At 44.8% G+C, this 144,179-nt stretch overlaps 1 protein-coding gene across 1 annotated transcript; it reads left to right on the forward strand.

The window, feature by feature from the left end:
* The first annotated feature begins 6,595 nt into the window (after positions 1 to 6,595).
* Positions 6,596 to 116,020, forward strand: LOC147449446 (uncharacterized). The gene is made up of 20 exons (XM_086521892.1): positions 6,596 to 6,973; positions 51,077 to 51,114; positions 71,138 to 71,160; positions 71,230 to 71,336; positions 71,431 to 71,482; positions 71,577 to 71,664; positions 87,019 to 87,109; positions 87,185 to 87,226; positions 87,335 to 87,399; positions 113,824 to 113,886; positions 113,997 to 114,052; positions 114,151 to 114,224; positions 114,545 to 114,637; positions 114,718 to 114,819; positions 114,902 to 114,982; positions 115,060 to 115,151; positions 115,261 to 115,276; positions 115,358 to 115,468; positions 115,570 to 115,667; positions 115,773 to 116,020. The coding sequence occupies exons 1-20, from the start codon at positions 6,851 to 6,853 to the stop codon at positions 115,798 to 115,800; spliced, it is 1,443 nt and encodes a 480-aa protein (XP_086378018.1). The 5' UTR covers positions 6,596 to 6,850; the 3' UTR covers positions 115,801 to 116,020.
* Positions 116,021 to 144,179: the final 28,159 nt, after the last annotated feature.

Consider the following 144,179-nt stretch of genomic DNA (forward strand, 5'->3'; position numbering starts at 1 on the left):
CAAACGAGATACATGAGCCTGGGCTTCAGCACAATCCTCTGTAGCTTGTACCCAATCAGCAACATCAAAACCCTCAGGAACAACACTCTTACCTCTGTCAGTGTTGGAGGACTCGGGGTGTTGCACCACAACCTGCTGAGTGGGTGGCTATGCTCTCACCTTAGCATCCAAGCGTGTGCTCCAGCTTTGTAATTGATTATCCAAAAAAACTCGAAGATCTTCTTGCATCTCCACTGCCAACGCATCCAAATCAGTCATGTTGATCATTACATCGCCAGGGTGCGGTGCGATGTTAAGTAAGAGGCTAGGCTATGCTGCGTTCTCAACTGAAGAAGTTCCTGTTGAATAGAAGTCACAAACTTAGCATTAGCCCCTCTTAACATTTGTATTTCTTCCCCTTGCTGGCGAGTTGTTGCAGTCAGCTCTTCACTCTGAGTGGTGAACTCGTCAATGTGAGTCTGCGAAGCCGCTACCTGCGCTTCCAGCTCATTGAATCTTCCCTCTGTGGCGGGGGCTAGCCAGGCTGCATAAATAGACTCTGCAAGTCTGATCAAAAAAGTTCCGCATGCCTGTAATTGGTCAGCAGGGGTCGTTGCTGCCGTAGCCTCCCAGGGTAGCTCTGCGGGAAGAGTACCTTCCATCGAGGCAGCCGCATTAGTAGTACCCGAAGTTTCCAGTTGAGCGGGGACATCCGTAGCCGGAGAGCTCGTTCGCAAAGGAGTAGCACTGCTCACTCTCTCCTGCATTCGGCGGCGCCAACGAGCCATCGCAGAATCCTTCGAAAGAAGAGATGCAGTTGCCGGAGGTGGTGTCGAAAATTGCTGTTCCTCCTTGCCGCGCTTGCAGCTTGCTGATCTTGCACCTGTAGTGGCCATCTCTTGGGCTCTAGAGGATACCACTGCTGTCTATGGACCAGGAAAATCCCCAGTGCCCACCTGCTGCTGCTGTGTTTCCCTCTCAGCCGGCACTGCCAAGCTTTGTGTTTGCGACAGCAGAGCATTAGTTCCTTGGACCACCAAGCAATCATCTTCAAAGTGGCAGAGAGGATGCAGGGCGAGAGGAAAAACTTCTCTCAAAGGAAAAATCAATGTGAGCAATTGGCCAACCTTTGTATTGGTTGGGGTATTCCTCCCCAACTGTGCCATCACTCGTTGGCACTCCACCAGCAGTCGTTCTGTGACCACCGTTGCCCAAGCTACTGGCCCAAAGTTGGCCAAATGCAAAACATTTCTTGCTCAGGTCGAAATGGTATAAGTTTTGGCCTGCAGCCAAATCGCCTCGAGAAACCACCGATATGCATCCCTGGTTGCTACATCTGACAACCTTGATAGTTTATACTCCCCTTTGACCTTCAAACCAAATTCTTGTTCTACGTCTGCAGCAGGGATCACATGAGAGGCACGCACCACGCCATCGTTGGGCAAACAACAACACCTTGAAATCCTTTCTGCTGTCAACTGAATCTGCTGATTATTCAGCACCACCATATCGCTAGCAGCGAGTTGCTCAATCAAACCTGCTGCCTGCGGGTGAACTGGGATCCCTTGCCAATCCAGGTTGGCGAACACATGCAGCCGCAAGTCTTGCAGCCATGGGTCCACTCGTCGAAGCGCTAGCTTCTGTACATGAGTGAAAGGAATACATTGCAGGAGAGAAGCTCCCATAGTAGATTACCCACATTCTTGAATATGTGCATTGGATCGAGCAAGTGATTGATCACGAGTCGGGGCCAGTATGGTAACTCGTACCATAGAGATAGTCTCTTCATCCCTAGAGGCAATCCGTCATCGCACATCTCCTTCTGCTCTAACCATGCTTGTGCAGACATCCTTGGTGGCTCTCTTCCCAAAAAGCCGTCGCGTAACACATGATTCTCCGGAAGATACGCTTGATGACCTTCGTAGATTTGCTTCTTCAGTGAGGGTGCCCTACGTGCATTCACTCTAGGTCCACATGTGACACATGCTCTGTATCCGCTTGTTTGAAGCCCTGCATGTATACACATGATAATAGATCAACTATGGGGAAAAACAAGATTTACAGTGTCTGAGAGAGGAGTGTCAATAGATCACCTGAGCATTCTGTTAGCCCGGGATAGTCATGCATGGTCCACATTAGAATACCTCTGATCAAAGCATTCCGTCGTCCTGTGTGTCGGCTCATATCCACCACCTCTATGCCAATCCACAATTGTTGTAGCTCTTCCAATAGTGGACGAAGATACACATCCATATTCCCCACTTTATATCGCCCTGGCACAATCAAGCTTAGCCATAGGTGCCCCTTCTTCGTAGTCAACCACGGGGGAATGTTGTAGTTGACGATGACAACGGGCCATACACTGTAAGATGTTGATCTTTGACCAAATGGATTTACGCCATCCATAGCCAGGCCTAAGCGCAAATTTCGAGCTTCCCTGGCAAAATCCGACCATGTTCCATCTATATGTTTCCAGGCTGCGCAATCTGCAGGAATTCGTAGCACACCATCCGAAGATTTATTCTCCTCATGCCATGATGCTAGGGCGGCCATGGACTTACATTCGAAGAAATGCTTGATGCGAGGAAGCAAAGAAAAATGTCGCAAAACCTTTTGTGGAATTTTTGTCCCGTGGAGATCTACTCGATATCTTTCGGAATCACATTTCGGACACTTCTCCATGTCTGTGTATTCCCCTCTGAAAAGAATGCAGTCATTAGGACAAGCGTGGATAGAATTGTAATCCATCCCCAAGTTTCGCAAAATCTTTCTTGCTTCATCTCGGGAATCTGGCATCACATTGTCAGCTGGTAGAATGTGCTCTTTCAGCAATCTACACAACATAAAAATATGATACAGTCGTGTAAAAATCTATCAGATCATTATACATTTAGAGTTCTATTAAAGTAAACTAATTGTAATAGATCACCTGAAAAGCGCTGTGACGCTAGTGTCACTCCATCCAAACTTTGCCTGCATGTTGAGAAGAACCAGGAGTGCTTTCAATCTAGACATACGTGCTCCATTATACAATGATGTATCGGCTTCACTTTTCATATCATCATAGATAAGCCTTTCTGAATCCATGATCGTCTCGATCATTTCATCAATCTCGGGCTCAAACATTGCCTCGTTGGGAATGTGCTCTGCATGATCATCCCCCGAGCTGTCAGAGGCTACATCTTGTGGCCTCACATATGCTGCTTGACCAAAGCGCCTGCGAATACGTCTATTGGGTTGCAAGATTGCTGCTTGTTGGCCAGCGTCAGAGTCCGACGAGTTATAATTGGCAACAACTCGATCTATAATAGATGGATCGAACTCGCCAAATTCGCGAACGTGCTGCAAAGAAACACGTCTTGTCCGTCGCACAGCATGCTTGCATTGATTACAAGGACATAAGACCCTCGTTGAGAGATAGGTGTTTCGGTTGGACGGTCCCACATCCTCGTCGCTACTCATAATGAGGATAAAAAACTTATAACCTGGACAACAAATTTAATATTCTATTGGCATTCTTCGTCTTATCTCTCTCTCTCTCTCTCTCTCTCTCTCTCTCTCTCTCTCTCTCTCTCTCTCTCTCTCTTTACCTCACATTCTCTAGTCATGTCCAATCCCCGCACACCTCGGTCTAGAGGTGCACGGAGATCAGAACCACCGGGTTATAATCTCGTCTTTATTGGTCAATACCTATATTTGTGGGTACAAGAAATCTAGACACCCACGTCTACATGATACTGCATGTAGTGGACAAAATCCCTTTGCCTCTTCTCTAGCTGTAGCACTTCACTTCATCTTAACATCTTTTCACAGTAGATCTTTTCACTGTTCGTCTAACTCTAAACCCTAAACCGTAAGTAATTCTTGCGTGGACTCGATCTAACGTAAATAAGCGTAAATCTAACTAAAAATAAAGCTAAATCTAATTTAACGTAAGTCTAATGACTAGAGGTTGTCTAGATGGTCATTGTGTCGGGGATGTAGTGACTCTTGCCGCCCTGAAGATCCACCTTCTTCCCTATCTTCTGAAGACATTTCACCAGTACTTTTGGATCGACGGAGCCCACCATGAGTGAAGGCAGCAATACCCTATATTCCATTGAGGGCTTTCTTCACCCGCTTCATGCAGGCATCGCAGTCTATGGAGACCCGCATCTAATCTAATATAACGTAAATCTAAATCTAGCTTAAATAAACGTAAATCTAGTTAAAAATAAACCTAAATCTAATTTAATGTAAGTCTACATATAACCTAATCTTTAACGTCTTTTAAGATAGTTTCCTACGACGTTATAACTCTCTTCTTCCTGTGTGTGTGCGCGTGTGTGGATGTGTGTGCCAATAAAAAGAGATAAATGGTATAACCTTTCTATCACCCATGCCAAGTATGATAGATTGATTATGCCATTTCTCTCTTGAATAATAGGTCTTCAGTTCAACTCCTCGTCGGCTAGATCTTTAGGTCTTTTAATTTTAATTAGTTTCCTACGACGCTCCCTTAGTTTCTCTTTCTTTCTCTCTCAATGTGTGTGCGTTTTTTTGGATCGTATGCATGTTTTCTTTCTCTTTTCCTCTCTCAATGTGTGCGTTTTTTGTTTATGCATGTTCTCTCTCTCTTTTCCTCTCTCAATGCGTGCGTTTTTTGTTTATGCATGCTCTCTCTCTCTTTTTCTCTCTCAATGTGTGTGTGCATTCTTTGTTTATGTATGTGTGCGCGTTTTTGTTTTTGTTTGTACTCTCTCTCGCTCTCTCTCTCTCTCTCTCTCAAAAACACTATGTGTGTGTGTGTGTGTGAGAGAGAGAGAGGGAGAGAGAAAGAGGGGAAGGGAACATGAGAATGAGGAGAGGGAAGGAGCATACCTGGCTCTCCTTCCTCTCCTCGTGTGTGTGTGTGTGTGTGTGTGTGTGTAGAAGAAAAAGAGAGAGAGAGAGAGAGAGAGAGAGAGAGTGAGGGAGAGCGTTACCTGCTCTTTGCTTGAGGGCGCCGAAAAACTCAGATCTGAGATCTGAGTTTTTGGGCGCGCTCGGTTATTTTTTTTACCCCAGCTGGCGTTGCTATGAGCGTCGCTATAAGCGTCGCTATAAGCGTCGCTATGAGCGTCGCAAATTTACAAAGAAATTTGCGACGCTTATAGCGACGCTCATAGCGACGCCGGGAATTTTTTTTTTTGAGCGTCACTGTGTGAGCGTCGCTAATATGAAGAGCCTCTTGTAGTGTTTGTCAAAGAAAATTGAAGATGCGGAGCTATTTTTGGACAAGCTTCAGGCTGTTATCCATGAGGTTAACTCATAATTAGGAAAATTGGGTAGGTTCTTTTTGGTGTTGAATCATTGTACAAAGTTCTCAAGTACTCAACCCCCCAATATGAAACCCCTATGTATTTTGTAGTCCCTATATATCATGATCCCCATAGTATAGCTAGCCCCCATTGAGGCTTCAGAGAACTGAGGTTATACTAACCTTGTTAAGAGTGTTGTGAACCAGGGCTCAAAAAAATGATTTTATGGAGTCGGCTTTATATCCCTTTCACTCCTTTCTAAGAAGGTGAAAACCATATTTGAGGTGGAAAATTCTATATAAAATTGAGCTGTTCAACTAAAAATCTTGAAATTTGAGCCGGTCTCAAATCTTCCTTGTGAAAATTTGAGGCAATCGTATTTTCATTTGAGCAACCTTTTCCCGATGCCTGCTATAACTTGTTCAAGGCTCGAGAAAATGGTTTTATGGAATCAACTTTGAATCCCTTTCACCTTTTTTTGTGCAAGTGAAAACCATATTTGAGAAGGAGATTTCGAACTAAAATTGAACTTTTTTTTTTTGACCGTTCGAAGCTTTGCTTCGACTGGTTTTATGGGATTGCGCCCACTCACCCACACCCACATGTTTCAAGGGTTGAACTTATTAACTACAAATCTTCAAATTTGATTGAGCGGGCCTCAAATCCTCCTTGCGGAAATTTGAGACAACAATTTTTGGATTTCTAAAAGGAGCCTTAGAGAAGTGTTGGGTTAGGCATACTTTCAATGTTTTAGTGATGATTAAATGTTATCTTGGTTTTAAATTATTAAAACCTTTCATTTCACTTTCCTCACATGGCTTGACTTCTCTTGCATTCTATTATTTTAGAACGATAAAGTGAAGCTTCTAGTAAGTTTTATACATACACATACAGATACATACACACACATAATATAAATAAGTAAATATATAATATATGGTAATGAGTTCTTTTTATTATATATGTAAATAAAAATAAAATAATATATATATATATATGTATATATAAGCAAACCATAGTAAAGAGATCAAAAACTGGTACAATGATGTCAAACTTAGTTCAAAAATCTTATAGATTTCAAAAAATTTGATAGTATTTTTGGTTCGCTTCTTTGTGAGGAGGACACTCGATCGCTTAATAAAAAGAGACATTCCCGAACAATGCTTCACCTTATATAATTCTACTTATTCTAAACCTAATGATTTTATCAATTTCTTATTGTTTTAAAAAGCCATTGTGATCCTTTCCCTTGTTTGAGCGTTAATCACCTAGTGGAACTCCCATTTAGAAGGGTATTTAAACAATAAATGAGGTGCTGGCGGGGAAAGCGCATGGCGCATGAAGGAGCTTTCGCTAGGCTATAACGAGTGAACGCGAGAAGCCAAAATGCCCCCTTCACGTCCACGTCCCCTCTCGCTCTCTCTCTCTCTCTCTCTCACACACACACACACACACACATGCGCGCTCTACACACAGTGCCGCACGCATGCACATGGCCTTTTCGCCTTTCTTCTCTTTCTTGTTTCATCAGTGTTCTAATCTTGTTTTATTGATTTCTGCACATTGAGCTCGTTCTCTCAGCATCAGCTCCCATGGGAGCTCTATACGACGATGCATTCCCTTTGTCTCAGCAAGCTACAGCACCCGTTTTTCAAGACCCGAGGCATACCAAGCCTGTCCATGACAACGTTCACAAAACCATCTACCTTGATCCAGTAAGTCCTTTCTATGACTTTCTGCATGGTGGCGCTTTTTGCCCCATTATTATTTCAATATAACATATTCAAGCAGTCCATCTGTGTTAGTTCTCTGCATAGCATTCCTTTTTTCGACTTCATCATCTTCAACATTCATGGCTTTTAGAAGCTGTTCCTTGGAGATTACGTTTCTGTCAATGGCCTTGAGTCTGTGCTGCGTTAGTTTGTTTACTGAATTGCATTTTTCATGAACAAGCCTTCTGATTTTGAATGAAGGAAGGTCTCCACAAGTTATGGAAATCTCGTTTGTGAGTTAATGCAAAGAAACATTAAACAACAATATCATAAAATCTGAACGTTATTCTTCGGAGAAGGACTTGAAGGTTATGATGTAGCTCTCTGATTATGGAATTGCGTTTTGCATGAATCAGTCTTTTGATTTTGCTCTAAAGGAAGTTCTCTACAAATCATGGGAGTCTCTTCTGTGAGGTAATGCAAAGAAGCATTGAACCGTACCATAAAATCTGAGCATTATCTTTCGCAAAAGATGTCAAGGTTAAGATGTATCTTTTCTAGCCTTTGAATTGTGCTACCACTTATAGAGTTGGGATACTTCTTGTTACCTTGAGCTTTATGATTTGTGGGGTTTGCATGCTGTTGCCCTAAAACTGGCTCAAGAGAGTTTTTCTAGGCGAACCAGGTTGGTAACATGAATTTAAAATTGACCAAACCACTTTATGACTGCCTTTTCCATCCTGCTTTCATAGTTTTTAAGCTCCAAATCAATGGGAGAATGCTATCTCAAGCTGCTTGACAGTTTTTTTTATCTGTCATCCAATCATGTTGGTTACAAAGGGCAGCCCTGCTTCACTTAAATAATACCATGCGCATTAGCTCTGAATACTCTCTAGTGTCCTCACCTTGCAATTCATATAGAACACCTTATGGTGAAGAAATGGGATGAGAAGGCTCTCCCCAGGGCATCTTAACGAAGCTGAGAGAGTCCCTCAAATCAAACTCTACTTTCAATGAGTTTACTGCTGCAGCCACAAGGACAGAGGGGGCTAGAAGACTCGTTAGTTTTTTTACATAGGGAGCTCGAGGCGCACAAGTTGCAACGAGCTTTGCAAGAACAGAAGTCTTTGCTTTATGCTTTCAAGCAAGACAAGTCCCTTAAACAAGACGTGATGGATGAGAGAGAGAGAGAGAGAGAGAGAGAGAGAGAGAGAGAGAGAGAGAGAGAGAGAGAGAGAGAGAGAGAGAGAGAGAGAGAGAGAGAGAAGAGGGGGCGATCAGCCCCCCATGACTACCATGAGCAGAAGACCCAATACACAATGACCAGGTGATAGAAGTGGGTACCCCCTGGCCCTGTAAACAGGTGCCCAAGGGGAGGTAGGGCAAAGCTTGGAAAAATGCCCCACAACCCAACAAGAAAATGATATATGGAAATATATGAGGGTGGACAAAGTAGGCGGCCGGCCCCAAACTTGGGTGGCCGGACCAGGAGCAACCTAGACTATGGGTGGCGAGCCCGGAGACACTAGCCGTACATGCATGCCCTAGACATGTGAAGCAGCAGAGTGGTATAAGTCTAACACCCCCTCTCAACACCGAATGCTGAACAAACCACGTGAAGCCGAAGATGTGAGGCAGATGATGAAGATGTCTGCTGCGATGTCCACTGAAGGATACTCCATGAGTGTGCAAGAAGTTGACACAAGACTTGGGATTCTCTGAGAAGGCGACAAGAGCATGATGCTCAAGAACCTAGAGATTCCAAGGAGCGGAATGCTCAAGATCCTTCAGAATCCAGAAAATATCCATGAACACCAATCCAGAACCATAGCCAAGAAATCCCGTCATTCCGGGAAGGATATGAAGAAGGTCTCTAGACCTAGGAACACTCCAGTCAAGTTTGATACTTTTGACGGAAGGGAAGATGTCCCGAAAGCTAAAACTTTCATTCGATAGTTTGAAGTTGCTTTTGCAAACGGCGATTTCTGAGAAGCGTCAAAGGTGAGGCATGTGATCAAAACACCTCAAGGGATTGCAAAGTACTTGGTGGTATACCAAAGCTCTGCAAGGAACTTACAACAAGACTTGGATTCAATTCAAGACTGAATTTTCTGACAAATTTTTTTCCTCTACTCTTTGAGGAAGGCATTCAAGAAGATTGGGATCGGTATGCCCAATAAGAACACGAGCGAGTCAAAGCAAGTAGTGGTTCACTCTTGCCAAGGTAGCTCCACTCATGACCCTCTCTGAGGAAGAAAAGATGAAGAAATTCAACGAAGGACTTTTGCTCGAATTTTGTAGACGCATCTGCAAGATACTTTGCAGCAGATGGGGGAGTTAGCGATAAAAGATGAAAGTGTACACCTTAGTGTACATAGAATCTAATCCCCGCAGTGGGATGGGAATCATTGAACATAGAAACGTCAAATTTTGTTAGCCCTCCTCGACAGATATGTGGCTATCCGAAGAAAGTTTGGAGTAAGGGAATTCAAACTGACTCCTGAGATTTTGAACAGAAGATCCTCGAACTTTAAGTGAGAGGGCAGGTCTTTTATCAAAGTTAAATCTTTGAGGAACTCATAAACTGCGTATTGCTTTTATGCACGAGATATGCATGTGGCTAACCAGGACAATCATTCTCGAGTATTTATGAGAGTAGGATCAAGTTGGAACATTGTTCTATGAGATGAACTGGTTTGCTAAACCATTCGGAAGGTCAACTATTGATCTGGTATCCGGAGGGTGATAGAAACTCAGCTCGTTGGTTTTGTAGAGTACGTTCAAAGCATGAATGACCTCTATATAAACCTGCACCTACTCTTGGGCACTGACGACGTGAGTAGGGATGTCATAGCTGTTGTCCAAGCTATGCATGATAAAGGTGATAATCTTATTCTTCCTGTTTGGACAAGCAGTGAAGTTGAGATCACATATTGTCAAGTTTGGTTCTTTGCTCTTCGTAGGTTTGTAGTAGTATTCATTTTTCGATTTCATATTTAGCTTACCTGAGGACTTAAGAATGTGTTCCGTTATAGGTTGTTGTGTGAAGTTTGATTTCGAGGATTAAGTTTTTAAGATGTCTTATCCTTTTTTTTTTTTGGCTTAAAGTTGAGTACTTGTTTTAAGCCAAGTAAGTTGCGTCAACTTATTTTACACATACCTTTTTTGAAAACATTTTTAAGTTAATAATGTTTTGTTTTATCTAGTTTTGTTTCGAAGCAATCAAAGTGATTTAGTTAGTTAGTTTGTTTGTTTTTGTTTTTCTTTTCTTTTCGTGTGTCCCTTGCTTTTATAGTTTTATGAGTGCTTTATTCCCTCTTATAATTCGTGAGTTCAGACTATTCTGAACTTATGAAGGTATATTGATCTGGTATCCGGTAGTTCTCCAACAAATTACTTGCTATTGCGGGTAGGACATTATAAAGGAACCATTCCGAGTTTTCAGGAAAAGAAAAGCTTTTATCAAGCTGGAATACCCTATGAACCAACACCCCCTACCTGGTAAAGGAAGACATGGTAGTGCTTTTCGCACAAGGGAATGAATACTCTTTTTACGAGGGAAGGAATAAGTGACGATTTACGGCCTGTGCTCGAGGAATCCAAGGATTGAAATCCTAGTATTGATGAGCCGGTTTTGCTCTAATATTGAGCCAAGGGATCGTCAGGTTGAGCGTCTTCGCTCTAAGGATCTTACGAAGGGAAGGTAATTTCCCAGGTTCACCAAAACTCTAACACAACTTAAGAATTATGTACACCTTTGGGTACATGGATAACACACGAAGATGTAGACCTATACTAAGGTGGGTCATCTACATTTGATTTTTTTTTTCTGTTAATGAAATGAGATGAACCAACTTCCTTTTTAGGAACTGGATGGGAGTTTGTTATACTCTCTTGAGCGCCTTTTTTCGCGCAAGGATATTCCGACACGAGAATTTCTATTTGAGATGTGTTCGGTAGAAGGAATTTGAGTTTCTCTACGGAGAAGAGGTTTTCTGATGGTCGTTGATCATTGAGTACGCTATGTGCTTTTACCATTATATTAGCAACTTTTGGTTGTGATATATGTTTCTCCATGAGCAAGTCAAGTAGCATTTACACGTTGGTAGAATAAATTCAAACTATTATGTTCGTAAGAGTATAATTCGCAAACTGTTTCAAAATGGTAAGTATTACATATGGGAGAACATCCCTGAGAATCAAAGAGGGTTTGCTCTATTGTGGACCGGAACGTATGTGCAGCTTGAGATTTTGCAAGTCGTCATTGATGCTTGCAAGGTGAATAATTTTTGATGATTTTGCAAGGAAGAGACGCTAATGGGCGTCGGGAAAACACTGCGGGTGGTAATAACTCATAGGAGAAAAAGATTGAAAGCAGTGCCGCCGTGCACAAGGGATCTTCGGATCAGAACACTTGGCCTACCCAAAGCAACGACCCGGAACAAGAACCTTCTTTAAGGTGATCACAGACTCTATTTGTGAAAGAAAGACATCGACATTAATGCTCTATGACTTGGGCATTCCCTATGTGGGAGGACACAAGAGGTTTAATACCCTCTGGACTAACAACGCAGGAATATGCGCAAGGACAGATACCTAGATTGATTTCTAGGAGGATTATTCTTCTGGAGGTTGAAAAGGCGAAAGTGACTTAACAGATTCTCGGATGAGGAAACTTACGATCTCTTGGAAAGACATGAATGACGAGTTCTTACATGGCTTGTAAGTTTGATGATTGGTGAAGGATATCCTCGACGTACTAGAGGAACGACATGAATCGGTAAGGTAAGTATTGAATTATTGCGTATCTGCTTAATTTAATTTTTGAGTTCTCTTCTGAGAAAGAATCACCTCATCTCACCAAGACTTGGAATTTTTCCGGTTTCTTCCCGGGCAGTTCAGTTGGACCTCTACAGTTGAGGACAATTGTTTATAAGTGAGGTATGTTGCTAAATTGGCTTTATTTGACAAAAAAATAATTGTAAATGAATTATTGGGTTTATAAGTGAGAGGGTTTTCTCGCTTGGAACATCAAGGAAAAATAAATTTAAATGAATTATTGGAATTTTAAGTGAGAGAGTTTTTCTGACTGGAGACATCCGAGTACAGAATATTCCTAGTGCGTCATTTAGAGAATGACAGGAGCATTGTAAAAGGGAATATTTGTAAGGCCACCAGGAACGGGTACTTCTGATGCGTCACATCGGATGGGTGACAGGGAGCATTGAGAAGAAGTATCCGACCATCCGGGAACGGACATCTCTGATGCGTCATAGGTGGGGTGACAGAGCATCGTGGAGGAGATTGTACCGTAAGTTCAGTAGGAAAGGACAAGGTGATGGATATTCCTGATGCGTCACAAGGTGGGTGACAGGTGCATCGAAAAGGGAATATCGATAGTCAGGAGGAAATTCCAAACTGTATTAGAATTGTGCACAAGGAAAAGCAAGCACTTGAACGAAGATGGGTTCAGAGGAAACTGTGAGGAAAAAACGGACGCTTTTTGAGAAAGCGGGATTTTTTTTCGGGAAAGCAGATGCTTCCCGCGAGGAAGTCTATGTTTGCATTGCAACTGTGCATGTGATTGCATCCAGGACGCCTGGGAAGTGCTGTGAAAGCATTGTTTTTAACTTATAAGGTTTTATTGAGTTTTTAGTTGTGGCAATCCCTTTAGGTAGTAGCAATTTTTTTCATTTCTAGACTTTTCACAAAGGTGGCAATAAGCCCGAAGGGGGCATTCCTATGGAGGATGCCCTGGAGAGCAACATGAGCTACACCAGACCACAACCTTAGACTCGTGCTGAGCCCTGAGCTCTTCTAGCTCCTGCTTGATTTGGTCCAAAGCCTCTTGATGTGGAGGCTCTCGTGATGAATAGAGAAGGATCTCTACTCTTGAAGAGCTCGTTGTAACTCGAGTGCTTCTAGTTTCCTGCATAAAGAAATCAAGGGGTCAGATGGACTTTCCAAGAGTATTGAGGCAGTCTCTACCTGAGGAGGGTCGTTGAATAGCTTCCTTGCCCCTTCTATCCTAGTAGCAGCAACAAAAAACTCCTCTAGAGTGGCTTTAGGTCGGAGACTCTCTCGGAGTTTTTGCTGAGAAGTCTTGGGGAGAGCCTTCTCGACCCACTTCTTGACCATGAATTCTCCTGGTTGCTGAGTAAGCTTGGCGACTGGGGACTTTGTTCTTGTCATGAGTTTTGCAAAAGTCTCATTTGGCTGGAGCACCAGATTTTCCAACTCATCTAGAACCTTCGCTTGAAAGTCACCTAGTGTGAAAGATTCACAAAATGTTGCCTTAGTGTTGCCCAAGTAGTAAAGTGGTTCTCAGCGAACTGGCTGTACCATTTATTTGTTAAGCCATCCAAGGTCGACGGAAAAAGGAGGAGGTAGGCGTCTTCTCTCTTGAGGCCACGGCCCCTACAGAGGGGTACAAATCTCCTAGATGGTCGTGTGCATCCTTTGTGGAGAGTCCTTTGGAAATTTTATGTTCACCTGCTTGTCAGCTCCTCCAAGGCTGTCTGCTCAGGAGCTTGCTGTAACACAGTTGGTGAGAAGTGTACTGGGGAAGGTGAAGAATTGATTGAGGGAGTAGAGGTAGATGCGTGGGAGGGTAGGGGTAGCGAGATTGGTGGACTTCTACTCGGCACGAAAGATTGATGCTTTTTGTGGTAGTACTTCAGAAGGCTCAGTAGTGGGATTTCGCGATCTTTAGACTGCCTTGTATGTGTCCTGCAGGAGCAACAAACCTACCCAAGATCTGGGATGAAGACCCGTGAGCTTGCCGGATAGTCTAGACCCACTGGACCAAACCTGACTAGACCAGGCTAGACTTTGCTAGTCCACTCCCCCTAGATAGGGGCGAGAGAGACTAGATCAGCTAGACCAAGCTCTACGAGGCGAAGATGGGTTAGACCAAGCTGGATGAGGGCAAAGCTGGTCTAGACCACACAAGCAGACTAGACTAAGCGAAGGGCTGAACCACCTAGCTCCTCATGTAATCACTTCCGACGAGTGATCGGACGGAAAGACAGAAAGAGCGACAATCTACACACTCAGCAACACTTCAGCACTTCAAAACACTTGAATAAAAGAGAGAAGACGACATGGCGCGGCGGAGTTCCGTGCCAAGACGTATTGGCCCCAAAGACTGGCGCCCCTTTCGGTATTTCTTTTTTACTGCTTCAAATTGGTACAATTGTAGATGGGTCCAGCTCTTCAAGATCTGCTTCCAGATGCCGTGAAGACTGACCCATAGGGCACCTATAAAGAGTACAAGGGTTGCTGAAAGCAGAGCCCCAAAAGCATAAACCTACAAGCAATTAGTCCCAAAAATCATATGGTCTCAAAAAGTTGGCGTTAAAGTGGTCCAAAAATCGCATGTAAAAAAGCAGAAAATCCATACTGTAGTGCCACGTCAGCAGGTCAGCGCGCATTTGCGAAAAATCCGTATTGCAGTGCCACGTCATCACTAGTGTAAATTGCAGAATTCCGTACTGTAGGCCACATGGTAGCAACATCGTAATTTGTGGGGGTTCCTATGGTCACCACGTCATCAGCTTGTCACACCTCAACCATGTATGCTTAGTGGAGTGGAGTGAGATTTCAGTTGAGGTCCCACTTGGCGTGTCAAAAATGAGAGCACTTGTAGCAGGAAAAGTGGTCTATACTGCGGGTGCTCCTCAATGCAATATGTGTGAAACCACACTTCAACAGAAAGAAAACACAACACAACACTTGAACGAGAAACTGAAGGACACAACAATAGACTCAGAACACCATGGAACTTGACTAACTCATGGAACCAATACAGACTTTGGCTAGCAGCACACTCAGCTCCAAGCCCATGACTCAAAGGTACAATGGGGGTGTCGAGGCTTTGATGTATAGGGAGAGTGCAGATATGCGGTGCTGGACACAAGACACAAGACTCAAGACACTAGACCATAGAAAGTACATGAATCATACGACGATTAGAACCAATTACACATATATACAATCATAAAGATCCATCAACGGCTAATAAAATATCCCAGTTCAGCTAAGTCTATCTTCAAACTGTGGTGGTGGTGATCTGGCCACGTTGTCCACTTGACCACCACCCGTACGTGTGCCACTAATCATTGCCTATGCGAGTGTTCACCCAATGTGAACCCAAGACCAATTGTCAATTGCTTGCCCACAGCGCAAGTGACACATCCCAACCCTATGTGTCCGTGGACAAGCTACACCAAGCAGGGTTTCCGTCAAAGTCCAGTCAAGTTAAATTAGGAGTGATCTGGCACTTTTGTGAGTCTATTCATAGACCGTGCATGCCCAGTCACTCAGTGTAGGTGCATATCCTCTGGTTGCATAATCACAAGCATAAGCATTTCCATCAGAGTCAGTTTGGGGATTTTTCAGATGACTTTATCCCTTTTTCCCTATTTTTGACATGTTTCACTTATTTATTAAGTGACTTTTGTTGGGTAGTCAGTAGGGCAAATTGGGTAAGTTAATTTATAAGCAAACCCAAGTTAGCCATAATTGGCAGATGAGCAAAGAGCACAACAGGCTTTTCCCAAGCAGCAGGTGTTCCCTCCCTCTCAGCAAGAACCTCCCCATTCCCTTGGCGAGGCCAATCACCCATGCTAGCGTTTCCATCCTAGAGCGCTTCCCCCCTTGCCGGTGTTTACCATAGCCATCGCCATCCCCTTGTGCTGCCTAGCGTTTTCAGCATTGCAAGGATCGCCAGCAAAGAGACCAGATCAGCGTTTTTCATACAGTTCAGGCCAGCGTTTTTGCAACCACTAACGCCAGCCAAACCCAGCTTTTGCAGCGTTTTCTGGAGCAGCCTTTACAGCGATTTCAGCCCCTTACCACCCTGCTGTGGCAGCGTTTTCAGCAGCCTGTCGACACACCAAAACGCAGCCCAAGTGCAGTGAAAAGTCAGCGTTTTATTCTCAGGAATTCAGCCATGAATCCGCAGCAGAAGCCCAGTTTCCTTCAGCGTTTTCATCCATGATTCAGTCGACAAAAACAGTCCAATTTCAGCCATCAAGAAAAATCCCAGATTCAGTCAAGTTGCTGCCGTCTTCATCGTCATCGGCATAGTTAGCATTTGTACGCATTTGTGCAATCAAGTAGACCACTCTCGCCGACGAGAGTGGGGCCTTCGGAGGAGGGTTTTACAACCCCTTGGTGTCGTATCTCTTCTCTCTCCTTCTCTCAATCTCATTCATTTGCACGCACTAGATCCACTCACTTTGTTCGTGACCACCACATTCTCTACAAGACGGAAAGCTCTCTCTTTCCCTAAGAACTAAAAGGAACCTTGAGCAATAAAGATCACTAATCTTGAGAAAAAAACAACATTTATTCCGCTGCACCTTACATTGGTATCAGAGCTTTGGAAGTGTTCTGCACTACTCAAGGAAAGAACCACAAGAACCACAATAATTTTTTTTTGCTTGTTGCGATCGCACGAACCCAAGTTTACTTGGGCGTGGCGATTCCTAATCGTGTTTTGTTGAAGAGTGACAGGAATCCCAAGAAAGAAGGGCTTGTCCAGCCTCCCCTTGTGTTTCTTTTCACTCATTGAGAGCGGATCGTGCACTTAGCGGCCGGCCAATCGACGTGAGGTGGGAAAAAGCAGCCTTGGTGTGAGCGCAAGGCCGCCAAGGGGTGCGTCCACAGAAAAGGGTAGAACTCGGGTGAAGAGAAGATCCTTCTCCAACGCGATTTGCAAGCAAAAGAAACCCTCAAGAACCTCAAGAAACCAAGATTCTCACGAATAAAGGACCTCAAGAACCTCAAGACCCTCAAGAACCAAGTTCCTCGCAAGCTTAAGACCCCAAGATCATAGTGCATGGTCGTTACCCGAAGCGGCATGGATACCTTGCCTTTAGGTGATGAGCATGAGAGAGGCGACGAAGGATTCTCCCCACCAGGAGGTTTTTCCAACCCTCTCCCTTCGCCATCTACGCCAGACCCTATGGAGGCGATGAAGCAAATGATGGCCATGATGGATCGACAGGACGACAAGCGCCTTGCTCAGGAGCGTGAGCGCATGGCTCTTGCCGCAAAACAAGAAGAAAATCGACTTGCTTTCGAACGCGAGCGCGATGAAGGGAGGCTCAACGGGAGATTCGTCATCAAGAGTTTCTTTCCCACATCCTAGCGTCGAAGACCGAACCACCCAAAGATCGTGGAAGTTCGTCAAGTGGTGCAAGCCACGACGCGGATTCCAACCATCCGGTTACAGAAAAGTTGACTTTTAGTAAGTATGACGGTAAGATGGATGCTACAGTTATTCATTCTTGGTTGCATCAATTTAATGCTTATTTTGCGACAACTAAGAAAACAGGAAATAGCAAAGTTTTGACGGTAGCTTTGTATCTTGCTGGTGATGCCATCAATTGGTACCATGCATGGCAAGAGGCACAGCTAGCCGCGCACCTAGAGGCAGCCGACGATTTCACGCCCCTCTTTTAGTTGGGCTGATTTCCAAGACAAGCTCAAGGCGCGGTTTATGCCACCTCAGTATCTTGCACGCTTGAAAGAGGATTGGCGTAATCTCAAGCGACACGGTATGCCAGTCATGTCTTTTTCTAACCGTGTTTTGCAGCTAGGCACTCAACTACGCAAGTCGGATGATGAGCGCAAAGAGGCTTTTCTCTTTGGGTTAGACGAATACATCAAGTTTGATGTTGAAGTCTTTGACCCCGCGGATCTCAACAAGGCGGTAGCAATTGCTCTCGCCCAAGAGATGAAGCACAACAAGGGAAAGCCTAAGGAGAACAAGTCTTCTCAAGGGACATCTCAAAATTCTCAGAACACACAGAACAGTAAGAACGGTAAGAATGGTAATTCTTCTAGCCCTTCTTCCTCTAATTGCTCAGAGAAGAACTCTCACAATGAATCTAAGGGTAAAGCTAAAGTACCTGCAAAACCTAAGCTAACCCCTAATGAAAAAGCTTCTCAAGGAATTGTAGGAGGATACATCACGGCTGAAGAACAAGTGGTTTATGCTAAAGAAGGTAGATGTTTTCAATGTCACATTAAGGGTCACATTAAGAAAAACTGTCCTAAGACAGTCGCACCTAAAGAACCAAAGGCACCTGCAACTACCACAAACTCTGTCACAACACAACCTTCATCTTCGCATGACTCTGACACACACATTGATGAATCTCTCATGAAGTGTTATGGTCATGTAAAAGGACAGCGTTTTATCATATTGTTTGATCCAGGTAGTATGCATGATGTGATTAGTCCCCCTCTTGTTGAGAGAGCCCGCCTAGAGGTTAGTCAGAAATCTCCTATCGAGGTTTCTGGCTTCGCTCTCGGTATGGACTCTCTCATCACGACGGAGTGCCTTGGTGTGATGTTTACCGTTCAACAAGCTTCTTTTAGTAGGAAATTTCTTGTGTCTCCTCTCTCAGGATATGATATGATTTTGGGCATGAAATGGTTTCGTGAACTGAACCCTCTCGTTGATTGGGAGGCCCTAACTCTCACTTTGCATGCCAAAACAGATTCCCCCCTCATCATTCGTGCTGAGGAGGGCTTGCATTCTTTGCCTCTCATCTTGCATGTGCAGGTAAAGCGTGAATTACGACGAGGAGCACAAGCGGCATTCATATATGCTGTCCCAGTTTCCCAGAGCATTCAGGCTCCAGGGAAGTATTCGGAGTTGTTTACGAAATTTACACATCTCTTTTTGCAGGATGATCTTTCACCTCGGCTTCCACCGGAGCGGCCGAAGGACCATCGCATCGAGCTTGTGGAGGGAGCGCAGCCGGTCAGTAAGGCTCCCTACCGTTTGAACAAGTCACAAGAGGAAGAGTTAGAGCGACAACTCACGGAGTTGGTGGCTAGAGGATTCATACGTCCTAGTGTAAGTCCTTTTGCTGTCCCTATTTTGTTCGTTCGCAAGAAGGATGGTTCGTCTTGTTTGTGTGTTGATTACAGGGCATTGAACAAGATGACCGTCAAAAACAAGTTTCCGATGCCCCGCATTGAGTATATCTTGGATAGGCTCAATGGGGCAAAGGTTTTCAGCAAGGTCGATCTCAAAAGTGGGTACCATCAGGTACGGGTATTCAAAGGCGACATTTTCAAGACCGCCTTTCGCATCGAGCGAGGGCAATGGGAGTATATTGTTATGCCTTTTGGATTGACAGGAGCCGTGGGTACCTTCAACCGTCTCATGGTAGGTCGTTTCGGCGACATGGTAGGTATATGTGTGTTCATCTTTTTAGATGATATTCTCATTTTTTCTGCATCGTGGGAACAACATGAAAGAGATGTTGAAAGGGTATTAACTCGTTTGGATGAGTGTCAGTTGTACATTGCAGCTAAGAAGTATGAATTTTTTCTTACTGAAGTCACTTATCTGAGTTATATCATTTCTGCAAAAGGTGTCAAGTTAGACCCCGCGAAAGTGGAACAGGTTCGTAATTGGGATTTGCCCAAAACTGCATATGATGTGCGTTCTTTTCTTGGTTTATGTCAAGCATATAGTTCGCACATAGAGAATTTCGCACGCATTGCTGCACCTATGACTGATGTTTTGAAAGGGGTAAAGACTCGCCCTCAGCGCGTAGACTTGCCCGAGGCAGCCATTGAGGCTTTCGTAGCTCTCAAGATTGCGGTGACAGAAGCACCGTGTCTTATCCTTGCCTCTTGGGATGACTCCTTTGAGGTATGGACGGATGCGAGCAATGTCGCCATTGGCGCTGTGCTCCAGCAGCATGGTCGCCTGGTAGCTTTCCTTAGCCGGAAGCTCAATAGTGCGGAAAAGAATTATTCAGTTTATGATAAAGAACTTTTGTCTGTCATTCACTCTCTTAAACATTGGAAGCATTTTTTGTATGGTAGAGAGTTTACAGTGCGCACAGATCATCAAGCCCTCAAGTGGCTCCAGTCTATGCCTAGTGCACATTGGAGTGATCGCCAAGCGCGGTGGTCACAATTTTTTGAGCAATTTGGTGGTTTGATTGAGTATGTGCCTGGAAAAGCTAACCCTGTTGCAGATGCGTTGAGTCGCAAAGGACAGATTTTGGCTCTTGAGTCAAGAATCACATTTTCTATACAGGTTGAGTCTTTCGACAGCATGAAGAATCAGTATGCAGATTCGGAGTTTGGTAAGTATTGGTTGTAGGCTCTTGCTTTCCAAGGGCCCAGCAACTATCTCATTCGTGATGGATTGTTATTTTTTCGTCAGCGTCTATGTGTGTTGCCCTCTCTTAGGCCAGCCATATTGTATGATGCACATGACTCTCTCACGGGTGGGCACAAGGGTATGAACACCACATTGGAAAAGATTGAACGATTTTTCTATTGGCCTAAAATGTGAAAAGATGTGTTTAGTTATGTCACACATTGCACTATTTGTCAAAAAGTGAAAGCTCCTCGGGGTAAGCAGCAAGGCCTCTTTCTTCCGCTCCCTATTCCTGAGGGACCTTTCCAGGATATCTCTATGGATTTTGTGACTAACTTACCACCAAGTCAGTCAAGGAACACTCAATGTTTAACTATTGTTGATCGTTTCAGCAAATTCTGCATGTTGATTCCTTGTAAGGCCACAGTTACTGCCCAGGATGTTGCACGATTGTTCATAAAGTATTGGTACCCCCTCTGTGGTTTGCCAAAGTCCATTGTTTCAGATAGGGATGTTAAGTTTACATCCAACTTTTGGCGTGCACTTTTTGAAAATTTTGGCACAAAGTTGAATTTTTCATCCGCTTTTCATCCACAGTCAGATGGTCAAATGGAAATTTATAATCAGTTAGCTTTTGATGTGTTGAAGTCTTATGTTCATGATCAGCAGTCTCAATGGGAGCTCTATCTCCCATTGGTACAGGCTATTCTCAATGATTCCTTCTCTTCTGCTATTGGTCGAACTCCGTATGAGGCAGCTTTTGGCCGCCGATTCCAGTCATTGTTGACTCGATCGGTCAGTCAAATGCCTGATGCCAATGCTGAGAGTCAGTCATTGGATGAGATTTCTGAGAGTGTGAAGCTTCGGCTAAGCAAGGCTCAGGAATCTTATTCTCGACAGGCTAACAAGTATTGTTAGGAGGTCTCGATCAAGGAAGGAGATTGGGTGTATCTACGGATTATGAAACAACGTCTTAAGCAAGTTGGAAAGAAATGTCCTAAATTATCTTTTCGTATGTATGGTCCTTTTCCAGTCATCAAAAAGATTAATGAGGTTTCAATGAAATTAAAGTTGCCTAACTCATGGTCAATGCACAACGTTTTCCATGTTTCTTGGTTGAAAGTGTTTCAGGGGACACCTCCAAAGGACGTTTCGGAAGAAGAAGAGCCGGAGATTATCGATGAAGCAGAGGTCATGGAGCCGGAGCAAGTCTTGTTGCATCGGTTTCCCCATGGTTCGAAGAAACAAGTACTTCAAAGATCGAGGAACCCATGAAGCGGTGTGGGTAGACGAAGAGTTCTTCAAGGATTAGCCAGAGTTGTTGGCAGACTACAAGGAAGCCATGCAGCTCGGTACCAATACCTCACTTTAAAAAGGAGGGGATGTCACGTGACACATCCCAACCCTATGTGTCCGTGGACAAGCTACACCATAGCAGGGTTTCCGTCAAAGTCCAGTCAAGTTAAATTAGGAGTGATCTGGCACTTTTGTGAGTCTATTCATAGACCGTGCATGCCCAGTCACTCAGTGTAGGTGCATATTCTCTGGTTGCATAATCACAAGCATAAGCATTTCCATCAGAGTCAGTTTGGGGATTTTTCAGATGACTTTATCCCTTTTTCCCTATTTTTGACATGTTTCACTTATTTATTAAGTGACTTTTGTTGGGTAGTCAGTAGGGAAAATTGGGTAAGTTAATTTATAAGCAAACCCAAGTTAGCCATAATTGGCAGATGAGCAGAGAGCACAACAGGCTTTTCCCAAGCAGCAGGTGTTCCCTCCCTCTCAGCAAGAACCTCCCCATTCCCTTGGCGAGGCCAATCACCCATGCTAGCGTTTCCATCCTAGAGCGCTTCCCCCCTTGCCGGTGTTTACCATAGCCATCGCCATCCCCTTGTGCTGCCTAGCGTTTTCAGCATTGCAAGGATCGCCATCAAAGAGACCAGATCAGCGTTTTTCATACAGTTCAGGCCAGCGTTTTTGCAACCACTAACGCCAGCCAAACCCAGCTTTTGCAGCGTTTTCTGGAGCAGCCTTTACAGCGATTTCAGCCCCTTACCACCCTGCTGTGGCAGCGTTTTCAGCAGCCTGTCGACACACCAAAACGCAGCCCAAGTGCAGTGAAAAGTCAGCGTTTTATTCTCAGGAATTCAGCCATGAACCCGCAGCAGAAGCCCAGTTTCCTTCAGCGTTTTCATCCATGATTCAGCCGACAAAAACAGTCCAATTTCAGCCATCAAGAAAAATCCCAGATTCAGTCAAGTTGCTGCCGTCTTCATCGTCATCGGCATAGTTAGCATTTGTACGCATTTGTGCAATCAAGTAGACCACTCTCGCCGACGAGAGTGGGGCCTTCGGAGGAGGGTTTTACAACCCCTTGGTGTCGTATCTCTTCTCTCTCCTTCTCTCAGTCTCATTCATTTGCACGCACTAGATCCACTCACTTTGTTCGTGACCACCACATTCTCTACAAGACGGAAAGCTCTCTCTTTCCCTAAGAACTAAAAGGAACCTTGAGCAATAAAGATCACTAATCTTGAGAAAAAAACAACATTCATTCCGCGGCACCTTACATACAGAGCCCTAACCCGCCAAGTCTTCAGTGGCTTCACACGTGAGTAGTTTGTGACAACCACCCTATGCAAGAGGGTAGAGAGCTGTTAGGCTAGGCCATCACGTCCTCATGAGCTCCAATGGTTTCTTGCACGTTGCCATGCCATATGTACAAGCACAAAGAAGCTCTGATACCAATGTTAGTCCCTTACCGGATTCATCTTGCACACATGGCATGACATAAGCCATACTCACGCATAGACGAGCGTAGAGAGCGGATGTCAGACTCACCTCCCAGTCATAGAGCCAATACGGGCTCACCCCGTAGCATGGGACCTTGCAGCAAACGGGCTAGCCTCTACCACAATTGTTGGTGTGCCATACCACGGAGCACACAACGAACGGTTCTGCGAATAGAGCTGCCAAGGGCCTAGAGTCCATGTCACAAGATAGGCACCACGTGCCAATAAAAAAGAACAGACTGAACAACTTTAAGCACTTCAAATAACAACTGAACTGGAAAAAAGATGCACGACACGAGACGGGGAGTGGTGAAGTTTCACCCCAGGAGAGCACTGGCCCCAAATACTGGTGCCCCTTTCGGTATCTCTTTATTATTGCTGATACGCAAAGTACAACAGTCGGGGAGCACCTCCTCTGCAATCTGCGCGCTGAAGAGTGCCAGAGAGGGCCCCCAAGGCTCATATCAAAGGCCCAAAGCCTAAAAGCATCAAATATGAAAAGCTGATCCCAAAAAAACACTTTCCTAAAATTTTGGGATTTTCTTAAAAATCCGCCACGAATTGCGGAACGTCCGTACATGTGCCACGTCATCATATTTTGCCGTGCAAAGTCTTCTATGTGTGCTCTACTTTATTTTGAATGCCTTTATGTCACTTGGGCCCCATCGAACGGGGTCCCGTAAGTTGGTGGGAACTCTCCTTTAAAAATACTCCACTCATCAAGACTTTGTAAGTCCGTAAAACTTCTTAAGCTCACAATGTTGACATCTCCTTCTCTTGGAATCTTGTGAGGATTTTTTACTACTTTCCAATTCATTTGTACTGTTTTGTTTGTGCTTTTTGGTTTGCACCCTCATAACTACTTTGACTCAAACTATTGGTTTGTTATTGTCAAAGGAGATACATGGCAAGACGTTGACTATGTTTAATTATGTTTTTCCTTTTTTGGCTAGGTTCCTAGGATAATCCTTAGGATAATGACCCCCTTTCTTGCCATATTGCATGCATAAGCCTCGATTGCATTGGCATTTTTATCATGTTTTGGGCAATCGTTTTTCCCAATGATCATTTGATCCACAATTATGACAATTTCACATTCTTGATTTATGCATAAGTTTTATCGTGGGTGGAATAGTCCCTTGGTTGGATTGGAAATATATAGGTGTTTCTTCTAGGTGTGTTTGATAAACTAGTTTTTCCACAAAAGGTTGTGGTTGATTATACCAATCTTTCTCTATCACTATTGTAGATGAACTAGCTTCCTTGTATGGCATAACCACTATTAATGCATGCTCATCCACTTGCCTTTAAACATGCATATACTTAATTGGTATTGCATTGTTTCCTAGCAGTGGTGATTGTTGACCTAGTATGGGTTGTAGTCTCTCAGTAGCATAGATTCCTCTACATAGGTTGTCATGTGGTCTCATTGGTATGTATTGAACACTTTTTCCATACTTTGGTCGGTAATAACATTCATTTTTCTTATGTTTATCAACTTTCTCTCAATAGTACACAATTTAGGTGGCCTTGGTGGTCAAATGGGTTGCCCTTGTGGGGAACCTTGTCCTGGTCCTCTCACTAGCATTCTTTCCATGTTGCTCATCATATCATTCATCCACTTGAGCATGTCCACTATGGAATCTAGAGGAGCTACCACAGTTGGTCCTACATGTGCTAGCATAGTAGATGTAGGTCTCTCACTTTGAGTGTCTCTCTCGTTGCTTTCTTTATTGAAGACTTCACAATTATCTCCCAAGTCTATTGCATCAAGAATGCATGCTTCCAAGTATGTGTCTTTTTTTCTATAAAGCATAGCATGCAATACTTTATTAAGTAGACCCTCAAGAAATAGTGAGATAAGTCTTTCCTTGAGTGGAATTTCTAACTCTAGGCATCTACCAATGTATTGTCTCATTCTACTCACATAATCTCTCACAAACTCTCCTTGTTCTTGCTTGAAGGTATAGATTTGTGCTATTGTTCTATGCTTGATTCCCATTTTTGAACAAGCAGCAACAAATCTCTTAGCCAATGTTGTTAATTTTGTAATTGATTCAAGAGGTATGGTTTAAAACCAAGTCAAAGATTTCGTCTAAGGTCATTCCAAATCCAACAAATTGAGTATAAAAATCAAAAATCCTCTTTTCTTGTAGAACTTTTTTGAATCTCATTAAGTGATCATATGGATCCCTAGATCCATTGTATTATTTGACCCGTTATTTGAAAGTATCTTGGTCTAACTCTTCGATTATGCTTGACACATTCTCTTTTAATCGATGCTCTTCCATCTAAGCCTTCAACCAATGGCTTGGTAGTGGTGGCTCATGTAGCCCTTTACTAGCTCAAGTGTCCTTGATTTTCCTCCATTTAAAGTGGCTTACGCTCCTCTCATCCAATTTTTATCTTTGAGGTAAGTTCCATGGGTTAATTTTGCTGTTGATTAGCCAAACTGCTAAATGATCTTTCTATTGACCCAACGTTTTGATATGTTTACGGTCCTATTCGCATGATCATGTCCCTGATTGAATAGCCTTGGTATTTGGTATGTTCTACCTCTCTAGGAGTCATCATAAGTAACTTATGAGGTGCACTGAAAGGTTTGTTGATCCTTTCTCCCTAGTCTTGAATCTATACATGATCTTCAAAGGTGTCGAGTGTCTTGTTTTGGCATGAGCTATCCACAACAAGTCTTTAGTATTTTTTTCCTCCCAACATTAGACTCCTACTACTACTTGATGACTATCATTGATAGTCATCCACAACAAGTCTTTAGTATTTTTTTCCTCCCAACATTAGACTCCTACTACTACTTGATGACTATCATTGATAGTCATCATCACTAGTGCACATTGGTGAATATGCATATCTTTTTTATTGATACTACAACTGGATTACATTGACTTGGTCTCTTCTTCTTTTGCTGCTTCTGCTTCTTCACTTAGGGTTTAGGCCCCTCGGTCGGGGTCTGCAAGTCGGCTCCGTTCTTCAGTGGCTTGACATGTCAGCAATTTGTGACAGTCTAAGTGTGGTGATGACACAAGATGGCTGACAAATGAGACCTCAGTCCTATTTATAGGACGTCTTAACTGCCCTTCGGTTGCTAAATGGACTATTTTCTTTTTTTGAGTAATTTCTATTTATTAGATATTTATGTGTACACTTGAAATATAGAAGTTAGGAACTGTAGATCTTCTGGAATTGGTAAAAGCCATCTTGAAGGAGTTGTACCGTTAGTTCGGTGGAAGAGATTGGGAAGTGGGTATTCTTGATGTGTCATATGATGGGTGACGGGAGCATCAGATAGGGAATATTCCATTGGTATTGGAGGAAATGTGAATTGGAAAAAGGAATACATGTAAAGACGTAGGGATAGAAATAAAGATGGGTTTTGAGAAGCTTTTTCTAAAAAGCGAAATATTTGTTTTTAAGTATTTTTCAAGAAGGCAGATGTTTTTCTGCAAGGAATCTGTGTCTGCATTGCATCTGTGAATGAGGTTGCATCTAGGGACGCCTGAGAAAAGCTCACCGAGTCTTTATTGAGTTTTTAAATAGGTTCACATATTTTATTAAGTGACTAGCCCCCCACTTAATAAGTGGGCAGTGCCTTAATAAACTTAGAAGCAAGGTTTATTAAAAAAAAACCAGCGCTCCCTTATGGCTGAAAATAAACTTGCGATCTCTCTCTCCCTCCTCTTGCTAAATCTGTTTACCTCCCTCCTCTATTCCAGTGCCCCCATGGTCTAGCTATTGTTGCGGGAGTTTTGGCGGCCATTCGTGGTGCCCATTGGAGCTTATTTAAGCAACCAGCGACCTCTCTCTTCCAATAGGTCTGCCAACGCTAGCACAAGGAGACAGTACCGTGTCGGAGCCAACAAGTGATCGTGAGAAGTTGGAGTATGGAGGTTGCTTTTCCGTACTTGGAGCGACAGGTAAAGATTGTGAATACGCTCTATGGAGTTTTTTCATGTTTGTGCTTTTTGCAAGAACTTCCATCACGGAGAAGGAGCGAGGAGGCCTCAGCCTACGCTTAGGGATTCCGGAAACGGTTTGCGAAGTTTCATGCTTCGATGTAGACAGAAAAGGAATTGAGAGCTCGCCCTCGGAAATTCCCGCACTGGAAGCAATAGACCATCGAGTCTGAGATTTAGAACGGAGGGGTTTCTCCAGTTCTTGTGCTTGTAAAAAGATTCTCTTTAAGGGAGGGAACCAACCCATCTTTTGGTCCCCATTACTATGTCGTTCTTCTCCCTTGTCTCTTTTAGTTGAAAGCCTATTTCTTTCAGCTTACTGATTGTTCGTGTGTGCTCCCCGTCTGTGAGAGTGGTATCAGAATGCCTACTATTTCTCTACTTAATACTAAAGAGAAGCCCAAGTTCAAGAAGGATAACCGCAAGCATCACCACAAGGTGTGGGTTTTCCAACCCGGTTACAAGGATGTCAAGTTTGATGCACGGGACGGAGAGACATCTCAAAGGCAATGTCCTTCATCAGTCAGTTTAAAGTTGCTTTTGCCAACGGAAACTTTATTGAAAAGTCCAAGTTATGTCATGTTGGGATGTCTCTCAAGGAGACGGCAAGCAACTGGTGGTTAGCCAAGATTCTGGAAGGTACACAAGCGAGAACGTGGACTCAATTCAAATCTGAATTTTATGAAGAATATCTTCCGTTCGACTTCGAGAAGGACATTCAAAAGGAATGGGATTGGTTCGCCGAGAAGCTTTTCTACCAGCCTCTTCTTTCAAGAGAATCACCTTCAAGTAGCAAATTAAGCAATTTTGCTATGGTCTACCTAAAGAGATACGGAATTATTGTCTGCTGCAGAAGTCCGAGTCCATGCAACGACTAATGGGACATGCAAAGCAAGGGTTCGCAATGCATGGGATACAGTTTGGACCGGACAAGAATGGAACAACAATAACAAAAGGAAGGGAAAACAACAGAAAAAGAAACCTTCAGGCCCTCGATTGTCAATGGAGTACTTCAAAGAGGGTAAATGTTACGGTTGTGGGGAGCAAAGGCACGTATTTGCTAGGTTCCCCAACATCGCACGTAAAAAACAGTTAGAGGACAAGCCTGAGAATTCCAAAGCAGCGGAGGAGCGAGCAAAGAAAGTAAAGACAAAAGTAGGACTGGTAGTGGATTTTGTGGGGATCGACCTTGAACAAATGGACGAAAGTATGGAGCTCTGCAGGCGTGGGGCAAAGTACGAGATCAAGAAGCCCTCATTATCTTTGACGGAGGAGCCAAGGCCAACGTCTTCTCGATTGAATTGGCGGCTCGACTTGGAATTACGCCAAAGGAAATGGGACCACCGGCTGAGGCACTTCTAGCAGCACTAGGACGGGATGTTGCCATTACACCTATCATAGGAAAACTTTGGTTGCATGTTAGGGGTATCTAGGGCACGAGGAGTTTACATCATGCCTTTGGAAGGGTGTGACGTCCTTGTTGGAATCCTCTGGTTCCATAAGAACAATGTGGTGGTCAACTAAAGAGCAAGGAAAGCAACTTTGAAGAATGAGAAGGGTAGAAATATAATTCTTGATGTAAAATTGAAGGGCGAGTCCGTCCCACTTGTATCTGCTTCGGCCATTTCCAAATTAATGAAATCCAGTTTGTTTGTTTACTTGAACTACTTACACGAGTTAGATGACAAGAAAATGTCAAATTTGTCCAACCTTGAGAAGGAACGACGAGACTTTTTGCAAGCTCATGCTGATTGCTTCTTTGAGGGCTTACAGGGAGAGTTACCTCCTTATTAGTGACGTGAAGATCACACCATTGATTTGATTCTAGGAAGTACACTACTGAACCGGCCACCCTACAGAGTTAACAGAGCCCAAAACGAGGAAATTATGAACCGAGTGAAAGAGCTTCTAGAGAAGGATCTCATTCAACCCAATATATCACCTTACTGCTCGCCAGTGTTGTTAGTTCAAAAAATTATGGATCCCAGAGAATATGCATTGACTATAGGGCTCTCAACAAAATCACCATTAAGAACAAGTTTTCAATACCAAGGATCGATGATATACTAGACAGGCTACAGGGTTCTACATGTTTCAGTAGAATCGACCTGAAAAGTAGCTATCATCAGATCAGGATTTCTCCTAGAGATGTATACAAGATCGTGTTCAGGACGTCCTTTCGAATGTACGAGGATTCGGTGATGCTGTTCGGTCTCACAAATGCTTCTACAGTGTTCAATAGGATGAAGGATAGGATTTTTAGAGAGTACAGGTCATTCGTGGGCACCTTTCTCGACAACATCGTATTCTCCAAGAGTGAGGCACAACATAGACACCATCTTTTACAGGATTTTCAGGCACTGCGGCAAGATCGGTTGGTGGTTAATGGTAAGAGCGAGTTTTTCTTACTAGAGATCCACGTTTTGGGACACATCGTCTCTGAAAAGGGTGTCAAAATGGACTCTGTTAAGGTTGAGACTATTCGAGATTGGCCCGATTTGAAGAATGTTCACGAAGTTCGAAGCTTTCTGGGTTTGTGTTCTTACTATCGGCAGTTCATTTGAAAATTTGCGGAGATTGCTTCTCCTTTACATGTTTTGATGTAAAAAGGGGTTCCTTTTACATGGAGACCAATTAAGATTGCAACCTTCAAGACTCTCAAAGAAAAGTTGTCAACTGATCGAGTGTTGGTTTTGCCAGACTCGCAAAAACCATTCGAGGTTTACTTTGACGCCTGTGGTCATAGTCTAGGAGCGGTCTTAATGCAGGACGGCCATGTTATAGCTTACGAGAGTAGAATGTTTTCACGACGAGAACGGGTTGCACAGATTTATGAGAAAGAGCTTTTGGTTGTCATCCATGCTCTTACTCAGTGGCGACACTTTTTACTCGGAGCCGATTTCATAGTGTTCACTGATCATCAAAGTTTGCGATATTTCTTGTCTCAGAAACAACTTTCGGACAAGCAGATGCGGTGGGCAAACATTTTGTCACAATTTTATGTTGAGATTGTCCATGTTCAGGGATAGAAAAATGTAGTGGCAGACACATTGTTTCGCAAGCCGCTAATTTTGGCTATTTCGGCGATTCATCACCACAGCTTCGAGGATATGGTAGATCAATACGCCACAGATCCAGATTTTGCAGACATCTTTGTCCGATTATAGAGAAGGGAAGTGGCTGCATGCTATTTCCTCAAGGAAGGCTATTTGATGCGGAAAAATATGTTGTGTGCTACACAAGCCTTGCGGAGTAAGGTTTTGATAGACTTCCATTGTCCATCTTTTGTGGGCCATCGCGGCATAGAAACCACTTTAGAAGGTGTGGAACAATTTTTCTATTGGCCGAGGCTCAAAAAGGATGTGGACCAGTTTGTTCACAGTTTTTTAGTATGCTAGAAGGTCAAGCTTGACAGACATAAGGCACGTGGTCTTCTGCAACCTTTACCTATACCTAGCCGACCATGGCAAAGTATAGCAATGGACTTCATTTTTTATCTTCCCAAGACTTAAAGTGGGCACGATGGCATTTGGACAGTCATCGTCATATTCAAAGAACATGCTCATTTTGTTCCAGTCAAGAAGATTGTTAAGCCCGATCATTTGGCTAAGCTGTTTGTCTCGTAGATTTTTCGATTATATGGTATGCCTCAGTCTATAGTTTTAGATAGAAATCCCCGTTTTACCAGTTTGCTTTGGAGGGAAATCTGGTGGTTGTGTGAAAGCGGTGGTTTGCTTGCCGGTAGTGTCGAGTTTTGAAGGTGAAATCTAGTGGATTGGGGCGCTGTGTATACCGTGGGCTATAGTGAGGCGTTGTATTGTGTGCTGGGTGTGTTCCCCTTTCCCCCTCTCCACCGTGCTTGAGACTTCTCAAGAGCCTCGCGCACCTTAGCAAAAGCAGTGTCCATATCCTCAACATACTAATCCGCATCAAAAATCTTATCCTTGGTGCTTAGAATAGGTGGAACTTTCTTAACACCCTTGATAATCTCAAATGGTGCCTTCCCCGTAGACGTGTGTACTGTGTTGTTGTAGGCAAACTCCGCCAAGGGCAAACACTTCTCCCACTGAGCATTCTGATTAGAGATGTATGACTTTAACAAGTCCAAAACCACTAAATTCGCTACCTCCAATTGCCCGTGGAGAAGAATTGTAGCCGTGTAGACAGCAATGAATGGTCTTCTTGCATATACAACCATGTACAATCAACACCGTGCCGGCACAACCCTCAGCAACAAGACAATGGCTCCAAAGCCTACACAGGCAAAAAACTCCAATGGCCGAAAAGACTTACTGACAAAAGGTCCCAATGGCCCCCCGAAAAAACCTAAGGGAAAAGCCCCAAAAACCTCACGTTTACATCCTTTTATAGGGGTGTCTATGAGACCCAAAAAAAGAAAAAAAAGGGTGAGCTCTCAGCTCGTGCAGTCCTCTTCTAGCTTCATTTAGAATTAGCTTTGCATTGCTAACACTTGGCATAGTCCACTTTGGCAACCACTGCGTGGTGCACACTTCTTTTATCCGCCCAACTTGGCCGCCCAGCTTGGCCCTTGCATTATCCGGCCTCTTTCTCTCTCTCATTGCCTCTCTCCCCACCATGGGAATGCCCCTTTGACCGGCTTTGTGACTTCTCTCTTGTGCTCCGAACTCTCTCTCTCTCTCTCTCTCTCTCTCTCTCTCTCTCTCTCTCTCTCTCTCTCTCTCTCTCTCTTCCACTTGCCAGCTGTGGTGCGAAAAACCTCCCTTGGCTCATTGTTGACCAGCCTTGGGCCCTCCTCTCTCTCTGGCTCACTTTCTCCTACCACGGGACCCCTCCCCTGTGCGAGCATTAGCAACATTGCTAATGGGGGGGTTGCCCTTACCTTCAAAAAGTGTTGGCGCGTGTGAATTTGGCCCGAAGCGGGCTTTCATGCCATGTCATCACCTGCGTGCACCGCTGTTCAACCACAACCTCGCGAGCGCGCACCACTGGTGCTGCCCCTCCCCACCAAAAACCGCACCGGACAGCCCCCAACTCCACCAATGCAACGTCCAGTCGGGCCCGCCATATCCACAAGCGCAAGGAGCTACCCGCTCGCTTCACACTGGTAATGGGCTCACGCCCCTGATGTTGTACTCCATCGTCTCATATCAAAACCCCACATGTGGGACTAAGGCAGTGCCACGTGGCGCCTTCCTGTGAGACCACACTCCAAGGCCTTCAAAAATTTAAAATCACTTTTATAAAACCCCCAAAAGCTTAAAAAAAATCCATCTTTGCTTCCCCAATTTGCAATGCCTACCAGTTGCCACCCGTCGATCCGATTACCGAGCAGTAAAACCCGGCGGCAACTTCATTATGTCGACTTGAAACCCCCCAGCTCTTGCCGCACTTCAAAATTCCCCGAGGCCCCGAATCGAGGCCGCAAAACACATGAATATTCATCTGTAGCCAACTCCGGACAAATGCACCCAACTTTCCGGCTTCTGTAACTTTCTGCTCCGGGCTCCGTTTGACAAGCAGTCAACTCCTGCTAACTCTATACACTGCATAGCACCTTCTCGAACTCTGTCGCGGTCCAAAAACCACCAGATGGCACGACTCCCCATGTGGTCAGGTGGGCACCAACCTAGCCCCCAACAAAACTTCAACTGGCCATATCCAGCAAACCATAGCTCCAATCTACAATTTGAAAAAACGGGTAGGCTCCATAAGCACTACACACCTGTACACTTACATCCACTTGGGCCACCTGTCCCCAGCTGCCCTGTCCGACAAGAATCTGCAACACACTGAACCTTCAACCTTCAATATCTTGGGCTCCGTAACTTTGCTTGGTGAGCCGTCTGGACCTGCTCCTTCAGCACTTCAAGCTCTACATTCTTGGAGCCAAAGACTGCATCTTGAATCTCCTTCACCTTCTTCCCAAATTAGCCCCTTCTAGAGCCTTTCTTGGCCTACAAACCGCATCAGCCATACACACCCGCTGCTACCTATCAGTCCATGATCTTCTTAGCTGCTCTAACCCTTTGCCATGCTTCTGCTAGCCTGCACATACCTGCCCATGCCGTCTTCTATGGTCGACACACTTCGGCTGTACCATCATTGGCCATGCCCTAGTTGAGCATTCATGCTCAACCAAAAAAGAGCTTTATTCCATTTCTAACTGCAAAAGTTGACATACACTATGAGAAAATTAAAACTAAAACCATATTGACATAGTTTTATTGCATCCTACTGCCAAACCTTCAAGTGGGTTACCCCACCCCCTGCATCACATAGTTTCCGTCTGGATCAAACACCTGCCATTGGTGTCTTACACCCATCTGTAACTGCTCACCATAGTGCTGTACCCCAGCACATAACCCATCATGTGTGTAGGCTACCCATAGCCTACCTTCAACACTCCATACATACCTCAGCAAACAAACATCCACTCCATACCGAGCAACATCAAACATATCACCATCCAAAAAACATGCACCTGACACCAAGCTCGAACACATGTCTGACCCTCCCTCCCAACCAAATAAAGTGGAGGCCTCAACCATAGACCCCTGCACTTGCTGAACCATCCAGTGCTGAACCATCCACCGCAGAGTTGTATCTACCACCGTATTCATCAACCATAACTCACATACCTTCACTGGAAGCAAAGCCACTGCTTGGGATTCTCCTTTATCCACCACTGGACATGTCTGCTGCATTGGAATCTCCACCGTCTTTGGCAACACAACCTCCTCTTTGGCCACACACTCAATTCCAGCATCATCGAACCCTTCCTCGTCAACCGGCCCTTCAAGGTCGATCAGCGCCTCTTGCTCTTCAGCTTCAATCACCTGCTCTTCAAGCACCTCTTCTACTGCTGCATCATGCTCCTCCAGGGAAAAACGAATCTCGTTCTCTATTGCACCATCCTCGTTTCCTCCATACGCACGGCTGCTCTATCCCTTCTGGCAAAATTCTGCACCTATTGCACCGCCATGGCACATTCCACCGCTACTTTCATCAGCACAGCCATTAGCATGGCACCACACACCACCTTTACCTGCATAACATCACCTGTAGGCCTAGACCGCTCCACTTGGTCTTCATCATGCACATCAGCTTGCTTTGTTCCCTGCTCTTCTTGCACATGGGCTACTACCATATCATCAAATATATAACAAGGCAGCTTTACCTTTGCCAGCTCAGGTTCGTCAGACTCCGTTTCCTCGCCATAGGTTGTGGACTCATCCGCTCTATCCACCTCGCTTGTCTCCCAACAACTCAAGCTTGTATCTTCATCATCACCGGCATCATATACCGACTCCGTATCTACATCTTCATCCCCTTGTTGCTCCACAAAAGCTTGACCATCACCATGACTTTGATCACTTTCTTCATCTGCTTCTGAACTCTCGGTATTTGCAACCTGATTGCGCTCTGCTACCTTTTCATGCAAACTTTCCACAAGAACAGGCTTTACCTCTTCAATCTGCCTTGGAACCTCCACATCTGCTACCACATTTGTGCCTTGGTTCACCTCAATATGGAGCTTCTCCTCGTTGACAAGCTCCTCCACCCTTGGCACATGCACATCACAAACTGGAAACCTCCAAAAAACATAACCAACAGTAGGCCTCACCTCGACAAGCTCTGCACTTTGAACAATTGGAACCGCCTTCTGTTGGACCAAAGAGCACTTTCCTACCTCTCCTAAACAGGTACGTAATCTGCTGGCTTCAACACGTCCAACTCCAGCTTCCGCTTTACCTTCTTGCTCTTCCTCTTGGCCAGATAGACCATGTCTTCATAGGTATCCGTCCACCTTTTCTTTAATCCTCGGATGCAAGCACTCTAGTAGCTTCGACAGCTTCAAATATTGGTTGCTTTTTACCCGAGTAGCAACCTCTAACTGCTTCTAGTAGGCTTCAAACTGCTCAATGAAAATAGAGAAATCCTTACTCACATCTTGGCGTATCGCCTTCAGCTTTGCACCAGCTTCCTCCGCCGATCACCTCTCGAAACCGCTCCAGAAATTGACTCCGCAACCTTTGCCATGATCCTCGATCATTGCTCTTTAAGCCCTCGAACCAAACCTTGGCTCATCCTCGCATCAACAGCGGCACCGTCTGTAGCTAGAACTGGAAATCTGCTAACCAATCCTCGCGATCTTCAACGCCCATAAATATGGGGCCAAAACTTGGCTCCACCATCTCTGCTAGCTTCAAACTCGACCATTGACCATTAGCCAACCACTTTGTCAGCTAAAAAAATACCGCTTCAAACCTCAAATCGGAGCATCAGACAGCTCCTACGTGGGGGCACCAAAAGATGGAGAGGGGGAAAGGGGAACACACCCAGCACACAACACAATGCCTCACTATAGCCTAGGGTATACACATCACCCCAATCCACTAGAGTTCACCTTCAAAACTCGATACTACCCGCAAGCAAACCACCGCTTGCACACAACTGTACGCACACACGCCTTGCAATGCACCAAACAGACCCAATCACTCCGCTCTTCTCAATTCACAGCCTTCCACACGCACACAGCCTCTCTCTATCTCTCTTTGCACGACAAACCTCGGGGGGCACACACGCCGACACACGCCCGGACACACGCACACAAGCAGAGAAGAGAAGGGGGAATGACGCCAAGGAGACAGCAAAGAATGGTCTTCTTGCATATACAACCATGTACAATCAACACCGTGCCGGCACAACCTTCGGCGACAAGACAATGGCTCCAAAGCATACACAGGCAAAAAACTCCAATGGCCAATAGGACTTACTGACAAGAAGTCCCAATGGCTCCCCAAAAAAACCCAAGGGAAAAGCCCCTATGGCAAAAGCTCCAAAAGCCTCACATTTACATCCTTTTATAGGGGTGTCTATGAGACCCAAAAAAAGAAAAAAAAGGGTGAGCTCTCAGCTCGTGCAGTCCTCTTCCAGCTTCATTTAGAATTAGCTTTGCATTGCTAACACTTGGCATAGTCCACTTTGGCAACCACTGCATGGTGCACACTTCTTGTCCTTTATCCGCCCAACTCGGCTGCCCAGCTTGGCCCTTGCATTATCCGGCCTCTTTCTCTCTCACTGCCTCTCTCCCCACCATGGGAATGCCCCTTTGACCGGCTTTGTGACTTCTCTTTTGTGCTCCGAACTGGATCTCTCTCTCTCTCTCTCTCTCTCTCTCTCTCTCTCTCTCTCTCTCTCTCTCTCTCTTCCACTTGCCAGCTGGGGCGCGGGAAACCTACCTTGGCTCATTGTTGACCGGCCTTGGGCCCTTCTCTCTCTCTCTGGCTCACTTTCTCCTGCCGCGGGACCCCTCCCCTATGCGAGCATTAGAGACATCGCCAGTGGGGGGGTCACCCTTGCCTTCAAAAAGCGTTGGCGCGTGTGAATCTGGCCTGAAGCGGGCTTTCATGCCACGTCATCACCTGCGTGCACCGCTGTTCAACCACAGCCTTGTGGGCCCTCGCCACTGGCGCTGCCCCTTGCCACCAAAAACCGCACCGGACCACCCCCGCCTCCACCAACGCAGCGCCCGCCCCCCATATCGACAAGCTCAAGGAGCTCACAGCCGCTCGCTTCACACTGGTAATGGGCTCACGCCCCTGATGTTATACTCCACCGTCTCATATCAAAACCCAACGTGTGGGACTAAGGCAGTGCCATGTGGCGCCTTCCTGTGAGACCACACTCCAAGGGCCTTCAAAAATTAAAAATCACTTTTATAAAACCCCCAAAAGCTTCAAAAAAATCCATCTTTGCTTCCCCAATTTGCATTGCCTGCCAGTTGCCACCCGTCGATCCGATTACCGAGCCGTAAAACCCGGCCGCAATTTCATTATGTCAACTTGAAAACCCCTAGGTGCCCCAATTCAAAATTCCCCGAGACCCCGAACCGAGGCCGCAAAACACATGAATACTCATCCGTAGCCAACTCCGGACAAATGCACCCAACTTTCCGGCATCTGTAACTTCATCCACACCACATGCCACCTTTATTGTCAGCCCCTCCTTTGCAAGGTATGCAGAGCAGTTTTCCCTCTCAGAGCTTTTATCACACCCATGCTCCCTCTCCACCTCACAGCTTCTATGCCTCCACCTACAACTCCATGCACCAGGAGCAAGGACCACCTTGTCCTTCGACTCGCCCATTTAATCGGCCCATTTTGTGCTACAGATGCGGGGAATATGGTCATTATCAAAGCAAATGCCCCTCTGCCCGAAGGGATCCCCCTCCGTGTCGTCATTGCTCTAAAACGAAGGATCACTACAGTAAGGATTGCCCTAAACTTCATGCATCCACGGCTTCGGACCCAAGTCAAAGCCAGGATGAGTTTACCTTTCCCAAGCTCAATCTGATAGCAGTTAGCAACGTTCCTCAGCTGTCCCCTTCTACCCACGTGGTTACCCTCAAAATAAGTTGCAGTTGGTAGAGGAGCCATCGGGTGTCCTCACTCGCGCCCAGAGAGCTGCTCTCGGTCTTAGTATTCCAACATGTTCAACTCCCCCACACATTCTTCCAACAGTGGATACCTTGCCTTCAACTGCTGACAAGCCATCACCTAGTGGCAAGCAAGAATCCAAATCTTTGCTCTCCGATCTTGATAAAGCTTTCTTGGAAGCAGTTTCCAATCTACAGACGATCAAGGTACCCGAGAAACCACTGGTAGAACAGGAAAAGCTTACAGCAGAGACAATCTTGAAGAACACCTTCCAACAAGTGTCCCTCTATGACATGATGCGACTAGATGTGAGTTTTAGAAGTGACACCCTTGCTGTTATTCAGTCACTTTACCCCGGAGCAAGTCCTAGTGGCGGGCACCTCCCAGTGTGACCATCAAAGTCCTATATGATATCCAATCCCACTGCTCCCCTTGCCTGACAGTGTCCGTCTTGGGGCATCAATTTTCAGGAGTAATTGTGGATGGTGGATCTGGCATCAATATGATGCCTGAGTTCACTATGATGGCTTTAGGCCTGCAGCCTACTCAACCTGCCCCTTTCACAGTAACATTGACCGACTAGAGGACAGTATACCCTGTGGGCATAGTGGAAAAAGGTGCCTCTGCAGGTACAAGATTTCACTTTTAGTTTGGATTTTGTTGTGGTTCCTCTTCCACAGGTAGAGGGCGGATTTCCCTTGCTCATCGGCAGACCATGGGTGCGACACACTAAAGCACTTCATGATTGGGGAAACGATGCCATGTGGATACATACTCCTGGCTTCGCCTAGAAGGAGGCATGGATCCCGTCGTGCAACATAGTTCTTTGTCCCTAGCAACCAGCCTCGAATTGGAACAGCCTACTCCACTTGACGGGTCAGATGAGGATCTGTTGGAGTGATTGGATGCTACCAAATCTATACCTTGTTATGGAGTCTCTATTCACTCTTTGCTGAAGTTACACCCTCTTCCAATGTCTCCACAGTAACTAAACCTAATGAGCAACCTGAGCCAGCTCAAAGGTTCCAGGTCACAGAGAATACTCCTGATGTGCCCTTGGTGGAAGCCTTTGAATTTGGTGAGCCTACGAAGAATCATAGAAGCGGAAAGAAATCCCCTCTACACTAGTTCACCCCCCTTCACCATCAGCCCCATCAGTCCCTGTGCCTTCTTCTCCGACCAGAACAAAGCTCTCCTTTGTGTCTAGCTTCCTCAAGACGGGATACAACCAAAAGGATGTTGCTTTCAAGTTTTATGGATTCCCTGCTCATGATACCTACTCATGCTCTCCATCAACTGCTACGCCCTGTAGCATCTCCTCTTTCAGCCAACGGACCACGGAATTCATCTACAATGGAACGCGAACTCTTCCGGATATACTTTGCATTGAAGATGAATGTTTGTTGTCTCCTATCCCCTCTCTTCCGGCTATATCTTGCATTGAAGATGAATGTTTGCTGTCTCCTATCCCCTCGACCCTACTCTCCCCCTCACACTCACTCGCCCTCTGCCTACTCACCCTCGCCCCTACCTACCTAGCCCTCGCCCCTACCCACCCCCTACCTACCTAGGCCTCGCCCCTACCCACCCCCTACCTAGCCCTCGTCCCCCTATCTAGCCCTCGCCCCTACCCACCTCCTATCTACCTAACCTCGCCCCTACCCACCCCCTACCTAGCCCTCGTCCCCCTACCTAGCCCTCGCTTCTACCCACCCCCTACCTACCTAGGCCTCGCCCCTACCCACCCCCTCCCTTGCCCTCGCCCCTACCCACTTCCCCCTCGCCCCTACCCACCCCCTTCCACCCCTCACCCCTATCTAGCCCCCCCTCGCCCCTACCCACTCCCCCCCGCCCCTACCCACTCCCCCTTCTTCTCCGAGCAGAACAAAGCTCTCCTCTGTGTCTAGCTTCCTCAAGACGGGATACAACCAAAAGGATGTTGCTTTCAAGTTTTATGAATTTCCTGCTCATGATAGCTGTTTTGCTCATGATACCTCCTCATGCTCTCCATCAACTGCTGCGCTCTGTAGCATCTCCTCTTTCAGCCAGCGGACCACGGAATTCATCTACAATGGAACACGAACTCTTCCGGCTATACTTTGCATTGAAGATGAATGTTTGTCGTCTCCTATCCCCTCTCTTCTGGCTATATCTTGCATTGAAGATGAATGTTTGTTGTCTCCTATCCCCTCGACCTACCCTCCCCCTCACACTCACTCGCCCTCTGCCCACTCACCCTCGCCCCTATCCACCTAGCCCTCGCCCCTACCGATTTCCCCTCGCCCCTACCCACCCCCTACCTAGCCCTCGTCCCCCTATCTAGCCCTCGCCCCTACCCGCCTCCTATCTACCTAACCTCGCCCCTACCCACCCCCTACCTACCTAGGCCTTGCCCCTACCCCCTACTCACCCCTCGCCCCTACCCACCCCCTCCCTTGCCCTCGCCCCTACCCACTTCCCCCTCGCCCCTACACACCCCCTTCCACCCCTCGCCCCTATCTAGCCCCCCCTTGCCCCTACCCACTCCCCCTCGCCCCTATCCACCCAGTCTTTCCCTCGCCCCTATCCTTTCCCCCTCTGGCGCCTATCTAGCCCCCCTAGTCCCCTCACCCCTATCCAACCCTCCCCACCCCTTCCAACCTCAGCCTCAGCTAGTTCTTTCCCCACCCCGCTGATCAGCCCCTTAGCAAGCTACCAATCCCCTCCTATTCCTCAATCGACTCCCCTGAAGTGTGCACTTCAGGAGCATTTTGGCTATTTCCTTGTGGCTTTCAAGCATTCACCTGGTTGCCATCCTGTTGCTGTAAGTGCTTTTCGTTCCGCCATCACGATAGAGCTTAACCTTAATTGCGGTATTACTTCAGTTTTTGGTCATCCTCTTTTCGAGCAACTCCATCTGCAAGCGTGGACCAGATCATTTTCCTCTCACTATGGTTATGGAGGATAAAGATGCGCTGGATCCAAACCGAGCATATCTCTTTGCTGTGGAGCCTCAGTCTGTTTTGCAAATTGGGATTCTTAGAGTATGCAATCATACTAAGATCCTGTTTATTCAAAGGCTTAAGGAGTTTGCAAGCAGTGCAGTGTTTTTAACTCCACTTTTGAGGCATGTAAGGTCATGGTTGGGCATAGCACCTCCTTCAAGAAGGACGTATAGATGCGACACCTAGTGGTTTTCTTTCAAGTTTTTTCAGTATTTCCTCTCACCGGGACGGTGAGCGGTCTTGTGGTTGGCAACCTGTAGCAGTCTACAGTGTCACTTTCACAAGACACACAGTTAGTACAGTTGGTCTGGTTTGGTTCACACTAGACGGACTTTCTGGGCTGGACAGCGCCATGTGGCAGGGATATGATGGTGGATGTCAGGTGGTTCTGGACATCGTGGCTAGGTCATCACCACCACTTAGTTTGGAGATTGGCGTAGGGGCTGACATTTATCAGCTGTTGGTGGATTATCTTCTAGATATATGGTCCAACATCGTCGTCTAGAGTAGCGAGTCTATACACACAGCACGTCTTCACCATCCCTGCACATCTGAGCCTCAACACCTCCATTGTACTTGTGAGTCCTGGGCTGGAGCTGAGTGTGCTGCCATGCCAGAGTCTGTATCGGTTCTTTGAGATAGTCGAGTCATATGTTCTGGTCTGCTACTGTGTCTCTGTTATCTCTTTTTCCTTTGTTTTCAGTCTGTTTTGAGTGAGATTGTCACGCACATTGCATTGAGGAGCACCCACTGTAGAGAGCACGACACATTATCCGCGCTACAAGGAGGATGCATCCTCTTTTGAAAGTTCGGACTCTGATGACCATATGTTTTATTCAAAGAGGAAGCACTTTTATGAAGCCAATTAATATGACTTTCTCAAAGATAAGAGCAAGAAGACCAAAGAATTCAAGGAGGGTGGACAAGCAATAAAATTTGATACCTTTTCAGGTTTTCGAGATGCGCACCTCGCTTTTATTCAACAGTTTGACATAGCTTTTTTTTGGAGGGTGCTATTCAGAGCACTATAAGATTAGAAGGGCAACATCCTACTTGAAAGGAAATGCACGAACATGGTGGCCCACTCATCTGTTACGAAAAGAAGCACCGACAAAGTGGCTAAAGTTCAAAAGATTTTTTATTTCCTCGTGGCTCACTCAAGAGTACGAACGTGATCATCTTCGAATGGCCAAGGCAGATACTCTGGATACTTATTGTGAGAGATTTTGGGATGTTTTTCTCCTTGCCTTATCTTTTAAAAAGATCAGTTTTAAGCAGCAAATCGAGCGATTTTGCTGTGGACTTCCCAAAGAGATTCGAGATTATTGCTTATTACAAAAATTTGAGTCCATACAAGAACTGATGGGACATGCTAAGCAAGGGTTTGCTATGCATTAAGGTAACTTGACCTATCCAACAAAATAACTTTCGATGAACGATGACAGTAGAAGAGGAACGAAAGATGCACGTCCTCGACTGACAGAGGAACAAAAAGAGGAATAACTCAAAACGGGGAAGTGTTTTGACTGTGGGAAACAAGGACATCTATCTGCGCAGTGCCTCTGAAAGGCATAAGAATGAGAACGATCGACATGCCAAAACAGAAATGGGCGAGGAGTTACTCGCTCCAGAACAGATAATGGATAGAAAATTGAATATGATACTGATGTGTTGATAGTATTTTGCTTTATGACTTTATGAACGAATAACTTTGAAATGGGAATTCCCGAAGATGATTCTGATTTTTTTTTTTTCCGAGAAAAAGATCCTCCTATTAGTTAATGAAACTGCCCATAGGGCTACAACCACCTCTACAAGAGAGGGCTACAACAATCGTGATGGGGAGACTCTCTCAATGAAAAAACAGCATATGTACAATGAGGCTAAATCAAGAAATGGGAGGGGGGAAAAGCCACATAGGTGGACGGTAATGCCATCTGAGTACACCCTGGACCATGGTGACAAAAGCCCTAGGACGCCAGAGTCCAAGGAAAGCCTCTCGGCGCTCCCTCATGCGGTCGGAGCTGCCCTGGAGTCTCTCGAACTGTTCTCTGAGAGTATGGATCAACTCAAGCCAAAGATCCCGAACAGTCTCTGCTGGTGGTACATGGCGAGCCTCGAAAATGCGGAAGCAGCGGGCCCGCCAAATGAACCAGTGTTAGGCCACTAATGAGCTCCCAACACTCCTCTCTCTCACTGCACCACTCCTGTGGAGTAAGCTCTGTGGCAGGCTGAAGAGTAGGTCGCCCCCCTGCATCACTATCATCTTGCTGGTGGAAGATAGCTCAAACTGAAGTGCCGGGCCCGTGAGAGTGGACCAAGCAACTGCCCCCCAAGTGTACTTCCGAGATGTGGAAAGAGTTGGCATCAATCGAAGAACATGAAGCCACACCTGCTGTGCCAAAGGACAGTCCCAAAGACAGTGACGCTGACTCTCCACAAGATGGTCACAAGGTGCACATACGGCCGAGAGACCACTATGTACAAGCCAACTCCCAACTGCTGTAGCTCTGTGTGCGACCAGCCACTAGAACAAAGTGACTTGCCTCGGCTGTCTGGAGTCCCACAACCTCTCCCAAAAAGCTGCCAAGAACTAAGCTGTGAGGCCCTTCTCCTGCCAATGAGGTGCTGCAATAGGACGAGCCTCTCTCTGTGCTGCCAGTATGTGACGTCCCAATCGAACAATGTACTGAAAGAAAGGGACACCTGGGTGGTCTGCAGAGGAGAAAGGGTGCCTCCAAAGCCACTCTCCAGGATCCCACCGCACTCGTGCCAGTGGACAGCTCTCCCAAGCCCACAGTCTCCAGGTCCAATCTCAAGAGTTGCTGGGTCAGGATCGATGACACAAGTCCTCCCACAGATGCCCACCACTCGGATCCTCTGAAAACAGCACTCTGCCACCTGCGGGGCCTCTACTGCAACTCGGTGCAAGCGTCCCTCACCCTGTATCTCGAAAAACAGGGAGGGAACAGTCTTTGAGCAAGCCCGAACTGAGATGAGAACCTCCAATCGCGTGAAGGCTCCCATCCATCTGGGCGTTGCAGACTTGAGAGGTGTGAGCCACTCAGCTGGTACTGCCTTTGAGATGTCCTGACACATGCTGTGTACCCCTCTCATGCCCTATAGTTGAAAGCCCTGAAGCTCCTCTGACAAGCCTGAAAACTATAACCAGTCACCTAAAGAGCGTGCTAGACCCTCTGCCATGGGACCCCAGGAAACATGAGGCCGACTACCAACCAAGTGGCCTCTCTGAGTGCTAACCATGGGGTTCCAAACAAGGGACTGTCTCAGGCGCCCCTCCGTGCAAGTAGGCTGACGCTGCACCAGGCCTCGCCGCAGATGCTCGCAAGATCGGAGCAAACTCACAGTGAAACGGTCCTCCAGTCTCCTACTCAAGCCAACTCTGCGCATCTCTGTGAAGATCCATCTGGTCGAAGGTCGCCAGGGGCCTCCAGCCTGAGGCACCCTAGCACGAAGCCACTGCAGCAATAACTCCTTCCACGGCTCCTCACCTGGAAGAAGTCCTCTGACGATGAACTTCCCAAGAAGGGATCTGCTCTGCTGTGCTGGGTCTATGATCCCAAGCCCTCCCTGAGAACAAGGAAGAGTGATGACCTGCCAAGCCACTTTGGCCCGGGCTATCTGAGTGTCACGCCCTGACCAAAGGAAGTTCCTGATCAGCCTCTCTACCTGGTTGATACAAGAACTCGAGAAGATCTAGTAAGAAGTAATGTACCACATAGTAGCCAACAACACCTGGTTGGCCACTAACACTCTCCTGCCAGAGAAAGTCATGCGGAGCTCCAATGTAACAGCTTCCTCTTGATAGACAGGAGGAGGGGAGCAATCTGCTTCTCGGGAGACAAGTCCAAACCAACCTGACAGCCCAAGTACCGAACTGCAGTCCTTGGGGGAATCCACCTGAAACCCTCGCTTGGCATCCAATCGGGCACAGGAGCACTACCAAACGAGAAAGCCATTGTCTTTCTCTAGTTGATGAGTGCGTCAGATGCACAACAGAAGGTCTCTAGAGCCTGCTCACACCTGTGAAGGTTGGCCTTCTGGCCATCCAAGTACAAGGCTGAGTCGTCTGCAAACTTAGCGTCCAGTAGCTCATCTCCCCGAATAGGAAGTGCTAAGCCCGTTAACCAACTTGCTGCCAAAACCAAAAACCTGCTCATCGCCTCAGCATAGAACAAAAAGAGGAAGGGGGCAAGAGGGCAGCCTTGTCTGACCGAACGTGTGAGCATGAAACGATCACCTCTACCTCCTGACAAAAGAACCTGACTGTGTGCCCGTCTGTACAAAGCTGACACCACCTTGGCAAGAATTTTGTAGGCTGAGTTGAGGATGGTGATGGGGTGCCACTGTCGAATCTCATCCAAGGAGCCACCCTCCTTGGGAATGAGGTAGATTAGGCACTCACTCATGCTGTCAGGCATCTCTTCTGTGTGCAAGATGTACTGAAAAGCACTACAGAGATCAGGGCCAAGCAAGTCCCAGTACTCTTAAGAGAAAACTGGGAGTCAAGCCATCCTCACCTGGACAGCTACCATGGGGGAGTGCACTAAGAGCCGTGCGCAACTTCTCAAGCTGAAGTGGTAGCTCAAGCCTTTGACTCATCTCCTCAGTCACTAGACAAGGCATCTGTGCCCACACCTGCTCTCTGCATGCATCCTGACGCTCTCACTGAGGCTCTGCAGACAGTAACTCACGGTAGAAGTCAGTAGCAACTGCACGCATGTCCTCTGGCTCAGAAGCACCCGTATGACCTCCTCAACTGACTGACCTTGGCATGCGCATGCCGAGGTCCCCTGCCTAAAAGAAAGCACCAACCACTCTGTCACCCACCTGTGTTCACTGAGATGCCTGTTGATGGAGAGCAAACTCATGGTGCCGCTCCTCTGTGTCAACAAGCTCCTGGCGAGCCTGTTGTAATTGCTCCTCCAACCAAGGACTGTCTGGATGCTGCTCCTGCATATTTTGCAAGGAAGCAAAGCCCGTCGGAGATGCTGCTGCTCCTCTCTCGCTGCAGCCATGCGAGCCATAGACTCCTGGAGAAAGAAACGACTAAGCTGAGCTAGTCCTGAGGCCATTGTCAGCAGGAGAATCCTGCATGTCTAAGCTCTCTGTCCAAAGAGCCTCCACTCGCTCTCTGAGTGAAGAGTCCAGCAAGACCCGCTCAGGGATGCAAAGCATTGTGCTCCCCCTCCTCTGCCTATCTGTCACTGTGAGGATCACTGGTGCATGGTCCGAGAAGGAAGTCCCTGCGAGAATGCCAATTGTCCCATCCAAGTCACAGAATGGTCACTAGTGTAGAAGCGATCCATCCGTGATAGATTTACTCCTCCCACTCTGCGGTCCGAACGAGAGAAGGCCAGGCTGTCTGGGGGCCTCACAAAGCTAGAATGCTGCCACACATCCGACACCCTCAGAGTCATACAAAACCTCTCCCAAGCTGCCAGCTCAACTCCATGCACAGAACGTGGCTACCACCAATCTTGTCAAAGGGGTCCTCCAACATATTGAAGTCACCCCCTATGCGCCACTGCTCTGCCTGCGGCAAAGACTCAACAATCTGTGACCAAAACTCTGCTCGGGCTCTCGCCACATTGGGCGCTTAGATGTTCAGGAAGCCCACAAGACAACCCTGAACTTGCATAGTGATCCACTGAGCCCTGCCTGGCCCAATAATCCCTTTGCCCTCAATGGCCTGCTGCAAAGAATCCGCAATAGTCACATACCCCACCTTGGATGCCTCCAGGTCCAAAAGCAACTGACCAAAAAGTATCATATTGTCCACGCAAGAGCTGACCACGTCTAATGCGGCTCTCACACGGATGATGCTCCTATAGCATAAGAAGGTCAATCTCTCCTCCCACAAGGCACTGCTGAAGCTCATGACGCAGTCGGCCCCTCTGACGCTGAAACTGGGGCCCACCTAATCCCTGTACGTTCCATGAGACGATCCTCATGGGGAGCGAGAGAGAACAGATGCTGCCGCAACAGCTAAACGTGCTATCTTCGAGGCTGGCTTGGATGGGGAGTAATCTGCATCCGAGCGTCCTCTAGATAGGCGTGACTGCAAAGAGTGCCCGGCCCAAGCCCAAGTAGACCGAGCCGTGCGTAAAGCAAACTCCTTTGTCCAGGAATCCTCATGAATGTGTACATAGCATGGCGGGCACTGCATATCAGTAAAGAAGTGAACCGCAATGTGTCTACATCCTGTTGCATCTGGAGGTGTCACAGTAAACTTGGCCAATGGCCAAAGAGTCTGAAGCATGTCTGTAACTCCTAGGTCTCCCATGTGATGAGAGAACTCTAGGGCCTGTGTCTGAAGCCACTCTAAAACTGAGTCAAGAGTCCACTCAGTCTGGTCTCTGCTGCAAAGGGGAAAAGAAGCAAACCGTCGAGTCCAAGGCCTCTCTCCCCCTAGTTGCAAGGAACAGAACATGAACCCTGAAGCATGCTGCCTCAAGGTCTAGTGAGGAGTCACCGAGAAAGCGTGTGAAGTCGTAGGCAAAAAAGTCCCATCGGCGCCAAATGTCGAAGCTCGTCAGACCACGAGAGACTGCTGCAAAGGGAGACGTTTGTACCTGAAGAGGGGTCGCAAGAAAGGTTGTCCCTCTCTCGCCAAGCGACTTGTGGCAAAGGCGCTGCTAAGAGATCTCCTAGCAACCGAGGATGGCCCTGTCCCCTCGGTCGACTGTGGGGCTGGAGCGGGAGGGGTAGGTGAGGGAGCAGGGGGAGGGGGGGGGAGAAGAGGGGCGAGGGGGATCGGCAAGGGTAGGGGGGCGAGGAGGAGAGGCGGAGGGAGTAGGAGGCGGGGGGGAGGCTGAAGAGGAGGGGGGGAACTCGGGGGTGGGCTGTCGAGGGTGAAGCTGAGGTGGAGGCTGGGGCAAGCACCTCGTCCTACTGAAGAGGACCGAATCGGTTCCCTGTGGGAACCCACTGGTGCTGGGCAGGCGCCTGAGGACCACTCTGAGTGCCAAGCTGTCGTTGTGGCCCCTGTCGTTGTCGACCACGAACCTGTTGCCAACCCTCCTCTGCTCCGAGCCCCAGGCTCGGAGGGTGGCTCTGCCTGTGTGCTGTGTGTCTTTGCCTGCTGCTACTGGCCAGCCCTTGAAGGCTGGGGTTGGGCCTGTGGTGTAGGTCGGGGCCTCCTCCATGGACAGGCCTTCGCAAGATGGCCCATCTGTTGACAAATGAAGCACTGTTTCGGGAGGCCCGAATACTCCACTCTCTGTTTAAACCAACCCCACTCACCCGAGGAAGAAGGATGACCTTCGGGAGAGTGTGGGTGTCCCTAACCAGAACGCGAACTGAGGGAATGTCGGCCGCCTTGGCAGCTACTGAGGCTGCCGTGCGAGGTGTCTCCAGGACAGTCCCAATCGCTGAGCATATCCTGGACAAAAGTGGTAGGTACTCCTTCCGCAAACCAAGAAAGTAGACGGAGATGGTCTTCCTCCTCTACCAAAACATATGGAGCAGGGTCAAAACCATGTCTCCATTGTCGAAAGTGGGCTCGAACTGCTCGGATGGTCAAGGGGCTCATGGCGATGACCTTGGACGCCATCTCGGAGGTCTCAAACTCGATCTGATAGTAGCCTCGTCCTGAACGTCCAAGATCTTGCCCACCTCTACAAGAAGGCGGGCTTGGAGAAGGTCACTCAGCTCTCCTTTGCTAGGTCTGGTGCCGAGAATCTTGCAGATGACGGAGGTCGCCTGGAGGCGCTCCACCTCTGTTGCGAGGCTCGCTTGCTCTGTCGGTGAAAGAGCAAGCCGGATGGTGGGCTTTGCAGGGTCGGGCCAGGGGCTTTTGAGGAGTCCCTCTGGGGTGGAGCATGAGCCTTCATCTGTGCCTGCTGCCGTGGAGAAGGGCGAAATGGCGATGACGAGATATGGCCCTCTATTGGACGAGCACGCCGAAAATGCCGAAACTGTTGACAACTTCAGCTGAGCAAGACTCGGGGGGAGGGGGTGGGGTAGCGAAGCGGAAGAGATAGGATTACGAAGCTGGGGCGGCGTGGGCTGAGGCGAGCGAGTGAGCGAGCGGGCTGAGTCTGTTGCGCGCTGGGGCTGAGTGCAGGAAGCGGGCTGGGCAGCGTGCGCTGGGGGGTTGGGGGGGGGGAGAGCGATGGTGCGAGAGAGGGGGTGCTGAGCGTGCGCGGGGGGGGGGGGGGGGGGGGGGGGGGGGGGCATCAATGAGCAATTCCTTACTTCCAGATTCTTGCTCCCCCTCGGAGACTAGGTTTTCACTCTTCTACAAGGTAATCTACAATTTGCTCTAATTTGAAGTTGATTCTGGTTTATGTATGAAATGAACGTGTTTTGGAAGATCTTGCTATTTTGTGTACATACAACAAATGAAATCGAGAATGAGATGATGACGAATTTGCATATGAATGCAATTGGCAGGAAACACAGCTCTTGAATGAACCCGATCACGATTCGAGATAACAATCATGAATTTTGAATGATGATGATGGCTGATGATGAATGATATGACTAGATACTGTGGTGAACATATCAAGAGTTCCCAAGGGATGAGATGGCTACATAGCGATAAGATGACTAGACTGAATGACCGAAACACTCTGCTCAGTATGAACTCAGTGTGTGATTGATGAATTGGAATTCCCAGAAATGAACCTGATTTTTGAATACTCACTCATGTGATTGTATGCAGGATTGAAAGATGAAATGATTGAAAGACGAAATGATTGTAGCATTTTGGTCTTGAGAAATCTATGGATATGATCGCAATAGAATTAGTTAATTCGACATCAGTGAGGTCCGGTGGATCTAGATGCGATTGCTAAACACGTTGCGAGGAATCATGGTCCTGTGATATGATCTACATGTGATATGTTCAGTAATTGTTGTCTTTGTGCAAGTGCTGGATCTGTATCGTCTAGTACGTCGGTACTTAGTGTCTACTGAACCGGTTTATGGCTTGTCTGATTTTGCAAGCGTAATCGAGGGCGATTACAATTCTTTCAAGAGGGGGGTTATGTCACAAACTGATGACGTGGCGGACACGTTGATGTGGACAGCCGTACGGACGATCGCAAATTGCGCTGACATGCTGATGTGGCAGCAATACGGATTTTCGTGTTTTGCGTTGTGCCACATGGCAGGCTGCACAGATTTTTGCGATCTAGTATTGAGAGGCTGATCTGCTGAAAAACGCTGATGTTGTGGCTGGCTGAAAACTTTAATGGCTGAGGTTGTAGGCTGATGGCTGGCGATGAGGATCATAGAAAAACTGTTGGTCCTTGGTGCTTCTTGTAGAGGGAGTTGGTTGCCTCTTGTGGGTACTGATTTGATATGCAATGGTGAGCCCTAGGGGTCTTCTTTATAGGTTCAACATGCTGAGTCGAGCAAGGATCTGAGTCAAACCCCACGACTTCGTAAAATGATGGGCCATTATTAATAATATAAACATTATTATTAAGAGAGGTGCTTCATATGCGGTTAACCACCTAGGCCAAGTACTCAAGTCTATAATGGGAACACTCCCCAGTGCCTACACCTAGTAGACACTGGCAATGATCTTGTGCAGTTAGAGGGTATGAAACTATGCTAAAGTGCTTAGACATGCATGTCCTGCGTACAGGCTCAAGAAGGTGCCAGAACACTTCCTAGGTTGTCATAAACCCTAGAAGTGGCACATAGGGTTAGATGTGCACATGACGATGGGGGTATGAATTATGGCCAGTGACAGATTTCCAGATGAAGCCGAGGTGTCTATAGCTAGCTTATCCTTCTATGCACACTGCGAGTATCAACACATGATTGCATGGATTTTTGGGGTTTATTTTGTGTAAATGTTAACATGTTGGTATCTTATTTAACTTCACTTTTCTTTCAACTTCTCTCAAGCTCGCTCTCCTTTGTTGAACCTCCAATCAAGGACGATAGCTTTGAATTTAGAGGGTAGCGTGTGACAAGTTTTAGGGGTATTTTTGCGTAGAGGTCAAAGATGCAAGTGTTCATTGCCTCCCTCAGGCTAGTCATAGATTCTCTTTGTAGAAAGGTGGTCTGTGCCAATCTCTTGGTCAAAGCAAGAGTCCTCCCTAGCTGCGTAGTGACTCTCTCTAGGTCCCTCTCTTCTCTCTCTAGAAAGTGCTGATTCTCTCTCTAAACGTGAATTTCTGATTTTCTCTCTCTAGAATCTGTTAATTTTATTTTTTCATCTCTCTAATGTTCACTTGTGTGTTAAGTAGTTTTTTTTAAAAGAGCTACGTAAGTTGGAATCAACTAGCAGTTGAAAACAAACAGGCTGCGTTTGGCTGAGCACACGGAAAAGGACTGCTTGTCATGCTCAGAACAGAGTGTGTGTGTTTGCATTTTGCTTTTGGGAGGAAGAGGGGCACCCTATTCGAGGCAGCCCTCGGGGTACTGTAGAAGCAACCCTTTGGAGTCACTTTAGGGAGTCAAAGGAGTAGAGAAGTGTGTGTATGCTTGTGCTTTTGGCACGTGGAGATTGGCTGCCAATTGTAACCAGTTGAAGCGATAAACAAACACCCATTTAGGGGCATTGACAGTGGAAGTTCGGGTCACTGACTCATGTGTACAGTGGCATCCTGCTCCAATATCTTCGCTATCTCCCTTCACTCGTTTTTAAATTCAGTTGATTCAAGTTGTTTGAAGTGTAAAAGTTCGTTGAAGTCTTTACTCATAGTTGCGTGTGTCTATAAGTGTTAGTAGCATCAGTTTAGATTTGTGTGATGTCATTTGAAAGTAACGCCATGTAAATTTATTGCTAAAATCTTTGCTTGGTTCATGCAGCTGAGTCAGAAGTTTATAGATACCGAGCAATTTCAAAGGTTAGTAAAGTCCACAAATGCTTCACATGATGCACTCTTTGATTGTATGTGAGCAGTGTATGGCTATCCACTGTAGAACCAAGGCAAGTTACAAAATTCCCGTCTTTTAGGCAAGAACTTAGCTCTTGAAATTTCTGTATTCACGTGCTGTTGAAGAGATTACACATGACCCTATCGCCCTCATGTGTTCACATGCAGCTAAAAAGCGAGGCCTGAATTAAATGAGAGTCATGAGCCTCTTACTTCATGGACAAGGTGTGGTGGGATGAAGTATTACTGTGCTTGATGAACTTTTGCCTTCCTCATTGACCACGAGAGAGTGTTTCTCTGTGTGAGATTTATCTCATATGATTTTGGACCTAAGCGGTCAACAAGCTCCAGAAAACCTCCTCCCATCTATATGAAGCCCCCAAAAAGTCCAAACTCCATTCGTTCCACTCAAGTCTGCATTGATGCTGCTCTATCCTGGCATGTAAGGCTCTGACTCCTATCTTGGACAGGACGACTCCCTTTCCGTTTGTAGCCTCACACATCACATTTTGGCACTCAATTGCACATACAGCACAAACAAGCAGCAAAACACACTCGCTCGCGTGCGTGCGTATGTGCGTGCACATACGCACATGATCGCACGCACATACGCACATGATCGCAACAAAACTAAACATTGAGGAGGGAGCGAGGGAGAAATGATAGCTCAGAGCACCGGGCCAGACACACTTTTTTTTGTAAATCGGATTTGATTAATTTACAAGTGGGAAACCTCCAACCGAGGAAAACCAATGGAAAGGAAGAGATACAAAAAGCGGAGCTGTATGAGGCTCCGAGGGCTAGAAACAGTCAAAGTAAATCCTGTATGCATCCAGAGTAATATCGCCAGTCTCATAAGTGAGATGCAGCGCTTGGCCAAGTAACAATTTAAAATAGGGAAACAGGGCAACATCGATGCCTTGAAACATCAAGAAGTTGCGATAGTGCCAGATGGCCCACAGAACCCAAAATCTGACCCAAGCAAAAAAGACTGCAAATCGAGATTGCGGAGACTGAAGCGTCCCAAAAAGCCAAAACTGTCTGTGAAAAGTGGCGGACAGGAAATGGAGCCGAAGAGCAGCCGACACCTGTCGAATGAAGGATCTGGAGCAACGACAATCCCACAATAAGTGTGGCACAGTCTCCTCCGCTACATGACATCTGAAACATCAAGAAGGCACAATATGCCGTGTATGCAATGTGCTACCCACAGGTAAAGCTCCCACCAAACAGCGCCACAAGAAAATACGTTCCTTAGGGAAGACCGAAGAAAGTCCCGCAGTACTTGGGCCTCTGAACAGAGGTACTTGGTCACTGTCACGCCCATAACTAGTCAGCGAGATGGGTCTCTCAAGGGAACTGCTCTAAGAGTGTAGATAATTCTGGCCTCTTGGAGAAAAAGCTTCACGTAGTCCAGAGGAAACTAGTGACAAAAGCGTCTGCCCTAGGAGCCTGTGTGCATAGTCCTGGTCGTTCTTGTGCACTTTTTTGGTGTATGAGGGGAACGGCCGGGAGTGCTTAACCCGACTCTTAAAACAAAACAAAAAAAATACGTTCCTTCAAAGGGAGATAACTCTACCAAATGGCAAACAATGTGCGCCTTCACCATAGGGACTACTTCGAGAGTGACCACAACCGATTACCATGATGTACAATCCACGCATCAGATTGCAGGAGAGCATAGACACCATCGGCTGAAATGCATTCCAAGCTGACATTAGCAAGATTCCAATCCAAACAACGGGAGTGTTCATTCAAAGGAGGAATAGGTGAGAGATTAGCAAGTATGTCATGTGCACATCTAACCTTATGTGCATGTGGACAATCTATCTCAGGTCTAGGGTTCAAGTTAGCCTAAGAAGTGTTCTGGCACCTTTGTGAGCTTGTGCGCAGGCCGTGCATGTCCAGACACTTAGAGTAGTTGCATATCCTCTGATTGCACACCCACTACCACCCATCATATGCATTGTCCAAGCAGAAGGTTCAATTTCCGGCCTGTTTTGGGACAGAGCATTTTACAGGCAATTTGGCATTTTTATTAATTTAGATTCACAATTTCTAGGGTCGTGGGCTGTTGGGAAGACTGCTCGACCCAGCTTGCTGCAGCTATATAAGCAAATAGGGGGCGCCCATTTCTAGTAGAAGAGACAGAAGAAGTTCTAGCAACTTGCAGTGTTCCTCTCCTCAGCAAGATCGGCAGAAGACACCCTAGCGTTTTCAGCCAGTGTTTTGGAGCCCAATTCCATTAGCGTTTTTTGCAACAGATTCCCTAGCGTTTTCTCCAGCAGCAGATCAGCTTGGCGTTTCCTGTTTCCAGATCAAGCCTAGCGTTTTGCAGTTTCCGGCACCAGATCTCACCTACCCATAGCAGATCCTCCCCGTATCGTCGAGTTAGCTAGCATTTACAGTTTCAGCCCGCTGTTTTCAGATTTTAGCATTTGCGTTTTCAGCGCATCGTTATCATCACCATCCTCGCCGACACAATGTCAGTGTTCAGCGTTTGCAGCTTTCAGCATTTCAACCCTAGTGTTTTCAGTTTTCAGCCCGTCCTCGTTGTCCTCATCACTGTCGTCGACATCGTCGGCAAGTCCATTGCATCTAGACCATTGTACCATATTTGTGCAATCTATAGCATAGACCTCTCTCACCATAGAGAGGGGGGCCCTTGGAGGAGGGTTTGAGAACCGTATGGTGTCATATTCTTCTCTCTCTCTTTCTCTTAGTCTCAGCACCTTCATTTACAGTAGCATTCATCATTGCATTCTCTCTCTAAAGGAACGGAAGGCTCTCCCTTCCGTAAGTAAAAGGAACCCTTGAGCACAGTTCGGAGCACTCATCTTGAGCAATATCAACATTCACTTCCGCTGCACCTTACATTGGTATCAAAGCTTTGGTAGTGTTCTGTATCACTCAAGAAAAGAACCACAATAATTTTTTTTGCTTGTTGCGGTCGCACGTAACCCAAGTTCACTTGGGCGTGTCGATTCCTAATCGTGTTTTTTAAGAATGATAGGTAACCCAAGAAAGAAGGGCTTGTCCAGCCTCCCCTTGTTCCACTTTTCACTCATTGAGAGCGGACCGTGCACTTAGCGGCCGGCCAATTGACGTGAGGTGGAAAAAAGCAATTTGGTGTGAGCGCAAGGCCGCCAAGGGGTGCGCCCATAGGGAAGAGTCAAGCTCGGGTAAGAGAAAAGCCTTCTCTAACACCGATTGCAAGCTAAAGAACTCAAGAACCTCACGAACCTCAAGAACCCAAGAACCTCAAGACCCCAAGTTCCTCGAGAACATAAGTACCCAAGATCTCAGTGTTTGGTCATCATCGGAAGCATCCCCACCTACGCCACGGGTTGCACCAAATCCTATGGAGGCTTTGGTCAAGTCGATGATGGACATGATGCTACAACAAGAGGCGCAACGCACCGCCTTGGATCACAACTGCGACAAAAGAAAGGTAGCCTTGGAGCGTGAGTGTGAGCAAGCGCGCTTGGCGGCCGAAGAAAGAAAGACAACTATGGAGCTTGAGCGTGAGCAAGCATGCGAAGCTCAACACATAGCGGCCGAAGAAAGGCGAGCGGCCTTGGAATTAGAGCGTGAGGTACAGAGAGACTGTCACAAAGTGATGACGTTGCTGCCGGCTCTTCAAAAACCCTAACCCTAACCCTAACTCTCAAAATCTCAAAACCCTAACCCTAACCCTAAAAATCTGCATGATGACGTGGTTGCCTGTACGGTAGGGCCGAAAATCACGCGGAAAAGCTGACGTGGTGAGGCTGCCCGAAAAAAGCGGGATGATTGACACGTGGTAGCTGTACGGACGTCCGCAAATTGCGGCGGATTTTATGGAAGCTGAAAAGCTACGCAAGGCTGGAATTCCACCTAAATTTGAAAGTTGTTTTATTTTACTAAAGCATAGGAGAAAGAGAGAAATCTCTTTTGCTTTATTTCTCAAGGAGTTTTTTTAATTTTCTGCTTTTGGGGCTCTGCTTTTGGCATCCCTTGTACTGTTTAAATAAGTGGGTAGGCCACTCACAACTCAGAGTATCTGGACGCAGAGTCTGAGTGTGAGCGCTTGTCCGCACTCTTGTACTTTGAACTGAGATTAATATAAAAAGAAATACCGAAAGGGGCGCCAGTCTTTGGGGCCAATATATCTAGGCACGGAACTCCGCCGGGCCAGTGTCGAATTAAATTGTGAACTGTGAACTGTTTTGAAGTGGTTATTTGGTGCTGTCGCGGTAGATTATTGACTTGGAGTGTCCAAATTTGTTACAATGGTGTCAGAGCACGGCTGATTTCTCTTCTATGGGAAATCCGATCCCAATTTTTTTTTTCGTGGCACCTATGGCTTCACGCAAGAATCAGTCGACTCTCTCTGCATCCCGAGATGCGGCAAGGGATCACAACGAAGATTCCGGCAAGGAGTATGGCCGGCCTTGGCCTACTTAGGCGGAGCGTCGAGAGATGGAGCGTCGTCAATTGATCGGCGATGCAACAAAGATGATGCTCAATTTTGCGAAGGACCCAAAATTTGCAAAATATATGAGTGAGACTTCTTTTCAGGAAGTGCATGCGTAGTGGCAGAAAACCACAACACCACTCCCAAAGCTAGCTCTCAAGAAATATTCAGAGAAGGAATTAGAAGAGGTGGTTGATGCACGGATTGCTCAACTTTTTGACGCGCAAAACAAAGCTAAAAAGCACGGCAAAAAGCAGAAGAAAGGCACTGACTTCCCGGGTTATTTGGGTCGTCAGTCGACATTTGAAAAGGCAAAGAAACAGAAGAAAAGTGTTCGATTTGAAGAAGTACCCAGTTTTTCTTCTTCTTCTTCTTCTTCTGACAGTTCTTCTAGCTCATCTGATTCGAGCGAAGAAGACTGCAAAGGCAAAAAGAGAAGCAAGAAACAACGCTTTGGAACGGGCAAGAAAAAGGCAAAGAAGTCTAAATCTCGCCCAATGAGTGATAGTTCTACAGAGGACTCGTTTACAGACAATTCAGACTCTAACGACATCAACTTTTATGCAAAGAAGAAGAATTTTTATAAAGCCAACCAATATGACTTTTTGGAAGATAAAAGCAAGAAGGTTCGAGAGTTTAAGGAAGGTGGACAGTCAATTAAATTTGACACGTTTTCGGGATATAGAGATGCTTCGAAGGCTTTGTCTTTTGTACAGCAGTTTGACATCGCTTTCGCGGGAGGACGCTACTTAGAGCACTCTAAGATCCGGAGAGCTGCCTCTTGCTTTAAGGGGAATGCTCAAACTTGGTGGTCCACGCTTCTTTTAAACAAGACTGCGCCAGTTAAATGGCTGAAATTTAAGAATCTTTTTATTTCTTCTTGGTTGACTCAAGAGTACGAACGCGATATACGAGCTGCTTGAAACCATCTTCGGATGACCAAGAAAGATACAGTGGACGCTTATTGCGATAGATTCTGGAGCTCTTTTCTACCTGCCTCTTCATTCAAGAAGATCTCGTTCAGAGAACAGATTGAGCGGTTTACCTTGGGTCTAGACACCTACAGAGATCCGAGATCACTGCTTGGAACAGAAGTCCGCTTCTATTCAGGAGTTGATGAGTCATGCGAAACGGGGTTTTGCCATTCACTCTGGCAGTCTGACCTACCCCACCGATGAGGTCATGACAAAACGAGCCGAACAGACTTTAGCAAATGAAAGTAGAAAGAGAAAGAGCAACCCAGAAAAGAAGGATGTACGACCCAAGCTTACTCCTCAGAAGAGAGCTCGCTTCATCAGGGAGGGGAAGTGCTTCAATGCAGGAAACCTGGACATATCTCCGCAAAGTGCCCTAAAAAGGCACAGAAAGAACATAATGACAAGGACGACGAAAGGCGTGAGAGTTCGAGAGCAGCTGAGGAACGTGGAAGAAAAGGCAAGATGAAAACAGGACTGGTTCCAGATTGTGTGGGTACCGATCCCAACACAATGGACGAGAGTACAGAACTTTGCCGAGCTTGGGGCAAAGTGAAAGACCAAGAAGCCCTGATCTTCTTTGATGGAGGAGCCAAGGCCAACTTCATCTCACCGAAATTGGTGGCGCGGCTCGAGATCACTCCCGATCGGATGGGACCACTTGCGGAGGCTGCTCTAGCGGCACCTGGCAGGGACGTAGCCATTACACCTGTCAATGGCAAACTTCGGTTGCATTGTCAGGAGTGTTTGGGGCATTAGGACTTTTACATAATGCCTTTTGAAGGTTGTGATGTTCTCTTGGGAATTCCCTGGCACCACAAGAACAACGCCGTGGTCGACTATCGGGCGAGGAAAGCGACATTGACTACAGAGAAGGGCAGAACCATTGTACTTGACATTAAACTGAAGGGCGAGTCTGTGCCTTTTGTATCGGCTTCGGCCATTTCTAAATTAATGAAATCCAATCTGTTTGTTTACTTGATCTTTATGAAAGAGTTGAGTGATGAGGATAGGACAAGTATGTCTAAACTTGATAAAGAACGCCAAGATTTTCTCCATTCTCACGCCGATTGCTTCTCAGAGGGCCTACCAGGTGAGTTACCACCTACTCGACCTGAAGATCATACCATTGATCTGATACCTGGAAGCACACCACCGAACCGGCCACCTTACCGTGTGAGCCGAGCACAGAATGAAGAGATTATGAACCAAGTGAAAGACCTCTTGGAAAAGGGTCTTGTTTGCCTAGTACTTCACCATATTGCTCTCCGGTGTTGTTGGTTTTGAAGAAAGACGGATCTTGGAGAATGTGCATCGATTATAGAGCTCTCAACAAAATCACCATCAAGAACAGATTTCCGATTCCTAGGATTGATGATATACTCCACAGATTACAAGGATCCTCGTGCTTTAGCAGGATTGATTTGAATAGGGGATATCATTAGATCAGAATCTCATCGGGAGACATCTACAAGACAGCATTTTGGACGACTTTTGGGTTATTTGAGTTTTTGGTGATGCCTTTTGGCTTAACCAATGCTCCTGCGACATTTAACCGGATGATGGACATGATTTTTTGAGAGTACAGGCTATTTGTTGGCACTTCCTTTGACGATATCATTGTTTTCTCCAAGAATGAGGCAGAACATAGAGATCATCTGCTTCAAGTCTTTCAGGCATTACGAGATCACAAGTTAGTGATCAATGCAAAGAAAAGTGAATTTTTCCTACCAGAGATACACTTTTTGGGACACATTGTGTCAGCAGCAGGAGTGCAAATGGATTCGGCCAAGATAGAGACTATCCGTGATTGGCTTGATTTAAAGAATGTCCATGAAGTCAAAAGCTTCTTGGGACCGTGTTCGTACTACAGGCGGTTCATTCGAAAGTTTGCAGAGGTTGCTTCCCCTTTGCATATCTTGACATAGAAAGGAGTCCCTTTCTCGTGGGGACCCACAGAGGTGACTGCCTTTCAGACATTGAAAGAGAAATTGACTACGGGACCAGTTTTGACTTTGCCGGACTTGCAAAAGTCATTTGAAGTATGTTGTGATGCTTGTGGTCGTAGTCTGGGAGCGGTCTTAATGCAAGAAGGCCATGTCATTGCTTACGAGAGCCGATTGTTCTCAAGGCCGGAAATGACAACACAGATTTATGAGAAAGAGCTTTTGGCGGTTATCCATGCTCTTACTCAGTGGCGGTACTACCTACTCAGAGCGAATTTTACTGTCTTTACAAACCATTAGAGTTTGTGCTACTTCTTGTCACAGAAGCAGCTATCGGAAAAGCAGCTGCGGTGGGCGAACATCTTGTCACAGTTTCACTTCCAGATTGTCCATGTTCAGGGATAGAAGAATGTGGTGGCAGATGCGTTGTCTCGGAAGCTGTTGGTTCTGGCTATTTCCACGATACATCATAAGAGCTTCGAGGACATGGTCGACCAATATGCCATAGATACACATTTTGCAGACGTTTTCACACGGATACGGGATAGGGAAACAGTAGCGGGATATTCCATTCGGGATGGCTACTTGATGAGAAAAACCATGTTGTGCGTTACACAGCCGTTGAGGGAAAAGGTTATGACTGAATGCCACTGTCCACCTTTTATGGGCCACCGCGGCATCGCTACCACCATGAAAGAGGTAGAGAGATACTTCTTTTGGCCGAGACTCAAGAAGGATGTGGAAGAGTTTGTGCGCAGTTGCTTGGTATGCCAGAAGGTCAAGTTTGACAGGCATAAAGCACAGGGATTGTTACAGCCTTTGCCCATACCCACCCGCCCCTGAGAAAGTATTGCGATGGATTTCATTTTTGATCTCCTGAGAACACAGAGTGGTCATGATGGTATCTGGATTATTATTGACAGATTTAGCAAACATGCTCATTTCATTCTAGTGAAGAAAACAGTCAAGCCGGATCACTTAGCAAGACTGTTTGTGGCCTAGATTTTTAGATTACATTGCATGCCTGAGACGATCGTCTCCGACAGGGACCCAGATTTACGAGTTTGTTTTGGAGGGCAATTTGGGAGAACATTGGCACGGTTGCAGTTCTCGTCATCGTCCCACTCGCAAACTGACGGGCAATCTGAGATTGCCAATTCAGTGGTTTTAGATTTATTGAAGTCTTATACTCGGATCAAATGTCACGTGACACATCCAACCCTATGTGTCTGTGGACAAGCTACAACACGACCAGGGTTCAGTCAGTCAAGTCAGTCTAGAATAGGAAGTGATCTGGCACTTTTGTGAGTCTGTTCGTAGACCTTGCATGACCAGACATTTAGATTAGGTGCATATCCTCCGGTTGCACACATTATGATCATCACCATTCCCATCAGAATCCATGAGGGGAATTTTCCAGTGCATTAAACCTATTTTCCCTATTTTTGACATTTTTCACTTATTTATTAAGTGACTTTTGTTGGAAAGTAGGTAGGGTAATTTTGCTAAGATAATATATAAGCAAACCAAAGCTAGCACTTTCTGGGAGAAGAGGGAGCAGGAGCACCTTGCTCAACAGGAAACTTCTCAGCAAGATCCCCTTGGTGGCATTTTCCCTCCAAGCAAGACACCTTCACCTAGCGTTTTCTATCAGCAAGTCAACCTTGCCATAGCCTCCTCAAGCCTTGGCAAATCACCCCCCTTTGCATGGCATTTTCAGCAGATAAAGCATCAATAGATTTCAGCCTTTGACCACCTAAAAAACCAGCAGATTTCAGCTAGCAGAGACCAGCCCACATCAGCGTTTTTGGTTCCAGTGATTTTCAGCCATGAGCGTTTTTGGGACAACAGCAGATCGGCATCAGATTTCAGCCATTAGCGTTTTTGGGACAGAAGCAGATTGGCATCGGATTTCAGCCAGTAGCGTTTTTGGACGGCAGTAAGTTTGCATCAGTTTTTCAGCCCTTAGATCGGTCTCGTCTTCCCCGTCGTCGACATCGGTCTAGCCTAGACTTGCATCAGTCACATACATCCACTTTGTACCAGTTTGTGCAATCAATCGTAGACCACTCTCGCCAACAAGAGTGGGGCCTTCGGAGGAGGGTTTTACAACGTCTCTCGTGTCGTATTCTCTTCTCTCTCTATCTCTCAGTCTTATACACTTTCACGCACAGTGTCCATTCACCTTGTTTGTGTTCATTGCACTCTTTCATTAAGAACGGAAGGCTCTCCCTTCCAGAAGAACAAAAGGAACCTTGAGCACAGTTCAGAGCACTCATCTTGAGCAAAGTTCAAACATTCATTTGGTTGCACCTTACATTGGTATCAGAGCTTTGGCAGTGTTCTGTATCACTCAAGGAAAGAACCAGAGGAACCACATAAATTGTTTTGCTTGTTGCGGTCTCATGTAACCCAAGATCTCTTGGGCGTGTCGATTCTAATTCGTGTTTTTGAAGAGTGACAGGAATCCCAAGAAAGAAAGGCTTGTCCAGCCGCCCGCGGAAAAGAAAAGAACTCGGGTGAAGAGAAGATCCTTCTCTAACACAGATTGCAAGGGAAAGAACCTGAAGAACCCCAAGAACCAAGATCCCCAAGAACCCAAGTTCCTCGTGAACTTAAGAACCAAGACCCCCAAGAACCCAAGTTCCTCGTGAACTTAAGAACCCAAGACCACAAGACCGCATGATTAGTCAGCATGCATTGTACGAGTGTTTCATTCGTGATTGTTTCCTATATTTTCGTCAGCGTCTTTATGTGATCCCTTTTCCTAGGCATGACATATTGTACGTTGAGCACGTTTCGCTCATGAATGAGCACGAATGTATGCGGATTGTTCATGAAAAGCTGAAAAGTATGTATGTAAGGAAGTCACATTTATGTCTCTTCCTTGGCATGACACATTCGTAGAACGAGTACATGAAAGTATGAGCACCAAGCATGGGCATTTCCATTGTGAATTGCCACAGTCGATTGATTTAGATCAGAAAGACAAGATTCGATCTCAGTGTTTGCGTGTGTGTGGTGAACGGTTTGGCACTCCGTCTCTTTGTTCACCTCCATTGCATGCACAGTCTTTGAGGAAGACAAGATTTTTTCCAGTCACTTTACATGGAATAGGTATGTTCATGTTTTGTGTTGGAAGTGGTTTTAGGAATTTTCAGCCATGGAGATTCTTGAAGAAGGAAGAAGCGTGACTCTAGACGAAGTTGAAGCATCGAAGGCGCCACAGAAGACTTTGTGTCGCTTTCGGCGCGGCCCAAAGAAGCAAGCGTTGCAGACCTTTATGAAGTTCAAGTACCGCACGACCCACACATCAGAGTGGGCCGGCGAAGAGTCCTTTCCAGGATTCCGGATGTTATTGGTGATCTCCCTCGACGCCATACAGTTCGGTACCAGTACCTCACTTTGAAAAGGAGGGGATGTCACGTGACACATCCAAACCTATGTGTCCGTGGACAAGCTACAGCACGACCAGGGTTCAGTCAGTCAAGTCAGTCTAGAATAGGAAGTGATCTGGCACTTTTGTGAGTCTATTCGCAGACCGTGCATGACCAGACACTTAGATTAGATGCATATCCTCTGGTTGCACACAACATGATCATTAGCATTCCCATCAGAATCCATCAGGGGAATTTTCCAGTGCATTAAATCTATTTTTCCTATTTTTGACATTTTTCACTTATTTATTAAGTGACTTTTGTTGGAAAGTAGGTAGGGCAATTTTGCTAAGATAATTTATAAGCAAACCAAAGCTAGCACTTTCTGGCAGAAGAGGCAGCAGGAGCACCTTGCTCAACAGGCAACTTCTCAGCAAGATCCCTTTGGTGGCGTTTTCCCTCCAAGCAAGACACACCTTCACCTAGCGTTTTCCATCAGCAAGTCACCCTCGCCATAGCCTCCCCAAGCCTTGGCGTTTTTCATCAAGCACCCATCGCCAGACACCCTCAGCCCTAGCGTTTCCAGAAACCCCAAATCGCCCACCTTTGCATGGCGTTTTCAGCAGATAAAGCATCAACAGATTTCAGCCTTTGACCACCTAAAAAACCAGCAGATTTCAGCCAGCAAAGACCAGCCCACGTCAGGGTTTTTGGTTCCAGTGATTTTCAGCCATTAGCGTTTTTGGGACAGCAGCAGATTGGCATCAGATTTCAGCCAGTAGCGCTTTTGGACGGTAGTAAGTTTGCATCAGTTTTCAGGCCTTAGAGCGGTCTCGTCTTCCCCGTCGTCGACATCGGTCTAGCCTAGACTTGCATCAGTCACATACATCCACTTTGTACCAGTTTGTTCAATCAATCGTAGACCACTCTCGCCCACGAGAGTGGGGCCCTCGGAGGAGGGTTTTACAACGTCTCTGGTGTCGTATTCTCTTATCTCTCTATCTCTCAGTCTTATACACTTTCACGCACAGTGTCCATTCTCTTTGTTTGTGTTCATTGCACTCTTTCATTAAGAACGGAAGGCTCTCCCTTCCATAAGAACAAAAGGAACCTTGAGCACAGTTCAGAGCACTCATCTTGAGCAAAGTTCAAACATTCATTCTGCTGCACCTTATAATAGAAGACTCAATGGGAAAAGTATCTACCTTTGGTGGAATTTGCCTACAATAACACGGTACACTCTTCGACGGGGAAGGCGCCATTTGAGATTGTTGAAGGTGCTGCTAAGGTTCCACCCTTCCTAAGCACGAAAGATAAGATTTTTGAAGCGGATGAGTATACGCGCGACTTATACACGGCTTTTGCCAAGGTCCGCAAGGCTTTGGAGAAATCTCAAGAACGACATAAAAAAGGTAGCGGATCGCCATCGTCGCGATTTGAAATTGAAGAAGAATGATTGGGTGCTCTTACGTTTTGAGAAGGCACGCCTGAGAAAGAAGAAGGAAAAGGAGAGGCTTTTTCCAAAGCTTAGTATGCGATAATATGGACCTTTCCAGATCTCTGAAAAGATCAATGATATCTCCTTCCGACTGAAACTGCCTGACACTTGGAGGATTCACAATGCATTCCATGTGAGTGTCTTGAAACCTTTTAAAGGTGATGTGCCTGATGATGGGGAGCCTGATGAGCAACCCGAAGTGGAAGAAAACGAGGAGATCCTTGTTCCTAAACAGATTTTGGCACATAAGGACACAAAGAATAAAGGTAAAGTCCGAAGGCGGTTCTTGGTTAAATTCAAGAACTACCTTGCATTGGATGCAAAGTGGATGGAGGAGGAGGACCTAGCAGATACTCCTCATATTGAGAAACTTTACCTCGAAGCTTTTGGTTTAGCAAAGTCTATTCCAAATGGAACCCAGAATTCAGCTTGGCTGGAGATCTGGTGCAGTGGAATGCACGAGAGGGGAGTTACTCCGCTCCTTTGTCAACAGATGCCTTGATTTTAGAATACTAGAGTCACTGATGTCTCTTTGAGCTTCAGGGATACTGAGAGTTGACAATATTCTGCTGTATGACTTTATGAAGTGGCATTCCTGAATATGAAACTGATTTGTTCTTGACTTGTTTTAAGTGCAGGAACTGATAGACGAAATGACTGTAGCATTTTGGTCTAATTGATCTCGAATAGACATGGTTGCAATAGGGGTTAGTCAATCGGGCATCGATGAGGTCCCGACTGGATCTAGATGCGATTGCTAGCTACATTGCCGATAAATCATGGTCTAAGATCCGAATGAATGTTGAATGTCCTGTGATGTCTAGTGATGTCCTATGATGTCTAGTGATGTCCTGTGACGTGACTGTCGATTGGTACATGTGCTAGATGTGTGTTTCTAGTACGTAGGTACTAACAGTCAGTGCCTGCTAAGATGGTTTATGGTCTCTGTCTGTTTTGCAGGCGTAATCGAGGGTGATTACAATCCTTTCAAGAGGGGGGTATGTCACAAAGTGATGACGTGGCTGTCAGCTCTGCAAAAACTCTAACCCTAAAAATCTACAAACCCTAATTTTGGCATGATGACTTGGCTGCCTGTACGGTAGGGCCGAAAATCATGCGGAAAAGCTGACGTAGCGAGCCGGCCCGAAAAAGCGAGATGATTGACACGTGGCAGCTATACGGACGTCCGCAAATCGCGACGGATTTGACGGAAGCGGAAAAGCTACGCAAGGCTAGAATTCCACGCAAATTTGAAAGTTGCTTTATTTTACTAAAGCATAGGAGAATGAGAGAGAAATCTCTTTTGCTTTATTTCTCAAGGAGTTTTTGATTTTCAGCTTTTGGGGCTCTGCTTTTGGCATCCCTTGTACTCTTTAAATAAGTGGGTAGGCCACTCACAACTCAGAGTATTTGGACGCAGAGTCTTGAGTGTGAGCGCCTGCCTGCACTCTTGTACTTTGAACTCAGATTAATATAAAAGGAAATACTGAAAGGGGCGCCAGTCTTTGGGGCCAATATCTCTAGGCACGGAACTCCGCCGGGTCAGTGTCGAATTAAATTGTGAACTGTGAACTGTTTTGAAGTGGTTATTTGGTGCTATCGCGGTAGATTCTTGACTTGGAGTGTCCAAGTCTGTTACAGAGACCAATGCATACAAGAGTTGGTCCTACATGTACTCACCTCGAAATCTGAGCCAGTCAAAAATGTGGGTAGTTCCTCAGGTAGCACAAGCAGAGATGCGGACTCCAACAATCCAGTCACTGAGAAGTTGATGTTCAGTAAGTATGACGGTAAGATGGATGCTAATGTTATTCATTCTTGGTTGCATCAATTTAATGCTTACTTTGCGACAGCTAAGAAAACAGGAAATAGTAAAGTTTTGACGACAGCTATGTATCTTGCCAGAGGCACAGTTGGCCGCGCACCTAGAGGAAGCCGAAGAAGGCGTGCCCCTTTCTTTCAATTGGGCGGACTTCCAAGACAAGCTCAATGCGCGGTTTATGCCACCTCAGTACTTAGCGCGGTTGAAAGAAGATTGGTGCAATTTCAAGCAAAATGGTATGCGAGTCATGTCTTTCTCTAACCGTATTTTGTAGTTCGGCACCCAATTACGCAAATCAGATGATGAGCGTAAAGAGGCATTCCGAGTATATCAAGTTTGATGTTGAAGTACTTGACCATGTGGATCTCAACAAGGCGGTAGCGATTGCTCTCGCATAGGAGATGAAGCACAACAAAGGAAAGCCTAAGGAGAACAAGTTTTCTCACAGTACCTCTCAGACTCCTCAGAACCCACAGAACGGTAAGAATGGTAACTCTTCTAGCCCATCTTCCTCTAATTCTTTAGAAAAGAACTCTCAAAATGAATCTAAGGGTAAAGCTAAAACAATTGCTAAACCTAAGCTAACCGCAGATGAAAAAGCTGCACAAGGAATTATAGGAGGATACATAACTCTAGAAGAACAAGTCATTTATGCTAAGGAAGGTCGATGTTATCAATGTTACGTCAAGGGTCATATAAAGAAAGCTTGTCTTAAGACAGCACCACCTAAAGAACCCAAAGGACCGACAACTACCACAAGTACTTTAGTGAACCAATCTGATTCTCCACATGTTTCTGACACACATTGAGTCTCTCTTTAAATGTTATGGTCATGTGAAGAGTCAACGTTTTGTCATATTGTTTGTTCAGGCAGTATGCATGATGTGATTGGTGACTCTCTTGCAGAGAGAGTGAGCCACACAACTCCTGTCGAGGTGTTGGGTTTTGCTCCCGATATGGACTCTCTCATTACGCAAGAGTGCCTTGATGTGTTATCACTGTTCAACAAGCTTCCTTCCGTCGAAAATTAGTCGTGTCTCCTCTCTCAGGATGTGATATGATTTTGGGTATTCGATGGTTTCGTGAACATAACCCTCTCATTGATTAAGCAGACAACACACTCACTCTAAATGCCACACGCTCACTCTAAATGCCAAAAGTGACTCTTCCATGATTATTCGTGGTGAGGAAGGTCTGCATTCTTTACCTCTCATTTCTCATGTGCAGACAAAGCGTGAATTACGAAGAGCAGCACAAGCGGCATTCATCTATGCCTCAGATAGGTATTCAGTCTTGTTTATCAAGTATAAGCATCTCTTTTTGCAAGATGATCTTCCACCCCGTCTCTCTCCCGAGCGACCGGAGGACCAACACATCGAACTCACGAAGGGAGCACAGCCAGTCAGTAAGGATTCCTACCGTTTGAACAAGACTCAAGAAGAAGAATCAGAGCGGCAACTCACGAAGTTGGTAGCCAGAGGATTCATACAGCCTAGTGTAAGTCCTTTTGCTGCTCCTATCTTATTTGTCCGCAAGAAGGATAGTTCGTCTCGTTTGTGTGTTGATTACAGGGCTTTGAACAAGATGACCATCAAGAACAAGTTTCCGATGCCTCACATTGAGTATATCCTCAATAGGCTGAATGGGGCAAAGGTTTTCAGTAAGGTCGATTGCAAAAGTGGATACATTAGGTAAGGGTATTCAAAGGCGACATCTACAAGACCGCCTTTCGCACAGAGCAAGGGCATGGGAGTATGTAGTTATGCCTTTTGGATTGACAGGTGCCGTGGGTACATTTAACCGTCTCATGGTAGGCCGTTTCGGCGATATGGTTTGTGTGTGCATGTTTATCTTTCTTGATGATATTCTCATTATTTCTGCATCGTTGGAACAACATGAAAAGGATGTAGAAAGGGTTTTAGCACGTTTGGATGAGTGTCAGCTGTACCTTGCAACTAAGAAATCTGAGTTTTTTCTCATTGAAGTTACTTATCTGGGTTATATCATTTCTGCAGAAGGTGTTATGCTTGATCCCGCGAAGGTAGAACATGTTCGTAATTGGGATTTGCCCAAAATTGCGTATGATGTGCGTTCTTTTCTTGTTTTATGTCAAGCATATAGTTCGCACATAGAGGATTTTGCATGCATTGCCGCATCCATGACAGATGTGTTGAAAGGGGTGAAAACTCACTGATAGCGCATGGTTTTTCCCGAGGTAGCTATTGAGGCTTTCGCAGCTCTCAAGGTTGCGGTGACAGAAGTGCCGTGTCTCATCCTTGCCTCTTGGGATGACCCCTTTGAGATATGGACCAATGTGAGTAATGTCGCCATAGGTGCTGTGCTTCAGCAGCATGGCCGTCCAATTGCATTTCTCAGTCGGAAGTTAAATAGTGTAGAAAAGAATTATTCTCTTTATGACAAAGAACTTCTATCTGTCATTCACTCTTTCAAGCATTGGAAGCATTTTATGTGTGGTAGAGAGTTCACAGTTTGCACAGATCACCAAGTCCTCAAGTGGCTCCAGCCTATACCTAGTGCACATTGAAGTGATCGCCAAGGACGATGGTCACAATTTTTTGAGCAATTTGGTGGTTTAATTGAGTATGTGCCTAGTGAAGCTAACCCTGCCACAGATGCGTTAAGTCGCGAAGGATAGATCTTTGCTCTTGAGTCAAGATCAACAGTTCTATTCAGGATGTCTCTTTTGACAGCATGAAGAACCAGTATGCAGATTCCGTGTTTGATAAGCAATGATTGCAGGCTCTTGCTTCCCAAGGGCCCAACAACTATCTCATTTGTGAAGGTTTGTTGTATTTTCGTCATCGTCTATGTGTGTTGCCCTCTCTCAGGACAACCATATTGCACTATGCTCGATGCTCATGACTCTCACGGGAATGAACACCACTTTGAAAAAATAGAATTTTTTTAATTGGCCTAAAATGCGAAAAGATGTGTTTCATTATGTCACACAGTGCACCATTTGTCAAACGGTAAAAGCTCCTCGGGGTAAGCAGCAAGGCCTCTTGCTACTGTTGCCTATTTCCGACTGGCCTTTTTAGGATATTTCTATGGACTTTGTGACTAACCTTTCACCTAGTTTGCATTCAAGGAACACTCAATGTTTGACAATTGTTGACCGTTTCAACAAATTTTGCATGTTGATTCCTTGTAAGGCCACTGTCACCGCACAAGATGTAGCACGGTTGTTCATTAAGCATTGGTACCCCCTTTGTGGTTTGCCAAAGTCAATCGTTTCAGATAGGGATGTTAAGTTCACGTCCAATTTTGGGCGCGCTCTCTTTGAAAATTTTGACACTAAGTTGGAATTTTTCGTCGGCTTTTAATCCACAGTCAGATGGTCAAACAGAAATGTACAATCAGTTGGTTTTTGATGTTTTGAAGTCATATGTGAATGATCAACAATCTCATTGAGGGCTCTATCTCCCATTGGTCTAAGCAATTTTGAGTGACTTATTCCTCGACCATTGGTAGAACTCCGTATGAGGCAGCTTTTGGCCGTCCGTTCTAGTCACTTTTGACTCTCATATGCTTGATGCCAATGCTGAAAGTCATTCGTTGGATGAGAATTTTGAGAGAGTGTGAAGCTTCGGCTACGCAAGGCTCAAGAGTCTTACTCACAACAAGCTAACAAGCATCGCTAGGATGTTTCTATCAAGAAAGGGGATTGGGTTTATTTGAGAATCATGAAGCAACGTCTTAAGCAAGTTGGAAAGAAGTGTCCTAAGTTGTCTTTTAGAATGTATGGTCCATTTCCTGTCATTAAAAAGGTCAATGAGGTTTCTATGAAATTACAATTGTCTAACTCATGGTCAATGCACAATGTTTTCACGTTTCTTGGTTGAAAGTGGTTTCAGTCAACACCTCCAAAGGACATTTCCCAAGAAGAAGAGCCCGAGATCATCGATGAAGGTGAAGTCATGGAGCCGGAGCAAGTGTTGTTGCATCAGTTTTGCCATGGTTCAAAGAAGCAAGTGAGAGAGTACTTTTTGAAGTTCAAGGATCGAGGAACCCACGATGCAGTGTCACAAACCAGTGACGTGGCATGTCCGTATACATTCACTGAGCGAGGCAGCAAACCTGGCGACAGAGACACGTGGTAGCAGTATGGTAGACCCGGAAATTGCGCCGCTTTTCACGCTAACTTGCTGAGGTGGCAGAGCGTACGGATTTTCGCTTTTTTACGTTGATGCTGTACGCAAATCAGCTTTTTGCGTTGGTTGAAAAATTGACAGCTTTTGGGAATAAGTTGCTTTATTTGAGAGAAGCTTTTGATTACTGCATTTTGGGGCTCTGCTTTTGGGCATCCCTTGCAACAAATAAATAAGTGGGCAGGGCACTCACTTCTCAGAGCATCTGGACGCAGAGTCTGAGAGTGAGAACCCTCCCACTCTCTTGTACTTTGAACACAGATTAATACAAAAAGACAAGTATCTCTAGGCACGGAACTCCGTCGGGCCGTGTCGAATCAAGTGTGAATTGTGAACTGTTTTGAAGTGAATCTCTACCGTGTCGCGGTAGAATCTGGACTTGGAGTGTCCAAGTTTGTTACAGTGGTATCAGAGCACGGCCGATTTCTCTTCTACTGGGAAATCCGATCCTTTTCTCGCGACACTTATGGATTCCAACAAAGAACAATCGACTTCCTCTGCATCTGGGGTTGCAGGAAGAAATCACAAAGAAGATTCTCACGAAGAGTACGGCCCATCTCGGCCTACACGGCCTACTCAGGCAGAGATTGAAGAGATGGAATGTCGACAATTGGTTGACGACGCAACAAAGATGATGATCAACATTGCGAAGGATCCGAAATTTGCAAAATTTTTGACTCAAGACATCCTTCGACGAGGTGCACACCCAGTGGCAGAAGGCCATAGAGCCACCCCTCAAACTGACACTCAAAAAACCTTCTACTTCGAGGATGTTTACAGAGCAAGAATTGGAAGAGGTGGTTGATGCAGGATTACTCAGCTTTTTGACGCGAACAACAAAGCCAAAAAGCACCACAAAAAGCAGAAGAAAGGAACTGACTTCCCGGGTTATTTGGGTCGTCAATCTACTTTTGCCTCGGCAAGAAAGCAAAAGAAGCGTGTGCGATTTGAAGGAGTATCCAGTTCTTCTTCTTCTTCTTCTTCTGACAGTTCTTCTAGCTCTTCTGACTCGAGCAAAGAAGACTGGAAAGGGAAAAAGCGAAGCAAAAAGCAAAGCTCCGGAAAGGGCAAGAAAAAGGCTAAGAAGCCTAAGTTTCGCCCGGTTTCTGACAGTTCTACAGAGGACTCGTCTTCAGATAGTTCGGACTCTGACGATCACAGATTTTATGCAAAGAAGAAACATTTCTATAAAGCCAACCAGTAGTACTTCCTCAAAGATAAAAGCAAGAAAGTTCGAGACTTTAAAGAAAGTGGACAATCAATTAAGTTTGACACTTTTTCTGAATTCCGAGATGCTTCGAGGGCTTTGGCCTTCATACAGCAGTTTGATATAGCTTTCTCTGGAGGGCATTACTCAGAGCACTCCAAGATTCGGAGGGCTACCTCTTTTTTCAAGGGAAATGCTCGAACATGGTGGTCCGCCCTTCTATTGAACAAGAAAGCGCTAGTTAAATGGCTGAAATTTAAAAGGCTTTTTATTTCTTCTTGGCTGACTCGGGAGTACGAACGAGATAATACATGTGTTTATTTATGATTTATTTAATTCCCAGTATGTATGCACACCCGCCCCAAACACACGCCAACCTTCTTCTCTTTCTTAAGGTCATCCTTTTACTCTTGTTACTTACTTTCCTTAGCTTTTTTTGGGTCTTTTTTTACTTCTCAAATCTGCTAGACTTGAAAATGCCCAATTTTATGGATTCTTAGTTTACCTTTCAGAATTCTGATGAAAATTCCATTCTATGCTGCAGATTGCGAGATGTGAAGCAGCTTGGCAAGTTTCCATGATCTTTCTTTTATTTGCAAGTGTGATCGTCCTAGATCTGACCCCTTTCTTTTTCAGGACTCTGCCATATGGTTTTTCCAGGTGCAGTGCACACTAGGTTTGAGCATTCTCTGGGGGTGTATTGTTTGGCAGGCCAGGCCATGGGACGTCTTCAACAATTTCAGGTGCACGACACTCGAGTGACAATTTACTCTCTCATCTAACGTGCTGAGTTTGTGCTCATAAATACTTCATGGTTTCATTTTCATTTTTACGCAGGGAGAAGAGTTAGGAATTGATCGCAATGACATACAAACAGTCAAACTGGCAGGTTGATTTACCTACCAATCTGAAACTTGTTGGCACCTGTATTAGGTTGTTTGTTGTGATAATAGTTTTGAGTACTGGGGCTTTGTTTGACACAGGGCTTCTTCATGATGTGGGCCATGGTCCTTTTAGCCACACGTTTGAGAAGGAGTTTCTTCCAAAGGTGGCTCCTCATCTACCAAGATGGTTAGTTCTGCAATTTTCTAGCTTGCTTGGGTTGATCAAACTTCAAGTTCAAGTGTAGGAAAGAATTTGCTATTGCATAAGCCTAGATGTGATCACTACCAGGTTTTGTGAGAAATCTTGATGCTATGCTTCTGAAACTTAATATTTTAAACAAAACAAAAATTGAATTTGTCACATCATAGTGGCAGCACTTTAGCCTCCTGTTTCGCAAGCCATTTGCGCCGAGTTACTTGATCATGAATTTTTGTTTTTCACCTCTTTTTACTCTATTATTCTGTTTTCTCCAGCTCGGAGTGGTGTCGCTCGGTGCTTGCTATTGAGATGCTTAATGTCGTGTAAGAAAGGGCCTTGTCACATCCACACTGGCTCTGTGTGCGATGTGAACAGGAGATGCAGCATGTTGGCATGCTCAGATGTAACTTTGACTGGCGATCTATGGATTAGTCCGATCTGTAAAGAAGAGATCACACAGATTGATACCAGAAGAGCATGGATTTAATCTGACACAGAAACTAGCAATGAAGATGGATATCTATCGACAACAACTTCTCTGTACAACTGAAAATGACCCGGTTCCCATCGCTCACTTTGACTGCTCCATAGATAAGCCATATCAGTGAACAAGATGTCACACACGGGGATGGCTTAAATTGACACGGGAACTATATCTCAAGGGCTAAGATAGGCCATTGGCTAGATATGCATCAAATCATCCAGGGATAGGTTGTGAAATCAGTGAGTCACCTGACAAGGAGGTAAGACAAAGCAACAACACCACAAACTGACTGAAAAGAGCAAACTTTAGTGGATGTGAATGCCGTAGACGAGACACTGTGGGGCAGAGTTTCCCACTTACAAGTGCTGCCCCCTCCAACAGGCGCCCCTTGCGGCACTTATTTATTTTATTGACTAAATTGCAGGTTACATCTGCCAGTGTGAGCCAACTCTCTTAATCTAAGTGCTATGGCTCAACTGATCTTCTCAAAAGAAACAAAATTCAACAGTTATATTTACGTAGTGCTGAAAGCACTAAAATTAATCTGAATCAATAAGTTGGAGTCAAGGTTACCTTGAAATGTGTTTTGGTGGGTTTGGAGAGGTGAAACACGTTTCACTCATCAGGTGAAACACGAGGCCTTGAAACGTTTCACTCATCAGGTGAAACACGTGGCATTTCACTAATAACAGGTCACAAGAGTTTTAGGTTTTAGGACCTTTCAAAATCCATACATATACACGTTTCGGATACACGATTTTTTTTTTCTAACATTAGACCAAAACTTTTCGTGGTGAAACACCATGTTCTGAGGGTGAAATGTTTTGACCTCAAAATGTTTCACGGTGATGTTTAATATTGACAATAACTGGTGCTAGAAAGCACTCCCAGCATACGAAAAGTGCCACGTCAGCAAATCTCTACATTGCCCAGTTCCGCTGCCATCTCTCAGACTGATCTGAAACTGAGTACATACAGGCTACTTTTGGGTTGACTAGAGCAACACTCGGCATGGGAACGGGAAGGGGAAGGTGTGCAATGAGACAGGAACAGGAGGGAGGAGGGGGGCCAAAACGGGAATGGGGTCGGAACGGTTGACTAATGAAACTATATATGTCATGTGTATTATAAGCTCATATGTTAGTGGAAAACTATATGCTAAGCTTTTGAACCATATTTAGGTATGTTTTACGATGACAGAGCTTGAGAGTGAGGGATGGAGTTTGACTCTTGAGAGAGAGAGAGCGAGAGAGAGAGGGGGGAATGGAGCTTGAGACACGAGAGGGAGGATGGAGCTTGAGAAAGAGAGGTAGAAGCCACATTTGTTCTTTGAGGGTGTTGTGATTTCCACAAAAAAAGAAGAATTAGAAGCTAGAGCTCCATGTCCAAACTTAAAGCTTTAGCAAGGAGAGTAGCTCAGTAGAGAGAGATGGTGAGAGCTTGAGATGACCCCCAAACAGCCCCAAATCTGCCCTCCAAATAGCTCTAAACCTGCCCCCAAATAGACTCAAACCTATCCCCAAACAGCCCCAAGTATGCCTATCCCCAAACTGCCCCAAATATGCCCCCAAATGGCTAGTTAAAAATGTTGACTTTTTAGTTGATCATTCCGAATTCTCATTCTGCCGTTCAGGATGCATTCCGCCCCATTGCATACCGTTCCGGGTCAGCATTCTGAATACATCCCATTCCACAACGGCGTTTCATTTGCGACTCTGTTCTAAGAGCCAGACCCATTCGGAACGCCGTTTCGGAACATTTAGGCTGCCTCCGCTCGTTCCCTGTTATTATGGACGAGAACTTTTGAGGGGCTGAATTTACAGGCTCTTATGGCTGCCAGAAAATGCAGATCTGAGGCCACTTTTCGCGGTGAAAGTCCCCAGAGTTGCCGGCTGCAAACTGGAGGCCAAAACGTGAACTCCTTGGTCTCAAAATGTTGGCGGCTCCTGGTCTCCTAAAATGCTAGAGAGGTAACCCTTTGCTTTTTCTTGTCCTTTTAAGTATACACACGCATCCCTCCCTCTCTTTGCGGTTGCTTATATAGATTTTTAGTTGGAGGTAGGGCAATCACTTAACGTAAATAAATGAAAAGTCTTAAAGAATTACGATAACTTATAACTGACTTTTAAACTTCTCTGGTGCTAAATGGAGTGTAATCCATCTGGCGAAGTACCTACACACTTTTTTTTTGTAAATCTGCTTTGATTAATTTACAAGTGGGAAACCTCAAAACGAGGAAAACCCACGAAAAGAAAAGGATACAAAAGATGGAGCACTATGAGGCTCCAAAGGCTAGAAACAGTCAAAGTAAATCCTGTAGGCATCAAGAGTGATGTCTCGAGCTTCATAGGCAAAATGCAGCGCTTGACCAAGAGATAATTTGAAATAGGGAAAGGGGTCAACAAAAGTGCCCTGGAACATTAAGGAGTTCCTATGATGCCAGATGGCCCACACAGTCCAAAATCTGACCCAAGTGAAGAAGACCGCAAACTGAGATTGTGGTGACCGAAGCACCCCAAAAAGCCAAAATCGTCTGTGAAAAGAGACGGAAGGAAAACGTAGTCGAAGAGCAGTCGACACTTGCCGAATGAAGGCTCTGGAGTGACGACAACACCACAGCAAGTGTGGCACGGTCTCAGCTTCAAGGCATCTGGGGCAGCGGGAAGGCGCAATATGCCGAGCATGCAACACATTGCCAACAGGTAGAGCTCCCACCAAGCACCGCCACAAGAAAACACGTTCCTTCAAAGGCAAATGACTCTGCCAAATGCGAGACAATGCGTGTTGCCACCACAAGGATGACTCGGAAAGCGACCACAACTGATTACCCCGATGCACAATCCACACATCAGATTGAAGAATGGCATAGACACTGGCAACTGAGATGCAGTCCAATCTAGTAGTAGCCAGATTCAAATATGAGAAGCGAGAGTCTTCATCCAGAGGAGGAATGGGCGAGTGAACAACAAGCATGTTTAGAATCTCCCGCCAGAGAGGAGAATCGTGAAGACCCAACCGAAAGCGGGAGACGGCATCAGTGAAAGAAAGAACATCACCCGAGTCATCAACCACCTGATGCACCTGACAGATTCCTTTTTGGGAAAGAAAATACGCTTGGCGAGGAGACCGTTGAACCAAATTCGAAGCAAAAACCCTGCTCCAATGCAGACTCTCCAAGCGAAGAGAGTTACCCCCTGAGGATTGTCGACCATCCCAAGCCAAATGCGAAGTGACAACCTTCCAATCAACAATTAGAGAAGAAGTAAATGGACATCCAGGAATGTGTCCGTCAAGCTTCCCAAAAACAACATCCCAATAAGTCGGTTTCCAATGACCAAAAGAAGGGGTGACAATGTGCGCACACAAATGTGTGACCATGAGAGCCAAGGGTTGCTGCTGCTCCACCAAAACGGGCAACAACATAGCTTTCCGAGCCGAAGATGACGTCTCAAGTCCAAAATATTCAATCCTCCTAGCCGCTTGGGAGAACACAGCTTGTCCATCGATAGAAGCCGAAGGCCCCTCTTGCTAGACGAGGTCCGCCAAAAATGCTCTAAAATATTGGACATGAGGGATTGCAAGCACAACCGAGGCCAGGATAACAAAGGCAAGTAAAAATGCACATAAGCCACAAGGATGCATTGGACAATCCTGAGACGGACATGAAGTGGCCACGTGGACAATTTCCAATAATTCAACTTGGAATGTAGACGTTGGAGCACCCAATCCGTTTTCTTGATGGCCGATACATTCCAACCCAGCGGATAACCCAAATGGCGAACCAGAACATAGGGAGGAACAATCTCCCCAGGCCACAATATCTTATGCCAGTCACACTCTTTCAGAGGCAATAGCTTGGATTTGCAAAAGTTAACTTTGAGACCTGCTGCCAATCCAAACAAGTGAAGAGTATGCATAATCTGTTGCACATCATCATAGTTATTACGAGGCATGAACAAAGAGTCATCCGCATAAGCTTGACCAGCAAACTATCGACCAGAAGGTAAAGTAAGGCCATGTAGTAGCCTACCAGTGGAGGTCAAGGAATCCAAATACATAAACAAGGGATGAGTAGCGATCGCATAAAGCAAAGCACTCAGAGGGCAGCCCTGCCGTACCGACCGTCCCAAAGGCCAGGATTGTGCGAGAGAACCATCCAACAAGCCTGCAGAAGTACTGTTTGCATACAAGAAAAGCACGACATGGGATAGCCTAGGCCCGAAGCCCAAATGTCGCATGATATCCGCAATGTAATCCCAAAGAACAGTATCAAATCCCTTTTCAATGTCAACCTGCATGACTAATACATCCTGTCGAGTATATTTTGCATATTCCATACCAATAATGACATTTGCGAGGTTATCAGTAATTTGACGTCCCAGAATGAAGTTGTATTGAGATTGATGTAAGCCTTCATGCAGAAAGCATTTAAGTTGGTTAGCAAGCATTTTTGCCATTAATTTATATACCACAGGCATAAAGTGTAATAGGCCGCCAATGTGAAAATTCTTCACACAATGCATGCTTAGGGATCAGCTTGAGCAAACCTTCTTTCCAAGAGGAGGGTAATTCCTGTTGTTCCCAAGCTGTATTCATCATGAATAATAGAGGCAACTTCAAATAGTCCCAAAAAGACAAGAAGAATTCCATAGAGAGACCATCCCAACCAGGAGCTCTCCATCGACCTAAATCAAGCAAGCTGTCATACAATTCCGACTCAGTGAAAACAGCTTCCAAGTCTTGAGCCTGCCGCAACGAGAGAATGGAAGTGACATGCGATCGAAACATGTAACGTGCTTGGCGCGCTTCTCTCGTGGGAGAAGAAGGGGCCTCAAAAATCTTGCCATAATGAGAGCGTAAGGCTAGTGCTAGCTCTCGAAAAGTGGAGGTCCACTCCCCTGACGGTAATTTAACTCTCCGTATAGCTTGAGACTGCGTCGAGTGATGCAAATGCTGAAAAAATTGTTTAGAAGCACATCCTTTATCTGCAAAAGCCTGTTGACGAGCTCGAGTTTGCCATTTGGCCAATTTTCTCTCATCATTGTGCCTTAATATTGCACGAGCAGAAAAAAACTCAGTCATTTGAGCATCAGTAAGAGAAGAATGATTAGCCAAGTGCATTAATCGGCTACAAGCATCCTTTGCCTGGTTAACCCGTTCCCTTAATTGTGACAAATAATCCCTGCCATAATCTTGTATAACTGATTGAACACGCATAACAAAACGAAACCATGCTATGTCCATGTCAACATACATCTGGGAGAGCAAAGGTGGGATGATATTCACAATCATAGTGCGAAAAGGCTCATGCTTGAGATAAGCATTATTGACATGCAGAAGTCTTTTTTTGGGTAGGCAATCATTGACATCAAAAGAGCCAAAAAGAAGTTTCAAGCATACGGAAAATGATCCGAGAGACACATAGCATAATCAATCCTCATCTCGCATACAAAGTCATCATATTGTTGCATGTGAAAATGATACCAGCGATCCAGCCGAGCGCGATACTTGGATTGAGCATTGTGCTGAAAAGTAAAGCCTGGATCAATCGCATGCAAAAAGGGCCACAAATCAAGCCCATTACAGGTCGACATAAATTGGTCCCAAGATTGCCGTTCCATATGAAGCATGTGAGAATGGCCAGTAGTATTATCCGCAAGGTTTGGTGCATTTTAAAAATCCCCGTAGAGAAAGGCATTGGAACGCCAACAATAAGAAGAGATAGCACTCCACAACCGTGCTCTATCTGCAGAAGCTTTGTATGCTCGGACAGTACCATTATTTAGTTAGAACCCTTACATACCCTCTTTGCACAAATGGTTGTATGATTCGCAGTCGGAAAACTCGCTATGGATTTCTAGGACTACTTCGTACCGGCACAAATCATGAAGCATGATGTGTGCATGACTCACCTGATGTGTGTGTGTAGGTGCGACTACTTCGTACCGGCACAACCGGTACGAAGTAGTCCTAGAAATCCATAGCGAGTTTTCCGACTGCGAATCATACAACCATTTGTGCAAAGAGGGTATGTAAGGGTTCTAACTAAATGATGGTACTGTCCGAGCGTGCAGGTCCTGCGAGTAGACTCACTAGGGTCTAGTCTAGGGTTTGACTTTAAGTCGTAGTAGCATGTCCACGTGGCAGATGGAGCCCATGTGCACGTGACCCTACGTAAAAGAAGAGTAATCGTCCTTGAGTTTGCCAAAACAGACATAAAACTAGGATTCAATAGACATTGACTCCATGTAGACATGTAGTTGACCACAACGCAATGCAATTATCGAGAGTGCACTAGCGCATATCCTAATCCACAATGGATTTGGGACTAATATCAACCATCACGTCTTGGTCCTCATCAGTGTGACGCGGTAGGGGTGGATGCAAGTTGTTTTCCGATGCAATTATGAAAGCATTGACTTTCTTAAACTTTTGGGCGCTAGCTTTTGACAGCAGTACCTTTTGGACCACATGCCTTTAAATATGAGGCGTAGGGTGAATCTCATGAGACTTGCAAATTGTGCAGTTGCTGTGACACTCTCGTCTGCAGTTGTATCTGTTCAAGATTCAAGCAATAAAGAAGTTACTGTAAGAGGCGCCTGCCATAGCTTTGATGACGTGTCTGGACTTGAAAGGCACAGACAAAAGGCTTGGTAGTTTCTTAACGAATGAGGATGTGGCAGCTAGTTTCGTAAATCGTACTGCGAATCACTGAGGCGCTATACGGACAACAAGCCGAGGTTTTTTGGGGCAGCTTTTTGCGCCAACTGATTTTAACAAGCTCATACTTTCACAAGCTGCTAACGTGGCATGGCCAAGTGAGACTTACAAAGTCTGAAAGCCCCAAAAATTGACGAACTTGTTGATGTGGCACTGCTACCGAAAAACACGGAAAATTGCTGATGTGGCACCTGCTGTATGGATGGCTGGTTTTTCTTCAGATTTTGGCCATACTTTTGGGATAGCAGCTTTTAGAAACAGGGCTGCTCAAGGGTGCATAAATTTAGTGCCTCTGAACCTTGTAAATAAGTGGCCAAGCCCTCCAACTCTAGCAGAGAATTTGGGAGATATTAAATTTAGGGCCTCTGTACCCTTTAAATAAGTGGCCAGGCCCTTGAACTCTAGCAGAGAATTTGGGAGATTTGCAAAGTAGAGAGGCTGAGATAGTTGTACCCTGTTGAAGCATTAATAATCAGAAGGGGTGCCAGACTTTGGGGCCAATGCATCTGTTAGCAGAACTCTACCGCTTTGTGTCAACTCTCCTCTTGTCTCTCTCTATTTAAGCCCAGTCGGTGGAGTTCTATTTGTGTGTTGCTATTGATTTCTTGCTTTGGGTGTCCATGTCACAAACTGTTGACGTGTCAAGCCACTTAAGACCTAGAGACCCTAGCCAATGTGCAGATCTTGGCCGAGGGGCCTAAACCCTAGCAGAAGAAGAAATAGAAGAAGTCCTCACCAACTTACAGATCCTCTTTAAGTGACCCAATTATTAAAATGGGTAAGGATTAAAATCATAACCCCCAACTTATGGAACCGTCTGATGGGGCCTAAATTATTGAACACACACACACACACACACACACACATTTTTTTTTTGTAAATCAATTTGATTAATTTACTAGTGGGAAACCTGAAAGCGAGGAAAACCCACTGAAAGGGTCATATACAAGGGGAAGAGCACAGAACTACTCAGCTGTGGAGAGTAGCTAAAAACATTCATATGAAAGCTGATGCATCTCTATGGTAATATCACCAACTTCCAAAGCAAACCGTAACGATTGCCTAAGAGAAAGCTTGAAGAGTGGGAATGGGTATGCATGAGTACGATGGAACATGTAAGCATTACACTGACTCCACAAGGTCCAATAAGCCCAGTATCTGACCCACATAAAGAAGACCGCAAAACGCTGCAGTGTCGGTGAGAAAATGCCAAATGCCCAGAACCTTTTGTGAAAGACAACCCCAGGAAAATGAAGCCGCATACAGGCCGATACAACGCGAAGGAAGTCTCTAGTAACATAGCAATCCCACAACAAGTGACAAATATCCTCTGCAGTTGAGCAACGAACGCAAAAAGAAGGACGAATATGACGCGCTGAAGAAAAGTGCCGACGGGAAGCACTCCAAGGAAAGATCGCCAAAGAAACAGGCGCTCAATGGATTTTCCACAAGGCAGAGAGGAGCCTCCTCCACCAGAGTTCAGATTTGTGCATGCGCCAAAGGGCATTACAATGACCATCAAGCCATGGTTGTGGTAGAAGAAGAGCATAAATTTGACCTGCAGAAATATCTCGAAAAGGCGTTTCCTGAAGGGCCCAATCAGACATGCGATCACCATCAGGCAAAGGTGAAACATGCAAAAAGTCGAGCAGCATGCTTTGAAGCTCTCTCCAAAACTAACGGTAATGCATGCCCAATCCAAAATGACGAGCAGCAAAGGGAAACTCAAAAGTATATCCAGCCTCATCGACCACATCCTCAACCACACGAATGCAACGACTAGAGAGAAAGTAAGCCTGATGAGGGGAGCGGTCGACCAAAGTAAGAGAGAATGCCCGGCTCCAATGGAGACTTTCCAAACGAATCGAACCACCTTTCTGTCGAGGATTCCACGATAAATGCATCGTAACCTCTTTCCAGGCAGATACTAAAGTGGAAGCAAGACGACATCCAGGAATGTGCCCTTCCGTCTTGCCAAAAACCACCTCCCAGATAGATGGTTGCCAATGGCCAAAAGTAGAAGTAACAACATGCCGACCGAGGAATGCAAACAGCAGAGTCCAATGCTGAATTTGTTGCACAAGAGTGGGCAACAACATAGCTTTCCTTGCAAGAACATGCCTGCGCAAATCCAAGATATTAAGTCCACCAGGACGTTTAGGAGTGCAAAGCTTCTCCATCGACATCAAACGTAAGCCTTTTTTCAGAGCATGTGTCCGCCACAAATGGGACATAATGTTCGACATAAGAGAATCGAGACATCGGCGAGGCCAATGCATCAGTGGCAAAAAGAATTGAACATATGTTAACAGGATACTCTGAACAATTCGCAGACGAACATGCAAGGGCCCAGTGGATAGCTTCCAGTAATGCATTTTGACATTCAAACGTTGCATAACCCAATTCACTTGCTGAGAGTGAGTAACATTCCATCCAATCGGATAACCCAAATGCCTAGTGATCTTATTTGAAGACACAATCTCACCTGGCCATAACAGACTATGCCAATCACAAGAACGGAGAGGCAAAAGCTTCGATTTACAAAAGCTGACTCTAAGCCCAGCCGCAATGCCAAAAAGTTCCAAGGCTTCCATAATCACTTTGACATCCGCCTGCTGATTACAGGGCATAAACAATGAATCATCAGCGTAAGCCTGGCCAACGAATGTACGACCGGAAGGTAACCGTAGACCATGAAGACGCTCAACAGAGGTCAGGTGATCAAGTCAAGTCAACAACGGGCGAGTGGCAATAGCATACAACAGAGCACTAAGGGGGCAGCCTTGCCTGACCGAACAACCAAGAGGCCAAGATTAAGTTAATTCACCTTCCAAGATCCCTGCAGATGTACTACATGCATACAAAATTGGCGAATTTAGGACCAAACCCTAGGCACCTCATCGTGGCGGCAATAAAGTCCCACTGTATAGTGTCAAAGGTCTTTTCAATGTCAACTTGCATAACCAGCACATCCTGTTGAGTGTACTTAGCATACTCCATGCCAATCATAACATTAGCTAGATTATCCATAATCTGGCGACGTGGAATGAAACCATATTGAGCCTGATGGAGTCATGCAAAAAGGTGGTCCTGAATGCGTTGCACCAACATCTTAGCCAATATCTTATAAACCACCGACATCAAAGTGATCGGGCACCAATGAGAGAATCGCTCACAAAGCGCTTGTTTAGGCAACAATTTAAGTAAACCTTCTTTCCAAGATAGTGGCAAATCCTATTTCTCTCATGCCGCATTAATCATGAAAAGCAGTGGATGCTCAAGAGCCTCCCAGAAGGAGAGAAAAATTCCACAGTAAGCCCATCCCAGCCGGGAGACCGCCAACGGCCCAAAGCAAGCAACGCACTATGCAATTCTGAAGCAGTGAAGGGGTCCTCAAGGCCACATGCATCTTGCAGGGATATGATCGGACTCCGGAGTAACAAAGGAAAGCATCAATTGACGCGCATGGCAAGCAACCAATGATGCCTGAGAAGGAGCAGCAAACACGTATTGATAATGCAAAACCATGGCATCCGCAAGTTCTTGCTTTGAAGAAGTCCAACACTTGAGGAAAGCATAACCCGCTTGATTGCCTGTGAGAGTCTTGAATGATGCAAACGCTTGAAGAATTGCTTCGAAGCACAACCTTTATCCATGAAACCTTGTTGACGGGCACGTGTCTGCCATTTAGCAAGCTTTCGCTTGTCATTACACTGAATACACACAAAAGCTTCACATAATTCCGACATCTCAAAATTAGACAGAGGACGCAAATCAGCCAACGCTTACAGTCATTGACAAGCATGCTTCGCATCTTTGACATCCCCTTGAGTGCACTGCATGTAATGCTTGCCATATTCACAAATAACACTTTGCACCCTCATAACAAAGCGATACCAGGCGGCATCAAGATCAAGATGCAGATGAGCAAGCAGAGGGGGAATAACCTCATAAATCATGACACGAAAGACCTCATGTTTGAGATAAGCATTATTAACAAGTAGCAGACGTTGCCTAGGAAGAGCCCGATCACCACGAGTCTGCCCAAAACTCACATCCAGCAAAACAGGGTAATGATTCGATAACTGCAAGGTGTAATCAATGTTGACCTCACATACAAATTCCTCATATTGTTGCAAATTAAGCAAATACCATCTATCCAACCGTGCTCGATACGAAGAGTGGGCAACATGCTGAAAAGTAAAACCAGAGGCATTTGGATGCAAATGCCGCCATATATCAATCATCTGAGTAGAAGCAAAGAGATTATCCCATTCTTGCCTTTCCGCAAACAACATATGTGAATTGCCAGTGGTACTATCAACCATCTCAGGGGTATTATTAAAATCACCGCAAAGGAATGCACTTGAGGTCCAGGAGCGAGAAGAAATGTCTCTCCATAGAGCAGCCCTTTGTCCAGATGATGTATACGCATAAATGCCTCCAAATTCATACACCTGACTGTTCAACAAGCATTGAATCACCATCCAGCGACCGTGCGGATCATTATACAAGAGAACTGGCTGAAGCTCATGGCGAACGAGCATCAATAAACCTGTGTAATCTTGCAAACTAGCATATGCAATTTAGTAACCTGCAAAATAAGAACACTGACCAACAAAGTCATGCTGATTGTGTTCTTGCAAAACCACGATATCTGCCTTACATGTACGTATATAGGGCCAGGTTAGTTGCCATTTATCAAGGTTAACCCACGCACATTATATGAAATGCATTTAATGCAACTGTGCATCAGAAATCATATTTACAAGGGCAAGAGACACAAGGATCAAGTCGAGATGCCCATATGGACATCTCCATCCACCACATCCATACCAGAACCCATCCGCTGAGTCAAAGCAAGAAATTTGTCCATAGAAACTGCCTGAGAAGTGGAAGCCTCACCCAAAAGTGCATCCTTATAAGAGTGCATCACTTTTTCCCAAGCGTCAATCAACGTGATTGTCATTGCAGGGAAGCTGCTTAAACGATACATTCTTATTGGCGTTAACCAGAGGAACATAATTACAGGAGGAAGATGGAGTGCGAATTTTCACTGTCTTTTTAGGTATCACCCACGACTCAACATCAATTGATGCAACAGTTTTGCCTTTTCTGCAATTACATTCCCAACATCCGTAGACGGCGGATTTTTGTGTTTCCCTTTATCCGCATTGGAAGTCACCTTCATAGCAGGGACTCCATTCGATTTGGCTTTACCAATAGATTTGCCTATAGGGGCAGGGGTAGAGGAAGGAAAAGCTGCAAGAGGGGGCTGCAAAACGGGATCAGGACATTCAGATTGCATGTGACCGAATTTACCGCATCGAAAACAGGAGTTAGCAAATTTGCCCCATTTGAGTTAAAAAGGGCGCTTGCCCACCCAAGGATCCCCTGAATCCACCATGATTCGATCCGGGGTATGCTTATCCGTATCCCACAGAATGCAAAACCGATTGGTGTTCGCATCCAATTTCGGAGGGCAAATCACCTTGCCAAGTTGAGCAGCCAACAAAGGAAGAAAATGCCTCCACGTGCGAGGGAAATCAACAATTCCACCCACACCGGACAGTTGTGACGAATAAGACTTTGATAGTCCTTCGTAAGTGCCCAGGGTAGAACATGAGCCATCTGCGTGCCAAAAAAGAGCTCCAACATAAGGTTTCTAGCCTCAGTATTTGCTAGTAGTACCTCATAGAAACCCCGAGCACCAAAATAAACTCCTCAGATAGCCTGGCGTTTGAGAAGGAAATCAACCCACTGTCCGACATCCTGCGCAACGGGCATTTTGCTTGGGGAAAACAAGATAACCGCATTCATGGCATATTGCGCTACCGGATCCATAAGGTCCTGTACTGGAATTCGCACCTCAAGGGAAAGTGCCTGACCATTCCAAGCTTTTCGAGCCTCTTCGAAGTCTTCATACAGACAAATTTTGATTTTAGAAGCACTCTCCGAAACACTGTCCATGGCTTTACGACGCTTGAAAACACACGGGAACTTTGACATGCATCAACCGGACCACTACCGAAAACCAAAACAAAAGATTTTTTATATTTTGTCTGAGTTATCTATTTACAGAGACCTCAGAGATATGTACATCTCCCATAAAATGCATACATCTGCAAAATGACTGTGCCTAAATTACTGTAAAACTGTCCCTAGCTGAAGATAGCCTGGTGCTGTTGATGTAGCAGGTCGTACAGAAGTGTGACAACAGCGAACACGCTCCGGACGGTGAGGGCAGAACACCTGAACTGAAGACGTGACTAGCTGTGTAGAATAATGCAGGGCACTGACTGTCGAGGCAGGGCTTGAACACACTGTGGGCGCAGAATTGATAGGAGCCAGGGACGTTCAGGCCAGTCTAGCGCTGGAGTAGAACTGCGCATAGCAGGTGGCGCAGAGTAGACCAGAGGTCGCACAGAGCAGCAGAGGCAGCACAACAATACAGAGCACGCGCTGGCTCCTGGAGGAGTCGTGCAGGACAAAATTCGTTTTTCCACACACACACACGCGTGCGCGCGCGCGCGCACACACACACACACACACACACACACACATTTATTGGTATAAAGTGGATGACGTGGCTTGCTGTACGGATGCTTGCAATTTGCGTGGACATACTGATGTGGCAAATGTATGGAAATCCACGATTCGTGGAGATGCTACTGACGTTGCAGCAGTGTACGGATCAGCCCAATGGGTGCTTGCTTTTGGACCAGACGCTTTTGACTTACTACTTTTTATGTAACTGTTTTTGGATGGCCAAGGGCCTTTAAATAAGCCCTTTGGGCTCTCATTTTGGCATTCTACCCAGTGGGTGAAGCTGAGCAGTGCCACAAGCAATGTACCTTGTTGAAACAATACAAAGAAATACTGAAAGGGGCACCATCGTTTGGGGCTAGTGCACTTTGGGGTTGGAACTTCGTCACTCTGTCTCATATGGAGTCTTTCTTCGAGTTCAGTTATTTTCAAATGCCTAACAGTCCCTTCGGTTTGCTCTTTCCATTGGCATGTAGTTCCCATCCCGTTACACTGGTATCAGAGCTTCAATCGTGTGATTTTCTGAAAGCATATCAGTCCTCCCAAGAACAGATAGAGCAAGATGTCGTTTTTGGATTCTACATAGTATCCGCAATTTCTTCTTGACGAGCTTCACGACATTCTTTCAAAGCACCCTCATCGAAATCTCCGAGTTCTGTAGAGATTTCAACAGTACTTGAATTACATGTTGCCGCCTGTTGCCTCAGGTTGTTGCTCCTCTGGCACCAGAAAGCACAACGGCTTCAAATTGACAACCTACTTTGTCTTGGATTCCGATTGGGGGAGTTTTTAGGAACATGGCTCAATCTCTTGACGTGAACCCAGTGCAACCGCCGTGTTGGCACTACCTCCCCACCTCCACCCAGATACAATGGTTGGAGTCCGTATGGTTCCCCTATCATTATTTACATCGTGGAGTTGCACCAAATCAAGGAAACTATAGTGAAATTTTTCACTTTTCCTGCAGTGAAAGATGGGAAAAAAGCCCTGCAGTTCTTGCAACAGTTTGGCAACATCTATACCTTGGGAAACTACACAGAAGAATGAAAGATCTCTCGAGCTGCAGGATGTCTCAAAGATAATGCCATGCAAGGGTGGAGTTCAATTACTACCCAGCCGCATGCTCCAAGGACTCGGCAAGCTTTCAAGACTATTTTTGGACGAAGCTACATGACCTCCTTGTTTGAGGTACATGACGCCGATAACGCCGATACTCCGTCCTCTGCACCTCCACGCCATGAAATCTCCAGAAACTACGTAGCTGCAAGAGAAGGTCCTTCGACTCGAACCTCAACAACATCCAAGGAAGGGAGGGGGTGTTAGTAGAGGCAAAGAAACTGTCATGAAGGCTGATGCCATGTTAGCACACCCAAGGCTTATGTTGGACCTTATTTTTAAATGAAGACATTTGACATGAACAATTTATTTAACTGAGCAAAAGGATTGCCATTCTATGATTTCAGAAATTTGTTCTTTAACATATCCTGCATCATCTACACGAATATGATTTATGCATGTCGTGTGTCTCCAAGATATATAGTCAATAGATGATTAAGGCACGATTCTAATTTTGCTTACACTATCCATAATAGGACTCATGAGCAGATGTCTCAAATGATGGTGGAATACATTGTGGATGAGCATAATATTGACATCGATCAAAAAAATCTGAGGAAAATAAAGGTTAGTGTTAATTCTTCACAAGGGACTTGAGATTAGGAAATCATGATTTGGCCCTTACCATGCTCTTATTTTCAGGATATGATTGTTGCAAGTTCTCATCTTGCGGCACCTATTGAGGTGCAAAGTTCTCCTTTTGATCTGTTGCTATGCCTGATCATTTTGCAGTTTTGTACGTTACAGGTATATACATTTTTATAATCCAGTCATTTAAAAAAAAAACTGCAGAACCATGAAAAACGCTTTCTTTATGATATTGTGGCAAATGGGCGCAATGGAATTGACGTAGACAAGTATGTACATCTTTTGTTCTTATGATCAATTTGTTGGTACATTATTGTGTAATTACTAAAATTGCATAGGCTGTCTGCATAAGGTTGGTCAGTTTTCTATAGGGACACACAATTAATCATTAGTTATCAGTATATTACTAGCAGGAAAAGCTAGCCATAATACAAAGAAACAAGAAGGTTTTTTTCTTTTGTAGGTTTCTAAAGAAGAGATGGAATTTCTCTTTCTTGTGGTTTACATTTTGATGAATCTGTATCGGACTTCGGGCCATCAGTAAGTAGGTTCCAAATTGTGCCAGAACGTTCAAAAGGCGCCAGGCATCAACAGGTGGATGCTCTTCAAAGGAAACAATCCTCATGGCTGACCTGCGAGTAATTTGATATGCATAATATGAGCCCTGCATTTTGAAGTAGAAAGAAGAGCTTGTAGTGCTTTTTATCTGAAGGTGTCTTGATGACCTGTGCAGTTCAATTTTGTGCTAGTAAGGAAAGACACACTCCAGCATGCAGTAAAATCTTTAATATGCCAACCTTATGTTGATACCGCAAACAGTACTCACAATGGGATGTTATTGTCTGTTCTGCATGGTCCCCAAAAAAAGCCAAGTTTGTTTGTCTGTGCAATCAGTGCTTTGAAAGCAGAACAACCCCATATTTATGAGACTGCCTCTTACAAAAATGGTTGCTGTTATGTCCCACTTATAGGAGAGGGGATCTAGCCTAGACGCCGTTGGGATGGGTGTCAAGTGTCCGGGATATAGTGTGAACCTGGCCAGTGTGGCCGGCCATTATTATAAAAGGGAGGCCAAGGCCTCATTTGTAGTTATCGACCCCACTGGCAGAGTGCCAGTGGTTAGCCCGTGAGGCTAGAAGTGCGCGAGGTTACCTCAAGGGGGTGAGGCCGGGTGGTATGGGATGCTCGGTCTTACAGGTGCCCGCCTACGTCCTCGGACGTTGGCCCTAGCACGGGGGTGCTACCGGATTGTGGCTATGGTGGTTCGTCTGACGCGTGTCTGTAGGAGGTCCATGTAGCCGGGAGATCCTCGCTGCATGTTCGTTTCATGGTATCAGAGCCGGCTTGACTACAAGAAGGACCACATGCACATCTATGGATTGGTTTGTGTTGGATAACCTAAGTTTTGTGTAATTTTCAATGATTAGCTGTTGAAATTGTTTACTTTTCTTCTCGTAAACATGTGTTCAGGTGAAAATTAACGCTTTGTTGCTGAATTTTTGGAAAATCAGTGAATTTCTTATTGATTAAGAGAGAGAGAGAGAAATGAAATGAAATGATATATTAACGTCTACAAAAGGCCAAAATGACCTATGAGACCAACTGATTACAATGATGAGTCTAGTACCAAGTCTGGGTACAAACAAAGAAACTGATAGGAGTGCTACCGACTCCTATGGGTGGCTGGTAGGCTGATCAATGGTATCATACCATAAAGGTACAAAGTGGGGATAAGTGTCACCATGATACAATATAGCAGTAGCATGAATCCTATCTTGATCGACACTCTGGGTATCGTGCTAGAATCCTGTGGATCCTCTGCCGCAATCTCCGCCGGTGCTGCGTGGCTCCCCTCCTCAGTCACGGTCGTCTCGATCTCCCTAACTCTATAGCTCGATCAATGAGAGTACCGCTGGTGTGTGTATGGGTGGGAACCGAGCTCTGTGATGGTGGTGTCCCCTCTGCCTCTGTGGTACTCAGGCTGAAGAAATCTGAGATGCGTCTCTGGGACTGTCTCTGTCTTTGCCCACTCAATAGAGCGTCTCTATGTCTCTGTATCTCAAGTAGGAATAATCCGAGACATCTTTGATCCTGATATCTCATGACTCTATCTAACGAGTCAAAACCATCTCTGAATAAACAATGAAAGCGTCCCCGTATCTCATAGTAGACTGTGCAACGACATATGTAGTGAAACTCTGTATCTGGCTTTGCATGGCATAACTGACATATCCTACTGTCTGCTGGCATGCCTCTGAATCTACCTGTCTCAATCCCAAGCTGGTGTGAAGATGTGCGAATCTGGTCTATAGCACATCGTAACCCATGAGATAGATGTGTGTCCATGTAACTGGGCCTTGTGACAAATTCGTCTGTCGTGAGTTGGAGAAGATGCTCTCTATACAAAACCCTCTTCGTACCCAACTCCCGTGATGGCTCTATCCATGTCCTCTTGCTATCAAGCTGGATAAGATCCTGCCGAATGAGTCTAGTAGTCTCCATCCGTGTAAGAGCCAAAGATGGTGCATCGAGAGAGAGAGAGAGAGAGAGAGAGAGAGAGAGAGAGAGAGAGAGAGAGAGAGAGAGAGAGAGAGAGAGAGAGAGAGGTCCCTCTCTCTCTGAGCCTTGCCATGTGAGTCTGTAGAGGAGGGAGCGTCGGCTTTGTTGAAGTCTACTGTGGATTTTTGTGCTGAGGAGGAGCATCGTGTTGCAGCCCGTATGGGTGTGTTATTTCTAGCGTGGCAACTAGCCTTCGGGTGTTTGGCACAGGAAGCCACACGCAAAGAGATCTCCCTATCCCTCCACGCGACACCTATGCAACCTCTCAAGCATGATTTTTTTACGCTGCAGGTTTTGATTTGCGTTGATTTTCTTTTCGGGGGTACCCATTATTTTAAAGTGGCTAGGACACTTTGGGTCTTTTTTTTAATAAAGCTCTGAAACCTGCAAGGTATTTAAAAAAAAAAAAAAACTTAAAGAGATTGAAAAACTCTGCAAAGAACTCCTCCTACTCCTCTCCCGAGGCTCCTCTCTTGCACCTGTTTGCGCTTACGGACTCCCGTCTTCACCTGCTCGCTTCTGGACGCTCACATTGACGCATAGAGCTCCTTAGAGTTAAATATTTTGTGACCAAAAAGTACAAAGAAGACTCGTTTTTGCGTGAAATTTCTAGTTCTTTACCGGATTTTGCCATGGATTCCTCCAGTTAGGATGCACAGTGTGACGACACACAAAGTAACATTTAAATCCCGTTCACGCATGCCTGTATACATAGATCACAGGTACTTTCCAGAACCTCGACCATCGTATGTCTGCTGTGGAAAATGCGAACGTTCAGACGAACATTCGCTTGACCTCTCTCGAAGGAGTCGTGCAAGGGTTTAATGTTCGGCTTACCGCTCTTGAAAATACAACTTAGTCGACGACTGTGCGTATTTTTGAGAACGATACCAATCTCCAGCAACTGCGGGCTTAGATTGTTGCTTTTGGGCGCTCGCAAGGTGGTCCTACTGCCACGATTCTGTACCAAATCCCCAAGTTCTCAGAGGAATAGATGGAGTGTACGGAACTGGCCGTAAATAATTGGCTTCATCAGTAGACCACGTATTTTGATCTCCATGGGGAGCATGATGAACGGAGGATTCAGACGATTCATCTGTATCTGTGCTGTAAGGCGCTTACTTGGTGGCGCGGCATGACAGAGAAGCCTACGGTGTGGGTTGACTTCTGTGTGAAATTTTGGTTGACTTCACCAAAATGGATCCTTTGAAATCTTATGCAAAATTGCAAAGTCTTTTGATGAAGACTTTGTCTTTTGATAAATATACGACAGTTTTCAAGGAAGCGCTCACCTTCTGCAAGGTGGGCTCTACTCATGCTGTGCACATCTATTTGTTGGGTCTACAAGAAGACTATCGCTGGGCCTTGATCAAAGATAAAGCCCCGACAAACGTCAAGGATGTAGTGGCAAAGGCTAGGTTGTTCCATTTAATAAATTGAGCGAATTATAAGAAGAAAAGAAGTTCAGACCACCAATCCGGCAAGGGGGCTTTGACGAAGCGACCTCGATTCCAGCAAAGGTCAATTGGCCGTCGAGACCTTCTTAGGAGAAGAACAAAGCCAAGAATGTTGCTATTGTTGATGTAGTGAATAAGGGGGCTTGCTTCAGGTGTGGCCAGAGGGGCTACCAAATCAAAGATTGACCCAAGAAGAAGCCCAAGAAACCGCAAGGTCGTCCTTCGGTTCAGATTCATGAGATCACAAGTAACTCTGATGTTATTTAAGTTGAAATCCATCACTTAGCACACAGTTCATGCACTAATTGTACTTTTGGCACCAAAGTGTTGGATAAGCACGATCTTCTCCGTTTCCCCGGAAAGGTCAATGGTTACGACGTGACCGTACTCCTTTATATTGGAAGCTCACACAATTTTGTGGATGCAAAATTGGTGCAGAAATTGCGACTGCAGACGCGAGACAGTGACCATAAGTATCACGTGAAGATGGATCGTGACAAGGATACGAATTTATGGAATCAGATGGTTCCTGATTTGACACTCGAGCTAGCTAGTCACAAAGAGAACCTGGTTTTCAACATTATGTGCCTAGACAAAGCAGATGTTATTCTAGGATTCCATGGTTTTATGATAAACAAGAGACATTGGAAATGTTTAAGGATACAAAATCTTTTGCTATTGACTTTAATCAATACCATTTTCTTGGTTTGGTTCATTAGTGATTGATACTTCTATCATTGAATTTTGTAAAAATGTTTCATGTTCTTCTGTTGAACTTCGGGATTCCGATGAATCCAACCTTATCCAAGAAATCATGACTGATTTCCAGGATGTTTTTCTTGATGATCTATCTCCTAGCTTACTGTCTTCGAGAAGGGTAGATCATGCCATTGAGTCGGTGGTTGGTAGTCAGCCTTTCTCAAAGCAACCCTATTGGTTTAGTAAAACCGAGGAGGACGAGATTCAGCGACAGCTGAAAGATTATCTCGACAGGGGTTTTGTTACTTTCTCGAAAGAAAGATAACACTATGTGCTTTTGCGTGGATTACCAGGGGTTGAACAAGCTTATTGTCAAGAATAAGTATCCGTTCCCGTGTATGGACGATCTGATAGATCGACTCCGTGGAGCTTTGTATTTTACGAAGATAGACCTGCGATCAAGCTATCATTAGATACGAATCAAACTAGAGGATGTTTCTAAAACAGGTTTCCATACGCGTTATGGTCACTGTGAATTTTTGGTCTTCCCTTTGGTTTCACCAATGCTCTAGCTACGTTTCAGCAGATGATGAATGATCTACTAAGGCCGTTTCTAGGCAACTTTGTTGTTGTATTTCTTGGTGATATCTCGATTTACAACCGAAGTTTGTCTGAGCATTTGGTGCGTATACGCACTGTTCTCGAGGTACTGAGAGCAGAGAAGATTTATGCTAAGGCTTCTAAGTGTGAATTGTTCAAGGAAGAGCTTTTGTATTTGGGTCATACTATTACTCGCGATGGAATTTGCGTCAACCTTGAAAAGTTGGATAAAGTACCAAATTGGCCTATTTTGAAGAATGTGTGCCAAGTAAAGTCTGTTTTAGGCTTTACAGGATTCTTTTGCAAATTTATCAGGATTATTCTAAAGTTGATGCTTCGGTCACACAACTTCTAAAAGGACGGGTGAAAGGACCTAAGACTTAAGGTCCCCACTGTAAAGGTAATCCCCCTATTGTTTAGAATGAGCGTTTCGACGAGAGCTTCAAGATATTAAAACACTTGGTCACTACGGCACCAATATTGTACATTGTGGATCCTAGCAAACCATTTGTAGTTGAAATGATTATGCGAATAGTGCGGTGTTGTGTCAGGACCACAACCGTCAGACACTCTCGGAAACCTCTACATGGATGCACACCACAATAACGGAGAAGGCCTCAACAATAGCATGGATTCGCCCACCGATAAGAATACGCCTAACCTCGATGACCCCTCTACCCCGCTAGATACCCCACCAGTCAACGACCCACCCAATAACAATGCACACTTCATGGAGAATAACCTATCACTAGACCACATTACGCTCGACCCCTACAAAATTATGGATGACGACTTCGAGCAACTTTCGGAGGAATCTCTTGACTTCTCCCCCAACCCTCATCAAGCCGATCTTAGGGTAGAAGATTCACCCGTTTGCCTAGACCCAAACCCCGACACGGAGCCCTTCCCTCCATACTCAAACCCTCCAAAGAAGTCCCAGTCCAAACTGCATATTACCCTCTCCACCATTAAAACCACACCCTCTTTACCTTCTTCAACCAAGGAGCTCCAACCACCCCCTCCCCCCACCTCGCCCAAACCCTTCCCTCGCTCTCTTTCAAAACCCAAAGTGTTCGATGATATCATTAATCTCTCCCTGCTTGAATTTACCAAGCTACACAAAAAGCTAGCCAAAGCCTCTACCTACACCGCACACCTAACGGAACTACACAAAAATAATGCCAATCCCAATAGCCTAAACATGAAACCGCCTCGTTTGCAACTAGAAGATACCCAAGCTCAAGCCCTTCTTAACTCCAAGTTCACCGCCCTCACAATCCAATATCAACTAGATTGCACTTTTGCCCTCATCCAAGCACAAAAATTCCTTGTTCAAAACCTCCAAACGATAGTGGATGATTACCACCTTGCAGTAGAAAGCCGCCTCACAGACCTCGTCAACAAGCTTTCTACTATTACTTTACCCCGTTTAGCCTCTGGAGATTGGCTCCAATACCTAACCAAATGGAAGGACACCTCCGTCCAACTCTTCCTCTCTCAAATGCAATCCTTTATAGTAGACTCCCATTTGGCCTCCACCAAAGAAGAAGAAGCGTTGAAAACTAGAAAGCGCACCATCTCCACCTTGAAAGAAACTATCGCCCACCTCCCTAAGGAGCAAACCATCAAGGAGCTCATAGAACTAGCAGTGAGCAAACATTTCCAATCTCTCCCTCTCATTAAACCCTCTATCTATACATCCATCACCACTAAAACCCATCTCACCAACACCCATCTCACAAAATCATTAAAAAACCATGCCCCGGCCAAAGCTCCCTTTTACCCCCCTAGAACCTCTCTCTCCTCATCCTCCCACCTTACACACCCTCCATCATCCCACATCAAAACCTTCAAAAAGACCCTGAAGACCTTCACAATCCCAACCCTCAAAAAACAAGAACCACCCCACTCGCCTCCCCATTCCCCGCCCTCCACAAAACCCTTCTTTTACTCCCCTCCGAATAAGCCTACGACAAACCCAAAATACCCTCTCAATCGCATTCACAACCTCTTCACACCAATTATCCCTTCTTCCTCCAATCCTAAACAAAAACCTAAGCGTTTCCCCTATAACAAACTAACCAAACCTCCCAATCATTCTCATGATGGCGAAGACAACGACAACACCAACCGCCACCGCAACAACACCAACCGCGACGACGACAACTGCAACAACAACCACAAGCGTACCTACAAAGATTTGGGAAAAGGAAAAGGGAGGAGGGATTAGGGCCTTCTTTCCAACTTCTTGGTTACACTTGCTTTTCAGCAAGCCCCCCCTCTTCCCTTATCTTTGGATAAACACTCAACGCTCTCTCTCTTCCATCTCTACCTCACCACCTTCTATCCTATCCTTTTTCAACGGAGCTCCCAACATCCCTCTTAGGAAACATTCCACAAATAGAGGAAGGAAGAGGCATAAATTTTGGCTTCCACTCATAAATCCGCACGCCTACAAACTTATAGTTTTTGGTAAGCTCTCTTCATGCACCTTGGTCAATAACCCTTGTTCTAACTTTGTTCATAATCTCACCTCCCGTCCCCTCTCTATCGACGAAAAGAAATGCTTAGATCTAGGACTTAAATACATCCCCCCTCCCCCTAACCCCCCTGCGGAACTCATTATCAAAGCCCATAACTCCTTGGTGAGAAGATTACAACTCAGAATGGTTTTTCAATCTTCTACGTCCGACAAAAACCCCCCCTTTTCAAAACCCCTAACCCCTCTTGGATACCCCCCTCTTTAGATCCTACACTAGAGGGGATCAGATCCCTTAACCTCATAAATCTCAAAGATACACTTGGACACTACAAAACTTCGCACTCAAAATTTCCCAAATTTGTCAAGCGTGCCCTTGAAACCCTTTCAACGGACTACACAATAGTCATTAAACCGGCGGATAAAAATCTAGGTCGTACCATCTTATGACGGGAATGGTATGAACAAGAAGCCCTTAGACAACTCAATGATCCCTCCACATACCAACCCCTAACCCCACAACCACATAATTACCTCGCCTCCTTACTCCACTCCATCACCCTCACATACACTCTCCTCACCATAGATGAAGCCACCTTTATCCTCACACCACTCCATAAACCCTTCAAACCCTGTCCTATCCAATTTCTCCCTAAGTTACACAAACCTGTACTTGTAGCCCGTCCTATTTGCTCTTACCGTGGGTACTTGTTTGAAAATGCTTCCAAATGGCTACACTTCCAACTTTATCCTGTCCTCCTTTCACAAAAACAACACCTCAAAGACTCGCTATCCCTCATCATCGATCTCCACTCCAAGACCTTCCCCCCCCATTGTCTCCTTTTTACCTTCGATGTGACCTCGCTCTACCCCAGCATCCCTATGACTGAGGGACTCATAGCCCTCAGAAGCACCATTACTAATTTCTTCGACACCCCAAAAATAGAGTTAATCATCTTACTTGCCACCCTTATTCTATCACACCATAATCTTTGCTTCAAAGATAAAGTAGGGAAGCAAATTAAGGGCACTGCAATGGGATCCAATTTCGCAGTGGTTTATGCTTGCCTTTTCCTCTGCCACCTAGAAAACCACTCTCTACTTAGCTCTAGCCCGAACTTAGCTTATTACAAGAGATTCATAGATGATGCCTTCTAGGTCTGGACGGTCACTTACCAAAGCTCTCGCTTCTTACGCCGTTCCTTTAGAAGAACATATAGTGATCTCACCCATCATATCCACTTTTGAAGCAACCATCCTAGATGTCCACTTCCACAAGGGACATACTTTCAACTTGTATGGTATCTTGGAGTCCAATTGTTACCAAAAGCCTCTCAGCCTTTATCAAGACAGAACTTAGACGCTATCTTATCAGGGAAAGCAATCCCGATGGATTCTATCGTTTTTTTTTATTTTAGAAAAAGATCCTTCTATTAGTTAATGAAAACTGCCCATAGGGCTACATCCACCTCTGCAAGAGAGGGCTACAACAAGCATGGTGGGGAGACTCTCCCAATGAAAAAACAGCATATGTACAATGGGGCTAAATCAAGAGATGGGAGGAGGGAAAAGCCACACAGGTGGACAGTAGTGCCATCTGAGCACCCCCTGGACCATGGAGTAGAACGGCCCAGGGCGCCAGAGTCGAAGGAAAGCCTCGCGGCGCTCCCGCATGCGGTCGGAGCTGACCTGTAGTCCCTCAAGCTGTCCTCTGAGAGTATGGATCAGCTCTAGCCAAAAGTCACGAACAGTCTCTGCTGGTGGTACAAGGCGAGCCTCAAAGATGCGGAAACAACGGGCCCGCCAGATGAACCAGAGAGCTAGGCCGCTGATGAGCTCCCAACACTCCGCTCTCTCACTGCTCCACTCCTGTGGAGTAAGGTCTGTAGCAGGCTGGAGTGTAGGTCGACCCCCCTGTATCACTATCATCCTGCTGGTGGAAGATAGCTCAAACTGAAGTGCCGGGCCCGTGAGGGTGGACCAAGCCGCTGCCCCCCAAGTGTACTGTCGAGCCGTGGAGAGGGCAGGCATCAGCCGAAGAACTCGTAGCCACACCTGCTGGGCCGAGGGACAGTCCCAAAGACAGTGACGCTGACTCTCCACCAACTGGTCACAGGCTGTACATGCGGCCGAGAGACCGCTATGTACAAGCGAGCTCCCTACTGCTGTGGCTCTGTGTGCAACCAACCACTGGAACAAGGTGACGCGCCTCGGCTGTTTGGAGTCCCACAGCCTCTGCCAAAAAGCTGCCAAGAACTCAACTATGAGACCCTCCTCCTGCCAATGACGTGCTGCAGCGGGGCGGGCCTCACTCTGTGCTGCAAGTATATGACGTCCAAGCCGAACAGTGTACTGAAAGAAAGGGACTCCTGGGCGGTCTATAGAAGAGAATGGGTCCCTCCATAGCCACTCACCAGGATCCCATTGTACTTGTGCCAGTGGACAGCACTCCCAAGCCCATAGCCTCCAGTGTCCTGTCTCAAGAGCTGCTGGGTCAGGGTCTATGACGCAAGTCCTCCCACAGATGCCCACAGCTCGGATCCTCTGGAAACAACACTCTGCTACCTGCGGGGCCTCTACTGCAACTCTCTGTAGTCGTCCCCCACCCTGAAGCTCGAAGAACAGGGCTGGGACAGTCTCTGAGCAAGCCCTGACTGAAATGAGAACCTCCAGTCGTGTGAAGGCTCCCATCCACCGGGGTGCCACTGGCTCGAGAGGCGTGAGCCAGTCAGCTGCAACTGACTCTGAGATGTCCTGACACATGCTCTGAACCCCTCTCATGCCCTGTAGCTGGACAACCTGCACCTCCTCTGGCAAACCTGTGAACTCTAGCCAGTCACCTAGAGAGCGCGCTAGACCTGCTACCATGGGACCCCAAGAAACATGAGGCCTACTCCCAACCAAGTGGCCTCGCTGAGTGCTAACCATGGGGTTCCAGACGAGGGGCTGCCGTAGGCGCTCCTCCGTGCACGTCGGCTGTCTCTGCTCTAGGCCACGCTGTAATAGCTCCCAAGAACGAAGCAGACTCACAGCGAATCGGTCCTCCAGTCTCCTGCTCAAACCAACTCGTCGCAACTCTGTAAAGATCCATCTGGTCGAAGGTTGCCAAGGGCCTCCTGACTGAGGCACCCTGGCACGAAGCCTCTGCAACAAGAACTCCTTCCAGGGCTCCTCGCCTGGAAGAAGTCCTTTGACGACGAACTTCCCAAGAAGGGCTCTGCTCTGCTGTGCTGGATCAATGATCCCAAGCCCTCCCTGAGAACAAGGAAGTGTGATGACCGACCAAGCCACCTTGGCTTGGGCAATCTGAGTGTCGCGACCTGACCAAAGGAAGTTCCTGATCAGCCTCTGTACCTGGCTGATGCAAGAACTCGAGAAGATCCAGCAAGAAGTGATGTACCACATAGTCGCCAACAACACCTGGTTGGCAACTACTACTCTACCAGCCAGCGAAAGTCGGGCTGAGCTCCAATGTAACAGCTTTCTCCTGATGGACAGGAGAAGAGGAGCAATCTGCTGCTCGGGGGACAAATCCAAACCAACCTGACAACCCAAGTACCGAACTGCAGTCCCTGGAGGAATCCACCTGAAACCCTCTCCTGGCATCCAATCTGGCACAGGAGCACTACCAACCGAGAAAGCCACTGTCTTTCTCCAGTTGATCAGTGCGCCCGATGCACACCAGAAGGTCTCCAAAGCTTGCCCACATCTGTGTAAATTGGCCTCCTGGCCCTCTAAGTACAAGGCTGAGTCGTCGGCAAACTCAGCGTCCAGAAGCTCATCTCCCCGTAGAGGGAGTGCTAAGCCCCTCAAACCAACCTGCTGTGACACCAAAAATCTGCTCATCGCCTCCGCATAGAACAGAAAGAGAAAGGGGGCAAGAGGACAACCCTGTCTGACCGATCGTGTGAGCATGAAGCGCTCACCTCTACCTCCTGCCAAAAGCACCTGACTGTGAGCCTGTCTGTACAAAGCTGACACCCCTCTGATCCAAGCCTCTGAGAAGCCCATCCTGCGTAGCGTGCCCTCTAGAAAGTCCCAGTCGACTCTGTCGTATGCCTTCTCAAAATCGAGAAGAAGAATCACAAGGTCCTCCCCATGGAGCCGTGCAAGGGCAGAAGCCTCCCAAAAAGTGAAGATGTTGTCGAGGATACTGCGTTCCTTGACAAAACCTGTCTGAGTCCCATGTATAAGGCTCTCCAAAAGTGGCTGAATCCTCAAACTCAGAGCCTTGGCAAGAATTTTGTAGGCTGAGTTGAGAATGGTGATGGGGCGCCACTGTCGAATCTCATCCAAGGAGCCACCCTCCTTTGGAATGAGGTAAATCAGGCCCTCACTCATGCTATCCGGCATCACTCCTGTGTGCAGAATGTACTGAAAGGCACTACAAAGATCTGGGCCAAGCAGGTCCCAGTACTCCAAGAAGAAGTTGGGAGTCAGCCCATCCTCACCTGGACAGCTACCACGAGGGAGGGCCCTAAGAGCCGTGTGCAGCTCCTCAAGCTGAAGAGGTAACTCAAGCCTCTGCTGCATCTCCTGAGTCACAAGACAGGGCATCTGTGCCCAAACCTGCTCCCTGCATACATCCTGTCTCTCTGACTCGGGCTTAGCCGACAGTAGCTCACGGTAAAAGTCAGTAGCGACTGCACGCATATCCTCAGGCTCACAAACAACTGACCCATCGGGTCTCCTCAATTGATTGACCTTGGCATGCGAGTGCCGAGGTCCCACTGTCTCAAAAAAACCACCTGTCACCCTGTCACCCACCTGAGTCCACTGAGATGCTTGTCGATGAAAGGCAAACTCATGGCGCCTCTCCTCTGTGCAAGCAAGCTCCTGTCGAGCCTGCTGTAACTGCTCCTCCAACCATGGACTGTCTGGATGCTGCTCCTGCATCCTCTGTAGTGAAGCAATGCCTCGTCTGAGACGCTGCTCCTCCTCTCTCGCTGCAGCCCGTCGAGCCAGAGACTCCTGGAGAAAGAAGTGGCTAAGCTGAGCTAGGCCTGAGGCCACTCTGTCTGCAGGTGGAGCCTGGCTGTCCATGCCCTCTGTCCAAAGAGCCTCGACCCTCTCTCTGAGTGCTGAGTGCAACAAGACCCGCTCTGGGATGCGAAGCATCGTGCTCCCACTCCTCTGCCTATCTGCCACTGTGAGAATCACTGGTGCATGGTCCGAGAAGGATGTCCCTGCCAGGATGCCCACTGATCCCCCCAAGTCACTGAAGTGGTCACTAGTGTAGAAGCGATCTATGCGCGATAGATTCACTCCTCCCACTCTGCGGTCCGATCTAGAGAAGGCAAGACTCTCTGGAGGCCTCACAAAGCCAGAATGCTGCCATGTATCCGAGACCCTCAGCGTCATACAAAACCTCTCCCAATCTGCTAACTCGACTCCATGCACAGTAGCATGGCTGCCTCCGATCCTGTCAGAAGGGTCCTCCAACATGTTGAAGTCCCCTCCTACACACCACTGGTCAACCTGTGGCAAAGACTCAACAATCTGTGACCAAAACTCTGCACGAGCACTCGCCACATTGGGCTCATAGATGTTCAGGAAACCCACAAGGCTACCCTGAACCTGCATAGTAATCCACTGAGCCCTGCCTGGTACAATAATCCCTCTGCCCACAATGGCCTGCTGTAGTGAGTCCTCAATAGTCATACATACCCCACCCTGGATGCCTCTAGGTCCAAAAGCAGCTGACCAAAAGGTATCATAGCGTCCACGCAAAATCTGACCACATCGCCGAATGCGGCTCTCAGACAAATGGTGCTCCTGAAGCATAAGGAGATCAATCTCTCCTCCCACAAGGCAACTGAAACTGGGGCCCACCTAGTCCCTGCACGTTCCACGAGACGATCCTCATGGGGAGCGAGAGAGAACAGATGCTGCCGCAGCAGCAAGACGAGCTATCTTCGAAGCAGGCTTGGATGGGGAGTAATCCGCATCCGAGCGTCCTCTAGATAGGCGAGATTGCAGTGAGTGCCTGGTCCAAGCCCAAGCAGAGCGAGCCGTGCGTAAAGCAACCTCCTTTGTCTAGGAGTCCTCATGAATGAATACATAGCAAGGCAAACACTGCGTATCAGCAAAAAAGTACACCACAATGTGTCTACATCCTGATGAGTTTGGGGGTGTCACCGCAAACTTGGCCAGTGGCCACAACGTCTGCAGCAAATCTGTAACGCCAAGTTCTCCCATGTGGTGAGAGAACTCGAGAACCTGTGTATGCAACCATCCCACCACTGAGTCGAGGGACCACTCTGTCTCAGTCCTGCCAGAGAGGGGGAAGGAGAAACCAACTGCTGAGTCCAAGGCCTCTGTCCCCCTAGCGGCGAGGAACAAAGCGTGGACTCTGAAGCAGGCTGCCTCGTGGTCTGCTGCGGAGTCGCCAAGAAAACGAGTAAACCCGTAATCGAAGAAATCCCAGCGGCGTCGGAGGTCAAAGCTCGTCAAACCACGCGGGATAGTTGCAAGAGAAGATGTCTGAATCTGTAGAGGGGGCCGCATGAAGGGCTGACCCTCTCTCGCTAGGCGACTCGTGGCAAAGGCGCTGCCAAGAGATCTCCTAGCCGCCGGCGAGGGTCCAGTCTCCTGAGCCGACCGAGGTACTGAAGCAGGAGGAGGGGGAGAAGGGGCTGGGAGGGGCGGGGGAGAGGAGAAGCGGGGTGGGGCGGCAGAGACATGGGGGGGGCGAGGTGGGGGGTGAGCGGTAGCAGAGGGCGGGGGAGGGCATGAGGAGGAGGAGGGGAGATCGGAAGGCTGAGCGGCTGGCGAGGGTGAAGCGGAGGTGGAGGCTGGCGAAGGAGGCTCCTCCTGCTCAAGAGGCCCAAAGCGGTTCCCCGTGGGAACCCATTGCTGCTGAGTAGGCACCTGGGGGCCACTCTGAGTGCCACGTTGACGCTGTGGCCCCTGGCGTCGACGGCCACGGGCCTGCTGCCACCCCTCCTCCGCTGGAGCCCCAGGCTCGGAGGGTGGCGCTGAAGCTGTGCTCTGTGTCGCTGGCTGTGGCTGCGGCCCAGCCTTGGCAGGTTGGGGCTGAGGCTGGGGTCCGGGTCGTGGTCTCCTCCGTGGACAGGCCTTCGCTAGGTGGCCCATCTGTCTCCAAATGAAGCACTGGTTCGGGAGACCCGAGTACTCCACACTCTGTCGAAACCAACCCCCACTCACCCGAGGCAAAAGGATGACCTTCGGGAGCGTGTGGGTATCTCTGACCAAAACTCGAACTGAAGGGATGCCAGCCGCCTTGGCAGCTACTGATGCTGCCATACGAGGTGTCTCCAGGACTGTCCCGATGGCGGAGCCAATCCTGGAGAGAAGTGGAAGGTACTCCCTCCGTAAACCCGGAAAGCAGACTGAGATGGGGATGTCTGCCTCCTCTACTAGCACATCCGACGTCGGGTCAAAACCATGTCGCCACTCTCGAAAGTGGGCGCGTGATGCTCGGATGGCTAGTGGACTCATAGCAATGACCTTGGAAGCCATCTCAGAAGTCTCGAACTCAATCTGGTAGTACCCCCGTCCGAGAATCTGGACATCCAAGATCTTGCCCACCTCTGAGAGAAGGCGGGCCTGGAGAAGGTCTCGTAGCCCTCCTCTGCTAGGTCGAGTGCCGAGAACCTTGCAGATGACCGAAGTCGCCTGCAATCTCTCTACCTCTGTGGCAAGGCTCGCTTGCTCTGTAGGCGAGAGAGCAAGTCGAATGGTGGGCTCAGCGGGGCAGGCGAGGGGGCTTCATCAGAGTCCCTCTGTGGCGAAGCTGGAGCCTCCATTTGTGTCTATTGCTGTAGGGGAGGGGCGGAGAAACGTAGTCGAAAAACGAAGCTTTTGCAGGACCGAACCCGTCACTGGTACTGGCGAGGCCCGACAAGCAGGATGGCCGTCGTGAGGTAGGATTGGGAGGCGGGGCTGGGGGGCTGAGGCAGAAAACGGGGCGGCAGGCGGGAGTGGGGGAAAGCTGGCGAGCAGGTGGGCAGGGCGGGCATAGGGCTGCGGGCAGGCTGGGCAGCGCGCTGGCGTACGCGCAGCAGGTGCGGGCGGCGAGGGCAGGGGGGAATGGGCAGCGGTGGCGCGCGAGGGCAGGGGGGGGAGGGGCAGGGGGAGGTTGCGATGGCGAGTGGGTAGCGCAACAGCAGCAGCGAGTTGAGCCTCAAGGTTCCTTTTTGATGGATTCTATCGTTTGAGAAACCTCTTCTTCCTAAGGCTCCTTCATAGAGGCTATCCAAGAAACTTCGTCCTTAAGGTCTTTGGATTGATCACTTACAAGGAACGAACCACTCTCCTAACCAAAACCCCATCTTTAAAAAATCCTCCCCCTATCATCCTCAAACTCCCTTTTTCACCAGAAACTCGTAGACTCAACCCTACCCTAATAATTGGTAAGCCTATCCATACGGCTTGTAGCCTCTGCCCCACCCTTGCTCATCTTGACCAACCCATCGTATGTTGGACCAATGGCCAAAACTTAGGCACTCTTCCAACTAAATCCAAAAACAAGAATTGAACCTAATTTTACAAATGGATACTCTTTATACCCTACCCTAACTCTTACCGCTCGTTTTGCAGGTTGATTCTCAAAGCCCAAAGTTCTTCAGAAACATAGACACTCCTTTCCCATTTTTTTTTTAATCTTACATTCCAAATTTTGTCCCTTTGAATTGTACTCCTGGAACACCATTTTGGGAATCAAACTACTCCCCCTTGCTCCTCTAAACTCTCAAATCACCCCCCTCCCCCCGATCAGCACCTTACACCCAGTCTTGTACACTATACACCAGGTCTTTGGAATCCAATTCATCACTTTTCTTCGTGTTATTTTTAAACCCCTCCCTACCCTCTATCCCCTCCTTTGCCGCTATTTAGTCCCCCTTTTTGAGAAATGTAACCCCCTTACTTTGGACTCGACACCCCCCCCCCCTTTTCTTTTTATGACCCTCTTTCACTTAAACCACCCCTCAGTAAACAGTCTATGAAAACTCCCCCCAGTAAAATTTAATCTCTTACTACTTACCCTTGGGAAACTCTACACCACACTCTACCTCTTGTGAGGTAGGCAAACTCATAGCCCCTGCAAAGTACACCTCTCCCTCTCCCCCCCCCCCCCCCCCCCCCCCCCCCCTCTCTCTTATATAAAGAGCATCCTCTTCCCCTCTATTCATAATTCTCCCTACTACTACCACTGATGAGCTCTTCAAAGGAGCGAAACGTGTTTGGTACCTCATAGCCCACCCCCACCTCCCTTCCTTTTGCTCCAGAACAAAGTGCCTCGCGCGCTTAAATATAATTATAAATTAAGTTTTTTTTGAAAATAAAAGCGCTGCGCATTCATGCATCCCGAAACCCTCGTTTCCTCTTAGCCCCTTATTTGATTACCCTTGCTCTTCACCCTTACAAAACTTTTACTCAGGTAATCTTAGAAGTCGCCGTCCCTTTGTATTATCTTCAAATTTCTCCGGTAATCTTAGAAGTCACCGTCCCTTTGTATCATGTTCAAATTTCCCCCAGCATACAACTTCCCTGTTACCTTCCCTTTGTTCTAGCTTTATTATCGTAAACTTTTTGTAAACGACATAGTACTCTGTGTGGTTTACACCTTAAGAGACTTTGAAAGCTTTAATTTTTGGGTACAAGACATCGTACTCCCTCTGGGTTACACCTTAAGAGACTTCTTTTCACTTAAGCGACTTTTTTCACTTAACGACCATCGTTTTCTCCTAATGTAATCGGATTCACCTGCTTCGCTGTACCAAGCTCTGTCATCCATTCACTACCTTCGCTGTACCAAGCTCTGTGATCCATTCACTACCCTTGCAGTAACCTGCTTCTCTGTCATCCCTTCACATACCCCACCGTGGGCTCTTGCCCAAGCTTAGCATCCACAAACCGTCGCACAGATCTACGGGTTTATTTTTCATAAACCTCCCCTCATGCGCTTTCTCTGCGTCACCCTACAGCCTTGCTCCCGCTGCTGTGTTCCAGCAATTCAAGCATTTACGCTTCATTGCATCTCAAGTTGGTACGCTTCACTGCATCTCGCCCCTCGTGCGCATGCGGCTATCATCGCTTTGCTGTACATAGAGCCCACCTCCATAGTTTACCCACTCACGACGCCAGTGGAAGCTACTACTGCATGGCGTTAAATTTTTTTACCTAGCTTGCTCTGCCCGTTAATCTCACTGCAAGTAATCGGCCCTTCGACCCTGTGCACTACACCACACTCTTCACAGCTGCAAGAAATCGGCCCTTCGACCCTGGGCACTACAGCACACTCTTCACACCTGCAAGAAATCGGCCCTCAGTCATAATGGTCTTAACCCTACTCTGCAACATCCTAATCAACAAAGCACTACAATGACCCGAAGGTCTGCAACCAAGCGCTGAGCAGCCTCTCACTAAGCCGCAGCTGCCAAACTTCGGCCACCTTGGAGCGCTCGCTCTCATAAGCAGTTGCCCTCCATCTAAACCGGATTTCTTACCCGACAACGTGCTTCACTTTCAGCTTGTCCAACTAGAGACGCCCCCCTCTCAACGTCTCTCATCACCTCGCCTCACCTCATCCACAACATCGTGGCTCAACCTACTGGGGTTCACCCTCCTCACCTCAGTCCGTAACTTTTTCATCACCTTCATCATTGGAGTTTCGTCCCGTTCTTAACCTTAAGGAGCATAACATCACCTTACTGTCGGAGTACAACCTACTAAGAGTGCCCATGGTTACGCCCTTGTCACCAAAGTCTGCTCTCGCCGCACTCTCCACTTGTGTCATCAAGGACGACTCTTCGTCTTCCTCGACCCCTCTTTTTTAAAAGGCCACAACCGTCAGACACTCTCGGAAACCTCTACATGGATGCACACCACAATAACGGAGAAGGCCTCAACAATAGCATGGATTCGCCCACCGATAAGAATACGCCTAACCTCGACGACCCCTCTACCTCGCTAGATACCCCACCAGTCAACGACCCACCCAATAACAATGCACACTTCATGGAGAATAACCTATCACTAGACCACATCACGCTCGACCTCTACAAAATTATGGATGACGACTTCGAGCAACTTTCAAACGAATCTTTTGACTTCTCCCCCAACCCTCATCAAGCCGATCTTAGGGTAGAAGATACCCCCCTCTTTAGATCCTACACTAGAGGGGATCAGATCCCTTAACCTCATAAATCTCAAAGATACACTTGCACACTACAAAACTTCGCACTCAAAATTTCCCAAATTTGTCAAGCGTGCCCTTAAAACCCTTCCAACGGACTACACAATAGTCATTAAACCGGCGGATAAAAATCTAGGTCTTACCATCCTATCACGGGAATGGTATGAACAAGAAGCCCTTAGACAACTCAATGATCCCTCCACATACCAACCCCTAACGCCACCACCACATAATTACTTCGCCTCCTTACTCCACTCCATCACCCTCACATACACTCTCCTCACCCTAGATGAAGCCACCTTTATCCTCACACCACTCCATAAACCCTTCAAACCCTGTCCTATCCAATTTCTCCCTAAGTTACACAAACCTGTACTTGTAGCCCGTCCTATTTGCTCTTACCGTGGGTACTTGTTTGAAAATGCTTCCAAATGGCTACACTTCCAACTTTATCCTGTCCTCCTTTCACAAAAACAACACCTCAAAGACTCGCTATCCCTCATCATCGATCTCCACTCCAAGACCTTCCCCCCCCATTGTCTCCTTTTTACCTTCGATGTGACCTTCCTCTACCCCAACATCCCTATGACTGAGGGACTCATAGCCCTCAGAAGCACCATTACTAATTTCTTCGACACCCCAAAAATAGAGTTCATCATCTCACTTGCCACCTTTATTCTATCACATCATTATCTTTGCTTCAAAGATAAAGTAGGGAAGCAAATTAAGGGCACTGCAATGGGATCCAATTTCGCAGTGGTTTATGCTTGCCTTTTCCTCTGCCACCTAGAAAACCACTCTCTACTTAGCTCTAGCCCGAACTTAGCTTATTACAAGAGATACATAGATGATGCCTTCTGGGTCTGGACGGGCACTCGTAAATCACTTACCAAAGCTCTCGCTTCTTACGCCTTCCCTTTACAAGAACATGTAGTGATCTCACCCATCATATCCACTTTTGAAGCAAACATCCTAGATGTCCACTTCCACAAGGGACATACTTTCAACTTGTATGGTATCTTGGACTCCAATTGTTACCAAAAGCCTCTCAACTCTTACCAATATATACCTTGGATCTCTTGGCACCCTCTCCACAAAAAATTAGCCTTTATCAAGACAGAACTTAGACGCTATCTTATGAGGGAAATCATTCCCGATGGATTCTATCGTTTGAGAAACGTCTTCTTCCTAAGGCTCCTTCATACCGGCTACCCACGAAACTTCCTCCTTAAGGTCTTTGGATTGATCACTTACAAGGAACGAACCACTCTCCTAAGCAAAACCCCATCATTAACAAATCCTCCCCCTATCATCCTCAAACTCCCTTTTCCACCAGAAACTCGTAGACTAAACTCTACCCTAATAATTGGTAAGCCTATCCATACGGCTTGCAGCCTCTTCCCCACCCTTGCTCATCTTGACCAACCCATCGTATGTTGGACCAATGGCCAAAACTTAGGCACTCTTCTAACTAAATCCAAAACAAGATTTGAACCTAATTTGACAAATGGGTACTCTTTATACCCTACCCTAACTCTTACCGCTCTTTTGCAGGTTGATTCTCAAAGCCCAAAGTTCTTCAACAACATAGACACCCCTTTCCCATTGTTTTTGATCTTACATTCCAAATTTTGTCCCTTTGAATTGTACTCCTGGAACACCATTTTGGGAATCAAACTACTCCCCCTTGCTCCTTTAAACTCTCAAATCAAACTTTGAATTGTACTCCTGGAACACCATTTCGGGAATCAAACTACTCCCCCTTGCTCCTTTAAACTCTCAAATCACCCCCTCCCCCTGATGAGCACCTTACACCCAGTCTTGTACACTATACACCAGGTCTTTGGAATCCAATTCATCACTTTTCTTCGTGTTATTTTTAAACCCCTCCCTACCCTCTATCCCCTCCTTTGCCGCTATTTAGTCCCCCTTTTTGAGAAATGTAACCCCCTTACTTTGGACTCGACACCCCCCCCCCCTTTCTTTTTATGACCCTCTTTCACTTAAACCACCCCTCGGTAAACAGTCTATGAAAACTCCCCCCAGTAAAATTCAATCTCTTACTACTTACCCTTGGGAAACTCTACACCACACTCTACCTCTTGTGAGGTAGGCAAACTCATAGCCCCTGCAAAGTACACCTCTCCCTCCCCCCCCTCTCTCTTATATAAAGAGCATCCTCTTCCCCTCTATTCATAATTCTCCCTACTACTACCACTGATGAGCTCCTCAAAGGAGCGAAACACGTGTGGTACCCCATAGCCCACCCCCACCTCCCTTCCTTTTGCTCCAGAACAAAGTGCCTCGCACACTTAAATATAATTATAAATTAAGTGTTGGATAAGTACGATCTTCCCCGTTTCCCCGGAAATGTCAATGGTCACGACGTAACCGTACGCCTTTATATTGGAAGCTCACACAATTTTGTGGATGCAAAATTGGTGCAAAAATTGCGACCGCAGACACGAGACAGTGACCATGATTATCACGTGAAGATGGATCGTGACAAGGATACGAATTTATGGAATCAGATGGTTCCTGATTTGACACTCGAGCTAGCTAGTCACAAAGAGAACCTGGTTTTCAACATTATGTGCCTAGACAAAGCAGATGTTATTCTAGGAATTCCATGGTTTTATGATAAACAAGAGACATTGGAAATGTTTAAGGATACAAAATCTTTTGCTATTGACTTTTATCAATACCATTTTCTTGGTTTGGTTCATTAGTGATTGGTACTTCTATCATTGAATTTTGTAAAAATGTTTTATGTTCTTCTATTGAACTTCCGGATTCCGATGAATCCAACCTTATCCAAGAAATCATGAGTGATTTCAAGGATGTTTTTCTTGATGATCTGTCTCCTAGCTTGCTTTCTTCGAGAGGGGTAGATCATGTCATTGAGTCGGTGGTTGGTAGTCAGCCTTTCTCAAAGCAACCCTATTGGTTTAGTAAAACCGAGGAGGACGAGATTCAGCGAGCTGAAAGATTATCTCGACAGGGGTTTTGTTACTTTCTCGAAAGAAAGATGACACTATGCGCTTTTGCGTGGATTACCAGGGGTTGAACAAGCTTATTGTCAAGAATAAGTATCCGTTCCCGTGTATGGACGATCTGATAGATCGACTCCGTGGAGCTTTGTATTTTACAAAGATAGACCTGCGATCAAGCTATCATCAGATACGAATTAAACTAGAGGATGTTTCTAAAACAGGTTTCCATACGTGTTATGGTCACTGTGAATTTTTGGTCTTGCCTTTTGGTTTCACCAATGCTCCAGCTACGTTTCAGCAGATGATGAATGATCTACTGAGGCCGTTTCTAGGCAACTTTGTTGTTGTATTTCTTGGTGATATCTTGATTTACAACTGAAGTTTGTCTGAGCATTTGGCGCGTATACGCACTGTTCTCGAGGTACTGAGAGCAGAGAAGATTTATGCTAAGGCTTCTAAGTGTGACTTCTTCAAGGAAGAGCTTATGTATTTGGGTCATACTATTACTCGCGATGGAATTTGCGTCGACCTTGAAAAGTTGGATAAAGTACCAAATTGGCCTATTTTGAAGAATGTGTGCCAAGTAAAGTCTGTTTTAGGCTTTACAGGATTCTTTTGCAAATTTATCAAGGATTACTCTACAATTGCTGCTTCGGTTACACACCTTTAAAAGGACGGGTGAAAGGACGTAAGACTTCAGGTCCCCATTGTAAAGGTAATCCCCCTATTGTCTAGAATGAGCGTTTCGACGAGAGCTTCAAGATATTAAAACACTTGGTCACTACGGCACCAATATTGTACATTGTGGATCCTAGCAAACCATTTGTAGTTGAAATGATTATGCGATTGGTGCGGTGTTGTGTCAGGATGGACGTTCTGTGTGTTCGAAAGTAATAAACTTTCTAATGTTGAAATGCGTTATCCAACGTATAAAAGAGCTTTACGCCGTAGTCCACGCCTTGAGGAAGTGGCGGCACTACTTGTATGGCTCTATGTTTGGTGCATGCACAGACGATCACTCGTTGCACTATGTCTTTGATTAGGGTGACCTCAGAGGCTGGAAGGCACGGTGGGTTGAGCTTAGGCAAGAGTTTGACTTTGAGATCCGTTATAGGGAAGGATTCAACAATCGAGTTGCCGATGCACTTAGTCGGGATCCCTGAGGTTAATGCCTTATCTATGGCTGAAATCTTGACGGATGTCTATCTCTCTCTCCGAGTGCTATGTCGTTATGATAGCTATTTTAGCAAGATATGGAACGAGGTTGAAGCGGGGCATGACTCGTGTACAGGCTTGGGTTGTCCGGAGACCCAAGTGAGTCGTGTGTAGAGACGAGACAACGACAATATTGCATTAGAGATGGACTATTGTGTAGAAATGGAAAAGTCTGCGTGCTAGAAATCAATGAGGTTCGACAAAGGATTTTGTTCGAATGCTAGCGTTGGGTACCTAGTCATCCAGAGAACTTTGTCTTTGGTCAAACGATATTTCTATTGGCCAAGGATGTGCTCTTACATAAAGAGCTATGTGAAGAGATGCACACAATGTCAGGTCAATAAGGCAGAGCACCTTAGGAAAGGTGGCTTACTACACCCATTGGAAATCCCTGATGCCAAGTGGCAGAGTATTTTGATGGATTTCATTGTTGGTTTGCCAAATACTAGTCAGGGCAATGACGCCTTTTGGGTTGTGGTTGTTAGACTCACAAAAATGGCGAAGTTTATACCAACGAAGTCGACAATAAAGAGCCATGAGTTGACGGTTTTATTTGTTGATCAACTTTATATGATGTATGGTCTGCGAGAAGACATCGTCAATGATCAAGATGCTAAGTTCACTGGGCGATTTTGGCAAGATGTGTTTGCTCATCTTCAGACAAAGTTGAATATGTCGTCCTCTGATCATCTTGACTCCGATGGACAAATTGAGAGGATGAATCAGATGTTAGGGGACATGTTGAGGGCTTACGTCTCTTATAGGCAGTCTGATTGGGAAAGGTATCTTCCACAATTAGAGTTTGCCTGCAATAGTAGCAAGCAATGTGCTACTGGATTTAGCCCGTTCATGCTGATGTATGGATTCGAGCCTAAATCCCCACTTGCTATTGGCTTAGAGAAAGTCAAGGATCGCCAAGCTCGTGATTTCTTGTATGATATGTAGGAAATGCTCGAAGTGGCTAAGGATAGTATAAGGACAACTCGTGACCGAGTTACCACTTATGCTAATCAGAAGAGATCTCCAAGGACACTAGAGGTGGGACAATGGGTCTATATAAAGATACCCAAGGATTCTAAGACTATGCAAACTGGAAAGCATTATAAGCTTTCAGCTAGATATTGTGGTCCGTTTTTTATCACAAAGAAAATTGGCCAAGTTGCCTATAAATTAGCTCTTCCTTCAAATGTTAGTGTACATCCAATGTTTCTTGTCAGTCGCCTTAAAGAAAAATTAGACGAAGCCAGCATTGTTGTGCCTATCAAGGAAAATGTATGGCAAGATATGCAAATTGATTCCTTGAGAACCAGAGGCTGTTTTAGATCATCGTACCTGCCGTTCGTGCCAAAAGTACTTAATTAAATGGAAGGGTCAATCGGAAAGGTTTGCTACTTGGGAATCAGTTAGAGCTTTGAAAGCTCAGTATCCCCACTTCATTGATGAAGACATCAATGGTTCTTATGGGGGGAAGTATGTTATGTCCTGCTTACTGGAGAGGGGATCTAGCGGAGACGCCGTCGGGATGGGTGTCCAGTGTTCGGGCAGACGTAGTGTGAACCTGGTCAGTGTGGCCAGTCATTATTATAAAAGGGAGGCCAAGGCCTCATTTGTAGTTATCGATCTCCATTGGCAGAGTGTCAGTGGTTAGCCCGTGAGGCTAGGAGTGCGCGAGGTCACCTCGAGGGGGTGAGACCGAGTGGTATGGGATGCTTGGTCTTATAGGTGTACGCCTATGTCCTCGGACGTTGGCCCCAACACAGGGGGTGCTACCGAATGGTGGCTATGGTCGGGTGGTTCATCTGACGCATGTCTGTAGGTACTAGGAGGTCCGTGTAGCCGGGAGATCCTTTCGGCGTGTTCGTTTGAGTTGCCCTCAGTTGTGTTCGCATAGTTATAGTAATAGTAGAACACAGATGATAAAAGACATTTTTCATCGGTTAATTAGTGTCTTCATGACAATCTTGAGCTTTTACTGTAGAGTATAATGATCGTTTAGCATCCATCTTCTTTTGCTTAAATGGCATGGGTGCTTGAACCGTTGAGGGTGGATCTATGATTGAGCACAAATGGGGAGACGTAATCGGTGCTCGAATGACTATGGCGAACTAATGTTGAACTTGGCCAAGGCTCCCTCACGATCTATGATGCCGTTTTTTGAACGATGGATCGCCTTTAAAAGGCCTCTCGGGCCAAGTAGTAGGGGGTACCAGCTGATAAAAAATCTTGAAAAAAGCGGAATGTTGTAAAGATGCCTTCTCGGCGAGCCAAAATCTCTTGGTGAAGTGCAGAGCATCGACGAAGTCGCTGAGAGGACGCCGGCTGGCCATAGGCAGCGCAGAGAAAGCCGGCAGTAGGTGCCGTAGACAGGGTAGGCAGAGGTTGAGTTACTGCTTTTTAAATAAAACGTGTACACTCGATCACAAGCGATCAATACTGTCCAACTGGTTTACGCCGGTGCTGGGAAGTCGACCTGACGTGTAGAGTTCAAATCTCGTCCTTCACTTTTGAATAGATGTTAGAGGTCGTGTGTAGAGGAAACTGTTGAAGATTCTGCCTGGATTGAGAAGATGAGCCAGTAGTAGAAACCCCGATCTAATATAATCTCTGGTGTCAATTCTGTAACAAGCACTACGGATCCAAACACACGAGTAATGCGTATTTCCAGCTACTGAGTGTTGTGGCAGAAAATGGCTGGAATCTCCACAGATTCCACTATGTCCTTGCCTTGCTATACAATGAGACTAAAACCACGAATCAAAACTGGATTCGAACTTGCGTAGCGGGGAACAGAGTGGGAATCATTATGCTAACCAGCTCGGCCAGGTCCCAATAGTGATTGAGAGGTGTACTTCACTTACTTGAATCTTTTTGCACGAGCTTCTCCTGTCGCAAGCTTCTTCGCCCTGCCCTATCTGCATGCGACAAACCTGGAACAAGGGCTGCATCTGCGACCAGGCTCGACACAAGGGCTTTGCTTCATTTACGAGCATATGCAGCAGCGGACTTTGGTTCGCCTTTCTTTTTCCATGAGTATCTCTGTTTTCAAAATCGTGCCTGCATACTGCTTTAGTCTCTTTCATGCTCCTGAATGTAAGTGCTAAACTTTCAAGCAAATGAGTTGCCAACTTTATCATGCATCATTGTCTATGCATCTTTATATTAAGCCCAATGTGTTTCTAGTTCAAAACAGTGCCAACACCATCTTTCATTGGTTCGTGCATTTATATGTTGTGCAAAATACAAGCATTACTACTAGAATAAAACAGGAATGATCAACAGTACCCATCTGGACCAACCGTTCCTCATCTTATTAAACGTAGGGCATGTCAACCGAAGTCTCCATGATGTTTTTGATCTTACGGTAACGGTTCCGCTCGTGTCTTAAGACTAGTCTGCATCTGGGAGGCCAAATGTACCAACCAGTATTACTAGCTAGTATCTTGTTTGATGCTTGTGAATATTTACAAAGTATGTTTCCTTGATGTTCACAAGAAATGGTAGTCATTGTCAACAATATGCTGATTCTACAGGTTTGACTACATTGATAGGGACTGTCGGGCCTGCGGCATCTCCAACAGTTTTTATTTTCCAAGGTTTTCTGACCATATTAGAACATATGTCTGCCTGATCAGTTTACATTTTTGAACTTCAAAACAAGTCGGCAGCAATGCTTATGTTTCAAAGCTCAAACTGCTTGATACAGACTAATGGAGAATATGAGGGTCATTGATAATGAGATATGCTATCGTGCCAAAGAAAGTGAGTCTGCTAGAATTAATTTGAGCTGAAAGAAAATGTCAGATGGTGAACCGGTTTTCTTTGATTACAGTGGCTGATTGAATAGTGTTATTTTGCAGATAGAAATGTCTATGACCTATTCCAGACAAGAGCTAATTTATACAGAACGGTTTACACTCATGCAAAAGTAAAGGTTGTATCGATGTTTGTGAGCTACCTTTCCTTGAGGAGGTCCAAAATGCATGTTCCAAACTGGATGCATATTTCATGACCATCTTGCATCTTCATTCAATCGTTGGAATTTATAGTAGTGGAAGAATGAAAATTTGGTAAAATGGGAAGTGGGCTATACAACTAACTTGGAACACAGAGAGTTTTAAGTCATGAATGGAACAGGAAGAGATTCAAAATCAGCATGAAAGTACTACAGCTTTTATGCAAAAGTCGTCATACAATTGTGCAGCCTTTTAAATCCAGGTAAGGTGACATGAGTTGTTGCAATTTTGACTCCAGGCGTTGGAGTACATGCTAGTTGATGCGTTTGTACTTGCAAACGACTATCTGAGGATTTCAGACAATGTACTGGATCCTCAAGAATTCTGGAAGGTAGTAAGGGATCCAATTTTTGAAATCGTTTGGTTAAAATGGACAAAAGATGTTATTTCTATTTGTTGCCACTTGCACAGCTGGATGACACTATTTTAAAAACTATTGAGACTTCAAGTGACCCAGAATTAGCAGCTGCTCAAAAGATAGTCATTCGGATGCGGCGTAGAGAGCTTTACCAGGTTGCTGGGCTTTTCCGTCTGACTCCGTTAAGGTCCATGATTCTGGTGAACTTTCACTCATTTGACCTTTTATGTGGCACAGTATTGTAATGAGTATGCTGTGCCCAAAGAGCAGCTGGAGCACTTCAAGACCGTTAGAGCGGAGGACATTGTCTGCTCACAAGTAAGAAAGCAAGAGCCTAAGCAACGAGAATAGCCTTGATACTAATCTATGGCATGGGTTTTATGAGCTATCTTCAGGTCAAGCCAGGAGTTAATCTTTCCCCAGATGACATTGTTGTGAGTAATGTAAAAATTGATTTGACCCGAGGGAAAGAAGACCCCGTGCAAAGGTATGCGATAGTTGTTTACTTCTCTGTGGCATAATTTTTACGAGCTTTTCAAGTTTTTGAACAGTGTTACTAACCTACTCTGTTTTACATGGCACGGCTGTCTACAAAGGGTGCATTTCTTCAAGGTTTGTCCAGAACTGCACGCCTAATCATTTTAGTTTTGATTTGGACAATTTCTCACGTTTTGAGGTATGCTTTGTACACAGGACTATGAATCGGACGAAAAGTTTATCATACCCAAGGAGCGTATAAGTCACTTGCTGCCAGACTGCTTTGAGGACAGAATTGTGCGCGTGTATTCAAAAAAGCCTGACCTGGTACTTTGTATTCAAGAAAAAATTGCGCGCGGATGTTAGGAGTAGATATTGCATTAACACAAATCCAAAAAATAACCGATATTTATAATGTTTTCATGAAGGTTGATGCTGTGTCTGAGGCGTTTGAGAACTTTCAGCTGAGGATGTATGGGATAAAGACTCAAGTGCATGGAACACCTAATGGTAAAAGGCGGAGAAGGTACCAGTGATAACATATACAATCTCTGCCCAGATTGTATCCAATTCTCTTTAAATCAAAGTAACTGCCCAACTGCCATCTTGTTTGAATGACCTCTTTTTGCAGTCAGCAAAGATCGTATACAGAAGGATGACATATCCTAAGCTCTGGAAAGAGTAAAAAAAAGGTGTACAAAATAGCAGAAATAAGACTTGAAGCCATTAGTAACAGGACATTCATTGATATAGTCATAAACACATTCTTACGATAAATTGTATAGAAGGAATAATGAGAGTTCACGAGCTGTAATTAGTAAGCGGAAAAATTTTGTTGTGTAGTGCAAATTTTGCTGCAATCCATCTGGCTTGAAGGTTTGTGCTGGGCTACTGTTAAAGATAGTTCAGGGTGATTCACCATTGCAGGCATTTATTTTTATTTAATCTTCAATTCTGGTGCTAATGAAATATATGGTATAGAGGTTGCTAATGCCACTTGCAAGAGGGTCCATAACTACCTACTCGAGCCCCCCAGTCTCCTCCGATACCAATGTACCCACCAATTTCACTAATGCCCTAGATGAGAAGTTGAGGAGGAAGTGGATACTGTTGTTTTATACTTATGGTGCTCTTTTACTTTCTTAGACCTTTATGAAAATGAGGAGTTGTTCTCCCAAGTACTTGTAAGTTGCCCTCACTAAAATATGCCCTTCTCAATGAGGGCCTTCAGTGAAAGTTCAAAGCATGTGATCCTCGTTGAGGATAAGTATGCTCTCCTTAATGTCGGCTCCGGGTCCGCCTATCCAATAGCTCATCCTCTAGTAAAGATGTGTATTTTACTCAATGCATGACTAATGGTACAATAGTTCCCAAAACTAGAAGATTTATCTACTTAAGTAAATGCACTCATAATATTGCCAACTATCTTGGAGTACAACTTTATCTTGAGGCCTTTTGAGTGTTGAAAAGCTATCGTTGTTGAAGTGTAATTATCTGCTATGTAAGCTCCTCTGGATAGTTGATCATATAGGGAGAATTTTTTTTTTTTTCTATGCTCCTATCTCTAGTTGAATACCCTATGGGGTTTCTGAGAGTTGCCTTGGAAAATGTTTGCGGTTTAAAAAGTTGCTTAGTATTCTCTTTGTACTTTTTATCAGTATATGCATGCCCATAAGATGGTGACTGTATTATTTCCCCCAACTTTGGCCTTTAATAGACACTTGTAAAGTCACCTTTTTTTGTTTGTTTTTCAAAACTTGTAGGATAGATCTTTGAGGACTGTTGGGATTGTTCCTAGAAAAGTAAAACTTCTCATAAGAGTTGTGTTTGTGTTTGTGTGCGCTTGTGTGAAAATGAAAATGAAATAACCTTTTATCACCCACGTTTGGTAGATTGGTTATCCCAATTCTCTCTTGAATAACATGCTCTATGTGTGTGTGTGTGTGTGTGTGTGTGTGTGTGTGTGTGTGTGTGTGTGTGTGTGGATTTAGTATGGGCATGTTGTCTCCTTTTCAGTATTCCTTGGATGCACCATACCTCACCCTCACAACATTTAGGGATTAGTAAGATTATCTCTCATTCTGTTGGATACTAGGAAGAGTTGGGGACGAAGATGGCTTTTTATCGCGATCATCTTCTCCGCACGATAGATGATGGTTTATCTCATGCCCCATGTACATGGACACCCACCTATCTCAAGGCATTAGATGTGTCATCGATTAGCTATGCACCTCATCTCACTAGTTGGAGATAGAGATTGATCGATACAGAGGTATACCCCCAAAGAAGAGATTATGCCCGGTTTGCCAGCAAGAGCTAGAGATAGAGGAGCATTATATCTGCCAATGCACAACATATTATGAGATTTGTGGGCGTTTTTATTGCTTCTTCAAAGAGGGTTTTGGCCCCTTAACCCACATCGCGCCTTTGTATGCATCCTCTATGTGTAGGTCCTCTACTCTGAAGGGTAGTCTCTCTGAGCCTACAAATCTCCACCAAAAGAAGAGGTCTAGGCACCTCTGATCATAGTGATACATATGAGAGTTCATGGGATGATCATCATTGTATATTTTCTCCATTGTGCACCTCATTGGCCCACATGTGATTGTACCCCTCCCCATGTATTTTGAGTTGATGTTTTATGTGATGATGATGTTGATGATGATGAGGATGTAGGTTATACTTACATACCTACCACTAGGCACCCTCTTTTATTTTCATTTTTATGTTCCCTAGACATTGTACTAGAGTTACACATGGATGTAACCTTTTGGTCTCATAGGTCATTTTGGCCTTTTCAAAACATTAATATAACATTTCATTCCCCCCCCCCCCTCTCTCTCTCTCACACACACACACACACAGTAGTACTTCTCTCTTTGTATATTACCTAAAACTACTATGCTCTAAATCACACCTGGGTCAATTTCACACATATTGCCTTGCTCTAATTAAAACATCCCCGTACTACTTTCTTTTTTTCTATATAATTCCACTTAAGCCATAGCTTAAAAAGATGCCCATTTTTTGGGCTACATTGGAATTGAATCCACCATGGGATGATACCCCTAAAGTGTTATAATAACAAAACTATAAACGTGGGCAGTTAAGTTGGCAACAATAAACAAGGCAGTTAAGTTGGCAACAACAAACGAGGCTTAACTCGCTCTCTATAGTTGTGGCACACACATTGTCTCTTTCCTGCCATGCTAATGGCGTGTAGATTACTCTGTTCTACAAAATCGAGCTTCATCAGAGGCAGCTGCTTTTGTTTCCCTAGTATAAAAGGCACCTGACCTACTCAGTGCCTGGAATGATGATGGATACTGCTCGCTACATGCCATGAGTACTCGGAATCAACCTTCTTCTATTTAAAGAGGTGAGGGTGCATTCCGCCTCTCACTTAGCCTTGTATGTGTTTTATTTGCGTAACCTCAAAGAGAGGACTATGTGTATTCATTCTCTGCCATGTCTTATGGAGCTTGCAACGCAACCTACACAGGTCGGTTACTGTATATTTGTTCTTGGTATTATGGTTATCTCTCCTTTGTATATATAAGTCTAAAGGTGATGTAAACACCTCTGCTTACAGGCATGTGAATCGTGTGACTTAGCTTGGTAAAGCCCGCTGTGGGTGGCTAAGTTAGACTGCATTAGGCATTTGAGAAAAAAAATTAGTGTGGATTATTATGGTTTAAGGATCCGGTTACTCTTTCTGTTTATGTTTTGGGTTCTGTGAGCTTTGCTTAAACAGTTTACTACATAAAAAACGGGGCACTTAAGGTATTGGGAGTATGGGAAATTGGATGATTGGTTTGCTTTAGAACTATCCTCACAAAGGAGGATACCGCCTGGCTTGTTAAGAATAACTTAGGAGCATCATATATTGGTGAGGTGACCTACCGCGAATGCATACTGTTCATAATTTTTTCCTGTTTACCTCTTTGAAATCGGTAGAGAATTATAAAATGTTACACAAACTCTTATCAATGAAAAAGGGTTTTTGTTTTTTCCCTAAACAATCTCATTAGGGCTATCATCCTTGTTGGATTCTTCTACATGGGTTATGGTTTTTCTATCGTTCACTTGTTTTGACTGAGTATCGATGATATGTTGAGGTATAAGCATCATAAAAACTACAAAAGAATGTTGTAGCATTAAAAAAGGTAGTAGTGATCTAAACTATCAAGCTTACAAATGGTTATTTTATGGAGGGTTTAGCAGTACTTCCTCCATCTTAGCCCTAAAAATCAGAAGGACTATTTTTCAGGACACAAATGGTACCTTGGATGCTATATCTTGTTGGCATATCTTCGGCTATCTCTGCTCTTGGGCAAACTAAACTTTGCCGTGATGTTTTACTGGTCTTAAATCATAAAAGGTTGGATTGGACACTCTTTGCAAAGGATATTGAAGGTTCGGATCTTTTATGCCTATGTGGGTATTAAGACACTTAAGTCAGAAGGGGTGGTGGGCTTCTGATCAAAATGATATAATAAATATCTATTAAGGTCCTTAAAAAATGGGGCTATATAGAAACCATATGTATAACTATCTGCTTAAAAAATTAAAAGAACTTTAAAATTTTAGAGTACATGAGCTCTTTTTGGACATCTGTTTTTAGTTAAAAGTTTTATAAGTTGGACATGGCTAACAACTGATATAGTCCATTGACACAAGTAAAAAACATCCAAGGCTATCGTATCTGTTGTCTTGTTTGAATGGATGCAGGTGAGGACTCTATCTTTTCAATAAAATTACACTTTGCCTCTCTCGAAATGATTGGCTTGGTATACACTTTAACCACAATAATCTCATCTCTTTAATAAGGTAGTAGGCCCATTCACAATGGGCCTACTATCGACCCATTGTGTTTGGTGCCAGGGACAGGGCGGGCGCGTGCGCACACACACACACACACACACACACAGAGTAGTACTTCTCTCTTTGTATATTACCTAAAAATACTATGCTCTAAATCACAGCTGGGTCAATTTCACACATATTGCCTTGCTCTAATAAATTCACCCCTGTATTGCGTTCGATACCCCTCAAGGGTTATAATAACAAAACCATAAACGTGGAAAACTAAGTTGGCAGCAATTAACAAGGCTTAAGTCGCATTCTACAGCTGTGCCATACACATTGTCTCTTCCCTACCATGCTAATGGCGGGTAGATTACTCTTTTCTACAAAATCGAGCCTCATCAAAGGCAGCTGCTTTTGTTTCCCTAGTAGAAAAGGCACTTGGCCTACTCAGTGCCTGGAACGATGATGGATACTGCTTGCTACACGCCATGAGTACTCGAGATCAACCTTCTTCTATTTAAAGAGGTGAGGGCGCATTCCGCCTCTCACTTAGCGTTGTGTGTGTTTTATTTGGGTGACCTGAAAGAGAGGAATGTGTGTATCCATTCTCTCTTGTGTCATTATGGAGCTTGCAGCGCAACCTACACATGTCGGTTACTGTATATTTGTTCTTGGTATTATGGTTATCTCTCCTTTGTATATATAGGTCTAAAGGTGATGTAAACACCTCTGCTTATAGGCATGTGAATCATGTGACTTAGCTTGGTAAGGCCCGATGTGTGGCTGGCTAAGTTAGATTGCGTTTGGCATTCGAGAAAAAAAATTGGTGAGGATGATTATGGGTTTAGGATCCCGTTATTTTTTTTGTTTATGCTTTCGGTTTTGTGAGCTTTGCTTAAACAATTTACTACATAGAAAATGAGGCATCTAAGGTATTGGGAGTATGGGAAATTGGTTGATTGGTTTGCTTTACAATAATCCCAAAGGAGGATACCACCTGGCTTGTTAAGAATAACTCAGGAGCATCATATATTGGTGAGGTGACCTACCGCGAATGCATACTAATCATAATTTTTTCGTGTTTACCTCTTTGAAATAGGTATCGAATTATAAAATGTTACGAAAGCTCTGGTTTTCTCCGTATTTAATTATCAATGAAAAAAGTTTTTTTTTCCCCCCTAAACAATCTCATTAGGGCTATCATCCTTGTTGGATTCTTCTACATGGGTTATGGTTTTTCTGTCGTTCATTTGTTCTGACTGAGTATCGATGATATGTTGAGGTGTAAGCATCATAAAAACTGCGAAGAATGTTGTAGCATTAAGAAAGTTAGTACTGATCTAACTATCAAGCTTAAAATTGGTTATTTTTGGTGGAGGGTTTAGTAGTACTTCCTCCCTCTTAGCCTTAAAAACTGGAAGGAATGTTTTTCCGGACACAAATGGTACCTTGGATGCTATATCTTGTTGGCATAGCTTCGGCTATCTCTGCTCTTGGGCAAAATAAACTCTGCCGTGATGTTTTATTGGTCTTAAATCATAAAAGGTTGGATTGGACTCTCTCTGCAAAGGTGAAGGTTCGGATCTTTTATGCCGATGTGGGTATTCAGACACTTGGATCAGAAGGGGTGGTGGCCTTCTTATCAAAATGATATGTATAATAAATATCTATTAAGGTCCTTAAAAAAACGGGGCTATATAGAAACCATATGTATAATTATCTCCTTAAAAAATTAATTTTAAAAAAAAAATAGAGTACATGAGCTCTTTTTGGACATTTGTTTTTAGTTAAAAAAGTTGTAAGTTGGACATGGATAACAACTGATATAGTCCATTGACACAAGTAAAACACATCCAAGGCTAACATATCTGTTGTCTTGTTTGAATGGATACAAGTGAGGACTCTATCTTTTCTTGGAAATTTTATGGCCTAAAACAAATGTCTGTACATGATTACACTTACACCTACTACTGGGGAATTACTTATGTTATCAGTATATACTGAAATGAGGCTTCATTCTCATAAGCTCTGTACAAAGATAGTTCTAAGATTGATTTGTTCATGTACTTATCATTGATCTTTCTCTAAAGTCAGTTGTCTTTTGAATGTTAAAGTTCAATTATATCTTATTATTTAAGTAAAAACATCTACACACACACACACACACACACACACACACACACACACACACACACACTTTGTATTTTAGTAAGATCATTTGATTTACTAATGGGAAACCTCAACAATGAGGAAAAACCATGGAAAACACTACATGGGGTAAATGAGAAACAATCAAAGTAGAGCTCACATTGAGAGGGGAGAGCTCATCCAAATCCTTAGCAAAATTAAAAGATTGTCGAAGGGAGGTTTTAAAGAGGAACACATAATCCACTCGAACTTGATGGAACATGAGATAATTACGTGCTTTCCAAATTGTTCAAAGCACCTAGAATACAACCCAATCGAAAAAGTATGCATAGGGCCGAAGTAGCCGTGAAAGAACTCCAAAAATCCAAAAATATCGGCCAAAATATATCCCAAGAAAATGATTGCAAATACTTGTAGAGATGTAATCCACAACCGTTGCGTATGAGAACAAAACCACAGTAAATGTCGAATATCCTCGATAGCGGCACCGCAATGAACACATCTCAAGGGGGGCAATCCTCTATAGCAAATAATTTTACCATTTGGGAGAACCCTAACAATACATCTCCACATGAATAATCGCTCTTTCAAGGGAAACTTAGCATGCCACACTTTCATAACTTTGTTGTGCCACCATGTAGTACCTTTATCCAGATGCCATACCTTATTGTGGTGTTCTTCTAGCTAAGAAGATAACTGCAAATGGCAATATACCTTTTTTGCAGATATAGAGAGGATCGAGGATCCTACATAATGCCAATCACAAAGTTTACCCTCAACAACGATGAGCGATGGAATGGGAGATCTAGAATCCAAAATCTCCTTGATGATTTTCCATGTGTGTCTGTAATGCATCCAAGACAAAAAAAAAAAAGAGCAGCTCGTTAAAACGAGAGTACATTTCCATCATCATCTACAACATCCAATATCACATCAATGCCCTTTTGGGAAAGAAAATAGGCATGCCTTGGAGACCATTGAACAAGGGTCTGATCAAAAGCCAAACTCCAATTTAAACTCTCAAGTTTGAGAAAATTGCCACTCGCATCATCCCTACCATGCCATGACAACTACTTCGTGACTAGTTATGCTACCAGACTAGAAGCAAGGGGGCAACCTAGAATAGTAGGTTCAAATTTTCAAAAAACTAGATCCCAATAGAAAGGCTGCCAAAGACCAAAGGCAGGTGTAGAAACCGCATGAGAGAACAACAAAGCCAACATCACCGTCCATGGTTGTTTTTGTTTCACCAATACCATTAACAATGTGGCCTTCCTTGCAATAATATGAGAACACAAATGTAAGATATTCAGACCACCACACTTTTTTGGAGTGCATAATATGTCTGTAGCAAGCAATCCCAACCCTTTCTTATGAGATCAAGTAGACAAAAAATGATTCAAAATCCAAGACATGAAAGCACGAAGACAATGAGGTAGCCAAAGCAACAATGGTAGGAAAAACTGCATATATGCCATCAAGATGGTCTGCACCATTTTGAGTCGTACATGTAACATCCAAGTAGACAATTTTCTATACTGTAACTTGGAACTAGTTTTATGCTCAACCCAGTCAAACATTTGGCATTGTTCACGGACCAAACCAACGGAGATCCAAGATTCCGCACTAGCTAACCATGCTTCACTATCTCACCTCCCCATAATATAGAATGCCAGTCCATTTGATGCAATGACAAAAGCTTAGATCTTGGAAGTTAACATGAAGACCACCCATAAATATGCAAGGCATCCATGATACAATGAACATCATCTGGATGAATTCTAGACTAGAACATAGAATCATCAGCATACGTTTGCGCCATAAAATGATTGCAAGAAGGTAATTCTAATCCATGAAAATGACCAGATGCCGTCAAGGAGTCCAAGTACAACAATAGATGATGAGTGGAAATAGCATAGAGCATGGCACTTAAAGGGCATCCTTGCCTGACTGAACGACCAAGATCCCACAACTTTGTAAGCTCACCATCAATTATTCTAGAAGATTGACTATGTTCATGAAGAAAGTAGACCAAACAATGCATCTTCAATACAAAAACCAAGCCTACCATTATTTGTGCAATAAAGTCCCACTAAACAGTAGCAAATGATTTCTCTATATTAACTTGCATGATAACCACATCTTGTCTAGTATACTTCGCATACTCAATTCCAATGAAAACATTGGCAAGATTATCCACAATTTGCGTGTGAGGAATGAATCCGTATTGAGCAGGCATGTATGCAAGAAAACAAATGATCTTAATTCATGTAGCACTTATTTTTTACAAATGAACAACATAAGCGTAATGTGCAACCAATGGGAAAAGGATTCGCAGAGTGCTTGCTTAGGCAAGAGTTTCACCAAGCCTTCTTTCCACGCTTGTGGAAAGACTACATGCATGTTTCATCATGAAAAGTAGAGGTTGTTTTAGGGATTCCCAAAAGTTAAGACAAAATACTATGCAGCTCACCTTCAATAAAGTCAATTTCAAGTGTATTTGCATAATCCAGAGTCACTATAGGATGCACACACGATAACAAAAATTGTCTAGCTTGCAAGATCTCTTGCCAAGGAGCCTCAAGAGCTGCAAACACCTGTTGAAAATGATTCATCATGGAATGTGCTAATTGAATTTTAGTCATAGTCCATTATTTAGAATTATCCTTAACTCTTTTAATGGCCATAGATTTCCGCAAAGGATGCAAGTCCTTAAAAAATTGTTTTGATGAACAACGTTTGTCCATAAAATCATATTGTCGCAATCTGACTTTCCATTTTTCTAGTTTTCGCTTGTTATTATGCATCAAAGAGTCTTTACCAACACATAACGTCTCTTGCTCAGTGACAATGAGTAGTCTAGAATGCGCAAGATTTTCTAACTCTTGACAAGTGACCTTATTTGCTTTTACCTTCCCTCTTTTTTGTTGCATATTGTGAGAACCCACCAGGGAACTGCCTTGAGGATTCTCCACCCTACCACCCCTTATTTAAGCCCTTGGCTGTCCATACCTAGAATGCCCTATCCACATCTAGCAGATGGCCCTTGGCCTGGGTCCATGATCCCCCCTGGGTTTGACCTTGGCCTTTTATTACTCCCCCTTGGAGAAGTGTTTTCTTCCTCAAAAACAAAAGTGGAAAAATTTCTCTCAAGAACACTAATGTTTTCCATAGTGGCATCCTTCATGGATCCAAATGTCCATTTTGCTGGAACACGGAGGTACAATGACATCAACAATGACATCTTGATTTTCCACATTGTTGTCCCTTTGAAACCGTTTTGTGTAACCGGCCTAAATCCAACATAATATGTAAAGTCTATTTATAACTCACTAGACTATGCTAAATGAGTTACCTCAACTAAGAGGTGTCTAAAAGAATACCTCTTCTCACTTTTCATGTAAGTAACACGCTGACATAACTCATCAACAAAAATGAACTCCTTGACTTGTTATCAATCTTCATCAGTAAACAAGCCCACCGTAACTGCTAATCAAGGTTGAGAGCCTGATGTAAACATGAAGAGACTAAACTTAGTCTCGCAACATGCTTTGCCGCATGGTAAGAAAACTTCAACTAGAGGGATAAACTTTCCAAGTGGATTGTTTGGTGCTAACGTACGTGCTTAGCATATCCTTTATCACAAGATTAACACTTGTAATCGGTCTATCCTCCCTAGATGAGTGGCATTACTAATATATTTAATCCCTCAGTTTACAGATAGTTGTCCAAACCGACTAGTAATAGGGATCATAATTTCTTGCAAGAGTGTTGATTAATCAACAATGTTAAGAACAACCATCTTGGGTAACTTCAGTGAGCTGATCTACAAGCACTCAAACCGATCCTTGACCTCTATTGGTGATTGGTAGATCCACAATTAGTCTCATAAAGATATTGCACATACTATGCAACATGCTTTAAAAGCTACTAGTGTCATGAATGTGCATGCCGCTGCAAATCAGCCTTTGCTAAACACTACTACCCATAACACCTAGTGTGCATGCATTTAGCAAAAATTAGATCCAAACCTACATATGCATAACCATACTTGCCAATGCTCATGGCTAATGTTATGCTCACGGTTGACTGGGAAAGAGCTAAATACTTTCCACGTGAAAACCATGCTAACATATTTGGACCATAATAGAATGTGATAATCCATCACATCTAGGTACCAAATGAACTTGTTCATTAATATAACATAGTTTTTCTATGTGTATAAACAACCATCTATTAAAGTTGTTTAATTGTACTTGTAACCTTAACAAGTCTTACTAGGTATCCAAAAAATTTTGGCCACTGAAATTGTTCCTGATATGACGTGCTCAAAATGGTCTAACAAATGGATGTGAACAACACCTAGGGACTCTATCGTCACACCTAATTGAAATAATGGGAGCCAGTGTCAGTCCCAAAGACTCATATTCTTCATATATGGAATATGTCATATAAGGATGTCCAAAAAAATGACATCATTTTAAGTACAGAATGTACTTATGCGTGGAGGTAACAGTAAACACTGAGCGACATGAGTGAGAGGGACCCTCATATACTTTGCCCCACACTGGCTAAACTGAATTTCATAAGTTCCTAGACCATGTTGTACACCATGTGCCAAACAGAACTCTAGATGTAGGTCCAAACTGCACAATGCAGAAATGTAACAAATTTGGATCAAAAGACAACAAAACAAGTGATAGACTGAAAACTACATTGCAGACCTAGTGTTGGCCATTTGAACTGTAAAAAAAAGTCCAAATTCAAAAATATTTGACATTTAGCTTGTGGACATAGTGAGGAACAATCTGCCAAGAGATCAAGTCCAGAGGTGGTGGAACATGGATCGAGATCCATTGCCCCCAACCTCATAATTTGATGAAAATTGGCACATAGTGTGCATATAACCTTGTCTAGCCACTGTGAAAATTTGGAGTAAAAATTTGACAAGGGATCATGGATCACGATCCACGTACCTTTGCATAGTGGGGCTATGTGACTTGATGAAATTCTATACATACGAGTACAATGCACGTGACCTTCCCCATGAGTCAACGATAAATGAGATCTGGCTATGGAGCTTCGTGGCTATGGTGAAGATTGAGCTTCCGATGCAGCATGGATCTCAAAGATAAATCAGCCTGGGAATTGTAGGCTTGATTTAATTAAGTTACAAAACCTTAGATTTTGGAAAAGCTTTGGAAACCTCAGCAAATTGAAGAAGGGAGTAGATAATGAAAAGCTTGGGAGGGAGTAAAAAAGCATTGCGTGGATTTTATAAGACCTTGCAAGTAGCAGAAATTTAGCAGAGTGAAAAACAACTAGCACTAGACATGGCTTGGAGTAGCATTTTGAAAATTTAATGCAAAATGGGAGCCTCTTGGAGTAGCGCTAAATTTTGAAGGCTTTTTTTTGGTGAAAAATTCACAATGGTGGCAAAAAATTACATATTTTGGTCATGCTCATAATGAGCCATGAACACTTCAATGGATCGTAGATACATTGACTGATGGGGGAGCCACCCCATGACCATAGATGAGCCCACACTTTCACCTTTGCACAACCGTTATTATTGCGGTCCCTAGGGTCCTCTTCCACTCCTCTGAGCTCCTTTTTCTTTCCAATGGCAATGATCGTTGCCCTACTTTGTTGGACTATCTCCGCGAACTTCGCTACTTCTAGAGAGTTCTTAAAGATCCGACAGTTTCTTACCTTCCAAATGTGTTTAAAGTAGCAATACCTCACAATCTGTGTAGCAATGAGTAATGTATGTATCTTGAATTTCTTCCCTCCCAAGAAGCAATTGTCTTTGAAGAATCCTATTTTCCAAGTCTTTTGGACCCATTTGAAAATATTGACTGCAAGACCACAAATCATCAAACACTCCAGGTCTTCACAAGTCGTTGTATCGGACCTTCACCTTCCTTCATTCGGCCATTCTTGATGTCTCCTTGACCCACTGTTTATTGCTCACAGGCTAGTGCCAAGCATAATTCTGAATCTTTTGGTAGTGCTAAAATTTTATAAAAATCAACGCATTGAATTCAATGTTGTAGCGCAAAACAAATCTGTAGTAAAACAAAGGCCAAAGCTTTAGAGTAGCGCAACAAGGAGCTAGAGAGAGGAAGCTGTTGGAAGCTTGAAGAGTGTGTGTAACATACACACACTTTCTCTCATAAGAGAGAAGCTCTCAGCATAGGGGAAATTGATGCTTTTGGCAAGGAGAAGAGAAGGAATTTATGGCATCTGGTTCAGCGGCTTTTCATCGACGACATTTGGCATCGAGGGGAGAGAGAGAGAGAGAGACTCTCCCCCAATGTGCACATAGATTCTTGGCAACAAAGGGAATCAGGATTCAGATCGAAGTGAGAGGGATTCTCTCTAATGTGCATACATGAGTCCCCCACTTTCAAACATCTTCCTTTGGCCACTCTGTGCTTCCTAACATCGAGAGCTTTGACATCGAGGGAGGACAATAGAGCATTTTTTGGCTCTTCTCTGGTCTAGCCTAGACATCGATGAATTTCTCCTTCAACATCTCCTCGGCATCTTCTTCCCATGCGATGGCGTCATGACTTTGATAGATATATAGAGAGAGTGACATCAACTCTCGGTTTGGTTTTGACATTGATGATCCCACGCTCTCGGCCTCGGTAACTGTACTACGCGATAATTTTTGACATCCAACCATTAACATCAGATTTTTGGCTTCTTGGCAGTAGATATCTTCTTCCTTGATTCAACATAGAGAGAATGAGAGAGCATTTTGGCTCTCCTCCAACGTAACCTAGACATTGGCTACCTTCCTCCGACTTAGCCCCATCATCGGTTGGCCTCCGGAGTGGTTTTGCTCCGACGGACACTACCCGACATCCCGGCCTTGACATAGCTGGAGACAGATTAAGAGAGAGCGGCATCGGTTCTTCTCTAGCCTACATTTAGAGCGGCTCGGCTCCTACATAGTCTCTTCTTAGAGACCCCCTTGACATTGACATGATTCCCTCTTTCGCCGACTTACGACTCTGGCGGTTTTTTCATAGCAATTCCGGTCGAGGTTTTCTACTCAAAGGTCATGTTTTCCACTGCAGATTATTATGCACATGTTGTGTGCTCATGTATGACTATGTGGAGTTTTGTGCGGTTTTTTGCTATGTATGAATATGTGGATGTTGATTGAGCTATATACAACTTGCACGTGGGAGATTCAAAGGTTTACATGGATTTAAACAAGTACAATTGTTCATAGAGCCACTCGTTCAAGAGTGAATCAGATTGCAAGACTTTTGACAGTTTATGTATACCATATGTGGATTTGATTCTGAGATGTATTTTGGCAAGATCTGTTTTGAGATTTTGCTTAAATTTTAAGGGACATTGTTCTTCTTTCCCCAAGTTCTTGTCATTATTTCTACAAATTTGCAGCTTCCTCTCTGGTGCTTTAGTAGTTGACATTTACTCCCACTTTGACAATTATTGAGTTTTTACTCTCACTTTGACAGATTTTGTCAGTTCGAACACAGGTTGGCGTTCTCATACCCACTCTCACAAGAGTGAGATTTGTGTATTCTTGTATATGCTTAAGTCTATTCCCTTGTCATCGATGGAGTTTCACTTATAGATGCACCAACCCCTAATACAAACTATCACAACCATTTTGCTTAGCTCCCACTCACTTCGATGTGAGATAGGGAATTGGGGCAATGGAGGAGGAAAATTGACTCTACACATTATGCTCACTGCAAGTTTGAGAGTCTGAGTACACTACTCGAGTGCTCAACATTTTCTCATATCCAAACTTGTTGTCCTCACATTTTCAACAACCATGACGTATATCTACACAATTTTCTCCCAACCATATTGTGGGCTCTCCATTGTGATTCTCATCACCACAATCCTAGAGCATCCAGAATCACTTATTAACCCCATACATGTATGTTTGGTCCCATAGGTCATATCTGACCTCTGAGGACGATAATAAAATCTCTCTCTCTCTCTCTCTCTCTCTCTCTCTCTCTATATATATATATATATATATATATATATATATATATATATATATATATATATATATATATATATATATATATATATATACATATATATATATATATATATATATATATATATATATATATATATATATATATATATACATATATATATTATATACATACATATATATATATATATATGTATGTATATACATATACACACATACACATATCAATGCACCTTTACCACATATCCCTCTCTATCTCTCTCTCTCTCTCTCTCTATATATATATTATATATATATATTTCTTTCTCTTTATTAGGTTGTCTTTGTATAATCCCCAATCCAATACATTTTCATACAAACTTTCTCCAAGTTACGACACAAACACCATACATGCTCCTACTTCTTGAGTCTGAATCTCTTCCAACTAAGGTGTTGGTGGATTCACTAGGCAAATGCACTAAATGGGTGTCTACCTAGCCGAACACCACACTTTGAATGAATTTGTACTCTGTTATTTTTCCAAGCTACTATAGCTATGATGTTTGTAAATTTTGATTCTAGAGTAGAAGGTCGATTCCCTTAGTTGTAATTCTTTCATGATATGTGTAAAGGCCCATGTGAGAAATCCACTGGCCATTTAGAGTTTCCTAGGTATAAAAGTCAAGTGAAAGGAGGCTTATCATTTGGGAAGAAAAGTGATCCGCTATACGTATGCCCAAGCCACTTCTCAGCTCCAACTTATAAATTTTTTTTCTAATGATTTGGTAATCCAATTTTGATTTCAAAACTTAGAAAGTGCTCCCCTTTCGTTGGTCTTTAAATTAAGTATAAGCATTGCTAATTTTGTTGTGGTTTGTGACTTTGCATCTATGAGCTTAATCTTGAAATTTGAGTGCTTAAATCACTGTATTTTACCTTAGGAGAGTGTTATTAGACTTTAGGGCGACCTATTTGGATTGTTTTGTTGCAATTTTTATGACTTGGGTCATGATGGATCACAATACATGTACCTTTTTAAATTGCAAGGAGACTTTGTAGACTTGTCCATTTAGACCTAGTGAAGCTTCCCTTAAAAATTTTGTGAAAATCTAAGTCCGTTTAGTCATTGAAGTGGCGTGTTGACTGAGAGTGGTGAGAAAGGACATAGGTAGATTTTCCTATCATTGAGTGTGATTTTCTTGTTGAGTTCATGATCTTGCTTGTTAAGTTCACTTCTTGAGGACTGCCAACTTCAAAGAGTCTGTGTGCCCCATCCATGTCACTTCCCCGAGTATTGACATATTATGTTGTTAGTGTCAGATAGCTATGTTATAGACGTCCATGGTAGCGATCCGCTAATATAGATGCCGTTGCTGGGGAATAGTGACCTAGTGTATATTTAGAGAGTTCTTTTCTAGAGATTAGTTTACACCTTAGCAGTTAAGGAGCTAGACACACGGCTTAATGCTTGATAGAGTCTAGAAGTTGGGGACTTACTAGATCTATTCTCAAGAGGTATAGAGAGTTGTGAGTGAGATAGCCAAAATCATTTCATTCTTCAATCTTCTCATTGCTTTCAGAGTGTTGTACCATTTTCCATTTTGATTTTAATTTGACGATTTTGATTATTTTTGTTCCTAGTTTCTTTCCAACACATAGGAGTAGGGTAGGTAAAAACCAACACCATCAAATTGGGCAAGGGAAAAAGAGTTGAAAACCATATTTTGGCAAAAAGGACCATAACTCTAAAATTCTAAAAATTTAATGGCAGAGATCTCAAAGCTGATCTAAAAGCAACAATTTATTGATTAAGGGTCTTAAGATACTCTTCGGAAGCAATTTGAAAAGTTTGAGCAGAATCTCTGGAGGAACATGGATCGCGATCCATGTACCTTGGAGGCCATTTTTGTAGAATAGTGATCAATGATACTTTGGATCAGTAGGACATTGGTATGATAAAGTTCATTTGCAAAAGAAAAAATCAAAAATCACATCAAACTTAGCTGATAATGCAAAAACAACACAAACAAGGATTTTAGACAAAATTAGGTATATCTTGAGATTTTGTGATCCAATTTCAAAAAAGGTTGGGACCTGGCATCTGTAGGGTATAGACAACCAATTGACCAAATTTCACGCCAAAATGCTGTCAAACATGAATCACAATCCATGCACCTTTTCATCATTTGGGGTTGAGATTTGAGTAGTAGGTAGCTAATACCATTTGGAACAACTTCCCCAAAAGGCATAATAGCTTATAAATTACAAAAAGTTGATCAAAATAGCCAAACATCAGAAACTAGTAAAAAAGCACAAACCAATCACAAAATTTCACATTTGATTTGCAAAAAGTGATCCAAATCTAAAAGAAAGTGGGGAAATAGCTTCAAAGTAGCAAGGACTACAAGTTGACTAAGTTTCATGTCAAAAAGAGGTTAATTATGGATCACAATCCGTGTACCTCATCATGATTTTTGCTTGAGATTTGAGTCATAGCTAGTTAAGACCTAGACAATTGCTTTTCCCAAAAGAAGCATTTGTGAAAAAGTTTAAAAAAACGGTCAAAAGAGCCAAAAATAAAAAAGGTTCTGGAAACAGGCTACAAACATGATAAGATATCATCTACCAAATTTCAAGTCCAAAAGTGACCAAACATGGATCATGATTCATGTACCTCATTTGAGTTTTAGGACCAAAAATATACCTCCTATAGCAAATACCATTGTAAACAAAACTTCCCAAAGGAGGGTTGCCAAAAAAGTTCAAAAAATGGGTCAAAAAGGCAAAAAAAAATTGAAAGTGAAAAAGTGCTAAAACAAACCTAGGGTTTCACTTTTGGCTGACCAAAACTTGTTCAAATCAAAAAAGATTTTGGGATAGCCTAGAAATACCCTCATCTACAAGTGGTTCATTTTGCAAATTTTGAAACCAAAACCTAACCACTGTGATCTATATACTATTTCTAGCCTAATCCCAAAGCTTCATCTCATTTGGATAAGTCAAAATCCTAAGGTTGTTCAAGTACTCTGACAAAGTACAAGAACTAACCTATTTCCAAACCAGAGGTCCAAACCCAAAAACATTTAATACCATATCATCTACCAGTCATGTTGATCCTAATAATACCAAGAAAAGTCAATTTGGGCTCCAAACATAGATCGTGATCCATGTACCTATGGTGATAGCTTGACCTGAAAATTTCCTATACTATAGTGCATACACAAGGAAACATATCCCTAAGTCCAAAAAAAATCAACAAACCTGGGTCAAAAGGTAGCAAAAAAGGTGACAGACTAAAAACCGTAGTGCAAACCTAGTGTTGCATATTTGACCTATAAAAAAAGATTTGAAATATAGCTTGTGGACATAGTGTGTAACAAGTTGTCCAAATATCAAGTCCAGATGTGGTGGAACATGAATTGTGATCCATGTACCACAATCTCAAAATTTGGTGAAAATTGATACAGAGACTGTGCATGACCTTCTATACCTACTGTTTAAATTTTGAAGTCAAAATGTGATAGAGGAACATGGATTGCGATCCATGTATCTCTTTACAGTGGGAGTATCTAACTTGATGAGCTTGTAGATAACTTGAGTACATATCAAATCTCAAGTTTGAGCTAAACATACCTTTTGGAGACCAAGATACAAGCAAAAGATCACGTGTTCACATCCTGAGAGTGTTTTGAGTGCTGTTTCAAGTGTAGTTCACCAAAATTTCTCGAACTTTTGATACACAACTTCAAATTGAGTCAGGTAAAGCTAGGTTTCCTAATTTCAAACTTTTAGGATATTAAAATCAATTTCCATAGACCAAAGGGGTGTTAAGACTTGGATTTTGAGGGACCTAACCAAGATCCAATAAAAGATAAGTTACACCAAGACAACGTGGGCTTGGCCTAAACTATCTTAAGTGTAGTGGGTGAGCCTTGACCATGACAAATTATCCACCAGTAGGGTTTTCTACTCAACTCAGGGACATACAAACCGCAAGAAATATTGCAATACCTTTGAGAGTGAGAATTGACGAATACCTAGAGGAGAGGCATCCTTTGATCATCAAACTCAATGTGAGATTCATCAAAACCAATGAATCCATGAGGGCTTGTATAGGTTTACAAACGGGTATCAACATACCCTCTACAATTGTGTAGAACCCAATGCTTTGAGAGTGAGAATTGACGAATACCTAGAGGAGAGGCATCCTCTGATCATCAAACTCAATGTGAGATTCATCAAAACCAATGAAGCCATGAGGGCTTGTATAGGTTTACAAACGGTTATCAACATACCCTCTACAAGTGTGTAGAACCCAATTCATCAAAACCAATGATGCTCATGAGGGCTTGTATAGGTTTACAAACGGGTATCAACATACCCTCTACAAGTGTGTAGAACCCAATGCTTGAGAGTTGATAGACCATAAGAACCTCTATGCATTCATGTATACAAATTCTCAAGGAGTGCAAGTTTTAAATGTATATAAGTATCGATGAGAGTACAAACTTATTGATCCAATTAAAATGGAAAGACATACATACAAGGGTACTCCAATCTCTACTTAGTTTGAGCTAAAAACGATGCCAGAGCATATATCAGAGAGAATTTCACCAGGATTTTCTCTGAGTCAAGAAGGGAGTGAAAGACATTGTCAGGCATTTTTTGGATAAGCATGAAGTCATTGATTCATGCTAAAAAGCTTGCCCACCACTAGCCTTGTGTACATATGTGTACATAGCTCTACAAGTTTTGGAAGTGGCTCTGTAAGAATTCATGTACAAAGGTGTGATTTTGCCAAGATTGAATGATGATATTTGGGGTTGTTCGAGACTCCAAAGTATGGTTTTTAATAAGTATTTTCAGTGGTGCTTTATAGCTTGTAAATCGGACTTGTACATCATGAGTTATAAGCATCGGAAGCGGGCGGTCTCAACTTAGAAGGTGATTGCAGGTGCATGCGAGAAGGGCAGGTAGGACAACTTGGGGATCTAAGATTAGAAATGCTAAAGTTTTATATTTCTGGAGATAGTCGAGATGGGCTTTGAGCCGTGTGTTAGGTGCATCATTCGGTGACCGGAGCAGCAAGGTATGCCTCGGGGAAAATTGTCCAAGAAATCCTCTCATGCTTTGGGAGAAGTTGTGAATTTTTGGGGAAGTGGGGGAGCTTGGGGAGAGTTACCATGTGGCATGGAAGTAATTCCACATGGGAAGAGGAAAGTGGAGGATACATAGGGCACTTTGGGAGCCCATTATGGTGTGTCAAAGGTGAGAGGAGCTCTCTCAAGGCTTGGCTATGGGGGCTCGTGGGCTCCTGGGGAAGGGGATGGAAAAAATTTCAGTCCACACCAGCTGCCCAGGTGCCTGGCCACTTCTTTTGGTCCCCAAACACTTGCCCCCACCCCATTCCTTGGTCAAAGGGTCACTGACAGGTCATTTTTCACCCAAAAAAAACTAAAATTGGACCAATCAAAAGGTGCCCAAGGAGAGAACCATGTTGGCTACAAGGAGAGAGAAAATTCCTTGAGATACGAGCCAAAAAATCCCCCTTTTTAATAGATGCAATTCTCTCCACACCCTTTTTGCTAACAGAGACTAGCTTTTTTGGAGCTCTTGAGAGATACCCCAACTTCGAAAGCTTGTAACTCTCTCGTTTGTTGTCGAAATCAAGAATATGGATACTCTATGGAGGTCTACATGATATGAGCTTCATCTTTATGGTCTTGGTTTTCATCAATTTTAATCATGGTGTGGGTTAGGGCTGTTTCCTGCCCGACTTTACAGGTGTTCGACATAGGTGTTTTCTGCAGCTTTATGGTGTTTCCTTCTGACGGTGTGGTGTGTGCAAGGCTATAGAGGTTCTCCTTTTCCTTCTTGTTTTTATGCTAACATCATTTTGGTGCCCCCACTGAGGATCGAACTCAAGACCTTCACTTGGCAAGTGGTGAGCAAATAAAGTTGCAAATGATTGTCCTCGATGACATGCTCATCAGAATGAATGATAGGATGACCACATTGGGCTTTATACCCCAACATGTAGCCACTGCCAAAACCGGTTGCTACACATCGAAGGACGGCTCACAGTTCTTGGAGGCGTGCCACATACGACACGGGAGCATCTACACACAGACTGTAGGCGACATCCACTAGTTCATTATGTACCTTGTGTTTGCTGCTTGATATTCCAGATTTCATCCTGACATTGCAGGTACTTCCACATGGGATGTATTGTCAAAGATGACGTATATTTGTTGAGGGTTTGCTGGCTGTGAGTCACGCAGCAAACAACCGCCGCAACGGTTACAACATATAGTGGGAAATTTGTGGATGTATGACTTTGTGGGAAGTCTATGTACTGTCAGATTTACTGTAGCCTTTGTTGAGGGTCGAGTGAGGTTTTATTGAGCTGGGGGATTCTCGAATGTTGAGATCCTTTCGGTGATACAGGTCTTGGAGCGATCCCTCGAGCACCCTTAGATAGGCAGCTAGGATGTATTGACTGTGAGTTAGACAGTTGGGATTGCATCTTTGCTTTACTGCCGTTGAGGCATTGTCGCAGTCTATGCTTACAGGACAGTGACAGGACAGTCAGAGACAGTACAGGTGCAGGACAGGTTTACCCACAGCTTACAGTGTTAGAAAGACAGTGGTTTTTTGAGCTGTTTTTTGGTCTTTTTTTTAGTACACCAGAGCCATTTTACAAAGGAGACTCTGCCAAAATTTCTGCAGAATCTGAAGCTTTCTTGGTTCATTTGACAGGTTGATATTGTTTCAGAGGTCAGTTTACAAGGAAAACTCTGTCGAATTTTTCCCAGGAAAGTAAACTACTGTGAAGCGTAGCTATGGCTGGATCACAGGACACTGCTCTTTACAATATCAAGAAGCTGGATGGAACCAATTTCCCATTGTTGAAGAAGCAGATTTGGCACGTGTTGGTACAAAAGAAGCAGATAAAACCTATAAAGCTCAAGGGGATAAAACCAGAAGATATGGACGAAGATGAATGGAGCGAAATGGATGAATTGGCACTCTCTACCATTATGCTGACTTTGGCAGAAAGCGTTTACTTCAATGTAGCAGACGAGATGTCGGCTTATCAAGCATGGTTAAAGCTGAGTGATCTTTATGATAAGCAGAGTGCAGCTTCACAGGTATACTGGCTTAAGAAGCTTGTTGACTTGAAGATGAAAGAAGGGACACCTATGTCCAATCATCTGGATGAATTCAACACAATCTATAGTCAGTTGTCAGCTCAAGGTGTCAAGTTTGATGAACCTGTTAGAGCTATGTTCCTGTTGATCACATTGCCAAAAATTTGGGACACTTTTCGCACAGCTTTGAGTAATTCTGCACCTCCAGATGGTTTGAACATAGCAGGTGTAGAAGGAAGTCTGCTTACTGAAGAAACCAATAGAAAGACAATGGACAAAGGCAAAGGAACAGCCTTAGTTGTCAGGGGAAGGACCAAAGAAAAGTACAAAGGTGGAAAGAGGAATCATTCTCGTAGCAAGTCCCGCAATGCTAAAGGCAAGAGTGACATAGAATGCTACCATTGTGGCAAGAAGGGTCACATGAAAAGAGACTGTAGAGAATGGAAAGCAGAAAAAGGCAAAGAAAAAGCTGAAGACCATGGTGAGAAGAACAAGTCCTCAGTGAAGATTCAAGAAATAAATGTGACAAACACTGTTGCAGAGGATGACAGTCTAGTGTCAGGAGACATCTACTTCTTGAAGAATACAATGGACTCAGCTCTTCTTACAGCATCTGATGGAAATGCACTGAGTGACTGGATTATAGACTCAGGGGCATCACTTCATGTGTCTCCAAACAAGGAGTGGTTTACCTCTTATGTGACCACTAAAGATCATGTTCGGCTAGGCAATGGGTGGACATGTGAGATCTTAGGTGTTGGAGATGTTCAATTGAAGTTTCAGAATGGCTCTTCTTTCACGCTGAAGAATGTGAGACAGGTTCCCGCAATTACAAAGATCTTGATCAACACAGGTTTACTTGATGATGCTGGCTACGTCACCACTTTTGGACAGAACATGTGGAAGATATCCAAGGGTTCTATGACAGTAGCACATGGAGTAAAGTCTGGAGGACTTTACATGATTTATGTATCAAATGTCTCTAAAAATGTAATCAATGTAACCGAGCAGCCGAACGTTTCTTTGTGGCATAGCCGGTTAGGACATATGTCCAAGAAGGGAATGGAAATCTTGTCTCGTTCTGGTTATTTTCCTGGCTTTTCATTTAATGATTTTGAATTTTGTGAACATTGTCTGTATAGTAAGCAAACACAACAGCCACATAAGCATAGAAGCAGTAGAAGAGATACACAGTTGGCACTTGTTCATAGTGATTTGTGTGGACCTATGCCTAACCTATCTCTAGGGGGAGCTTCTTACTTTATGACATTTATAGATGATTACTCGAGGAAAGTATGGGTTTAATTTCTCAAGCACAAGGATGAAGTGTTTAGTGTTTTCAAAACGTTTGTGACACTTGTGGAGAATCAGAGTGGCAAGAAGCTTAAATGCTTATGTACTGACAATGGTGGAGAGTATGTTTCAAAGGACTTTCAGGACTTTTGTGAGTCAAAAGGTATAAAACGTGAACTTACTGCTCCTTACAATCCTGCTCAAAATGGTGTTGCTGAGAGGATGAATAGGACCATACAAGAGAAGGTCAGAAGTATGTTGTCTGATGCACAGCTGCCAAATGGGTTTTGGGCTGAAGCTATATCAACAGTTGTTCATCTTGTAAATAGATCTCCTAGCAAGGTTTTGCAGAAGGATTTAGTGCCAGAGATGGTATGGTCAGGCAAAATGCCCTCATACAAGCATCTCAGAGTCTTTGGCTGTGAGGCATATACTCACATTCCAAAGGAATTTAGGAACAAACTTGAGCCAAAGAGTAGAAAGTGCATCTTTCTAGGCTATGGTAATTCTGGTGAGATGGGGTACAGACTTTGGGATCCCGAATCCAGAAAGGATGTCCGCAGCAATGATGTTCACTTTAATGAATCCAAATATCATTCTAAACCAGAGAGGGTTGAGGAGATTAGAAGAGTTGTCTTCCAAGAAGATGGACTTGCACGTGCAAGACAAAATGTCAGGGCTCAAGAGGAGCAAGGACAGGATAGAGTGGAACCACAGGTTGTGGCTGAGCCTGAGCCACCTATTGTGCGTAGATCTGGACGTGTCACGCGACCTCCTGATAGGTTTGTTCCATCTATGAACTATGTCATGTTGAATGATTGCAATGAGCCTTCATGTTACAAGGAAGCAGTGCAAATGAAGGACTCCGGGAATTGGCAATTGGCCATGCAGTCAGAGATGACAGCTCTGCATAAAAACCAGACTTGGAAGCTAGTTAAATTACCACGGGGCAAAAAGGCTCTACCCTGTAAATGGGTTTACAGGTATAAGATCACCGCTCATGATAGTCAGCCAAAGTACAAAGCAAGGATTGTTGCCAAGGGCTTTAAGCAAGAACAAGGCATTGACTTTGATGAAGTCTTCTCTCCGGTGGTCAAAATGACTACATTGAGATGCTTTCTTGCATTGGTTGCCATATTAGATTTGGTGTTGCACCAAATGGATGTCAAGACAGCGTTCTTGCATGGTGATTTAGATGTGGAAATTTACATGCAGCAGCCAGAAGGGTTTGTTGAGAAAGGCAAGGAAGATTGGGTATGCCAGTTGTTAAAGAGTCTTTATGGCTTAAAACAATCACCGAGGGCATGGTACCATAAATTCCACAAGTTTATGCTTTCTCAAGGCTACAAACGTAGTGAGTTCGATCACTGTCTATATACAAAGAAGGCTAAGGATGGTAGTTGGCTGATCCTTATTTTGTATGTGGATGACATGTTGATTGCTGGCAAGCACTTGGAAGAAATTTCAGCTTTGAAGTCAAAGATGGAAAAATCGTTTGACATGAAAGACATGGGTGAGGCAAGTCATATACTTGGTATGCGCATTGAGAGAGACAGATCAAAGAAGTTGATTTGGTTATCTCAAACAGAGTCTATTGACAAGGTTTTGCAATGTTTCAATATGGAGAAGGGAAAGGCATTGAGTGTTCCATTGCCACCATATGTGAAACTTAGCAAACAAGATTGTCATGTGTCTGAGGAAGAACAGGCTGAAATGGATAAGATTCCATATGCGTCTGCAGTGGGTAGTTTGATGTATGCAATGATTGCTACTCGCCCAGACATTGCATTTGCAGTGGGAGTAGTAAGTCGATACATGTCAAACCCAGGCAAGAAACATTGGGAGGCAGTGAAAGGAATATTGAGATACCTGAAAGCTACAAAGAGTATGTGTATATGCTATGGGAGTCAGGAGCTAAGTGTAAAGGGTTTTACAGACTCAGATTATGCAGGTGACTTAGACAACCGAAGGTCTACGTCAAGGTATGTCTTTACATTGGCTGGTGGAGCAATATCATGGCGTTCTAGATTACAAGATTGTGTTACTCAGTCTACTACAGAGGCTGAATATGTTGCAGCATCAGAGGCATGCAAAGAATCAATTTGGCTTAATCGACTAGTAACAGATTTGGGAATCAAAGAAGAGATGCCTGTGTTATATTGTGATAGTCAAAGTGCTATACAATTGGCTCGCAATCCAGTTTATCACTCAAAGACAAAGCATGTGGATGTGAAGTATCATTTCATCAGGGAAATGCTCGAGGATAAGCAACTTCAGCTTGTCAAAGTTCACACCACAGAAAATCCTGTTGATCTACTTACAAAAGGACTTCCCTCAGAGAGCTTTGCGCATTTTCGCAAGCAGTTAGGTGTAGGGTAGTACATCACTTCTCTACATCTCTTGTATATTAGCTTGTATAGTAGCTTCTCTCACACTTAAAGTACCACATTGGACTTTAAGTGGGAGGTTGTTGGGGTATAAAGCCCAATGTGGTCGCCCAGGTAAGTGGGCGGGCCGCCAAGTATGTACACATATTCTTTTGTAAAAACCTAATAAGAACTCACTATGCTCTACACATTACAGTAGAGCGAGTTCACCATATCGTCATGCTCTTCTTCTCGCACTCTCTCTCGCGTCACACTTCCGCTCGTACTCCTTCACTAGACAGTATGGCATGCAATTGTTGCAACTAGTATTCATCCGCAAAAGACGTACAGACGGAGGCAAGGGGGGTAGATGCCTATGCCAAAGAAGAATGGATATTGTATCAGAGTGTTCTGGCAGTTTGTGTGACAAACACAACACGAAGTAGTCTCTAGCTTGTCAATACGCACTGTACATAATGTACAGAAATACGAGTACTGTCTGGTTTTAGTCTAAGAGTCGAGTCATTTGCTACTGCTGAGCATGAATGCTCTAGCAGGCTAGGGGGTTGGCAAGCTATGTCAGGCGTTTTTTGGGAAGTCTTTTTCAGGCTTTTCTTTCATAATTAGATATCGAAGGTAATGAATGACAGTGCCTGATGGCTCCTCATTTTATCTTGGACTGGCTGCCATGAGGAAATGCTTTTCTATACATCTGATAATCAAAGTTGTCGAGTAATGATGGGTTTTTGACATCATGCATAGGCTTTTGTGCTTGCCATCAATGCTCTGAATGATGTTCCTTGAGGTTCTCCCTCTTCGAGTGTTGATCTCCTAGTTGCAAGAGTCCTTGCCTGCTGTGCTATCAAAGTTTGATGTTCATCTATGTATCTGCTTAGCTATAGGTTTCTTGTCAATAATGGATGTCATATTAGGTTTTTTGTTGGATGAGTTGATGAGCCTAAAAAACTCAAACCTAAATGGGTACATGAGTGATCGGCTAATGCTCAGGTAAAAAGAGTTTTGAACCTCAGCTTTGGTGAAAAGATGATGCCTTGACTTGGAAAAGAGACGTATTTGGAAGTAGTATGGAAGCGACAAGTTGTGAAGGGGGGGTGGGAGGGCTTTCCGCATGAGGCTAAGGATGTGGAATTTCCCAAGAGAAGCTTGCAAGTCGAGAAGCCAAAAAGAGGAAAGCATTTTGAAATATCAACTTTTGGCAAGTGGGGTCGTGGCAATCAAAAGAGGGAGACATTCAGAGCGGGGTTTGGAAAGGCTACGAATAATAGGCCCTGAATAAGAGATGAGGGCTCTCAAGTGTTGTAGAGAGACAGAGGGAGAGAGTGTCAATGCTTGCATCCTTGTGCAAAACGAGTGAGAGGCCCAATTCTACTCCCATGAACCTACACTCCCCGTGCTCTGACTTTGTTGGTGGACATTGTCACATCAGCAACCCAGCAGTTTCTATTCACTTCTGCGCTGAGAGCTATCTTTGCCTTATAGAGGCCTCTGCACGCATTTGTGCCTGTGTGCGGACTTCGATGAAGTGACATGTTTGCGGGTCGCCGCAACGGACATCCATAGCATAGCTCTCAAGCATCAACATAAATTTATCGATACAGGGGAAGCGACTTGGATGAGGCATGGAAACTCACTAGGGTGTCAATCCTAATGAAGTGAACTCGAAGAGATGCAACTACTAACTCTACAAGCAAATCAATCACACTAAAGCCAAGTAATCTGTCTATGTCCTTCTACACAGCTCTACAGTCATCACGCCCGTTCACCATGCAAATCATATCAGAATCGCACGAAACTTGAAGGGAAGCTACAGGGGACTATCAGGAACATATCCTATCACTGTCACAGCATTCTGGAGAGGTACAACGATCGCGATCGTTCATCCCACAGTACACAAAAACAGTAAACGAATGATCCTAAAGGGTCGTTTTTAGGTCCCTAAAGCCTCTCCTAGGGTCAAAACAACATAAAATACGCATATAAACACTCAAAACAGCAATTTAAGGCCTAAACAGACGCGTTTGAAACCTTCACCGAATCTTGAATGCTTACACTTGAATGAAAGAGCAGAGTAAGAGGAACACAATGCAAGAAACAAAACTGAATTTGGATTACCGTAGCCATAGAAGCAATGATTACAAGTTGGAGCAAAGAGGTAGCTCTCTGTACGTAATGCAATAGTCCCTTATCTTCAAAAAATGATCTCCCTTTCCCACTAACCTTAGTGTATTATATACCTAGGGCTTTCTAAAGTGGCCGGCGGCCAACTTCTCATGGACCTTTACATACATCATTGAAAAAATTACATCTTTGACTCAGACTTGACATAGGCGATTGTCATTAGACTTTTACAGGGTTTGATGTATTAAACATCGGAAAAATAATGTGACCACATCAAAACTTTGGCTGGCTGACTCAATGGCGCCTTGGCTAGGTGGGCGCTTGCATGTTGTTATCACCTCCAAACATGAAGGCTTGGAACATCTAAGCAAGCCACATTCTGATGTGCCTAGTGATCATCAAGAGGATGCACAAGGTATGTAACCAAGAGTGTTTTGAGAGCCAACCATATCATCACCCAAGAAGGGGTGGCCATAACAGGGTATTCAAGGGTCAGTTGGGCAACTTGAGAAGGGACGAGAGGGCTAGTACAGGAGCGTTCTTTGCTCAATAGCGCATTGATCATTGGGTTTCAAGAGTTTCCTTGTGAAAAACTGAGGAGGGCCGAGTGCATGGGAGAGGAGCAGGGAGCCTTCTCAGGTTATGCAAGACCTGTGAGTAGTAGAAGAGAAAGAACTACAGAGAGTATGGTGGACCTGATAAAAGAGAAGCAGGTATCCAGCTCATGGTAAGCACTACAAGGTGGCCATCAAGCTTGTGTAGACACCAAGAGCAGCAGGTTGAAGGGGGTGGTTGGTCTGTAAGTGGAAGGGTTGCAGGCATGCAATCAACTACTCAAGCAAGCTACGTGCGTGTGTTGAGATTGAGAGCCCAATTTGGGCCATGTAATGCGTTTTGATTGTTGAGGCTGAGACCTCTCATTGTGGGGATGATGTAAATGACATGTGGGGCTGTTGAGGCTGGTTACATGTTTATGGCGAGCCCATGAGCAGCCTCTAGATCTACAATCTTTGTATTTTGTTATTGAGCTGAGCTCAGGCAGCTATACAGCTGGGAAGTGTTTGGTGCTAGTCTTGGGGACTCTCTGTTCTTACATGTAGGTTGCACGTATTTGAGTGACATGTTTGTGATCCGAAACTGGCAGAGATGCCAAG

The sequence above is a fragment of the Adiantum capillus-veneris genome, chromosome 10 (genome assembly GCF_014529385.1).
Source record: "Adiantum capillus-veneris isolate H3 chromosome 10, ASM1452938v2, whole genome shotgun sequence".
Classification (NCBI taxonomy): domain Eukaryota; kingdom Viridiplantae; phylum Streptophyta; class Polypodiopsida; order Polypodiales; family Pteridaceae; genus Adiantum; species Adiantum capillus-veneris.

Bases quoted from the DNA above. Each gene is read 5' to 3' on its own strand.
- LOC147449446 (XM_086521892.1), top strand. From the start codon at position 6,851: ATGGGAGCTCTATACGACGATGCATTCCCTTTGTCTCAGCAAGCTACA. The intron at 71,337-71,430 runs GTGCACGACACT...ATTTTTACGCAG, and splicing joins GACGTCTTCAACAATTTCAG to GGAGAAGAGTTAGGAATTGA. The intron at 87,400-113,823 runs GTATGTACATCT...CTGATTCTACAG, and splicing joins AATGGAATTGACGTAGACAA to GTTTGACTACATTGATAGGG.